We start from the raw sequence: 144,179 nt of genomic DNA, 5'->3' as shown, positions 1-144,179 counted from the left end.
TTTAATTGAGCGCGGGACAGCCTGTCATTGTGTGTGTGTGTGTGTGTGTGTGTGTGTGTGTGTTCTCTGCTCAAGATCAATGCCAGTGGCAAGGATGCAAGGACAAAGGAAGTAGAATGAAAGTAAGAAAGAGAGAAGCTGGCAAGAGAGTGCACGGGGGAAAAGGGTGGAGGAGAGACGAGGGATAAATAAAGAAAGAGGAATGGAAAGGAGACAGATAGAAGGGGGAAGAAGTGAGACATGTTGACAGGCGGTTAGAGAGGAGGAGGATAGGAATGGAAGGAGAGACGACGAGCAGGGCGGAGGGAAATAAGGAGACAATATGGGATGAACCACGGAATAGGGGCCAAAGAGACAGTGAAGGAGGGGAAATGGCCTGACAGAGACGGATCGAGAGAGAGAGAGACGGTGTGAGCCGGCCCGGGGTCGTCGGTGATGGATGGAAGTCAACGGATGGCCGTCACATCCTTCATCTGCACGGAGACAGAGCAAACTACCACACAGTAGAGCACAACACCCCCCCCCACACACACACACACACACACCATCACCTGATACGTGTTCGTGCTAGTGGCTGGCCCGGGGCCACTACGTCCATTTTATACTGAACGGCATTTACATAAATATGAAAAACACACACACTTCACTGCATGCATGTAAGACAAATACAAATGCTAACTACACACACACACGCACACAGACGTCAGAAGGCCAACCAACAATCCTCTCTTTGTCTTTTCATCGCGTCCCCAATGACCCTCATTCAGCTCCAGTTATAAACTGTCCATGAACAGATATTCTATTTCTCTCCAAAAACACATGATGTGTGACACCCGATCCCACGAACACATGACGACCTCATTACCATCGACAGAACACCGCCTTGTCTCACATTACAGAAAACAAAAGAAATGTACGAGCAGAAATGATTCGCCTGTTTTCACCAAAGATTGTTGTCGCAGTGGCAAAAAGGCGCCCGGCGAGGCCTTTATGTGTGTGTGTGTGTGTGTGTGTGTGTGTGTGTGCACCCTCCCTGCAGTGCTTTAGCCAGCAGAGTGTGAGATGAGGATCCTCCCCTTGGGTGACATTATAGCATCCCTGCAGTGTGTGCGCGTGCGCGTGCGTGTGCGTGTGCGTGTGTGTGTGTGTGTGTGTGTGTGTGTGTGTGTGTGTGTAGGTCTGCTGCATCAGCAGCACTTTACACCAAAGAAGAAGGGACTGTCTGTACACACACTCTGTTCACTCCCCCATGTGTACTGTCCCTCGCCTCGCCTCACCCCACCACACGCTGCAGTTAACAGCTCGCTCATACATGACACACACACACACACGCGCGCTCGGCACATTTCAGCCACCGGAAGGTGTTACAAGTGGTCACTTTGGCATCACTCCATTTGACCTGATGAACAAGAGGCAACCGTGACCGCCCATGATAAGAGGTGACTAGGCACATGAATAGAGACGTGTGGGCAACGTGAAATGGTTTTCCTGTGAAATACGCCCGTTTCTGAATCCATACGGTCAAACTGAAGCTACGGCCTGAAGCCGGTTAAGGTTTCTTTACTTTGTTACCTTTGGACAGACTACAGGCTCCATGTTTCCTCCTGTTTTCCAGTCTTTATGCTAAGCTAAGCTAACCCGCCCCTTGGCTGTAGCTTCATATTTAGTGTGGGATCAATCTTCTCATCGAAAACTATTCATGAAAGCATGAAAGTTCATTCTTGACCTTGAGAAGGAGCGGTTTGACGGAACAAATCCCAACTGGAGAGTTACTGCCTCGCTTTATATGTCGAGATCCATCTTCGTGACAACCGAACAAAGTCTGAAGAGAGCTTTAATCTCGTCCTGCATCAGAAGACAGAGAATAGCAGAACGCAAGTCGTTTCAGATCCCTCGACCCGGTCCTCTCTCTCTGCTGACATCTGTGGGCGAATACATAACAACTCGTGTTACCCACAATCCTGCGAAGAGGGACTCGGATTTCCCATCAGATCTTCCCCGAGGCAATCTCAGTTAATCGCATCCGCAGTGTTTTACTTGCCTCGAACACGCCACAGTCTCCCTCAACCCCTCTCCCTCCCTCTCCCTCTCTCTCTCTCACACAGCAGCACAGAGGTGAGGTTTGTTTCTGTGCTCGAGCAGAGAGAGAGAGTCTGTACACAACGCAAACTGCGGAATAGTCCAACACAAGCAGAAACACCCTTTTATCGTCGGTCGGCGAGGCCTCCGAAACTACGTTCCGTCTCAGGAAACACCCGGCGTAGTCATGCTCGTAGACGGCGGCGTTGTGTGTCGTGCACCTTCCGAACATTCGGACACTGAAACGGCATTTTTCAGACCGACGAATCCTGGAAACGACACACAACACACTCTCACAGGATCAGGCAGGATCTTTTGTTTTTTTAAACTGTAAGTCAAGACGAACAAGTCTGGAGTTTAACGACGTGTGACGTATCGCTTGGCATTCCTCAGTTCGGTATGCGACACGAGTTCAGCTGTTTCTTGTCTCAAAAGGTGTTGCCTCTCCTTATTAAACACACACAAGGTGGAAACAAATGTTTGATAGAACATCTCCCAATATTGGATCCCGTGTGTTTATTAACCTCGGAGCGATGAAGCTGTATATCTCTACTCCAAAGTCCCCAAATAGATTACGAATCTTCTCTCGAGGAGGGATGGATCCTGGTTCAAAGATCTGATCCATCAATAAGTAACTCGTGTAATATTTAAACATTTTAACTAAGCGGAACATTAGATAGTTCCCCTGCTTTGAATAAGCTGCCGAGAGCGTTTCCTGATCTAACTGTGTGAGTATTTGTCCTCTAATTTGCACTTCTGAAGCCGAACGCAGCAGATCCGTAAACTCTTTGTCGAGTGCACCTCGCGAAGATTGTGTACTTGTGAAGAAGAGACACTCTGGGTGCTGTAATAACTACCTCAAATGGGATTCTTTTTTTAAAACAGCATAACAAGTGCCCTTTACGCTGCGCAGAACAAACGAAAAATCAATCCTGCGGCGGTCGAAGAGACCGAGAGGAGCACCAGCGACAACCCGGCTGATGCACTGGAGATCAATATTCCCCCTTTTTTTTATTATTAGCACCGCTGTCTCCTGTTTTATTCTCTTCATCTGTCAAACCCTTCATCTAATAACTTTTGACTGAACCCTCTAATCTTTACAAGCAGAGGAGACAAGACATGTTTAGCAAGCGCCCCTAATTTGGCTGTAAGTGAAAGAAGACAGTCTCAAATGACAGACTTCATATAGCAAAAAACAAAACAAACGCAGATTAAAGAGAGCGGGATGAATGGAATCTAAAAGATGCCACATCACACTAATGATCAAAACCTGAAGTCTAACCGAAATATTCACCGCAGACTGGCTGAGCCTGGAGTTAAAAGAGCTTTGATTATACAATACTGGCTTTCATGCCGGGCTGGGAATGGACACCTAAACCCCATAAAGCTGCATTTATCTAATAATATTTGCAAAGTTCATATCAGCAGCTGACACGTATCAGCCCACGGAGGCATCCCTCAACCACAGCCTGGTGACTGCTGCACGGCCTCCGTGAGCTCGAGAAGCGTTTCCTCTTTTCTTAGACCAAACTTTAGGCTGAGTCATGTGAAAACAAAGCAGAGCCTAACGTCGTCCATGACGGGGGGGGGGGGGGGGGGGGGGGGTTTACAAATTGAATATGTAACATGCAAAAGTGGTATTTAGTTGTTTGGAGCACAAGCGGACACCATAAAAACATAGAAATTCACTTCTGTGAAGGCCTCGTCCCGGCGAGCGCAGCAGGAACTCCATCTGGAAGGGGAAATAATCACATTGGGCTCCTCTGTTTTTGCTCTTTTGCTCAATGGAAGAAACAAAATGCTTTCCATTTTCATAACAGAATCCTGCTTGACATTTAACAACCGTTCTTTGGTAGTCACATCAGCACACACACACACACACACACTTCCTCCAGACTGGGCCTAACTCCCCCGAGGTGTGTGTGTGTGTGTGTGTGTCTCAGATGGACAGCGGGCGTCCAGCAGGGCGTGCAGCTCCACTGTTTGCTCACCGATGGCGGCGATGTGGTTCTCGCTTGTCGAAGCCTAAGTGAGTGTGAAATGTGTGTAGTCTGCCTAACGACATCTTTGACAGCCCTGTGATGAAACCGTACTTCCACAGCAGCCAAGACGGAGCGGGACTATCCTCAGGACCGTCCACAGCGGCATCACCGTGTTCTCCATCAGTCCAGACACATCAGGACCAGTTAATGAGGGCAAAAACAAAATGTACAGCCAGCTGTTCAGCTCTGGTCATGCAAATGACTTTCTACGAAGTCGTTTCACCACACGGTGCTGTGACTCAAAGCCTACATGAAGGATTGAACAGGCCTGCTGAGGTTAAAGAAAATGATTTGAATAGTTTTACTCAAATGCGTCTTAAAAGCAACTGAAATACGCTTAAAAGGGATAGTTTGATACTTCTGTACGTTCAGGTAGGAATGCGCTGATCCAATTCTTTCAGCGGCAACGATACTGATACCTATACCTGGGCTTTGGGTATTAAAAGAATAAATCATGCACCGGGTACTATAGGGCGCCTCCCTATAGTAACGTCTCTGAGGCTGTTTGGGGAAACGTTTGGACAGCTTGAGTGTGATCCTTTCAGTTAAGGGCTGTGTGAACAAAAAGGATTTTACTCTCCTTGGACTTGAACTGGTGCATTTTTGCTCCTCACTCATCTCCCTTCTTAAGTGCAACAGCTGCACATACCCAGCCTCGGCTCCATCCAAATACCGGCATTGGCAGCGTGCTATGAATACGCTGAAGTTAAAACCGTCACAAAGCATTCGCCAAGCTGCTGTCCTCTTATATTTGCCGCCACGCAGTCGACTGCTTAAGAGAGTAACAGAGATTTAGTCATACACAGACGTCCAGCTGTGTGTCTTTGACATGCGTGCGTGTTGTAAGCTGCAAAAAGGCTGCCGGCAATACAAGAAACGTCTTTTTTTTTTGTAGCATCATTCGGTTCATTTTGCTTCCATGCTGGACTTAAACCCATGTGAGGGGTATTTCAAGAACTCCACACTCACTTTAGGCCCGGGTACAGATTTAGGATTCAAAAACTCGACTGCTTGCCAGTTTTCTGGCAGAGCGGTGGTTATTTTTTTCACCATGCTCCTATGGAGACGTCGGGGAAATACCGAGTTCATTAGTGTTTAGCGCGAAACACAAGGAAGTGAAGCGAAAGGCAGAGGGAAGCTAAAAACAAAGTGCAAATTGTGTTTGCTGAAGCGAATGTCAACTTCTGTGACAGCCGGTCTGCTGCAGGCTGGATGGCCTGCAACAACTGAACAAATCAGCACAGGCTGCAGTGTGTGTGTGTGTGTGTGTGTGTGGGGGGGGGGGTCTATTGGCGGTATTTGGCTCTGTGTGTGTGTGTGTGTGTGTGTGTGTGTGTGTGTGTGTGTGTAGGTGTGTGTGTGTGTGTGTGTGTGTGTGTGTGGGAGAGCGTTGTGGGTAAAAGAGAGAACCCGAAGGAGAACTGACAGAGTGTGAAAAAGGGTGTTTATTTATTCGGCAGGTCAGCAGAGAGGAAATTCTGATTTACAGTTATAGAGAAGAATGTTTGTAGACTATAGTGCGTGTGTGTGTGTGTGTGTGTGTCTCTGCCTCACCAAACATCACATATGCACATGTACAGTATGTTTATTCATGAATGCTCTAAAAAGGAAGGAGAGGCCATGTACTTGTCAGTGTCAGTGAGGACGAGGCATGTCTGAGGTTACCCAGAGGGCTTAGCAGCATCTACACACATGACCATCCACACACTATATGGTGCTCTGTGTGTGTGTGTGTGTGTGTGTGTGTGTGTGCGTGTGCAACTTAAACCAGTAAATCTGTCAACACTGGGGAAGTTGACAGGCGTCTCAAAAACAAGCACAGGCGTATCTCGCTCGTCGTGAGAATTGGAACAGTTTCCCCACAAATGTTGGTGAGCCTTGAAAATAACACCTGAAGAAGAAAGCCAAACCATAACCGACTTCATGAATGCAGACCACGTTCTTATAATACATATATTGATATGGACACGATGTACAAGGAGGCACACAGGAGAACCTCACTATAGTCCTAGTATAAGTCCATTCATTTCATAGGAATATAAAGGTTTGTGGTTAGATAGCACCAGTATACAGTCATATTTTACAAACAATACATTCCTAAAACATAAAAACCTAACGCAGCAGGAGATTGACAAATAGACAGGAGGCTACACACTACAAGCCTATTTTAAACAAGACCAAATGGAAAAACGCTGAGGAGAGACAGCTGCTCCCAAAACATTCAAGTGTCACCCGCAGCATCAGCATCCGCGCGCTGTTTAACATGAACAGGAGACACACACACACACACACACACACACACAACAATGTTTTGGTTTTTGAAGGCAACAAGTCTCTGTTCCTGCTCGACCGCTATACTCACGTTCGGCTTCACTGCGAGCACCGAGCGTGCCGCAGTCACAACTACAGAGTACTCTCTGTCGGTGAAGTTTCCCGATGCATCCCTCCACACACACACACATATATATATATATACACACACATTGCAGCAGTGATGTGAAACACAAGCAACCACAATAACTTTTACGCAGGAGGTGTGGAGACATGAAACGAGCGCTTACCAGAGAAAAAGAGGGCTATCCAAAAAAAATAAAAAAATCTGCGTTCAGCGGCTGGTTGATCAGAAAGTGGTTGGATTTGTTTAGTGCGCGTGTATCCTTCGTCTAAAGCTTCCGGTGCAACATTAAAGAGATTGATGGTGTCTGAAGAAGATGTACACAGAGAGACAACGACGCAACTCGTTCTTCAGCCTGCGCACATTTCTGGACGTGAGAGACACACGGGGCTGTTCATTTCAGTCTGCCCCGCTCTGCGAGCTCCGCCAGGCAGCAGGACGCTGGTGGTGGGAGGAGGAGGAGGAGGAGTGCTCGAGAGAGAGAGAGAGAGAGAGAGAGAGAGAGCTGCTGCGGCGCGAGGCTTTGTGGGAAATGTAGTTCCCGGGTACTGAAGCTTAAAGGGCTCCAATACTGGCTACTGGTAGATGTGCTGCTAAACTGTTTTTGAATTAAATCTCATTATAAACAAAATATAATGATGATAAATGCATTATGTTGAATTTACATAGCCTATAAAATACTAATAAAGAAATATCAAATGCAGAAGGTTGAATAGACCAATATATAATGCATAAAAAAGCCTCTTGAGGCTGATTAGATTTGTGATTTGGGGCTACAGTATATAAATAAAATGGACTTGACTATGTTCTTACAAACTTCTTAATTGTTCATGTTTTGTATAGGCTAACCACCAAAAGATCATATATAACTTCCTCAAAATTCAATGACAAATCTTTGCTAATGCTCACAACTTTCCCCCCGCGTCTGCACATATTGCCTTGAGAATTTTTTTTTGTTTTACGATTTATGAAAGCTTAGTTATATTTCATAGTAGAAAGAATCATTAAAAGAGCTAGAATTATAGTCGGTGATGCTGTGAATTTGTGTTCGTCACACTGCTGGGGTCACCCTATGACATCTGGGAGCTCCTTATAGGGACACAGAACTTGAATAGTGACTGTTGTAATGAATACAATACTACCAAAGTGCTACTTCCTTGTTCATTATTAATCTCGAGGGTGAACTACCTTTTCACCAACAATGCACTGGTATTTCCCCCCACAAAAAAACCTGGGTGTTCTCACACACATTGTCACAATATTTCCCAATTCATTCTCTCAGAAGCAGCTCATGTGTGTGAATAAAAGATGTGAACTCTTAAACTAACGGTGCTGTGACATATAGAAACAAGTTACCCAACATCGAAACAACAATAGTACACCAAGAAGTAGAGGCAACAATAACAGAGCAGCATTAATAGTTGAAAAAAGAACAAAAAGCAGAACATCCTAAACACCAGTGCCTCCTTATAGGATCATTTTACAATGAAAACGACATTTCATGAGTTATTATTGTGCTCAAGCAGAGGACTTGATAAATGAAATCCTGCACCAACACAATACCTCCTTTCTTTTAGGTCAAACATCCTCTTGAGCATTCATTGTTTCTGAGCGCTCTCTCCCCCACTTTCTTATTGCCGGACTTACAGTACAACTACTTAATAAGTGTCTGTGTGTGTGTGTGTGTGTGTATGGGTGTGGGGAGTGTATAGGAAATGCTTCTGCCTCTCAGTAGCCGTATGTCTAAATTTAGAGCCCAGTGCCTCCACTGACCAACTGTCACAGGCTGCGTCGGACTGTCGGCCGCTCAGGAAAGAGACTTGAGGCGTGTTGAAGTTAGTATGAATTGCAGAAGCTCGGGTGGGCTGATCTGAGAATAACACATTTGTTCTACATACGCCCTGAAAACAGGGTGGTTATAAATACACAGCGGCTGTACTGAACAGAGGCAAAGGAAGTGCAAATGCAATGCAAATGTTTTTATAGAAAACGTGCAGCTGAGGTGATATGCAGTTTTTTTTTCTCCAAATTTCTGAAAGAATAAGTCCAAAAAATATTTGAGCACTGACAATTATCAGTTGTTATATATATTTACAGATTTTTTGTTTTTTTTATGCTAACAAAATGTGGGCAAGAGATGAACACACACTACGCTCTAATGCGATTTGGCAACCGTCCCTTGCAAAAAAACAAGAGTTGTTGTTTTGATGTCATGCAGCAAACTGCCCCATTAGACACACACACGCACGCACGTACACACACACACACACACACACACACACACACACACACACACACACACACACACACTTACTTATTTCACAGAAGCAATTTATGCCATGATTAAATTTAACTTGAGTGCTAACTCAATCAAAATTTAAATGCATTTCCATTTCTGACATGTTTTTATATACCCTGACAGGTTTTTGACCTTTTTTTCATCTGCTGAGTGCAGGGAAGACCAGTTCCCATCCTCCATGTCTATTTGATTAGGAGATGTGTCTGTTTGATTGTCGATTTGGAGAGCAGCACCTCCTTTATTGACTTAGTGCAGTCAGAGACCCCCCTGTCCTCTCCTAACATAATTCTGCACTGTGACATCCGTTGTCAGTTGATTACAGGATGGTGCCACAGTCGGTTTCCCTGAGAGTTTGCAAATGAGCTTTGTCATGTTGTTGTGAACAAGATGGTGCTGCATCTTACATACTGTTAATCTTTATAAAGGCTGTTAATATTACTTCTAGTGGTGTTATTTAACCGTTAATGTGGGCTTGAATAAACACCTGTCATCATATGAGAGAGCAGGAATAGGGTTGTACGTCATTGATAGTGGTCTGAAGCTCAGCAACCAACACACCGGGTCTCAGCATGTTGGATATACATTTACACATGAGGTGTGCAGCATTGCCAACCATAAATGTCATGCCTCATACATATTAATGCTCCAACTCTCAAAGAGCAAATACAAGATGCAAATCAAACGTTGTCCCGTTTTTTTTGAAGAACTGTAATGAAGAACTATAAAGGTTGAAATATAAATCACTGAAAAACCAAGTAGCAGAGAATAAAAAACCTGATGAACAGGCATAATATATAAAATGTATATCATCACACAATCCGACATTTATTAGGCCTCCATGGTTCAAATACAATCAACTGTTTCCCTCCCAGTCTACTGCGTCACACTGTACAGTTATTTATCATCTGGCGCCCTCTAGTGGCCCACGTGAGAAGCGCCGCTCTCTGCCGAGGTTAGAGTTCACGGCAGAAAACATGGCGGCTCCCAGCAAAGCGACCGTGGTTCTGAAGGCTGTGAAGAAAATAGCGGTCCAGTTTTGTCCGTTTGAGTCTAACGTCCGGTCCACGCGGTAAGAAGTGTGTGTGAAAGTCTCGCTGTGTATGTGTGTGTGTGGGGGGGGGGATTCGTTTTTGTGTCAATGGACTGTGTAAAAAACGGAGTATTTTTAACAATGAGGTGACCGTCTGCGACATTGTATCCAAACTAGTTAGCTAGTTCAGTCTTTAGGTTGTTTATTTACGTTGGCTAATGTAGTCTAACTTCTCATATATTTGGGGCTGGAGTTACATGTTTTATAAGAAGTGGTGATGTTTTGTTTTTAGTTTTTTAAATCCCTTTTCACAGCAGCCCCCATGTCATGTAGTTTCAACACTGGTGTAATTGAGTAATTATAGTTAAACATGGTTATTTTAAGTGTGTCACAGCCATTCCAGTGAGCCAGCACACACAGGGCCATGATTAGTTAATTAGTTACACCTGTGTTTGCTCTGCAGCGACACGTCAAACTGTCCGGCCCGTTAGGATGCGTGTGTTAACCCTTGAGCTGTGCTATGTAGGAATTAATAGAGATAACGAAACTTCATCAACCAGTAGGAGGAATAAACCTGTAACCTCTCCCACCCGTAGGGTGCAACAAAGTGTAAAGGACGAGCACAGTCCTCACATGAGGTCTAATCAAGCAAAATAAGACCTGGGTTGGTGAATAATGTTGAACATGATTGTGTAGGGGGGAGAATAAGGTAGTGGAGTAAATGCAGCAATACCAAATGTTAAAATACTTCCAGTGCACAGTAGCAACAACTGGAAATATTCATGCAGTAATGTAATCGGTCTGTAACACGCTCCTCTTGCCCCACAGGGAGTTTCTGGCCATGGTGGGCTCAGAGAAGGCCAGGTCTACCAACATGAACTGTGAGGTGATATCGGTGGTGAGGCACGACCAGTCTGCGCCCGTAGTGGACATCACTTACTGTAAGTATCACCGGAGCACATTCAAATATGTGGGAGAATGTATCTCAGCGTGGGACTTTATGAAGCAGTGTGATTGTGGCCGGAGTTTTGCATTTGCAGTTCGGGTTAAACCGCTGAAGATATGTCGAGTCACAAACTGTTGTACAGACGGTTTTTTAAATTCATTTATACCCCCATGAAGCCAATTTATGTTGTTTGTGAGTTCTTATGTCTGAATTTCACCCATCATTTGTATGCAGTAAAGAAATTACAAACGGCCGAGTAATTATCAAAGACAGGATTTGAAATGTTGCATTTGTAAAACCTCAAGCAGACAATATTAAAGAAATGTTTTAACATTGACACACTTTTTGGCTGAGAGAGATAGATGGACTAAAGGCGTCATAATGCGTCTAAACACCTAAATTACATTTTGTCATATTAACATCCTCAGAATTGCTTCTTTTAATTTCTTTAAATCTAGAAAGACACTACAGAGACTATATCTATCATAAGAAAGTCATTTGAGCCAGCGCTTGAAGAAAACATTTGACCTGTTTTATGTTATAATTGCAGTAGTTCCAGATGGGCTCTGTCTTTAAAAACAGTCCTTTTAAGAGTGCTACTGGGTTGTTGCTTGTGTTGAAGTTTCCTGCTGACGGTGTTACTGCATGATTACTCACACACAAGGAGTCAAGCACTTTTCCAAAGTTGAGATGTCTGTCACAGTTCAGCAGAACATTGTACGGATGATGCCCGTTGTGAGTTACTCGACTTCTGCTCAGTTAGCCTTTGACCTTTCTGCTTGTTGTGCTCCTTATACAGAGATATGTGTCATTCTGAGTCGTCTCCTCGTGTCTTTGTCTTTTTCTGCTACAGTAGACGGAGACAAGCTGGTGATGAAGGGAGCGAAGCTGACCAGCAGCGAGATGCTGAATGCATTTCAGTCGCTGTGCACGGCCAAGGACCTGCAGGCCAAAATCGCAGCAAAGAAATAATGATCGCTGTGTCAAATATATGTGTGGAATGAATCTGTATGTAGCTGTGTATATTCTGGGATTTTTATTATTAAAGTATTTAATTTAAATGTGGATTGACCTCTCACTGAAGCTTTCCTGCAATGATTGTGCTGTGAAATAATGATGATACTGACTTTGCTGAAGGATCAAATCCTACCAGATGTTCATCGCTATCAACATGAACTTCACTGTCGAATTAAAAAAGTACGGCACCCTCTCGTTCAGGGGAAAGCGCGTCGACATTAGCCCCATCAGCTATGCTCATTTTCTTCATATTAAAGACATCAATTGAAATGCTCGAGCTGCTAAAAAAACATGCTGTGATCAGTACAGTCACGGTGTGACCTTGCATAATGTGGCATTTTCCTGATAAAAGAGATCCTTCCAGCATTTCAGAGAACATTATGCAAGCTCCAACCTTTGACACAGCAGGCTTAAATGTAATTTGGCACAGTTTTCGATGCAGCCCCACTGTCGCCCAGGCACAGATAACTGAAATCCTGTCCCCTCTGCTAGCAACTCTCTGACCCATTAGCATCTGTGACTTTATGGGGTTTTCGTCATGGATGGATTATTATTACTACAGTCATGGTTTTCACACTCGGAAATGTATTTTCACCAGTTCCTAATAGAGTTTACCGTTCATATAGATAAATAACTCTTAAAATGTTTTTATATAATGGCAAGTCAAATTAGTACCATCTCCTAATGTGTCACCCTCTGTAAAATGTTAAAATAATGTATTGATGCGTTATAGATCGGTTGTGAGGTTGTAAAATAATCCAAATAGCTTGTATACTAGTTATAAATGTAACTAATCATCATCAATTGATAATGAGGTTCTTCTAATTTCTGACAAACCAGTCTCTCTTTAATATTAATTTGCATTAATAAATAAGTGAATATTTAATCGCCAAGTCTACTGTTACAAATAATAAATTGTTAATAGAGTTAGCTCATGGTAGCCACCATGTACAAATATATCGTTGAACAACCAGGCCAACCAGCATGGTTATCAGCTTATACTTGATCTATAAAGCATTAGTAAGTTATTCATTTATTAATATTAAAGGTATTAGTAACCATTCATAATCCCAGAGGAATTTAAAATACATAATGGGCAACAGTCCACCACGACATCTCCCATGAGGCTTTAACAGTGTGCCACCTGCTTTAGACTCATGGGATGTGTTGTTTCTGCATGCTAACAGAATAACCGTTGGTAAAAATTACAATATAAGATATTAAAAATGCCCGTTTAATCTCAGAATATAAACAAAACACCCATGACGTTTCGGATTTTGTTGTTTATAAGAAAACACATTTAGTGACACACGCTCGTAGCAAGAGGAACGAGAGACGGAACTTCAACGCTCAATTATGTGACGTAGCAGTCTGTGATTGGTTCCCACCGCGTCCCTGGACGTTGGGCTGGCCCTTTAAAAACGGGTCTGTTCCCACAGTGAAAGAGTTGAACCCAGAGTCACTCCGCTGCTTGTTACCCGGGATATCACATCAGACACTGCAAACATGGTTGAGAAATTTGTTGGGACGTGGAAGATGGTTTCCAGCGAGAACTTTGATGACTACATGAAAGCAATTGGTAGGAGAGGGTGTGGGTGTAAAGCCACTATCAGACTGTCAGTTGTTGCTTATTTGTGAATTTAATTATGCTCACTTGACTATTGATTTCATGTCGGATTGCTATATATAATATTTGTTTTTTTTCCAACACCTTCACTGTGTTTATATTTTATGCATTTCGATGATCTTGCTGTGCAGGTGTGGGCTTTGCGACCCGGCAGGTGGGGAATCGGACCAAGCCCAATTTGATAGTGACCGTGGACGATGACGGGAAGGTCTGCCTGAAGTCTCAGAGCACCTTCAAAACTACTGAAATCAAGTTCAAGCTCAACGAGCCATTTGAGGAGACGACCGCAGACGATAGGAAGACGATGGTTAGTGCGGTGTGAGAGAGAGAGAGAGAGAGAGAGAGACCACCGCAGAGTGTGCGTGTGTCTGTGCTGGAGGTGTAACGGCGTGTGTCTGTTGTGTGCCCTGCAGACCGTGGTGACTCTGGAGAACGGCAAACTTGTGCAGAAACAGAGCTGGGACGGCAAAGAGACGAACATCGAGAGGGAGATCACGGATGGGAAGTTGATAGCGGTAAGGATGAACTTTTCTGGGAAATTAAACCGGCCAACTTGCTTAGCAACTCGCTTTTATAACTTTTAAATGTGTCCAATAAGTAATGTAAAAGTGCTTCATCACTCATAAGCACCACTTAAAAAAATTCACAGGCTCTTTTCATGTTTGATTTGTTCATTAGTGTTAATAAAAAGGCTTTCAATGTAAATTAAATATGTTCACAACCACTTATTCCCACCACTCCTCTGCCCACATTCCACTCGAGAGAATAAAAGCAAACATGTATCTTAGGGTAAAAATATTTGGCTTAAAATGTCATTCTACCACAAGAAATTCTAATGTAACAGTGGGAAGAGTAATGCAATTAAATACAATAATGACAAAATAAATCAAAGTATTCCCTTATGTGGACTAGGAAGATGGCAGTTAGTTTATATCACTAGATATTTAAAAAAGATATACTGTAACATTGACTTTGGAAACACAAATATTATAGAGTTCTTCCAGAAACTCAAAACGTATGCAAGAATTCAACTTCACCCTCTTTGCAACTGTGCCTCTTTTGATCTGCCCCTGATCTCTCTCTCTCTCTCTCTCTCTCTCTCTCTCTCTCTCTCTCTCTCTCTCTCTCTCTCTCTCTCTCTCTCTCTCTTCCCACAGAAATGCATTATGGGAGATGTGATCGCAGTGAGGACATACGTAAAGGAGTGATGGGGTCCCTTCGGCCCACTCAAAGGATGCATTGCCGGATGACAGGCTCAGTTCAATGAGCGCAAAAAAACAAACTAAAGTAAAGGCGTGTCCTGCTCTTTCTATTTTTTATCTTCACTGTGTTGCCAAAATTAAATTTCTGTGCCTCCGTTCTCCAACATGACACATTTGGTTTCATTTGGAATTGTTGTGGTGATTTGAATAAAAATTTATGAAAATGTATCAAAACCGTGTCTCTGAGTTCATTATTTTTTTTTGGATGGTGTAACGTCCAGATTCAATTATAACATTCTTCAAAGCATTCCAATCATCAGGGCATGCTGAGGAATGCTGCACAAAAAGTGCTCTAATGGGAACCTAATCTGACACGCCGATTTCCTGACTTTAATGCTTTATTCCCTTGCTTGGAGAATATTTCTGTAATTATTCCACATCCAATCACTTTTTCCAGTAACTTTGGCTCGTGCAGTCCTTTCATGCTTCCTTATTTTGGTCCGAGGACACGCAAAATGATCCAAACATATTCCCTATTCAAAGGTCAAGATGTAAAAGTCATCCTGATGATGTATGATGTGTGCTGGCAGGGACTCCTGGAGGAATGTGAACTCTTCTTCAGAAGTATTGAGCGCATCATGCGGAGAGGTCAGTGAGGAAATGTATCCCCTCTTCCCTTTTGGGAGGTCAAACATTTCCCGTACTGGCAGCTGTGCGTACATGGAGAAACTAAAAAGCATTATGGGTAATCCCCAGTATTTGGCCACTGGCTAAGTGTTTCAGTATGTTGGGCTGGGGAAGGTTGGGGGATTGTTTCCCACGACAGGAAAAGCGTGACGATAGCACTGATTGGACCTAATGGCCAAAACAGCTGAAACAGGTGGAATTGTGGGTCAACACTCTCGTTTCTTTCTGCAGGGACAATGGTACCGGCAGTAGTCAAGGAAGGCACACTGTGTTTGTACTTTGGGGAGCACCAAGTGGACGATGATGTCCCAGTGGACGGCTAGCAAAGGTCACCAGAGTAAAGTTGTAAAAGTGTTTTTAACGCCTCAAAGACATTTCCTTTCGACAGCGGAAGAGCCTTTTGGTAACGAACCTGAACCTCTGCCAAATAACACACAGCACAAGTCTGAAACGGTTAAAGGAAGTGCAAAATCACAGCTTATGATGTCGATCAATTGATGTGCATTATCCCTTCTTCAATGAAATAAACAGAGTTCTAACATTGTCATTATTATAGTATAGTGTGCTCACATTATGTATTGTCCTATACAAGGATGTGTTTTATGAAATTGGAACAAACAAACCGACACACAGAACATCTGGGTCCAGGGAGTGTTCGAGGAGTGTTGGTTGGTTTCTGGCTCTTCACATTATTTAGTGAAGCTGCTATCTACCGTTTAATGTGCTGTGTGCACTTCACTTGGGAACTGGAGTCCACAAGGTTAATCTGAACATGCCACAAAATCTCCAAACATGCCAAAATGGGATTGTGTTTTGCCTTTGTTGGCCATAAGGAAATGTGATCTGTGGTAAAGGACATGGCGATAAAAGAAAAGACGATCCTTAGTGTTTGCTGGAGTGCATCATGAATCATCTCACATAGATTTGAATGTGATCTATGTCAACAAGGATATTGCTAAAAGTAAACCTTGCTTCTTTCATACATGCTGTGAATGCTCTGCTATCCATTACTAAATTATGTTCGAATTCAATTGGAGAGCTGTTGCTTTTATCTTGTGTGTGTACATTCTGTGTCTGATGCTGGGTATTCTGTATACACATTCTAAAAGTACTCTTAAAAGCATGGTCATTTTCTCACAGCCAGAGAGAAGAGATCACATCTGCTACGGATTGACTTACAGGTGCAGCGCTTGTGATCCACAGGCGTCGCCATCACTTTGTTTGGATAACTGCGGGGATGAGGCAGATCTCCACCGCCCTGTTTTATCTCCCACATCTTGATTTGATGGACTTTGGTGTTTCCTAATTAATGGAAAGTGGAGCTTTTTGTAAGTGGCTCTCAGTGATATAGCTTTTAGCATTGTTCCACGAGTTGCAGCTTCAACATTTTAATAGACGGGAGTTGGACAGTATAAAAAAACATACAACCATAAACATTACCAGTGATATTCTCTCTGCACATGTGAAATAATACGTTGTTAGCCTTTGGCCAAACAGGATAGAAAGGTGAGGTATTCCACCGGAGAGGAAAGGTCCGATCTTGACCGAGGCAAACCTCCCATCAGCAAAGTGAAAATTAGGAAACTGTTAAGGAAGGACAATGATAGCGAGAAGCCTGCTGAGAGTTAGCTGGCAGAGGTCCAGACGTCCATTAGGACAGTTCTTTTAAAATCATGTACCAGAGAAAACACTGAAGTATAAGAAATGTGGCATAAATGTCATCTCGCTAAAAGTAACTCCTCATACAATGTAAGCTGCGGATTTCCCCCCTCATTGCATGTGTCTATACGTTTGTGTGTGTGTGTATGTATTTGTGTGTGTGTGTGGTCTCATGCTATAAAGACAAAGGTATCTTGTTGACACTGGGGTTGTTTTTTTGTTAAGAGAGATTGTCTTGGACTTTAGAAGAATGAAATCACATCCTTTGCAAAACATCTGGAAAGCTCTACTTGTACAGCAGCGCTGACACCCTTCCTTCGCTTGTCCTCTCTCTGCTTGTCCTTAACTTAAACTCTGTCGGGCACGTGCACAGATAGACCACGGGGGGGTTGTGACGTTTTGCATGCAGGCCAGAAAATGATTCTAAAAGTAAGCCAGCTAAAAAAAGAAATGACTGTAATGTAATGTAATGTAATGTAATTTCCCCAGACGCCCTGACAGATGTCATGTTTACTAGTATCACTCTCCTGGTCTGAAATCAACTCCACCATCTGTTCAGTATGTAACATCTGCATGATTGTATGGGTATTTAAATATATAAATATGTATGTAAATGAAAGATGTGCTACTGTATGAAACGTGTGCATGTCAAACACAGACACATTTCATGTTTAAGTGGACGAGCTTTCGTTCTAATGCAACATACAACATTACTTTTCTTCACAGTGCACTTCCGAATATACATTACAAATGTGCTCCAGTAATTACATCTGAGTAGACTTTCTATCATTTCCGTCATGAGTGATTCACTTTTTATTGGTTCATTTGCTGGTGGAGGACCTGCTTTCATGGCCAGGATCTTGCTAAATGCAGTCACTCACCCATTCTTTGATTCAGGGATGCTGGGCTTTGGCACGAATCCCACCAAGAGAGAATGATGTGTAGACCACAGCGTCTGGGGCTGTAAATGTTCAGTCACAACAATCTAATCTGTGATGCAGAGGACAATATTTGGGATTTTCTAACCAAATATCACAGGAAATATAAACAACCAGGAAAGTTAGGAACAAACTCAGGGACATTTTCCCACCTCAGACAGATTAGTTTTAAAAGTGAGAGATCACTTCCTTTTCCAGTTGTTTTTCTTCTAAATGTGAACTATGTTATACTTGTCAAATACATACAGGTACATACAGGAAATCCACACCCTGCATTAAACTCATCCTATGCAGTAAGGAGCAGTGGGCTGATATAAAGCAACCGGGGAGCAACTTGGGGTTCAGTGTCTCGCTCAAGGACACTTCAACTTTAACTGCCTGGAAAGGTTTTAATGCTTGTTCTCAATGATTTTAACTGTCAAACAATAAATGCCCCAAACAACCCCCTTTTCCAGCAACAAATTCTACTTTAAAGTGTTTTAAAGTGTTACTTTAAAGCATTACAACGATGACACAAAAGAACAGCATGTCTGGACTTCACTACAAATTGACGTCAGCTTTCTCATTGGGGCTTGATGTGTTGAGTCTGAGCCACTTTGGTTTCAGGGAAATTCAAGAATAAAAACATGATTACAGGAAAAAAGCCCTCTCCCACTCTTTGTGTTTTTCCACTAAGGATTCTGCTGGAGGGTGGGGACAACCCTGAGATCAACCCCCACCTAGAGACAGCTCACTGAAGTACATACCTCCACATTCACTCAAAATACTGAACACACATCAGTTTTACTTCAATCCTCTCCGCAGGACCTATGGCACCTATGCTGACCCAAGATCAGTCTCCCTGAGAAAGCAAACATCTGGGCAGAAGTATGTCAGTTGAGGCCCCACAGGGACCGTAGGGGAGGCGGGTTGCCGTGCAACAAGCTTTCTTGCCACTGAACTTTGCATTCCAGTTACACTTAAGAGCTAACTCTGATTTCATCAACACGTCTACGAATGTTATGCAAGCTGTCTGGTCGCACAGAGGCAAGCTGTACTATTATCTCCCCAAAACACTCAGAGAGACACGTCTGGGATTTCAGGAAGCGACTCTGCTTTGGATCAAAGGTTGCAATGTGGAGTTCTGGATTCAACCAAAACATTTTAAAAGGATCTTTCTTTGTCACATATCAGTAGTCGATGGGCACAATTTGTCATTTCCACTGCATACAAACATACTTGCTTCTTTAAGACCATCGCAACAAACTAGAACAGACAAGGAAAAACTTTCACTTCTGCTTCCTCTCTGGCCTCACACACGGAGAGGTCACAGGCTCAGCTAAAGCCGACTAGCATGAGAAATATTCATGGTGTTTTGGGATTCCTTTGCTTGATATGTGAGACAGATTTAGATGGTTGCTTGATGCATTGAAAAAGTCCTTAACGTATCAACCTCAAAATGATATTCCTAATAAAGCGGGTCTTTTCAAACGAACTAAGTGAACGGGTGGAGAAACAGCCTTTCCACTGTATGTGAGGAAATTCAGTTTTGCCTTTGACGACACCACAAAGAATCATTGTTTTTCAAGTCACCCCACAGGAGTTCCTGTCAAAGCTAAGCTAAGTCCCTGCTGCGAGTGATTGTATGGCTCAGAGGAAGGATGGTGGAATTCTTTAAAGTGAGGCTGTACAAACCTGCGCCAACACAATGGTTTCCCCTAGAGAGCACGGCATTCAGAACTCAGCACTCTGCATATACAAGCATGTTTAACCAGCTTGCTTTTCAGTCAGTGTGTCTATGCTTGTGCATCTCTGTTCAACAGCAGATAAATACATGTTTTGCTAGGTAATAAAAAGTCTTAATTTACCCCAGTGTTGGGCTCATCCACTCCTCCTATGACTACTGTGTGGGAGGACATGAGATCTGTAATCTGGAGGGGGGGATGGTGATGGGGTGAGTGAGGAATGGGGTGCTCTTTGAACACAGTGTGTGTGTGTGTGTATTCTTGTGTGGGTCTGAACAAACCATATGAAGTAACACTGTGGATGGCCTCTGTTTGCTCACATCAAGCATTCTTTGTCTAAAAACCCTCAAGAGGAATTCCGTGACTCTGTAACAGGCAGAGCGGTTTACTTTATGGCCGCAGCATGAAGAGCGTGAACGGAACTTCTGTGGACGAAAACAAACTTCAAACACTAAATTCCTACATGATCAAATCAGTGAAGCTGTGAGATGTATGCATTGTTCTGCCCCAAAGAAGCTGCAGATTGGAGAACTAATTTGCTGATGGATTAAAATATGAAATCTGAGTTTACTTTAAATTGTTATCTGCAGGACTTGTACATCTTATCATGAAAATCAACACAGGAAAAGCAAATGAAATCAACATTACCCATGAAGATCGTCTTGGGATGCTTTGAAACTTTGATGTCAAAAACATATGTGACCATTTTCCATGACCCATTAGCAAGCAACGCTGGGGACTTCAGGAGAAGACATTACAGTCTACAATTTGACTGTCCCACAGGAAGCACCATTCGCACTCTTGTGCCAAACAATACAGCAGCCTGCCTTTGCACAAGCAAAACCAGATTTCAAAGAATCCGAGTGGTAATGTAAATGGTAAAGTAAGGCTTTGTTGTGGTTTCTATGCCATAAGTATGCACACAGATACACTGATGTTCTGTTGCAGGTGGTATGGCTGAATGGAGTTGATATTTTCTCTCTGCCCTGGGTTCAATGTCGTATTAAGCCATGTGAGTGCAGACCGAGGCAGATAAGGTTTAGAAACATGATTGACTGAAGCTCAGACTTTATACTTTTGAACTTCAAATTGATCCCTTTGTCTGTCTGTCTGTCTGTCTGTCTGTCTGTCTGTATGTGTGTAAGTATTGCTGAGGACCTAAGGAAGTGCAGTGTCGGATGCGAGCTCTTGAGATCTGGATATATTGTAAGTATAGTGCGTTATGTGCACGCGCTGTGCAGTGTATTTACCCCACTGAACGGCATGCTGGGTAGGCTACAGCTCATTCTCTGACGTTTGGTACCTTACATCCAAGAACAGATGGCAAAAAAAGAAGCTGGAGAGACAGGAGATCTAGCCAAAGACGGATAGTGTCGAGTGTGAAGTATTTGAGATGAAAGCAGAGGCCAAGCAAGGCCCGTTCTCAACAGGCACATTTTGGAACAGGCACTGCACAACACTGGCAATGTGACACTGTGTCTCCGTGTAAAGTGAATATATGATATCATTAATAGCTGTAATCAAGTTTTCAGTGCTTTATTAAGCAATTCATGTTACAATAGCCGGAGACTGAGCAGGGTTAGGGTATCATGCAATGTTTGAGAATACATTGTGAGCACAGACAGGTTGGACTTGGCTTTGGAAACTTTTATTAAAAAAGACAATAGGCCATCAGGAAAGTTGGCATGATGGAGACTTTGAGACATGCTGAAGGCAGCAGGCACTTCCCCACAATGCACTGGAGAGATAACCACAGCCTGTGATAGGCGGGAGGAAAAGGAAGCCATTAATCACACGCTGACCTTTCTCCAAGTGGTTTGTAAACAGGCTTTACAACAGCGTAAACCCAAACAGCAAAGTTATGTTTATAGCTTTACTTTCACATCTGTTGCCAAGGTGACAATCATTAAGAGTCATGCACTTTGTTGGTGTACAGTAACGGCACTCCCATAAGAGCCGTGAAGCAGCCGAAGCTGTTTGCTAATGCTTTTGTAGGACAGGGTTGTTTTTCTTTCTGAAGCTTCACTGTAAAACCATAAATCTGAGGTCTATGGGTTTACAGCTGTTTGAGTCGACGTCCGTGTGAAACTCAGAGAGAAAGAACTCAGATGCGTTCCCTACAACGCACAGCTGCACGTTAAAGCAACAAGCACCCTCTGTGGATCGACTCTTTTGTTAGCTCTTTGTGTTGGAAGGCACTTTTGATGGGGGAAAAAGCAGAATGGAAACTGGAGCTTGTGACTAAAAGAGTCAAGATGCTGACACCAGTGGAGCTAAATAAGGCATGGTGATGGTGGAAATGGACTGCACTGATTTTAGACGCCAGTAATAACTCAGTTGGACCGCAGAGCATGTAGGAAAAGGTTTTCTAAGGGACTTTGTTGCTATTTCCTTGTAACAAGGTTGATGAGAGCGCTGAGCATGAAATAACAGTAGGTCATAAAACCCAAACAATGTGCTACAACACTGTAGAGCTGAGGGGAACGGAAGAGTCGGGTGATGATTTCCCTGTGGGTTTGTCATGTGAGCAAAAACGTTACACACAGTCCTTCTCATAAAAATATAATTAGAGCGGCATTACGGTATGCAAGTACGAAAAGGGGAAAAGGGAACGGAAAGGAAGGCGGGTTAGTGCTGTTACATGAACAAACCTCTTACCTCCTCAACGCAGTGTGCCAGCAGGGGAAAGGTGAGCATGCACCAAGACGTTGAAGCAGCAGGGAATAAAGAGAATTAGGTGCAGGATAAGGAGACGAGAAGGAGGATGAGGGGTATTTGCTTGAAGCTAGGAGCCGGGGGGGGAGAGCAGTTGTACTCTTAGTCTCCCCTTGGGTGTTCCTGTCAGAGCACCGGGGAAGCAGACATAATTCACTTAATTGGGTCTCACTGTTGCACATATAAGAAAGAGTGACAACATTACAGAGATTTTTCTACAATCTGGGCCAAAGGTAGCAAGGACTTCCCTCTGCTGTCTCAGCAAATTAAGTATTTTTTCCTCTCAATACTTTGCTCCAGTCACATATTTTCAAGTACAAGTGTAAATTACAGTAAAGGGGCAACTGTGTAAAAATGATAGACTCTTTGATCTCTGCATGTCATCAATGAATGGAAGAGATTAATCCTATTTGAGACCATGCTGCTCTCATGATCGCGTGTTCTAGCCTACTGATGGATTTACATCATCACCTAAACAGTCTGACTAATTTATACATAAATCACATGACAGCTGCCATCCCCACCCTCTCAAAACAGGACATGAGTGACCCCTTTCCCCACATTCTCTGGGCGACTGATGTATGCTTTGTTCATTTCTTTGACCTGCGACCCACTCGACTCATTCTGACTGGACTGAATCAGTGCGCTTTAACCTTTGTGTGTCGGAGCTTAAACCAGTGTGTGGTCGTGCAAGGCAGCCTGCCAGTACGAAAAAAAATGCATGAGCATAGAATAAAGCCAAATCTGCAGAGACATCTTGAGTTCCCATGTGGACAAGAGTGGAATATTTCCCAATAGGCTTTCTGACAAACTTATCTTAATGATGAATTTGAAGATCCAAGAGTCTGTGCTTTCTCCAAGGATTCTCCAAGAGACCTCGTCTGCTGTTATCTGTGGAGGCTTCATGTAAACTGGCTAAATTCCATATTTTAACCACTGTAAATAGTCAGCACTGATAGTAGGCTTGCTCACTTTATTTATGATTTCACGGTGCTAATTGTATGATAGCTCATACGAGACAGTTTAGTCATATATTCAAACTAAAGAACTCTTTACTGAACTCTCTCCCTACATTTCTGCCGTTCTGTCTTTCCTCTGACAGGCAGGTCATCGATTTGTAAAAGATTTTAAATATTAAAACATTTACTTGCAAACCCACCTATATTGATAAAGAAATGATTTGACATTTTGTAAACATGCTTATCCGCTTTCTTGCTGAGATTTACATGAGAAGATCGATACCACTCTCATGTGTGTCCATCAAATATAAGACTACAGAGAGCCAGTTAGCTTAGCTTAGCATAAAGACTGGAAACAGCTAGCCTACTAAACCTCGGAATCGTGTTGTTACCGCTATGCTAGGGAACCAGAGGAGCTGTTAGTTTACAGTGTTTATGCTAAGCTAAGCCAATTGCCTGCTGGCCGGAGCCACACACAGTATTTAGTGTATGGACTTGAAAATGGTATTCATCCTCAGATTCAATGCTTGACAAGCAAAGCTTTTTTTAAACGACAAACTATTCCTTAAGCAAAAGATGAGCATGCACTTTATTGAACGGTAAAAAAGTCTCTTTTGCATTAAACAATATGCCACAGGGAGAGAAGGCCAACAGATACTAGTGCTCATCTACTACAACCCTTATAAAAAGCAAAACAATTTTTCATTCAAGGACACTATGATGTAAGAAGATAGCCACTAGATCTTGGGGGGAAGACACACACACACAGACACACACACACACACACACACACACACACACACACACACACATTAAGACCAAAGAATACAGGAAATTTAGTTCCTAAAGAGCTTTTCTGAGCAAGTACTTGGTGACCTTGTTCCCTTAGTGTATGTCTAGGAGCATGGTACGCATCCTGTACAGACACAGCAACTTTTTTTCGGGAGAAATGAACTGTGTGAACCGTGTCTGTCTCACACTCTTTAAAAGTGGGCATGGGCCAAAATCAAATAAACTGAATGAAGGGGCCTATATCTTTCACGCATACTGTACTAGTGTGCATCAGCAAAGCGATCAGGGTGCAGCCATGGTAGAAAGAAACATTGCATGTGACATTAAAGAAAAATGAAGTATGCAAATATCCTACCACTAAGCTTCTACAGATGAAAAAGGGTGTCTTGTGCCATTAGAGTGCCTCTACAGTAAACTTGTCACTGCTTACACTCACTGTACTATTCGCCTGTGTTGACTCAAGTCAAGATAGATTACAGTGTGTACCCATTTCAGCCAAAAGGTACACACTGTGAGGTCCGTTTATGTGGCAGTGGGCCCCATATTTGCAAAAGAAACCCTTATCTCATGGTGATTTTGGCATTTAATATGAACTATTCTTGCTGTTATTTGTTGCAAACTTGTATTATATTACATCGCAAAAATGGTGGGGGCATTTTTTAAAGAGGTAACAACAGAGATGTAGGTTGAACAATTCAATTCAGCAATTGTTGTGTTACTGCCATCATCATTTGTTCTGCCATTAGAAAGAAACGTTTTTGGAAGTGGTTTAAACTGTGCAACATTTCATGAGACCATCATACTCTCTGCATACAAACGTATTCTTAAAAGTTCCTACAGCAATCAGATTTGATGAAGTAAATGTATGGTGGAAATAAAGATAATTTAAAAAAGTAAAAGTAAAGAATCTCACAAGATAAAACTATTAATCTAAAACTATGCTGCAGTACCTGAGTGAATATACACATTCACGTTCTAATTCTTAGCCAGCTCAACCAAACTCCCCTCACCCCCAACACTCATTTCCCAGACAGACACACACACACACACACGCACGCACCCACGCACACACACACACACACCCACACACACACACACCTCTACAGCAGTAATCCCACCAGGTTGTTGGGTTCTATGGGGGTCAGCGTTTGTCGGACGCAGCTTTTATTTGGGCCTGATTACATTCGGGCACAGTCATCGCATGGCCTCTGTCGACAGGGATAACGTTCATTGGGGTTGGATTTGCGTCCGCCTCACTGGCTCCATTCACTGGGCCAGGCACAATCATTTAGAACTGGCAGACCTAACACCTAACCCACAGAGCCGGGCCAGCCCAGTCAGCAAATACACCCCCTCACCCGTAGAATTCAGAGCAGGGGGAGTAAAAGGAGAGGGAGGGTGAGACAAAAAAAGAGATAGGGAGTAGTAAAGAGGCGGGGGTGAAGTGGAGGAGAGAGTGGGAGACGTGTGTGAGCAGCTCCTGCATTTTGGGTTCATAGAGATAGAGATAGAGCCAAAAAAAAGAGGGACAGTGTGTGTGTGTATGTGTGTGAGAGAGAGAGAGAGAGAGAGAGAGAGAGAGACAGACAGAGAGAGAGAGACAGAGAGAGAGCGGTAGAGCAAACATGGCTTTTCATCACCTGATTGGCCAGCAACTCTTTTGAACCGAAGCCGTTTCCGCAGCAGTGTTTTGAGTTTTTGCCCCCGATGGCCTCTGGGGCAGACAGTGGTGGACCGTCAGGGCTGGCAAGGCCTTCTCTGCTGGCCTATCACTGACAGAATCCCAAAGTTAGAGCTATTTTATAATATAATGTTTTCTAAATATGTTTCCCATTAGCTTATTATCTCATTATCTTAATGTCTTCCTCAGTTGCCCTGCTTCCAGTGCAGCTTGTTTTAAGTAAAGCTTGTATCCAATCAGATTTCACCCCTATGCTGTCTCTAAGTAAAAACATCTGCCCGGAGGCCTTCAGAATTACAAGTGAATCCCTTTGCAGTTTAGGTAAATGGGGACGATATTGTTAATTGTCATAGTCTTCAACCAATCAGATTTTTAGTTTGACATGTTGGGCGTATTCTGTGACGTGCCAGAGCCTGCTAGCTGGCCTACAAGTACGTCATCATTAACGTGCGGCTTGATTGGTCAGTGGGCTGTTGTGAAACTAGCTAGCATAACTTTGTAGTAGTAAGAGTCAAAGTTGAAAGATATGCAAGACGTTTTTACGTGACATTACATTTTTAGCGTTTTGGCATGTTTAGCGGTGACAATCACAATATCTGCTGACTGATTTTGACTATATGCATTGCCCGCTAATGACGCAGCATCCCGTCATGCTGCGTCATAGTGACAGACCTGTATCCTTTATAGTTTTGCGCGTATTCATGTATCTGCACTCTGCAGTTAGTGTATTTGTAGCCCTCATAGGTGTTGCGCTTCATGTAACATTTTATTTCACTTGTCAAATGGTGCAGTGTTATGGGAATATGAGCTTTTTACCCGAAAAAAATAATAACCCGTAGCTGTGTCATAATGAGGTTATTAGGAGGTGGTTCAACTGTAGTAGGACAGCACTGAAGGCCCAGGTATAAAATACACAGCCCGCCACTGGGGGCAGACTACTAATTTGTCAATAAACTCAGATATTTGAGGTCCATAAATGTGGCTGCTGCAAGTCATAACCGCACGTACAAAAACATATGTTATGTGCCTGACCTGTGGAAAGTATGGCAAAAAAACAGATGCAGCCAGAAAACCGTTTCACATCTGTGCACATGACGTTCTACCATTGTTTTATCTAATATATTTAATAATATTTAACGTTTGTATCATTTATTTGAACAGTAGAGGCTATCACTACTAGTACTGATGGTTGTATTTGATGTGTTATGATTTTGCATGAGCCAGCCTCTGCTGCTCTCTTGTGGTGCTACTGAACATTTGTGTTATTGGAGTTAGGACTAAGAGGGGAAGGCTTCATATTTTAACAAACACAACACTTACCTTAATTCTTACATTAATAGTGAAACTTGGTCATAATGGACACCTTTTGCTAAATTGTATTCTGTGGTTTTATTCTTCAAGTGATACTGTTCCCATGTACCCTGCCGAACCTGTTCAGTCCCTGCATGGGGTTGTTTCTGTCTGTGTGTGGCTTAACTAAACATTCAAAGGCATTCATGGTATTAGATTATATCTGAGAACAAACTGGTTAGGCTGAAATAAGTGGACCTACCGGCGTTTGGGACTAACATGAAGAGGTCAATAAAAGCTCTTCAATTGCGCACATTTCCTTAAAATAATACATATCTGTTGTGATATTTTTTAAATATTTATTGTTATTTTTTTTTACCAGTGCAATAAATAGTCTTTGTTACTATGCTTCTATGAGAACGTGAATTGTGGGCCTAATGATGGAGCCGTTACTGAACACTAAAAACACACCGGAACACACAGGAGGCTCCTTTAAATGGATCATACCATTAATGACAGAAGGGGGGGGGGGGCTATACTTATTAGCCATTCCCACAACGTGATGCTTTTTAGCTGATATCTGCTGCAAAGATAAGGCAGGCATTTTAATTGTAAATTACAAATTCTTTTTATTACATTTAAGTGACCGAAATAGTAAACAATGACACACACTTGGAGAGAAATGTCTTACGTTGAGCGCCCCGGAAGTCCCTGCATTTACAGACGCACTTGGCTCGCGCTGTGCTCGTATCCAGCTGGGAGCTAATAAGTGGGGTTAAGGAGATCTTACCTGACAGCGTAAAGACGACTTAAAAACAGATTTTCCTGTCAAATTAGGCGAGATCGTGAAGTGGGTCAGACATGTTTGCAACAACAACAACGACAGACAACCGCCGCGATGGCCCTGAGGGGGACGAAAAGTCCTCACAGACAACCGCAACAACGGAGTACTGCGCAAAGTTGCAGCAGTGGATGTGGCAGTATTACTGGGGGTACTCCAACTGGCAGAGCTGGCTTGCTCTGTCAGCCTTTCCCTTCCCTCCTCCGTGTGGTTTCCCTACGCCGGGGAACAGCGATCAGACACCCGGTGCACATGCTACGACCTCCGGCATTGGGCAGCAGGCGTACGACGCGCTGAACCGATACAGTTACCCGTATCCCCTCGGTTTCCCTGCATCCTACCCTCACCCAGGTGGCCCCCACACGGAGCACAACTCCGCTACCGATGCCCGGCCAGCCCAGCTGCAGAACGGGAATCCACCTCAGGCAGGTATGGATCCGTGTGACAGGGAGTTGCTTTAGCAGTTAAAGGCCTTAACTCGCCCATAAGGCTGTTCAGCCTGCAGATATGTGTGTGGGCTTTGTTTTGGCGTAAGCTAGGTCATGGGTCTGATGGGAAGCAGGCTTATTCCACAGTGTATTGCCCTGTGGAAACAAGCTTATATGCTTGGAGTCATACCAAGGTCTTTCTCAATGCTTTGTTAACCTCCCTTTAAGTCCAGCAGACCTACAGTCAAGGTTAGACTAGGCTAGTGTGTGCCACTTTTAGAAATAAAAGGATTCTCAGTACGCTTTTCTTTTCATCTGCTTCACACAGGACGGGAGTACACCATCCCCTCTCCTCTCCTGAGGTTCCTCGCTGAGACAGTGGACTTCTTTATCCTGTTTTGTGTGAAAGCCACCATTGTGCTGTGGATCATGCATCTGAGTGGAATGAAGTGAGTGAAACTATTGAACACTGTTCAGGGGAAAGGGATCAGTCCAACAAAAACATCCCAAACTAGGCTAACCCGGCACTGGTGTTGCTGTGTGTCGGGTAATGCACCACACTGAACTTGCATGACCAAAGAGCTTGCATCATTGCTTTTAAGGCCCGAGCCGGTTCAACAATGCCCAGATCTTACTGTCTCTCCTCTTTAATTAAAGGGACATTACCAAATTCATCACCCACTTCATTGTGGAGGAGATAGACGAGAACACGTCCATGGAGGACCTGCAGAAGATGATGGCTGTAGCTCTAGTCTACAGGGTGCTAGTCTGCGCCTACGAGGTAAGTCACATGTTGCACTGTTTTGACAAAGGTGATATAGATTTAAAATGCAATGTTTAAGGTATTGATAAGTCGCACGTCAAGCTGTGTTCATGTTAATTAGCTGCGAATGCATGGTCATTGTTTTTTAGCTTGTCATGGTTTTGTGTTAATTAAGATGGCAAATTTTGTATCACAATACTTGATAATTCACCAATATTGATATATTGCCCCCAAATTAATTTCACATTGATCCATTCATACATTCAGTAACATCTTTCAAGTCTACAGGGAGGGAATGTGGGCGGAGCAACTCTTCAAAGCTGCTCTTGAGTATTTGAAACCAACGTCTTTGTCATCTAATGCTGCAGACGGGTTTTTTCCTCAGTAGAAATCTATAACATTCACCATATTGTCCATTCACATTCAGTATGAGCTGCCTCATTGACACATGCTGTTGTTTAATGAGAGGAGTCGTTTCACAGTCGGCGTTCTCCTCCAACACAACATCACCTCCCACAGAGGACAGTGATGCAAGGTTGCGTTCATACTTGCCTGAGATGAAGTCATGTATCGCGTGTCTTGTTCGACTTCGGCATCAGCGGCTGGTTTTCCCAGGTGGGAACCAGCTTTGGGACACTCAGCCTAATGCCATCTGGCAGGTTCCCTTCCATCCAAGCTTTTGACCTTCTTTGTGCAAACCTGAAAAAATGGCAAACCGTTTACATTTTGTCCCTCTTGTCCAACCAGACCATTTGTATTTGGGGTGCTGGTGGCGCCACACCGGGGAAGTTCCTGCTCGGCCTGCGGGTGGTGACGTGTGACACATCCACTCTGGTCCGACCAAACAGAGTCCTTGTGGTCCCGGCATCTAAAGTCTCCCTTTCTGCGTGAGTGATCGCATGCTGGATATTAAAGTTACTGTGAGGAACCTTTTAACTGGTTATGAGACAGTCTCAACATTATACTCCATATGACCTACAACTGTAAACAAGAAATCCAGAGAAAATATGTCTGAGAGTCATTTATGTTATTACCTGTAGAGCGTCTGCGTGAGAATTCTAACTCTGGTTTTGTTTTGTCTCAACTCTCGCAGCTCTACAGTGCGGGCCCTCAATAAGAACTTCTCCATTGCTTTCCTCTTTCCCGTCTTCATCACTCTCCTCTTCTTCCAGCACAACAGGACCGTGTATGACATTGTGGCAGGGACCATCGTAGTCCAGCGCAGAGGGGCCAGATAGCCTCTCCTCAGGCAGCACACTCTCTCGTACTTGACAGAGTAATGAAAATGGCGCTACAGGCCCGTGTGTCTTTAAAGTTAAACCGGTCACAAATGAACTACCGATAAAAGCAATGCACTGGCCCATTTCTTCACTGGATCAAACAAGGACTGCACTTTAAAATTCGATGCGTACGGGTTTACGCCTGGTTCGTTTGTTGGAATCAAAAGAATCCCGCTTTATGTCTTTAGGTGTTTGTTTTTACCACAGAATCAACAAATAAGCTGTCAGGAAACCCTCTTAAGTATTGTGATTTTTTGCTAAATATGTTCAGCTGTAAAGGGTGCTGTGTCATATGATGTGAATCTTTAAAATATGTGCTATGTCATAATATACTGCTTATTTATTTTTTGCGAATCTTAAAGTCTTTTATTTGTAGGATTCGATTATTCATCTTTTACAAACACAAACGTATGCCATCAGAACAATTTGACACCTTTTTATACTCTCAACAAGAGTTCCACACATAAGGGCTTTACATTTTAAGATTAAAGATTATTAGCTTCTAAAAGCAGCATTTTCTTTTATGCATTGTTCTTCTTCTTCTTCAAGGTAATAATGGTGAATCAATTGTTTGGTTTGCTATTGATTCTTTGTTTTACATTTGAATTATTCTTAAGCACTCAGACAGAGGAAAAATAATGCCAGGCTTATTTGTATCCATTCTTTGTGCCTTTTAGATATTCTGATGATGAAGTATTGTTTTGTTATTTGAAATGGGACGATAACTTTTCTCCCCGGTCTGTGACGTTCAAGCAGAAGAAATGGTGTTCGTGAATCCCCCTGCTCATATGTTTCCACTGATTGTCTGATCTGCACTATTGAACGGTACTGCTCATGTCAGATTTCCACTCAATATGCATTATGTAAAACTCTTCTGGTGTCAATGATTTATCCTCATGTTATAATGTTAGTTAAGCAGTCCAGTTTAGAGTTTACTTCAACCCACAGTATGGCTGCTGATTAATATAGTGTTATGTGAGATGCTGAAGCTGCAATCATATTTGCTACATGGCCTCTAAGATCCATGTCTTGAAAGACAATCTAATTCAAATATTTGATGAAAGAACACATTTATTTGTTTGCACATAGAATCTAAATAACCCAGGTACATTTTGATAAAACCTAAACAAAAAACCTGTTGATCTAGCATTTACAAAATGACACTGAACACCACTTTAGGCGAGGCGAGTTTATTTGTATAGCACATTTCAACAACAAGGCAATTCAAAGTGCTTCACATAAAACCATTTAAAGCATCAACACATGAGGCAAAAGGAGATTTAAAAACAAGAACATCCATTGAAACATTAAAAACAGTCATTAAAACACTAAAACGCAGTGTAAGAAATAAAATACATTTAGGAGGAAGCTTTTGAAGATTAAATAAAATAGTCCATGTAAGCTGTTTTCCAAGATTCTCCTTTTAAGACTTTTGTCCCCTTACTTAGGTTAAAATGTAATTGATGTGCTTGTTTGGTCCTTGATTACAAGAACACAAGTGAGGAACACATGAAGTATTTAAAGGTGGGATCATAGTGCAGTGTCCAGGGAGTATTGACTACTTTAATCTAAAACAGCAGGTGTAAGGGCAGCGCCCGTCGTTACCATTGGGTCAAAGTTTCAGAGGTCAGCTAGTAAAAAGAGCCGATTTAGCTAAAAAAAAGTAAGCGACAGGATTTTTAGAATATATTAAGAAATCAATTTCCTTTGTCTCATGCCTGAGAATGTGGGGGATAGAGCTACGGTGCAACAGAAATACAGGATTAAAGGGATTAGCTGTACTTAAACACCTGTAAAGGACATTACACGCTCTGGTGCAACCGGCACGTTGTGTGCACCTTAATGTCAGCATTTGCCTTTTAAAAGCATCTTTTAAACTGACCAACTTCCAGTTAAGAACTATGACAAAAGTCATCCAAACTAACCAAACTCCACTACAAAGATGTCATTAAATGTACCCTGGGGAATAATGTGTGTTTGCATTGATAAATTCCTAATTTTTGTTCTTTTTTTTCTCTCCCACGATTAAAAGAAAATATAGATGTGAAGTTCAGACGTCTTGCATCTTTTAGCGTGACTGTTCTCCACAGTTGCTGCAACACTTGTTGCCACACGGGGGCGACATTAAGCAACAAAGATCGATGCACGTGGCCCAAATACAGTGGACGGAAATAGACCTCAGATACTGGATGTTGGCATTATTTCCAGAGATATTTTTGCACATAATCTTTATGGAATGGTAAAAAACCCGGCCTGTGTTTTCACTGATGAATACATAACTTGTATTGTAACAGAGCAAAAACACATGCTGGCTTGCACAGATATATTTCTGCAGAACCTGCCACCTGTCTATTTGTCACATTGACAAGACCGACATGACAGCCTCTCCTTTTAATCCTCAGACGACATTTTCTTTCCTCTGTGACATCTCAAAGCATCTTTGGGTTGCTGACCTCTGCAAACTCACTACCAGAGCAAAAATATACCTGAATATGAGAAAGTGTTGGGCTACAGGCCATGCAAGGGGATTTACTTTTTGACGATGCTTTATTTACTACAACTCACACGGTTGTAGTAAAGTAGGTGCATAAAAGAGGCATCTTATTGTTATTCATTGTGTGTGTGCTTTTCTACATTTGGAACAATTGATTTTATGTTGTAGCTTGTGGCGCTTTTTCATCTTTTAAACCCTAAAAATCTCAAGTATTAAATGTATAGGCATCACATTTACTATTGATTTAGCAGCTCTAGATATACGGTGGTATTGGTTGAAGTGACCTGACATATTTTCTCTGGTATCAGTGTATCGGCTCCTCACATGTCAATAAACTTTTTGAAATTTGATTAAAGGACTGAGATAATGAATATGTTTACTTACAAGACAAGCAAGCTGTCATTCCGAGACAATTTAGTTCAAATGAACTGATGCATAACTTCAGTTACACTATTTAAATTTTTTTTTTTTATTTCCAGTTCCAAAGTGCTGTGGAGTGGAATTTTTATGAGCCGTGTTCTTGCAAGATTAGCCAGGGGCATATTTTGTCTTACGGTCCCAGTAGGACGACACAGCGTTCGTTCAGCTCTCCCCAGAATGGTCGGTTTTTAAATAGCAACCATTAATCCTTATGAATTAGTAATTATCACCAGTCTCCTGCCAACTTTCTCACTCCAACGTGCGCACAAATGAAACAAAAGACACAAATCACAGCCACCATTCAAGACCTTTGGAAAAAAAAAAAGAATTCTTACCAGCTCTAGTAGTTTCGTTCTCTGGAGCTGTTTGGGCAGCGTGTCATGGCAGCCTTGTTGTCTTCATCTGTACATTTCTTTGGTGCACGTACTCCCACATGTGTGGTGTGAAGTCAATGAGGTGTGGTAGAACATATGTAAATGTGGTTTCTGAATTATAAATGTCTTACATCTTCCATAAATTTAGAGCTTGTAGAACTTAGATACGAGTAAAAAAAAAAAGAAGTATTAAACTCCTGAAATGGCTTTGAGGCAAGGAGGGGGGAAAAAAAGACTATCCAAACATTTTGTCAGCCATTGTGCATGATCTTCAAAGTTCATCACAGCATTTTGTCCTTCAGTAGCAAGTTTTTTTGTGCTGCGAGTCATGAGTTGTTCTCTGTGCCAAAGAACTGAGAGAGGCTTAGCAATAATTACGCCTCGAGTGGCTCTAATACAAATTTCACAGGGAGACGGAGTGGGGAGAGAGAGAGAGAGAGAGAGAGAGAGAGAGAGAGAGAGAGAGAGAGAGAGAGAAAGCAACAGAAAGTGTGAGATGCAGAAAGGGATTAAGAGAGAGACAAAAGCCCAAGAGGGAGGAAAGGATTGAAAAAGGGAGTTCAAAATGAGGAAGGAGAGGGAAAATGGGAAGAGAAGTGGCGGAGGAAAGGGAGGAAGAGAGAAAGAATGAGAGGGAGCGAGTGTGAGAGGCTGAGGGACACCATGCTTGAAAATTCTCTCTGATCTTTGAGCCGTGGGACCAGAGGCGATGGGATACCCTGCAGAACTCTATTAAAATTCATCCAGCCTCACTAAAGCTCTCCGTTGTTATACAAGAGATGCCCTGCACAGCTCAGGGTTCTCTGTTTGCTCTCTGTCACATGCTCACAGCATGCTAAAGACAAACAGATGCACACACACATAACCAATGTTGTCTTCGCCGTTAGACAGTGAAAGAGGCCTGAGGTCAGCTGACAAGGCTTTTGAACCAGGTCCAAGCTCAAGGTCTGAAAAGTGAAGCCGATGCCAAAGTGCATTCAACTTGCATTGTTTTTAACTGCCAGCTGGGGGCGAGTCCTCTGGTTGCAAAGAGAAGTCTGATTGCATAGAAATCTATGAGAAAATGACCCTACTCCTCTCCTGATTTATTACCTCATTAAACATTGTGAACATGAGTTTATGGCCACAAACATAGTTTCAAATCTTCTTCAATAGCATGATGTTCATTTGGTAAACTATGGTCCCGTTTAGAGTAAAATAGATAAAGCTGGGCATGCTTTAGGGCGTTTTTTGTCTTAAAACTTTAACCCTTTCACAGTGCGTTTTCACTTCATGAATGTCAATTGAAACCATTTCGGTCGCCTTAAAATGTCTTATTCAGTTGTACTTAGCTCCACGCTATCGTTAAATACATATGTTTTTAGTTTATGACCTGTGAACAAGTGGGCACCTTTTGAAATAAACTCAATCGAGTGGCACTCTGACGTTTTTGTGTTATACTGGGTATAATTTAGCATCACATGAACATTGTCGTATAGTTTGAACTTCTTTTTCTTTACTTTAGCAAACCAAACTAGATTCCTCCCTAGGGTGGAGTTTGCTGGAGTTCAACTTCTTCCAAGTAATTGGCAGCTTTAATAAGGTAATTAAGGTAATTGGTTTGCTTTCAAAGTAGCTTCCCCAACACCGCTAAGTAAAAGTATAAATGGTTGGTTTGAGTGTATTAGCAGATTGAAAACTTGTGTCAAATGATGATGGTATGGGTGTATGGCTCATTCACTTACGTCATCTTTCCTACTTACCTTACTTAACCTCTGGCTTTCTGTTTTCATGTTGCTGTCATGGCAGCTGTGGTTTACCTCGTTGCACTCATCCGTATATTTCCTCGGTGTCTCAAATTCCTTCCAAACCTTTTAGGCCTTCAGGGATCAGCGGATCGTCTTGGAGCTTGCAACTGCACCCACATGTGTGGTGTGATGCCAATGAGGTGTGGTAGAACATTTGTAAATGCAGTGTCTGAAATATAGATGTGTAACATCTTCAATAAACGACGAGCTTGTGGAACGTAGATACGAGTAAAAAAAGAAAGAGTAAATGGCTTTGAGACAGTGAGAGGAAAAAAGACCACCCAAACATTTTGTCAGCCATTGTTCATGCTTTTAAAAGTTCATCACAGCATTTCGTCGATCAGTAGCAAGTTTTTGTGCTGAGTCATGAGTTGGCCAGGTGTGTTAAGTAGATTAACCAGGCGTGGTCAATAAAAAGTAGGTGAAAATGGAAAAATGTGATATTTTATGTGTCAGTATCAACTTTAATCCCATCTGCCTTAAACCTCATTTAATTCTGGCTGAAAGTATGCTGAGTGAAGTTTATGCAGGCCTACACACACACACACACACACAGGGACACGTTCTACTTTTACAACAGGACTTTCCATCTGACTCAGTCGTCTGATATTTCAGAAGAATTGTTATAGACAGACGCTCCACCCTCAGATACCTCACAGAGTTTCATTCGAGGCCTCTGGATGCTCTCCAAGGCCAACAACAGGTCTTTGTGCTCAGACCAGTGTTTTTTTTTTTTATGTCTGCATGTGCCTCCTCAGGCACTACTGCATTGCAGCAGTAGGATGAGCTGCGGGACCACTCTGTGATTGACAGACACACTGGATAGTGAGAGAGAATGAGTAAATGAGGAAGGGATGGATGGGGAGAGGGGGGGGGGGGGGGGGGGGGGAGATTTGTGCATAAAAGTAAGGGAATAGTAAAGTGTCTGAGTGGTGAAGAAGATATAACAGAGCGGTTGGTAGCATTAGCAAATGTTAGGACACAACCCCTCCCTCGTGAAGGGAATATTAGATTGCAATCCATTGACAGACAGTTGTGTGTTTAGACTAACCCAGACATTCTGCGCATCGCCCAGCAGAGGGAGTTCCCTTTGAGTGTGCTGTCTGCCTCTTCACTCCCCGGAGCAGGCCCTTCATTGGTTTTCCCAGGCAGCCCAGCCAATCGGCGTGCTTCTGGGCCACAAACATCTGAAGTAGTAATAATGTGGAATGTGCTGGCTCGGCATGAGCTGTCAACTGGAGCATGTAGTACTATACTATATGCGGATAGAGGGAGGAGACGGGTAGAGAGGAGGAGGAGGAGGAGGAAGTGGTAAGCACTCGATGACAAGGCGGTAGTCTTATTGTGCAGTGTGTTAATGCGTGTGCTCGTTTGTGCGTGTGTGTGTGTGTGTGTGTGTGTGTGTGTGTGTGTGCAAAGCCGGGCTGTCAGCTGTTCCAACATTGCCTAACACATGTGCCCCACCCTCAGTGCCTCTCCCTCCTGTGAGTTCACACACACACTTTATTTTCTCACATGTACACTCTTGCACAACTTGTACCCACACAGACTTGTGAACAATTATGCAAACCCAAAAACCCCTCTCTCTCTTTCTCTCTCTCTCTCTCTCTCTCTCTCTCTCTCTCTCTCTCTCTCTCTCTCTCTCTCTCTCTCTCTCTCTCTCTCTCTCTTTCTCTCTCTCTCTCTTTCTGTTTATCTATCTATCTCTATATATATATATGTATATATATATATATATATATGGTGTGTGTGTGTGTGTGTGTGATTAAATCACTATACTGACCATAGTCGTATATTTAATCCCTCAGCAGCAGACTGGCTCTACAAAACATTTGTGTCCTCTGTGAGGCTGTGTTGTTGATACATGGCAGCAGGTTACAAGCTTCCAGGCCCTCACCGCCAGCAGTGACCCAGGATTAGTGCCTCTTCAGTGGGGCCTCAGCAGATCCCACCTGGTTCCCCCTGATGGAGGTATGTACTGTATGCAAGGAGTCCCGCAGACTCACAGATCTAAAATAATCCTCTACAGGCTGCTGGCACAAGCGTACTGTGTGTGTCCATATGTGTAGATGTATACAGTGTGTCTGCAGACAGAAAGCATGTGTGCATGTTTAGTCATTTTACTCACAAGTTGAAATATGCCATGTGCAGTGCTGCAGTTTGTTCTTTAAACAGCCTGGCATGTTGTTCACATCCTCGATGCTAGCAGTATAATTACAGGATGAAAAGTATGAGAATAGCAGATGCTGATAGTTACGATATCGTGAACATTCCCTTCCTTCCTCACGTATTCTATAAACGTAATGTACAGTATGTACTGTAATCATGAACAGCGTGTTTTCATGTCTCTATGTGCGTGTGTGTGTGTGTGTGTGTGTGTGTGTGTGGGAATCTGAGAAATCCCATCACAGGTGGCAGAGTAACAATCTGATGGGTCATAATCTGGCCTGCTGACTGACAACATGTGTTAATGGGTCGGCCACTGGAGGTCTGCTATTAATAGATTGGAAAGCAATCAAACGCAGGCATGACTGCACACAGTGCGCCGATCAACATACAACGTTCTCCTCCACAGATTAACTCTTGTATTATTCAGTTGTCTGCTAAATATTGTTTTGGTAGCTATTAAGGGAAGTAGTGAGATTGAGATCAAGATCCCTTTTTGAAGAAGCCTACACACAGAACATAAAGTACAGTATATGAGTGCACTGAGCTGACAGTTCTGACATAAACATGTACATACTTTAATGGTCGAAACAGCAAATTGGCAAATTAACACCAAGGATATCAGCTGCCAATGAAGCCATAAAGCTGTGAATAGTAATAATGGCACGCAGGCTTTCAAGGGTTTTGGTTGCCCTTGATGGATGAGCTGTCTCAGTCGAGCTATTAGAAGGCAGCATGTGTCTGAACATTTCCATTTAAATTAACATTGCTCTTTATCAATGCTAGTTTGATCTCCTTTGCTTTCGACTCCAGCTTATTCCCACCTCTTAGCTGCCAGTGCTGAGCAAATGTTTTCAATATTGCCATTATATTTATTCCATTTCCTATGATCTGTATATTGTGCACGGCAGTGTATCCTTTACATGTTACAGTAATTCCCTTTAGTTTGACTTGATAAAGATTGATGTCCTGTCCCCCGCCGGCCAGAGCTTTGGCTGTTTTCGCTCATGTTTCTTGTCACGCATGGTTCATTTCAGGACACATCTTTTACAACACGGAGGGTAAACTTCACAATCCATAACTTAGTACATCATTTCATAATCGGCTGTGTGTAAGGAGGATGTTGAGTTTGCGCTGGTGGTGTAATGTGCCTTTGTCCCATGTTGTGTACATTTGATTAGCCAAAGACATGCATAGTGTTTATAAAACCTCTCCTTTTCCATCTTAATTAAATGAGAGAAGAAAAAGGAAACCATCAGCTTTAATACATGACTCAAATTCATATGCTGTTTGAAAAGCAAGTGAGTTTAAGCTTGTGCCAAGTTGCTGGTTCATTTGTAGGACAGAGTATGCACTGTATTTTGGACTTTTAGCTTTATATCAAACAAAGCCTGCAGTGGATACTGAAAGCAGCTAATGATTCATGGTCAGGCCAGCTAGTACACTTAAAAGAGTCTGCATAATTGAAAATCCTGAGAACTAAGAAATGAAAGAGGAAGTGATCTATAAATAGAGACTCAAAGTTGTTTGAATAGAAGAAGAGCGACGGAAAACGCTGCCAAAATAGCTTACAGTAATTTGAATCCTCTTGAATTTCCGTAAACAGGTCATTCTTAATTTGTATCAATATTAATCCATAAACGTCGTGTCTGTTAATTAACTGAGGACATCATTTATATTTCATCAACCAATTCACCCGGGGGTAAAATCTTCACAATGCTCTGCATGTTAACAACACACATTCAAGGGTGACCGTCAGCTGACGTCAGGAGGTCGGAGAGGACGCTCCCAGTGGAACAACATTCTTGTCTAACTTCATTTGAACTGAATGAGAAACTGACGGGAAATGTGATGTTCAGATAGAGCCACCGCACCAGCACTGCGGTGTTGACGCTTCAATCAATCAAGCAAGTTGTGTGAAATTAAATGAGGTCAATTGTTACGTCGGAGTATACTTCGGCTAATGCCGCCGATTTTGCCTTAAACTGGTGCAGTGTGGTGCACAAGATCTCAATTTACAGCATTTCCGGACACAAAGGTGTATGTCCATTTTGCACTCAAAGTCACCAGTAAACGTGTACATTGACTGCCATGTAGAATGATTACCACACCAAAAGTAAGTGGTAACACTTTCCCACCTTTACTGTATTACATAAATCCACACTCACCCATGCACAGATAACACATAAGCACACATAATCACGTGCAAACATGAAGGTTCACTGTCATCCAGCATAAGCAAACAGTGAGAACACACTCAGCAACTTCATACCGGGACTCTCCTTCACTGAGAGAGCTCTCCTCCACTTATGACAACCACTTCACATGCGGAGAGAGAGAGAGAGACACACGGATAAAGATTAATTGATGGTGAGTTTGTACAAGCTCAATGATATCAGGCCTCTTGTGGCTAGGCATCGAGAGAAGCAGTGTGTTGAGGAGACGGTAACTTTATTGATTCAAGTTTCTAAAAGGCCTTTGAAATCGAGCGTCTAGACGATCTGGCCTTGCGGATCATAGTACAGCAGTCTGATGACTGTGGTGGCGGAATGAATGATTGAGCGACATTAAACAGCAGATTAAGTGGCTTTACCTTTATAAGTTTGCATCACAGTCGGACATTTGCATTTCACTACAACAAGCACATTGTCAAGTGTTGTTATTGAATTAGACCGCTACTGCAAGGTGCTTGTATACCTGAATGCATTAAGCTGAACATACTCACAAAGCTGGGGAGGTGAAAGGGTAGCACTTTAAAACTTGCACTGACTGTACAGTCTTTCACATAAGAGAACATAACTGGAAAGCACTGATGAAGGAAAGAGGAAATATATAATATGAATAATGCAGAAAGAGACCGTCTGGCAACTGTTCCTGGTCGAGAAGTAGTACAGCAAATAAATCCTGTAAAATGGCGCATTAAAGTTTCTTCACTTTTTTTTTGTACTGATTAAACAAACAAGAAATAATGTGTTATTAAGTGGGCTTTAGATGTGCTGGTGATGGATTTTGTTACCTTATGACAGAGCCAGGACAGCTGTTTCCAGACTTTATGCTAAGCTAAGCTAACCGCTGCGGCATCTAGCTACAAATTGACTGTACTTTACAGACGTGTGGTATCAATCTCTTCATCTACCTGTGTGTAACATCTGAGTGTGTATTTGCCAAATTGTTGAAGATGACTATAGACCATCATTTCGTGTGATGTGGCCTCGTCACCTGGACTCAATGATCTAAAAGTTTTCCTCCTCAAATTGATCTTCACAAACACACTTAAAGCCTACCTGTTCCCCACGTACAATGTGAGAAAAAGGTGAGGCGTGAAGAGGCTGACTCAACCTCAACGTGCAGTACAGGGGAATGCAGAGAGAGAGAGAGAGAGAGAGATAGAGAGGTTTGGGGAGAAACGGAAAAGCAAAGAAAGGGAAAGATAGAGAGAGGAGGCAGGAGGGCGTTGTGGACACAGAGGTGGGACACACAGCGGAAGGTGCTAATGACGGCGGTGAGAAGATGAAGCCACAGAAGTAGCATTGATGGATGACTACGACGCATTGTAATCAATGCATGTGGTAAGGCAGGGCACTTGTCCCAGTCCGCTGTCCTCCCGCTCCACTTGTCCTCTAACAACACAATAAATGGGGCTCCAACATAATAATTGCTGAAGCTGTTGATTATTTGTTTTTCAATGTGATTTATCAGCCTCATCTCCACTCTCCTGCAGTTACAGATCCTGCCACTCGCTCCTTCCCTGCTGTTATCTTTCTCCCTTCCTCCTTCCTTCCTACCTGAGCTTTCCCACCTATCTCCACAATCTCATTCCCCTCATCAGTCACTCACTCATACACAGACCCAGCTCCAATTACCCTCTGCCAGATTGTCTAGTATGTCAGCAATTCCCAGCCTGTCTGACGTTGCCTACCTGATGCCTTGCCCGAGTACTGGTTTGAATATTCTCTGGGTACCACTCTTAGCTTCTGTCTGCGTGATCTGCCTGCCATGTTGTTTTTGGGTTTCATCAAAGATTCTGGATATTAACCTTATCTTACCTTACTGCCTCTGAAATTGTGCCTCTGGGTTCAGTCTGTGTTTTCTAGGTGGTTAAAGAATTAGGAGTTTTGTCTGAGCAACAACCCGAAACTCAAAGATCTTGTTCGCCTTCTTACCAAGAGTTTAGAAGACGGATACCACTGCTGTGTCCAGAAAGTCAAGAAATAGTCCGGCAGATAATCCCCTGTACTATCACAAAATTAAACAAATGAGATAATTCATGAGCTTAACAGGTCCTCTGTTTCTAGTCTTCATGCAAAGCTAAGCTAATGTAGCTTCTTATTTACTGTACAGATATTATCAATCTTCTTGTCCAACTCTTGGCAAAAAAAGGGAACATTTCCCAAAATTACGACATACTCCTTTAAACAATTCATTAATGGTTTTCTGTCAAATGAATAATCAGTTAATTAACTAATTGTTTCTTGAATAATACTTCAACAACAATCACCTCATTATGATCTATATGTTTGAAAAACACAGTTTAACCTGCTCCGGTAAAATGAATATAGATATATCCTCGAACCTCTTCTTTACCTATATGTCTTAGTCATTGTCTTCTTACTTGTGTTGCAGAAAGTGGCTCCGCAGGCTGGCAGTTTATCTCGCTGTTCCCCTAACGGTCACATTGTCATACACAAAAAGGAAAATCAGGCACCCAGGCCGACAGACAGGAGGTAAATCGAGTGCTTCAGATTTGACTTATGTCTCTTTCAAGCTCATCTATTATCCAGCTGACTCCGCGCTGACCCCAGGGTTGGTGACTTTGTAATGTAAAGTCCTGATATCACTCACCACTGTTTGTGTGCGTGTGTGTGTGTGTGTGTACACTCGGGTGTTTGTGTGTTTACGAAAGTGTGTAGGAGAGCCTCCCTTCCCTGGTCAATAATTAAAGTCCCTGCTTAGTAGGAGGAGAATTTTCTAGCCTTATTAAACCAGAAAAGATGGCTGAGGACCACATCCTCATTCATGATACATGAGGTGCTGGTGTTTATATTTGGGGGGGGGTGGAGGGTTGAACACAGACATCACATTTAAAGAAAAGCCAAACCCGTATGCAGAGAGAATTACAATAAGGGGGAAAGTGGAATCAAATATTTCCACCAAAATGATTTGCAGTTTAAACAGGAAGTGGAAAGGGTAAACCAACAGTACAGAGTCTCTATAATAAGCAGCATAACATTCGGTGTCCCTGAGATATTGCAGTCTGGTCTACAAAGGCAGCAGTCTAAAAATAAGTTATTGGTCCAGGATTGAGAACATGCAAAGGGGAACACATACCACTCTCTTCTTTCCACAAATCTTTGTTTCATCAGAGGCGAAATGTAATGCTGATCTGCTGCAACATAGCAACATTCAGATGTCATATATCTCTCAGTGTGCATGCGTGTGGAGAGCAGAAACACTGTGTGCATGCTGGTGTGTGTGTTCTGGCCGGACTTTGAAGTATATGTTCCTCCTTTACAATTAGGTCTGGACTGTTTTACACGGATCACAGAAAGACACTCCGGATTACTTCCCAAAATCTTCCTGCCCGAGACAGCCTGATTGAATTGGCTGCTGCTAATGCACAGATTAGGGAACTCCCTTTGCATCCTAATCCTCCCTGCTCGTTCTCCCTCGTCGCAGAGTGGGGAAGGTGTGTGAGAACAGGTTAGCCGATAGCAGGCATTCACTGTAGGATTACACTTGCAAGGGCAACTTTAAGCCTGTGTAATTTGGTTGTTAGAGAGACACTGTGGAAATGGTGATATGTTAGCGAGCTTGTGATTGTTACATATTCTGATTTAAAGGCTGCAGAAGCTGGTTTTGCATACAGTATGAAAAGGTACGGGCAAGGAATTGGAAGCGATTGGGTGCAAGAAGTCAAGTCTAGTTTATTGGTTGTTCTTTGCCATGAAAACCAAAACCAAAACGAACTAAGTAGACTTTGGACTCTAGACTAGATTACACAGTGTATACATATTCCTAGAAAAATGTTTGCACTGGTTGGGAGGCCAAACATATAGATATTATAATCAAGTGATCCCAACTACAACCTACAGAAGGGGATCTACCGTTGTTTGGGGGGTATACTGTCTTTGCGGATAGTCGAGTAGCTCAACTAATTAAAAAAGAATTGGGAGCATATCTATTGCCTCTCAATGGCTCTAACGACTGACCCAGCGGGGCTCAACTAACAGTGCTAACAACACTAACAGTGCAAACTACAGCAAGAGTGCTGACAGAGCTAACAGTGTTTATCTGAGGAGAATCCGGAGGGTGGGCGTGGGTCGGGACGGCGTTATTAGCTGAAACCGCCGTATGAGCGCAGTGCAGAGTGGCAGCAACATCTAGCCAATGGGACGCGCTCACATGGAGGCCGTCCGGGCTATGTCAATAAAGCAAAGCAGATTACAGAGAGAGCAACTTCACTCTCTGCTCAGGTAGATATTACTCCAGTACGTGTATCTTTAAATAGCAAATAGTTGTTTGCTGCAATATTTTTGCCCTGAATCCCATATACTGCACCTTTAAAAGTGCTGGATATTGGTTGAAATATCTCAAATTAATGGATAAACATTGAAATAGTGGATAAACAGCTGAAAACAGACCTGAAGGGTACTTGAGTTTATCTGACAGGGCTGCACTTAAACTTTAAACTTTATTATACACGTCATATACACACATGTACATACATGGAATTTGGAATTTGACCTCTGCATTCAACACATCTTAAGGAGAAGTGGGCTGCTGAATTGAAGGGGATATTACTATATGGTATGAATTACAAGAAAAAAACACTTCATTTATTCTCCTTGCAGTGTTTGATATGATGCTCTCTAGTACTTGGAACTTGTAAACACTTCCACGTTTGAGCAAAAGGGGGAGCAGTGAGTAGCTGCAAAAAAACCACCATCCCCTGTGCACAGAGAGAGAAGGCTTCAGCAGACACCACAGCCTTGAAATCTGAAGTGACAGCGACTTTCAAAGCACACAGGATGACCGTTCCTCTTTAACAGAGAATTTGAAGTGCTGATATATCAATGCATCGGCCTACTCTTTTCTCCGGCTTAGATTTTCACACCGGCTGAACAGGTAAATGGTAAACTTTCACATAGAAATAACGAAAATGCTGTCTGAGTGTCTGAAAAGCTGGGGTGCTCAATAGCTGAATGCACCATGATAAGTGGCAAGCACTTCAGACGCTGTGCCATTTCGTTGCTCTGCAGAGATGTCCATGGCCATTAAAATCTCTGAAAACCCTTAAAAGCTGCATACAAAGGCGAGTGATTTTTAATTATTTATCTTCCTCAGTGTGTGTTTTAAGTGTTATTTATTCATATCCCAAGTGAGGTGTCAAATGCCTTGTTTGTGCATACACACAGAGACATCCACTTAACTGACATGCCTCTTATATGGATATCTGAATACAGTTGTGTCTTGGTTTTCCGGTCAGCAGAGCTTAAGAAGTGACACAAAAACTGGGCATCAGCTTTTTTCTTATAGAAGCATATACCATAATAGGTTGGACAGTGATGACGCATCTTGCAAAATCATGTTTCTAATATTCCATTCACCCCCTCTTTCGCCAAAAATAGAGCTTTTTAATCGCTGAGGGTTACAAACTGCGATGACATTTAAAGATATGAGTCATTTAATCACACCAGAGAGCCATGCAGGTTTAAACAGCCAGTCTTTAATTTCTCAGGGCTCTTGCCATACATGCCACACCTGGTGCCCTTTATCGTCCCTGAGTGTGTTCACACCTCAAACAAAGAACACAGAAACATCTCTAGGGAGTAACCCAACCCTGGAAGAATCTGCTCCTTGGGAGCAATTCTTTATAGTTCCTCAAGCACACCATGGCCCTACACCACACCACACCACACTACACTACACACACAATCACAACTATGTGAATGAAGGATTTGGCAGACAGGAAACGGCCCCACTGACTTTGCCTAAAATGTGCATGTCTGCTGGTCCTTTGCAACTGCTTTAAAAAACAAAAAGAGTCATTCATCAACCCACTGTAAGAGTGAGGAGGTGTATTCCTGTGTGTACATGCAGAGACGAAAGTGAGAGAGAGGGAGTGAGAGAGAGAGAGAGTAAAGACGGGAACGAGTACATGCTTGTGTGTTTGAGATTGAGTATATGCATGAACTTCTGTGAGCTAGCAAGACCCTCAGCAACCCTATGATTAAATCACAAATCAGGATGACTTGGAGATTCATTCAGAAACACGTGGTCAGCTCACTGTTTCATCTTGAGTTCTGAACTGGCACGTACAGTATGTTGTGTGTGGCAACTCATACTGTACATACAGTGTGAAAGTGACACCACAGGAAGCACTACAGGGACTTTAAGTATCAAACAGCATGTATTCAGCTTACGTAATAAATGTTTGTGTTCCGGGTCTCCATTCAAATATCAAGGTCTTTTCACCACCAGACGGTGTCTCTTCATTTCTATGCATCCAGGCCATGAATGTAATGCTAGCCTCCTGGCACACAGGGCGGCCTACCTCTCCGTCTCTTTGTTTGGCATCCATGTGACAGGGGCACAATAGAGCGCGGGACAATAGGCCACTTATTGAGTGACTGGCAGGGAGTGGGATACATCCCAGATCGTCTGTCACTTTGCAGCCTTGTGCACCCTTCGGCGCCACGGGTCAGTGTCAGGTTGCACTCTCCTGTGACCGGCAGGCGAAGGAGCTTGTTGCCATATTGGAAATCTGGGAGAGGTCACAGAGGTCCAATTGATTAAAAAAAAAAGAAAAGATTTCAATGCTTTTCAGCAGCAGTATTTTAGTCAATTTTGTCTTGTCTGTTAAACCTCCCAGTTCTTTTTTAACTGGTAAATATGTGACTGAGCCACAGAGAGCCAAATGAATTTAGCAGCTTAAAGTGAATTAGCAATAACTGAATCCGATCATGAGTAAGCGTCTTTCATCACATGTTTTTTAGAATTACTGTATGTTTCTGGTTGTGTGTCTGTGTGTGCTATCAGCAGTTGATTGAGATGGTCCACCTTGTCACTGTCAGCTGACTCTCAGTCATCGCCCTCAGCTGAGCTGATTCTCCCAGATATCTCCAGCTCTCTGCGTCAAATGCTTGCCTTGACCTCCTGGCCTGTTGACGGCAGCTCTCTGAGACATAAAATGTAAAGATGGGTTGGTATCCCCAGCATCAAACATAGGACGGAGCTCATGGCATAAACAATAGCCACCAGTGTTTGACATTGTCAAATACGAATTGAATACTCACCATATTCAATGACTTTATTGAGACAGCTCTGTTTTTCATGGAAAGAAATGTGCTTTTAACTTTTATTTTTGTTTTCCATACCTGATATTATATATAATAGATGTTTATAATAATAATCTAGTTTTTTAAGGTAAGTTATCTACACGCCGTTGTTGTTACCATCTAATTTATATTAGATATTCAAATCTATTACTTAGGCAAAAGTAATAATACTAGAAAATACTCAATTATATTTTACAGCTCACTTCAGGGTAATGAAAACTACAAAAGTATTTTCAGGAAAAAAGTACTTACGGTGTCAAAAGTATTGATTGTGGAGCAGAATGACCCCTGTGAGTGTTTTATTATTATGTATTACATTATTAAATTATCATTAGTAATGCATCAACATGCAGCATTTTAGTGTTGTAACAGTTAGGGGTGGAGCTAATTATTTTAATTGATATGTTGTTGGGTAGATTAATGTATAACAATGCATTCATATTCTATAAACTGATCATAAGTTTTAGATGTGAAATCTTCATATCAAATGGAAAAACAGCAGCAGTCATGTACAGGAATAAAAAAAACAATATTGACATTTGAAATGAAATGAGGAAAAAGTTGCAGAAAATGTAGATACTCAAGTAAAGTACCTCAAAGTTGTGCTTAACCTTACACGTATGGTGTTGGGGTTTGCAGCTGGAATGTTCTTTAACACAGGAGGAGAAGCTCTGCTACTATTTCTACTCACTTTTTTTGTGAATGAGGGTTTGTTAAGAAAGCTCTATATCATGCTGGATATTTAGAATAAAATCCCCAAAAAATAAAAAACACTCACACACACCTCGTGAATTTGCTACAACGAATGCAGCAGCCATATGCTCTCAAAAATATACAAACACACTTGAACTAAAAATGGCATGCGCAGGCCTACTGTGCACTCTCACGCACTAGTAGCTACTGACAGTGAATGCGTAATTCAGTGTCTGTATGCTCTGCTCCGAGCCGTGTCATGTTTTTGCATGAGTAGGTTACAAACTGCTCCATTTTTTAAAAACTTCTCTCTCTCTCTCTCTCTCTCTCTCTCTCTCTCTCTCTCTCTCTCTCTCTCTCTCTCTCTCTCTCTCTCACTCTCTCTCTCTCGCTCTCTCTCTCCCTCTCTCGCTCTCTTTGGTGGGGGCAGAGAGCTCATAGCTGGGCGCTGCAAACATCATCAGGAGGCGAGACGCTTCCCACCGTCAGCGCCGGAGCAGAGCAGGGGAGCCCTGGCAACAAGGAGAGACACAAGCTCAGCAACCCGTTTCACCCTACAGTAAGTCGCACAAAACTGTTCATTCAGTACTCGTTTCAGGCGACCTGTCACCACGCCACTTTTATCTCTCTTTTTTTTTGGAAGCTGTGAAGAGAAAATGGCTGGAAGAACTGGTCAGGGTGGCGCTGACGCTCCGGTTTACTACAAAGCCTCGGGAAAATGTTTACTTCGCCCTCTGACCTATTTGTTTAAGTGACCAAACGGTGCGGGTGCGTGCGGGGTTTGGGTGTATGCACTTGTCATTGCGGAACGGGAACGCAAAGTAGTGTTTAAGTGGGGCGAAAGAGAGCGGGGGTTTGGCTCGATTCTGACCGAGCGCGGAGCGCGTCCGCCGGGGCGAGCTGGTGTCGGGCAGCCGCTGTACTTTCAGTAACTGCGCCACTCGACCTCGGCTCAAACATTTGCTCTTTCCAGACTATGTCTTAGCGCTTAACATTGACATACGCCGCTAAATACCACTGCTTTAAGCCGCAAATGTCTTCTTTTGAACTATTTTCCTACTGACACGGACTGTCAAAGGCAAAGCGTTGCGTTTTTATCTCCGTTTCACCATCGCGGAAGTGTTTTTCTCTTCGCGAAAAGAGGCGAACAACAACTAACCACAGTCCACATTAGTCCAGTGTTTGCGAGAATGTGGTTGCATTTATTTTGCATGTTTATTAAATAGTGTTGCGTATGTAATATGGTGGCTACTACGGAGTGTTTTACACTGTCAGCTGGTTGTAAAGGACATAGGGTTTGTGATTGCTGGACTGCGCGTGATGTCATTCATCCTAGCTTGGACCATTATATAACGGGACTGTAGGGAAGCCTGTGATAGCAGGCTATTTTTACTCTGTTTACACCTCGGAGTTGCACTCAGGGTAGGCTATGCTTCCCAACTGGTTGCCTATGCTTTCACTCACAGTATGAATTTAATATGGCAGCCGAATGAGACCAAGCACATGGACGAATGAACTGATACTAATGAAAAGCCGCATTCACACGTTTAAGCCTTCCCCATTATCTGATGATGTCCGTGTAATTATTTGCTATTTGAACAGAAACTAAAAAAAAAGTCGCCAAGTTTTACTTTATTGTGTCTCTTCTCATGTTTGAAGCATTTCCTATTATGCAATGTAATTGATTGAGATTGCATGACCAATTTGCATATTTAATTGCCAATTCCCCCCAAAAAAACGTACATCTTCCTGAAACCTATTGAGTTGCCTTTTCCGTAGCAATAAATTAACTAGTCACCCTATGGTGCTACTGTAGCTACTATGCAGATATCTCATCAAAAGCTATACTCACAGTTACAGTATGGCAGCATATGATATATTTGAATATATAGAAATTATAAACTATATGCAATATATTAAGATTTCGGTATAACAAAGAATTCACAAAGCATGTTTGTATATAATACCAATATATTTAAGTTAAAAGGAATATTTCAACCAAAATTGATAAATGAATTGTCAGCTGCTTGATCTTTATAATCTCAATCACATTGTTTTTGTAATTCTTTTTTAAAGTAATGAATCTCAAAACTTTTCACAGACCCTTTTGGGGTCCCCGATCCCCACTTTACAAATCACTGCATCAGACTGCTGCAAAAAAGTTTGTAGGTTGCTTGAACATCCATATACTAACGCTTGTGCAGCGTAGCTACTGCCTGTATGCACTGTACACCCCAAACACATCTCCTCTTGCCAAAATATTGCTTTAAAAAAAAAACAACCAGTGCCCGTGTGCAGCATCTGCATTGATCAGTAGTAATTATATTGGTTTATTAAGCCCGTTTTTTAGTTGTGAGACTATGGCTCATGCGCTTCTTTGTGTTTTTGAGGCAGCAGCTTGGAGAAGGGACAGAGGTAGTAACTAAGTGGTTAGATGGAAATGAATAGCTGAGCACCAATGCTATAACAGGAGGCCTTGATGTCTGATGATAGTGAGGAGATGGATGATAAAGTGAAGGGGACCCAGCGTTAATCCCTGTGGAATACCATGATGAGGTGGTCTTTGAGATCTTGGTTCTTAATGAGACTTAAACATAATGAGGTTTTAATACTTTTGCTTCAAGTTCCAAAAAGTTTATACTATCTGTATCTGCAAAATGGTCACAATCTACCTCATTTGTTTTACCTGCAATGTCTTTTCAATACCTTCCATGTCTAGTAACTTACACATGATTATACTTCTTTAATTGAGAACTGCTTATTAATCAAACAAATGTGGACAGAATTGGTCATGCCAATTGGATGACTAATGAGACACCATTGGTATTGGGTTGATTTCCAAATTTGGAGCTCCGGTGCAGAGTACGAGCTTAAACCGGTGAGATTTAATGCAAACTGGCACTGCACAAGTAATAAGCAAAATAGCAACGTGATTAACATAAATTTGTTTATAAACGAACAAAACCACCTGTGTCAGAGAGGCCGTGTGCAATTTATCCCACTACCTAGCCCAAGTTAGCAACACGAAAGAGATTAAACTTCAGTAGTGATGGTACGGGAGAAAGATTCCCATGGCGGCGCACGTTGTGTTTGTTTAGAAAGTTTATGTATTTTTTGGGGTGCCGGGTCAAGAGTTTCTGCCATTGATTGCAAGCCTGGTGGCCCGATGGTGTGCGTAACATTAGCAAGAGTGCATTGGAGAGATAGAGAGGAAACAAGCGTTTGTGTGATGGTGAGTATGAAGGTAGCATTTACATTACAACTGTGAATGGAGCAGTGCAGCATGTTTACAATTTAGGCTATTTATCCCCTCAAGACCCTTGCCAAGTTCCTGTGTCTTGCTTGCCACCTGCTGATTAAAACAAAGGGCGTTAGCCCGAAAGCTAGCGACAACTTTGGTTTACTTAAGGTGGGCTAACCTTTTAAGGTGGACCAACTACAGTTTTGGTGGAGCGGCAACTCGGTCATGTGCGACACCTAATAGGAAAATTGAGTATGCCGGTCTGGTCGGTGTTTGGTTTAATATCAATCCGGTTTGAAAATCTTTACACCGGCCCAACCTCGTTACACCATGTTAAAAGCAGTATTTAGGCAGAGAGGAGTGGGGTTGGTGTGTGGGCCATAGTCGGCTGCACTGTGAATTTGAAAAGGGCAGTTCAGTTTTGGTGCTGTGACATTTCAGGTGCATTTCAGGATATTAGAAAGGAAATTCAGGGATGGGATGGAACAAAAGTTCAACTTCAAAACCAGGTCTTTTAGGATTTGAACTGACAACTAACACCGTGAAGTCTTAAGGGTGGTGAGTGCATGACCAGAGGAGAGCTGGGAATGCAAAAGGTGGAGGGTGAAGATAGACACGCTTTCATTGTACAAGGTAGGGAAACAGAGGGTAGTAGGTCTGTAAGAGAAGCAAGTGCAACATTTTTCAGGTTGGCTTTTAGAAACCAAACTATAGTGCCCCATGTGCGGTCATGCCACTGTGAATCAGATGTGCTGTTCCACCCACCCACCTACCACACACACACACACACACACACACACACACACACACAAATGCACTTTACCACTGCCACCATAGCCTTTGATTCCAGCCGCCACTCACTTTCAAATGGTAATGAGAGGCAATTAGAAGCCAATGTGTCCTAATCACAAGCCATTTAACTGAGCTTGGCTCATTTGTCCGAGCCGTATGTGCACACGGACCCACACACTCGAAGACACATGCAACCACACGTCTGCTAGATTATGCTTGAGTCTTTTCAATGTATCTGGAATTTAATATAAATATAAATTAGGTAGAATACCGGAAACTCTCAACATTTGCAGGAACAAACCCTGCTCCGCTCTGAAGTGTGCAAAGACTTTAAGTGGTGTCGGGGCAGTCGGATCATACAGATTAGTAGGTAAATCATGCTCCATCACATGATATCCTGTTGAGTACAACACCACTTCATTAAGAAGCTGTCAGCTCTTATGTGCCACTACAGACCTGACTAAACACTAAAATGTGCTGCCGCGAGCCAAAACAAACACAGACACTCTTTTATAATAAAGTAATCATGCATAGAAACATATTCAGTTGTTACAACCCCGTCTTAAAACGCAACACTGAAAGGAGACAAAGCACACAGACGAATTGCACAGAAATGATAGGTCTAAAGAAAATGTGTTCCAGCATATTGTTTAGATATTGTTCTCCTGTTTCCTTCCTCCCTTCTCTCCTTCACATCGCTGGTCCATGCATTTTCACACAACTTTGTTTGAGAGATAATGAAAATGACGTCGACCCTTATTTTTGCTGCATTCGCACAAGACTGGATCCCTGATTGTCTCCTTTTACTCAAGCTGCTACATGAGCATGGAAAACAACAGGAATGTAGGTAGTATGGGTCATAAGCGGTACAAAAAAAAGACTGTGGGACAGAAATGATTTTGAAATAGTAAAGAGGGGTTGGTGTGTGTGTCTGTGTGTGTGTGGGGGGGGGGGGGCAGATCAAGAGATTGAGCTGTCTGGTTGAACCATGCCGTGCGCTTAGACCTTTTCAGTTTTTCCTTTCATCCTCCCCTATTCATGAGCGCACCGAGTACACATGCATGCACACAAGAGAAAGGACACCCTCACACACACAGAATACTGCTTTTAAAGGGGATCAATGAGAGTTTTTGTGTATTTTGTGTGAAAGAACATTCCACCGCGTGTGATCGCGTGTCCCCTTGTTAGTGCTTAGTGCACGATCTTGTGTTTCTTAGACCGCTGCCGGTACAGCACAGCGATAGCAGCTCAGTTGAGATGCCACAGTATAGGCCCTTGAATCTGCAATTAATCTGAGGGAAAAGATGTCATCGGTAAGGGTGAAACCACGACAAATGTAAGGGTCAATGAGACCACACTTTTATGGTCTCGTGATTCATTAAACTTCACTAATGCACTTGTTGAAGGCACATTGCTCATTTTTTCAATGTATAATTCAATAAAAACATTCATTATTACATTCATTTACATTACTTGCGGATATATACTGTGTGTGTGAACATTAGAATGAATGTATCAATTTGCAGTCTTAGTGACCGTGTGTTGGCTTTGGCTCTGTAATGGTGCAGCTGACATGACATACAGTTATCTAGGAAGGTTGCTGTAAAAGGCTAAACTGGATTAAACTCCAAAGTGTATAGTGACTAAAAGATGACAGAGTGATCTTGTGGGCAAATAACAAGCTTAAATTCTGTATAAAGTTGTGTTCCTGCATCAATTTGAATCTAATTTTTAACTAAAATTAGCACTTATGTGGTTGTTTTCTTTTAACACGTGAAAACCTGCTGAAAAAATCGATAGTCTCTCTTATCCCATCGTCAGTCAGTCGATTTTCTTTTCTGGCGCGTCACGTTCGATGTCACGGATGCACCGGAAAACAAGGTTAGTAAACAGTCAAATATGTTACGGTTTTACTTCTTTATTTATATCTGGAACTTATTCAGTTTTTGAAACTCTCAATCTTATAGTAATTGTCAAAATCCCTGTTGATTTTATTCATTATATATTCACTCCAACATCAGTTTTTGTCCACTTGGGAGTCATATTTCCATCACTGGAGCCAATAAATACCAGAGTCATTCATCCTGAGAATGAATGCAGATTGTAACCTTCCCCACTGGAGACCAAAGCCAGATGCTGGTGGGTGTCGATGGGTTTTCTCTCCAGTGGAAAAAAGGCTTAAGCAACTCATCAAATGAGTTAAAAAAACCCTCAGAGCTGGTTCACACACCGCCTCTAAGAAAAATCATTTCTGTGCCGGAGCGATACTTGAAATGTGATACCTGTAAGTCATCGTGCAATAGTTAATTCAGAACGCTGCTCCTGTGATCTCTTTTCCCTTGTTTCATATTTGATTACATTCCAAGCAATGCCTGGCTGAGAGGAAAGGGCTTCGAGCATTGGCCTTTTGAGGGCCAAGTTAAATGAGGGAGAACCTAACTGATAACAGCTGTTTAATGGTATTCTACAGCGCATAATGGAGCGACGGCTATGAGCTCCTTCAACTGTGGCTCACTCAATGACAAACACACTCTTTCACTCTCCTCTCTTCTCTTCTGCTAGCCTAGTCTTCTCTGCCTCATCCTTATCAGAGGCGGCGGAGGATTACAGCGGGGAGTTGACACTGACTGGCAGTCAGACAGCTCCCGCAGACTCGTCTTCTTCCCCCATAGAGCTCCGGGGGCCCGGGACAAGGATAAGCTGACAACCTGGGACACAGCCAGATAGATAGTGATGAAGGAGACAGACGAAAGAAGAATGCTAGGAATTGGGGATGTATACATATGTATTGCAGCACAAATGTGAGGATTTCTATTGCCCCAAACATTAGCATTACATTCACAGGTATTGTCTGTGAATGTAATGCTAAAGTGTGCTGGTGCTTCTACTTCAAATGTTTGAACAGAAGCCCCCCCTCAGCCTGCACGATGGGTGTGTGTCGGTGTGGGTATCAACAATGACTCGAGTGTGAGCCAGGAGGATATGCATTGAGAGAGAGGAATTCAATAACAGGAAAATAGCCAGTGATAGAAACAATCCCTTGAATACCGAAACCCACCCTTCACCGATGTTGCTCTTGGCACAAGCTTTGCTTTCCATTACTACCGTTGACTTCTTAGGATGCTGATGTGGAGCCGCAGCACATGGCAGCACGGGGGAGGGTCAGCACGGTGCACGATGGCTCCTGATGTGGCACGTGAAGTCCCAAATTCCAGTCCAGTTGTTATCGCGGTCGCCTCTCTTTCTGACAATGCTTCAGGTTTAGGAATTGGACTCGACTGGCCCATATGGTCAGGATCATCATGCATGGATTGGCACCGGAGGACAGGTCCTGTGCAACTAAAACCACAGAAAGTATTTACAACAGTGTCTGTAAAGGCCGAAGCTATTTCCTCTCCGACAAAGCTGTGGTTTCAGTAGAGCAAGTTGCTGGATGCGGACTGGATTGCTGGCTTTCTCTGTCTGTCTGTCTGCCTGGCTGCTAGTTGTGGCTTGGCCAGTTCATCTTTTTTACTGGCTGGATGGCCGTGGATCAGCCTCATCTGGCTGCCTGACTGACTGGCTATTATTTTCTTTCGCTATGTAGTAAGCTCATGACATTAGGACGGGAACATTTGCCCGTGACAGTCGGGGAGGTGTGCTAAAACACTGCTGACAGAGATACGACCTAGTGGGCCGGGATGTAACCTGCCTGCCCATGAGCCCATCATCAATTACAGCATTAAGGCCTCTTTAGGGAGAGAGTGTCTCCTTCTCTATTTTTCTTTCACCATCCTCGACTAGAATCTTTTTATAATATTATACTTTCACACCGTTTCTCCAGTTGCCCGCTACGGCTGCTTGATGAGCACGGAAGTGTCCCTTTGAATGTAACAGGATTGTGTACTTTGCTGGCTAAGGAGAGGCAACTTAATTGCGGCAATAAGTTACACAGACATGTTCCAAAGCACAGGGCAAGACAAATATGACAGTACATAACTAATGGGATTAATTTCTGTCTGGTGTTGTGCATGGTACTGCAGAGATAGAGTAACAATAATTCAATATCATCACGCTCTTACACTTTTCAAAGTAAATTACAGGGCAATGTCACCATTAACGCACCTAATATTACTGTAATAGTTAATAAAATCATCTTCACTCTCTGACTTTGGGTCCAGTTACAACTCCTATTTGTTAGATTTGACTCATTGCTCAAGGATGGACCAAACTGCTCTAACTATATATGTAACGTGTATTTGTGTTTGCATGCAACCACGATTGTGTGTTGCTGCGTGTCTGTGTGCATTCGGTTAGATGTCTTCGTGTGTGTGTGTGTCTGCTGCTGCTCAGGCTTGTGTTTTTGCCAGAGAGAGAGAGAGAGAGAGTGTGTAGCAGGGGTCAGGTGATAAGCTACGACTCAGATAAATGAGGTTAATTTGAGGTTTCACTGGCCAGGTCTGTGTCTCTGACACCGTCATCTACTATCAAATGCCACAGTGGCCAGTTAACAGGGGAGTTAACTTGGCCGCAAAATGACTCCCGTGTCATTCTTGGCCCTGGATGTGTACATTGTGCTGAGTAATGCAGAAGGAGCCACATTTGCGAGCACTCATTTTCACAAACTCGTGACGTGCAAACCCTCGAGACGGACGAGAACAAGACACACTTATTCGTACACAACTTATACATTATACAGACATTGAAATCAGATATTTGCATGGACACACAGCACAACACACACACACACACACACACACACACACACACACATACTTGGTGCAGCTGTGTGTACGCTAGTGTACACACCCACTGCTGGGGCTTACCCAGGGAAAATACCTGTGGTAGGAGAAGAAAGTCGACCTAATGGGAAATTACTAGGCATCCTCATCAGACCAAAAATAACTCTTATTATACATGCCATAACCTAAATGGTTCTTACGGGAACTTTCAAACTTCCCAGATGTCAGATTGTAATAAGACATAGTTATAGTATCAGGTTATTTGAGATCATCATCGTCTTGATGGAACAAATAAGTATACTTTTAAACCCACATCTCACCTCAGGGGTAACTGGAGTTCTAATTTGTTAACCCATGCAGAAAGGAAACGTATGACTAGTAATTTCAAAAAACACGTTTTGCAATAAACACGTAAACTGTGTGCAGTATTTCTGCTGTTTGATGCTCCGATAGTGGCAGTTAGTGAGTAATGTGAATGTTTCTCCCTGTAAGTACGCATTCGTCCAAAGCTTCATAGTAGGTAGATCCCTTTAATAGTATCTACATATTTCTTCGTCATCTTGAGGTTTTAATTCAAATTTGAACCTCTAAATTAAAGGTTGAATGTTTTTATAATAGTGATTAAGGGCCTTACAGATAACTTGACTGTATTTAACGTTTATTGTCAGTTGTTCATTTTAGGTCTTTTGCTTCCTTTTTTATTTTTCATTTCCGTCTGATGGCGTGGCCCCATAAAAGTCACAGCAGTGCAACTCAAAAAATTAAAAAAAAAGCGAGTTTGCCACATTTACTACATTGTTTGATCGGTAACGTGTTCTGAAAGTGTCCAATAATTCACTTTAAAACATCCTGCACTGAGACAGATTCAGAATGGGCTCCTATTAGGCCTGCCCGTCAGATGTGTAGTGTTAACCACAAACCTAAAAAAAAAGTCTCCGCCTGCTATCAAACCTTTCACCACCAATTAGCATCAAAACCAAACGGCAGACAATCTTTCTGGGAGAAAAGATGCTTTTCTTTTCTCCCCCTTCTTCTCTCACCCCAGTGCTTTGGTTTTTTCGAGGCGAGCGAGTGCCCAGTCAGCTCGGTTTAATGCTACATAACGTGCCATCTAGCGACTTGCCCCCACGCTACCTCCTGAGCGGCTGCCTGAGATGGATAGCTGAGTGCTTTTGCAACCTGACAGGACACGCTACAACTGTAGACTGCTGCTGAAAGGGTGGTGTGGAGTAACCCTTTTAGGAGGCACTTCATGGATAGCATCTACACTTAAAGCAGGAGGACTGGTGTTTTGGGAGAGAGCGTGTGTGTGTGTGTGTGTGTGTGTGTGGGGACATTATGAGTAAGGGCATGCACAATTCATGTTGTTTCGGGATGTCAAACTTGAACAAAATACATCTGTCAAAACTGCCAAAGCTAATTTATCACACGCTGACTTACTGTACATGACTTTCAGAATATTTTTGGAATCTTACTTTAGTGAACTAATGAACAAACCGAGGACCCTAACAGCTGATTGTGTGATTGTACGCTAACTCTATCTGCTGACTCCTCTCTTAATTGAGCGTGTTTGAAAGTGAGATCAGACACAAGTTCCGAATTCACAATTATAAATAAGTGTTTTCACGCGCATGGTTCTCAAAATGCATGCAGTATACCTTTTCAACGACTTCAATTTAACTTTGCGCGATAAAACTCGCGCAAAGCCGGCCTCTGTTCTTTGTAGAAGACCCAGGTTTTCTGGGTCTCTGAAAGAAACCCACTGGAAACATGGAAACAAACACACACACACACACTGCTGGATTTGAGGTTTGGTCAGACTGACCTGAACTCCATGACTTTTTTTCCAAGAACATTGACCCTAAACCATGTGAGGGCCACCATCTGCTAATACCCGTTAACAGTGAACCGGTATGAACTGCTTATCATTCTGTGTCCAGAGAAGAGCCATGTTGTAAATGACAATGGGACTCTTAGAGCTGAAGCCTGATTATTTTCCCACTATTTGAACTCCTCCTTTGTGTTTATGGCACATGTTTTCTTGTGTAAATATAGCACTTTACACAGCGGGACATACATTAGTCGCTGTGCAAGATAAACCGTTTGCAAAACCTTACAGCTAATGGAGGTTGCCGTCGTGCGTGAACACAAGGCAGGTGTTTGTTTTGGAGGTTGTCTGTACATTTGAGTTTTTGAGGAGGTTTGCTCAATAAGGTTGCAAAGTACGAGCAGCTTGATTATTAGTGCTGACTCCTTGTGTTTGTATTCTGTTGCCTGGGTAATGGCCATATATTGATAGAGAGGGAACTACAGATGTCAGGGATACCAAAGAAAAAGGCTTGCAAAATACTGCCACCGCAGCATGTGTGCGCCAGGCTGTGCTTTCTTTGCTCTGCATGCTTTGCTTTTGATGTGTATATATTAAAATGTGTGTTTTAGTGTGAATATGTCTCACTTCCTATCTGCTGACCACCAACAAGTCTCGGCTTTATCAACATGACCCACAGGTCATCTGTGTTTCATAAAAGCTTCTCCTGGAAGTGACCATTTGCTGTGTGTTGCACCTAGAGCTGTCGCAATAACCGCACTATTGCAATTCCCCCACATCCACAAGTTGAAAGATTCACGTTGCAAAAGTGCCTCTTTCAATCCCCAAAAATCACAACATGGCAACTCGAGTCCCCCTCCTCCCACCAACAAGCTGTGGTCTGATTCTCAGAAACCTTGCACAAGGCTGCTAAGAAGCTGCTGGATTTGCAGGTTTTTCTATTTGTACTTTTTGCAAAAGGTTTTTTTTTTTTTTTTTTTTCTCCGTGTGTTTGCCAAGAGCAACACATGATTAGTGTGCACCAATAGTAACACTGCTCAGTCCTCTCTGGTCCAGCTCTGGAGAGGAGATTTAGAGGGGTTTATATTGTTGTTGTTTACTTGTAATCTTTTAAAACTGAGGCACAGTTTCATAATGCCTCGTAAAAGTAGTAAGCTTGTGTCCTGTGCTCGTTTATACTCTTTTAAGCCCCGAGAGACGTAAAAAAAAGGCCAGATGTGGAACTGCCGTTTATCTTAAGAGAATTACCTTTTTGCACCAGTGTCACTTTTCCATCTCCAGTACATTTCTGATGCTTTTAACTCAACAGCATATGTAAAAGGCATTAAACTGTGAGTTAGGGAGAAAAATAAAACATAAATCACGACTACATTTATGATATCTGATATGGTGATTGGATGGATTTTGGCCATTTCTAGTGCAATGCAGTACATTTTAGGCACCTCTTCATTTAAGTCCATGTAACTGAACATAATAGAAGTAACGTCAGCCGGACCAAACTGCTGTGAGTCATGGACGATTCTCAACATTAGTGTGTGACTCAGTGTGAGCAGGACCTGGCTACAATATGTCTGTTGCCTCAGACATTTGATCTACTTGACCAGGATAATATGTTTGCAGTTCAGAGTACATCTCAATTCTGTGAGAGCTATTTTTGCAGCCTACAAAGTTTGCAGATGTTGTTTTCTGTGGAAACGGTCATAGGTCACAAACTAAATGTCCAGATGATCCGTCAACAGCGGAGATAGAAAGATAAAAAAAGAAAGAGCTTAGAAAATGCCTGACTATGCTTTTTCCAAATATCATCTCATTTAGCAATTGTGCGTCAAGACCACTCATTTGACTTTAATGAGGCCTTTCAAATCCCCCGGGGTATGTTTTTAATCCTCTAAATTGATCCTTTTAATATGCACTCGGCTTTGTATAAGCTACGTTTGAAATATACAATACCACCCAGTTAAACCAGATTGTAACCAGCTAACCACTTAAATTGAAAAAGCTGACATATCGCGTGCAATTCAAAAAGATTTGGCGGATCCTTTTCACATATTAAGTGCAACATGAAGGTCTCTTTGAGCCGTTTGAGGACCCCCCCCCCCCTCCCACTTAGTTCCCGATGAGGATATAAAGTCTTGTTTTCTGGGGTGTTACAGACTGAAACATATGTTATGAAATAATAATGTCGACCGTACTGTTAAGTGCAAAACACCAGGAAACCATGAACTGGGTGGGTAGGTGAACGGAAGGGAGGAGCTGATATTTTAGAAATCTTGTCATCTCTTGTGGCCGGCACCAATAACTGGTCCTTTCCTCTCCCTTGCTGCTTCATTGGGGGAAATCACTCAATTATTGATCCAATGCTATGTGGCTCGTGGACGTGTGAGTGTAGCCGTGCACACACCTACTGGACTTAAGAGGTTGGATGTGTGTGTGTGTGTGTGTGTGTGTGTGTGTGTGTGTGTGTGTGTGTGTGTGTGTGTGTGTGTGTGTGTGTGTGTGTGTGTGTGTGTGTGTGTGTGTGTGTGTGTGTGTGTGTGTGTGTGTGTGTGTGTGTGTGTGTGTGTGTGTGTGTGTGTGTGTGTCTGTGTGTTCGAGGTGGGCTGAAAGGAATTGCAGTGATTTCACAGAGAACGATGCCTGCCCCACTTTCAGTCTTTTAATCATGTATAGACACTCGGGGCACTCCTGTATGTGTGTGTGTGTGTGTGTATATGTGTGCGTACTGTATCTGTATTAATCCGTGAGTGTGAGAGAGGCTTTTTCGTACAGTATGTGCCAGAAGAGATTGCATTTAGAAGTCCCCGAACCGAGACTAGCTGTGTTCTTCTAATGCCTATACGACAGAATCGGTCACCACGGCGCCACTGTCCTCAATTAAACCTTTGCAACATGGCTTAGCCGGCAGTGGTTCATTGGATTTAACTGTGTTTGCCTGTTGAGCTTTTTAATCCAAAGACTGAAAGAATACAAGAGCTGAAATATGATATTTCTAATATGAATTAAAGATATGTAAACAATCTCGTGATTTTTTTTTTACTCTTCATCTAGAATTACTCTAAATAACCTCATTTAGATTCAGAAATGTATTCAACGGCTAACTACAATCAACGGCTAACTACAATCTCTGTGTGACATTGTGTGTGTCTGTTTTGTGCGGGCGCACGTTTTATTTGTTGGACCCTCCAACGATGTAATCTCAGTTTGACCTTGTAGCAGTTTGTAGCCCCATGAAGCCCATCCCTGTGACTAACACCCGTCTTAACAAGCTGCCACAAGCAAACTGGGCTTTTGTAGTGGGAAAAGAAAACAATATAATATTTAGCTGGCCAGCAAGCTTCAGCATGCCTCTTCTCTTTGTGCGGTGCAGTATGTGGTGTGACACCATGTCTCACCGGGTATTTAGTCCCGACACCCTTGAGCCATGGGTTGCTTCACTACAGCAGTGCTGGAAGAGGAGTTAAGGATACGGAGCAGCAGAAAATGTTCAAACATGATATGTGGTTTGGCTCAGGGCGCGACATCGCTCTTACTATTTCTTCCCTCGTGTCACACATAAACCAGGCATTTGTCGATTTGCTTCCTTGTGGACACTAATTGGCAGTAAAAAAAAAACAAAGAAAGCAAAACACTGCTGAACTTTCATCCACCCGATTTCAACTAAAACTTGTTATCTTTCTACTACAATCTGCCCGGGGGTATTTGAGTTCGCTTATCTCTTTTTGTGTGTAACTGCAGAGGGAGGAGAGGTCACACTAGACGTGTCTGAGCCGGGGGGCCCCTGGAGCCCGGACAGCAGCGCTGTACATCAACAGCCTGACAAGTATCGACCGCGTCGCTCACTATGGAATGCTAACAGCCGGGGCCTGGGTGTGGCCACGCTGTGTCAGCAGCTCTGACCCCTGTGACCTCGGTTACATAACCCCGCTGTAAGTCTTTTGTCGGGAGTGACGTAGAGAAGCGATTCGTGATGGGACAGCGCGGCCGACGTGACACGACCGTGACGCAACCCGGAGTCACAAGAACCGACTGACCTGACACATTACTCTCTATGTTATATTTAAACGAGCATGTTGCATTCATGCTGTGACAAAGGCCACCGAGGGCGTAGTATACTAACACACACACACACACACACACACACACACACACACACACACACACACACACACACACACACACACACACACACACACACACACACACACACACACACAGCTCTAGCATTCAAGGTTAAACAAAGATAACCAGACTTTATTTGGGTTAAGGGCAGTGCAGCATTTTGGACGTGAGCCATGACCTGACACGCACACAGACATAGTACACACACACACACACACAGTACACATAGTACACACACCTGTCAGTTTGGCGTCTGCTGAGTCCTCTTTCTTGTGGTCTCTTTGTCCTTTTGTCCTCTCTGTCTTGGTCATCAGACCTTGGAGCAGGATCTCGGGGGACAGCTGGTGGGACAGTGTGAGCACCTGCACTTTGTGTGCGTGTGTGTGTGTGTCTGTGAGTGTGCATCTTTATGTGTGTGGGGTTATGTACATCAGTGGGGTTGGGAGGAGGTAGCTGCAGAGTTCTGGCCAAGTGTCTGTGTTTCTGTGTGTGTGCATGTGACCACCTGTGCTGCCAGCGGGAACCTGCCACAGCCGCGGTGCTTGATGACGTATAGCCGGTGACTTCCTAAAGTCGTGCTGTGAACCCCGTAATAACCATTATTTTCTTAAAGTCCACTCATCTTAGTGTCCAGAGAAGGATTGTTGAGTATTTGGTGCACTAGAGATAGAGACAAATATGTTGACAAAAGCATGATTCAGGTTGGTTTGTTTCATTTCCTTTTTTTTCTTCTTCCACCTTTCAATAACAACTTGAACTCTGTCAGCAAACAAAGTCATTGCAAAAAGAGAAGAGATGCATTTTCCTCTTCAAAATTTGCCTTCAACAAACAAAGCCTCTCTTTTTTTGTTTTGTGCTTAATTGGTAATGGCAATTTTGAGATTAGCCCATCATCTCTGATCCAAAAAGAAAAGGACGTGGTATCACTTTGGTCCTTTTACATTTCTGAAAGGCCACTGCAGAGTATTTCTTTCCCCCACCAATGAACTATGAATTGACTTATATAAGCAATCAAGCCACCATGACAGACGGGGAAAACTCTGACAGGAGTGAGACTAAAAGTTTGTTTTGTGAAGGAGGTGAACGAGGTCTCATGAAACCTGCTCTGACAGCAGCCGCTTGTATCCCGTCGCTCTAATGCGGCGGTAGAGCAGCGGCCATTATACCTGCCGTCACTGTCAGATTACTGCTGGAGAGCACAACAGCTGTTTACTACGTATAGTTCAATGTTTTCCAGCTTGTGCTTGTGTGTGTACAGTATGCGAGTGAGACGGGGAGAAAGAGACTTGAGAAATGATCAAAAGCGGGTAATTACTAGGCATGCGTGGGCGGCATATGTCTTTTGAATGTTTTGGAAGAATGTAAATCAAAGAACGCAATTTGTGTGCACGCAGTCTGCGCATGTGTGCCACTTTGAAGATGTGATTGTGTGTGTGTGTGTGAGAGTGTGTGTTCCCTGCAGGCCCCCCTCACAGCATATTCCCCTTATCCTGATTCTCCGATCTTAGGGGGGGGATCAAAGCCGGGCTCCCCGCTACTCCTGCGTCTCCCGGCCCTCTGCGCTAACGCTGCTCCGACCGAGGAATGCTGAGTAATTCCCTCAGGTGACACCTCTGATGTTCAGCGTTTGGTGCACTCTGTCAACAGTCTCACTCACACATGTTAACTCCTCACACACGTGTGTGTGTTCAGAGGTAAATACTGTACATACATGCAGCCACGCAAAGGAGAAATGGAGGACTTCCTTTTACTGTCACTCACTCAGTTTTTCTTTCCTTACTTTTATCTCTTTCAAACACTTTTCTTGAGCAGCAGTGTGAGTGTGTGTGTGTGTGTGTGTGGTGTGTGTGGTGTGTGTGTGTGTGTGTGTGTGTGTGTGTGTGTGTCGTGTGTGTGTGTGGTGTGTGTGTGTGTGTGTGTGTGTGTGTGAGTGTGTGTGTGTGTGGTGTGTGTGTGTGTGTGTGTGGTGTGTGTGTGTGTGTGTGTGAAAGGAGGGAAGAATATGAGATCTAAGGAGAGAAAAGAGGACTGGCTTTCTCTCGATACTGCAGCATTTGTTGTCGAGCTGACTTTGTGAATTGCTCTGTGAAAGAAACACGATCACATCGTGGCATTAGACAGCTGTTGTTATTCCATAGAAAGTTTAATGACATCAGGAGATGCTTAATTAAAGTCCCCACCTGTGGAGGCCCAACAGAGCGGAGTCAGAGAGGAAGCAAGTTCTTGTAACACAAACCTCTGCAGAATTGATTCTCATCATTGTGTGCATGCTGACAAAATAGGGGCCCGTATCTCTGTACGTCAGTCTGCCTTGTCTGAGTTGTGTTAGTGTCTATTTTAGCTGCGCTGCTATGTACTCTATCTAGGCTGTGTATGTACAGTATGAATGGTAGTGGAGATGTCTGTGTTCATTGGGGGGGGGGGGGGGGGGGGGGGAGTGTGATCATCCAGTACACAAAAAGCACATTCAGGCAGCTCTTTAAAGAGGAGGCTGAACTTTGACCTTGATGGAGCTGAGGTGGTTCATTTCTCTCTCTGTGTCTCATTGTGTGTGTTTTCGGTCTTCTTTTCTCTCTCTCTCTCTCTCTCTCTCTCTCTCTCTCTCTCTCTCTCTCTCTCTCTCTCTCTCTCTCTCTCTCTCTCTCTCTCTCTCTCTCTCTCTCTCTGCCTTACCCTGCTTTTCACCATTACAGTTTATTGAGCCTGAACCGCACAATAGTTCACAAACAGTATTGCAAGGCCCGGTTTATGTTTGAACATGTGTCGGCAACAAAACTGGAGAAACTGATGAAATGATTAAAACAGGAAATAAATAAAGATGTTGAAAATAATCCCAATAGTTTATGCCATAAGAATCAGTTAGGTGTTGTAAAGTTAAGGCAACTTGGTCGAGCAGTTTCCCACCTTCACACTTGATTTGCGATACGTTGTTCACAGACGCTCGTTCTGAATGTGGGCTGTGAGTCCATTTCTGGCTCATGTGTGCACATTGTAATCTAATATATTCTGGTTAGTTTGCTTGGTGCTTCATGGAAAGTCCTATAAATGAATCAGCGTTCGATACAAAACTGCGTAGTTATCTGAAAGAGGTGCTGAAAATTGTGAGTCGTATGTAGCTGAAGGCTGGTGCAGACGGAGTTGTGTTCAACTAACCGGCCTATTGTTGGCCGGTTTGTTGCTGGTCTCGTTGTACGCAGCCAGTGAACCCAGAGCCTGCAGTGCAATCCAAGAACTTTGCAACGCTGCACTTTCCTCAGTCTTTGGAAGCCAAGACTTGTGACGCATTTTAAACCAGAAAAAGAAAAACAGCTTGTTTGTTGCAGTGTATCTTTTGCAGATTAGCCGAGATAAAGTCAGTTTCAGTGGAATTCCCTCCTGAGGACAGTTGCCTTCTGGTGCATTTGCTCCATTCCTTTCACTCATGGGTTTTCATCTACTTACAAAGATACAAATAAAAAAAAAAAGTGGCAGCATCAGGAAGGACATGTTTATAGACAAACAAGCCCACAAGGAAGCAAAAAAAACAAACAAATAATGTGAGAAAACAGAAGCTGATGTGACATGAAATGTGACAGCGAGGTATATGCAAAGCTGTAACACAAAAGGCCGTAGTGAAAAACATAATGAGCTCTAAATACCGAGAGAGTCGAGTTTCTTGTGTTCCTCTCTGTCTAGTAGCGGTGTGGATTAGCCAGACAAGCTAGGTCAGGGTGTAATCCTGCAAGAGATATTGCTCTGTTCCCCATTACACACACACACACACACATGCACAAACGCCTCACCTATGGCTCTGTGGACAGCTGTGCTTGCTGTGTCTGTGTGCGTGTGTAATGTGTGTGCGTGGGTGCGCGCATGTGTGTCCAACCCTGCCTGCGACAATGGGGTAGCAGGCAGTGAACCAATAGAAAAGCAGACTAAAATGGGCAGGGCATGGTTTGATAAGTGCACATGGAGATGTACGCACACACACACACACACACACACACACACACACACACACACACACACACACACACACACACACACACACACAGACTGCCACTATTATTGAGTGCATTGTGAGACAGAGAGGGAACTGAATCCTGGGCTGCTGAGTAGGAGGAAAAAATGTTTGTGGGTGTTTTACAAACCTGTGTGTGTGTGTGTGTGTGTGTGTGTGTGTGTGTGTGTGTGTGTGTGTGTGTGTGTGTGTGTGTGTGTGTGTGTGTGTGTGTGTGTGTGTGTGTGTGTGTGTGTGTGTGTGTGTGTGTGTGTGTGTGTTTTTACAAAGTGTGTGCACACATTCGGACCACTCTTTTCCATGTAACAGACGAGGTGAATCCAGGTGAAAGCTCTGTCCCTGTATTGATTTCAACCCTGAAATCAAAAGATAGATATTCATTCATGGGAGGAGGCAGTTTAGTCAAGGATTTTATTTAGTGCATCAGTTACTCACTGCGTGTTGAGTTGCTTGTTGAGTTGCTTGTTTTTCTCGCGTGCTTCGACCGGCGAACGGAGAATCCCGAAAACGGAGTAAATCCTTGATGAATTGAAATAAATGGAGGCTAGGTTTATCAACAGCAAAACTGCATCAGAAATCTGTTCGCAAACTCTCACACAACTCGTACAGTATAATCCTTGTTTAGCCAGTCTAATGCCCACTTCTTCCCAAAATCATGCATTTTTGCCGAAATCTTACTATTGAAAACACTATTGTTCAAAGAGGAATGAGAAGTAATGAGCTTATCGCTGGTTGTATGTATTCCCATGTTCAGTGTTTTGTGTAATTGTGTCAATATTTCTGCTATAGAACAGTCTGAGTTGTGAGTTTTCCAGCTCTCTACACATTATTTCACTTAGTGTGATCTGAACGTGTTACATAAGCTCCTCCCCTCTTCTATTCACACACAAAGTTCACAACCTGCATTTTAGTAAACGATGTTGCAAACGATATTGTCACAGTGCTGTTAGATGTCGCGTATGTTTGCTGTGCTACTTAACTTGTTAAATCTACACTAATGGTGCAGGCAGTCACTCCAGTCAAATGTGTTTAAGCCACAAGTTCAATTGAACCGCAGTACTTCTTTTGTTTTTGGCCAAAACGGAAAAGTACAGAAAGCTGGCATCAAATTGTGGTTAATTGTCATTTTAATTCACACTCAGGTAACAGTCAGGGAGTATGAAGCTGTTTATCAACCGGCTGTGACAGACGACATTCTCTCAAAGACACACATCTTACTGCACGTAGACTCTTCCATGACAGTCTGTCAGACAATTAATCTCTGCTAAAGCTGCATTTTGGACATGTGTGTGTTGGTGCTGTTGCTCGTGCAAGTAGTTTCTGTTTGTGGGTTTGTAAGTGTGTGTGTACATGACTCTTAATTGTGTGTGTGATTATCTAAATGTGTACGGAGGGTGTTATACAGGTTTCACGTGCTTGCATTCCCGTGTGTGGGTGTGTGGGTGTGTGTGTGTGTGTGTGTGTGTGTGTGTGTGTGTGTGTGTGTGTGTGTTTATCAAATGTGTCTCAACTTCGTACAAACAATCAAAACGTGTGTTTTGAGTATCGGTGTCTGTCCCCCAGGGGCCTCGTTGTCACATGATCGACCGACCTGATTTTGTGTTGCCAAGGCGATGCCTTGTTTCAGGGTTCAACTTAATGCTCGGCTCCGCCCCCGTGACCTTGGGACATGTCTTTGTCGCTATGGTAACAGCCTCCAGGGTTACTGTAAATGAGACGAGTGTGTTGGTTGGCTGCACCGAGCTTTTTTTTTTTTGTTTTTTTTTAGGTCTGTGCTTGGGCATCAAATTAGACACTTTACTACATTTATGTACCCGGGGAACATTCACACCCTCCTATAGTCTCCGTCAGAGTAGTTAGGTGTTAAGTGTATGAAGTTGTAAACAGAAGTGTGGGTGTGATCCTCTCACTATTGTTGCAGACATTACAGGATTGCATTGAGTCAGTGTGTATTTAGTCGCATATTTTGACTGTTTATCGGTGCTTTTAAAGGGATAAACACAAACCATTTGAAGCTAAAACAAAAGTTAGATAACATTTTAACAACAACTCATCAGGTTATGACCCCAAAACAACTGGAAAACCAACAAGAACAACATTTTGTTTCCCAGAGAAATACTGGTTTTATCACCAGCTTTCCATTCCATCATAATAGCTCTCAGTTAACTGGAGGCATTTGGTGAAAGTGAAACATTGTCGTGACCAGACAGCGAGCCAAGTCCGTGAAAGAGACCTAATTGCCTCCAAATAACTATGTTTTGATTTTCCTTTTTACAAAACGGATGCATGCCTCAAACCATTGTCTCATGTGGATAAACAAAGCGTGGTTGCCATGCTGATGGGGCATCAGTGTATAAATAGCACGGGTGTTTGTTCTGAATACTCCTGAGAGAGAGAGAGAGAGAGAGAGAGAGAGAGAGAGAGAGAGAGAGAGAGAGAGAGAGAGAGAGAGAGAGAGAGAGAGAGAGAGAGAGAGAGAGAGAGAGAGAGAGAGAGAGAGAGAGAGAGAGAGAGAGAACCGCCTTTACACATGCTTTGTGATCTTATCAAGGGAGAGCTACTACTGGCGTGGACATTACTGTTGGACACTAATCTCTTGTCCGTCTTTCTGCTCTGGAACACGCTGTCAAGTAAGACTGCGATGGCAATCAATATGCATCAAAGGTCAACAGGTTGCCTCTATTTACACACATCTGTCATCAACATTGAAGAGGAGTGTGTTGTTACAGTAGCAAAACACACAACGCAACAACGCAAATACCACACACTTTGATGTAGCTTAATGTTTCTGATGTATTTTATAGGATTTCTTTTTTTTCATGAAAATTGTGTCTTAAAGATTATGAAACTGTCTTGCTGACTTCTGAGAACTAGAAGCAATGAATTCTGGACACGAGTGGTTCAGTGAGCGAGTTGGAGGGAGTCGGAGTGTCCCTACCGCACATAAAAGTCACCGAGAGTTTACTTTCCTCCGTAAGCTGCTGTTCTGCACAACTGCCATTGAAACTGAAAGCAAATCATTTTGTGAAAAATAACACTTGGCTGAAGGTTAAGCTGATGATTGTAATTGCATAGCAGGGGATTTGCTTATTACGCAGTGATAATTGAGCTAGCACAAGCAATAATCACGGCAGCAAACAGAATAGAATAGAGCAAGGAACACTTTGAAAAAACGCCCTCTCCGTCTCTCCCTGTAGGGAATGGTGACAGCGCCTGCAGACAGACAGACAGACAGTGGACCGACGGCGCAGGCAACTGCAACGCTTCCCTCCCATTGGTGGAGAGATCCGGACTTCGCACCAGGAACTGCAGCTCCCTGCCGCTTGTCAGCTCTCGGCTGAGCAGTAGGCTCCGCCTACTCCGCCCAAGTAGCTCTGCTCTCAGGTAGGATGTAAAGTCTTCTCCATTGTAATGTGTTTGGTTCAGTTCGAAACAAACCACGGTGCGTTTGCGCGCTCGGTTAGGTTTGTTTCGGCTCGTGTGGATCAAACTCTGCTTCCACATCACAGACAAACTGCACCAAAGTGGAGCAAAAGCAACGAGTTCTATGTCGGCAGATGTGTTTTTTTTTAGCTTGAAAATTCAAAAGCTAAACTACTATTAAATCCATCTATTAATCCACATCCGCATATCCACATGATTTTCCCTGATCAATCAAAAAGTCAATAGGAGTACAAATGTTGTTTGTGGATTGATCCTGTTTCAGCAGTTCTTGGTTAAGAAGCCAGTGAAACGCAGTGACCACAGAGTAATAATTCAATCATAACATTACACTACAAGAGTCTGTTTCTAACGGTTCCTCATTATTCATCACATACGAGCTCCAGTCACAGACGCAGCAAAGTGTTGCATGACCTGCTGGCGCTCACTCAATTCGATTTTCCATGTATCGCGAATGACGCAATCACCAAAACTGAATCTGAATCACCAGAATAGTTACTTGTCAAGTCTATATATCTTCACGTTTTCACCTCACGGCTCCTTAGTATAAAGACAGTGTGAACACAAAGAACCAGAACTGAAAGGCAACTATGTATCGTTGTCTTTGAAGATGTCCAAATGAGCCACACTTACAGGTGTGCAGCAGTCTTGGACAGCAGCCGACTCTAGTTTTTCTTCTTCTGACAATAATAACAATAATGTTTCATTATTACATTACTGAAATTGGATGACCCACTGATTTGTTTTTATTAAGAGGGAGCAAGTTTCTGTTCTGTGGTCTACAGATAATAATCTTTTCTGGGCCTGTCTGAGCTTCCTGCCCCCCTCCTCCTCTCTTCTTCCATTCGTGTGATTTGTCTTTTGATTGTATTCTTTGCTTTCTCGACCCTCCAACTGATGTCCCTCAACTCTCCTCTCTGCCATTATCTAAGTATCTATCCATTCTCTATCTGAGCTGTCTCCCTCTCTCCTCTTTCCTGCATCCTCCCCTCTATCTATTGAAGCTCCTCCGTCAGTCCTTTATCTCCGTCTCGCCAGCTGTGTGTCGAGGCTCCGTTCTCTCCTATGAGGGAGAGTAGAATGAATAGTAGGGCTTACTGAGAACAGCGAGGAAGCCAATCCCGGCCTTTCGCCTCATTGAACCCATCTCTTACTCCTCTCGTGTCCTCTTGTATCCTCCCCTCTCGTGTCCCCTCCTCTCCTCTCCTCTCCTCTCTGTCCTAACACTCTGCTGTGTCCTCTGCCTCCTGCTGCTCACTGTTCCTAGTGTCTCAGATGGAGAGTTACTTTTTATGAAAGCTGTATCTCAGGTGAGGGAAAGAGATTACACGTAAGCACAACCAAAGTACAGACTGAATGTATGTTCCTATTTTAATTAAACTACAGATATTCAGAAGAGTAATTAGTTTTCAAAAAACAATCCCCAAACCCAAAGAGAAGTGTCTTCTGAGTCTCATCCCAGTAGCTGTTGACGAAACAGTTTTTTGTTTATTACCCTTAAGCTATATGCGGTTATACTTGACTCCCCGACAGCATCATTAGATTCTGCTATGAGGTACTTCAGTGAGCTCGGGGAATTGTCCTACAACTATACAAATATGTTTTGAAGTACGGACTAATTAGATTACTAAATTAACTTTGTACCAATTCAGAGAGGAGTAGCGAGGAGGGGCGTAAAATGCGCAACTTCTTAGAGAAAGTACAAAGGAAAGGTAAGATTTAGATGAAACAAATGCAAGAACAGTAGATAATTATATGAAACGCCTGAATATAAAGTAGGCCCATAAGTTCATTTTTGTATGTTCTGTTTCTTTCTCGCTCACAAAAATTCAACCTCTCCCTGCCCTTCTTTCCCTCCCCGTCTCCTCTCTCCTCTCTGTCTCCTCCTTTCTTCAGCCATCAGTCTTGCTGAATGGAAATTACACATCAACACTCCCCGATTCGTTCTGCTTCCCCTCTCTTTTGTAAATTCACCGTTGACAGTCGCCTTTCTGTGAGCAGAAAGCCTCAGAAGTGAGCAGATGGAGTGCTGACAGTCTCGGAGCTCAAACAATGACGCTGGGCGGCAAGTCGTGGCGATCAACACATGTCAGAAAGTGGCTATTAATGGGGGAACCATATACATTCTGTCCGTCATCTATATAGGGTGCAACACAGGGTTGCACAGTAAAATGCTGCCCTCGTCCTATTTTGCTACATAAGAAAAACAAAGAAAGGCAAACTGTTTTATCTGGTGGAGGTTGGGTGATGAGTTGATGAGGATAGAATCTGCTTCATAGTTTGGTGGTCCGGCAGCTGATACTTGCCAGATGGCAGCAGGATGAACAGGCTGTGTCTGGGGTGTGAATTGTCTTATAATATTCTTTAGGATCTTCGCAGGCACCTCTTGTCACCAATATCACTGACACTCTATTGAGTCAGATGACCTGTCGACTCTACTGTACACGATTAACAGAAATCAGGAACTGAATCGGCCTCATCTGTCTGCTGTTACTACACCGGACGCGTCACATTGATCTGCTCATTAAGTTTCTCACAGTACTGGTCGACTGCAACTTTAAATTCCCATAATCCCCTTTGGCTGTGATATGTTAAGACGCCAGGACAAAAAAGTAAACTTGTTTATGTCTTGCAGGGGAAATCTGACAGCTTTGTATGGATTCAATCAATTTGCAGAGATTGATTTTCATTTTTTCATTTGGGACTGAAATTACTCCCTCCTACTCTCTTCGTTAGACTCAATGCAGCCCGCAGCAACAGCTCACCGTAATCTCAAAGATGTCAAATTACCAATTAACCCAGCAATGCTCTCTATAATAAAGCTTCACAGGAGCCTTCAGATGTCCAACAATGCCAAGGAGTATCAGTCCCTGAAGAAATGCTCAATATAAAGGTAAACTGAGTTGTTCCTGTTGTTTGACGTTAGACTGCAGTACACCAGTTTATAGGGATCCAGCAACCTGCTAAAGGTTAGCATGAACACCATTTAAATGTCAGACACACAAGTAATTTGCAACTTCACACAGGTTTCCTGTAGTAACCTGGTGCATTCTGTCGCTCTCTCTCTGTGTGTGTGTGTGTGTGTGTGTGTGAGCATGGATTTCCCCTTCTCGGTTTTCTTGTAAAAGCTGCTCTCTGCTTTATTTGATCTGGGCCCCTGCTCTCATAGTAGGATCGAATTGGGTTTTGGAGAGCAAGGGACACACATATATGCACACACACCTGAGATTGTCAACTTGCCACGGCAGCTGCAGAACGAAAGGAGGGAGGGAGATAGAAGGAGGGAAGGGGAGAAGAGGTGCAGCGGCAAAGTAAGGTACATGAAGATGGGGAAGGTGGTGAGAAAAGAAAGAGGGGACAACTAAGACGAGAGTAATGGAAGAAAAAGAAGAGAGAAGAGGGGTAACTTGCATCTTCTAATGAATGTATTATCTTCTAATGTGGTACTAGCCACAGAGAAGGAGAAGCCACTAATGAAATCAGGACACTTTTTTTTTCATTGATTCATCCCATTTTCTCGGTACCCCCCCCCCCCCCCCCCCCCCCCCCCCGTCTTGTGTCTGCCTTATTTCTTCTGTGTGCTCTGTCACCGGCCCCCTGCAGAGTCCCTCACTCTCGCCGTCTTTTACTCGTCATGCCACCCCTCTCCACAAACGCGCTCTCCGACACGCACACACTGTGGCCGTCTCTGCACACTGAGCAATTAGTTAATTACCTCTTGCCCAGTGTCGCCGAGTTCATCGGAAGAGAGAGGAGAGGAGGCAGAGAGATGGGAGAGTGGTGGAATGAATAAAAAGACGACGGGAATGAAAGAGTGGAACGGAGACTGCCTATTGTGCATGTACTGAAAACACTCTTAACAAGCGAGAAGAAAAGAGAACAATGAAGTACTGCTCTTGAACAAAATCAATTTTAACGTTTCAACCAAGCCCGTTCTGTTCAGTAAATCAATCGTTCTGAAAAGTAGTAGTTTTTTTTTTTTTTTTAATAATTACGTAAGCAGCAGAAATGTTTTACCTAATATTATTATCTCCAGGGAAAGCCTGTGGGAAGATCATGTGTTTCCTCTGTCTGTCTGTCTGTCTGTCCACTGGAACCATCAGCCTAGCCCGGTTTCTGTGCGCATGTACGACTGTATGCTCCAGGACCTCTCATGGTTGCGGTGATTCAAAGTGTTCCAAATGTTTCAAATGTTGAGCATCTCCAGATGAATTCCGTCCCTCGTCATGTCATGATCCACCAAAGTTAGGCGCGATACTGAGATGAATAAAACCCCCGTTTTTGTTATCTGTGCCATCTCACGAATGAACATTGAAATCGCTCATGATCCAAGTGACCCCCGTGTGTGGCCCCAGACCCAAAACCTGAGAAACTGTAGCGTAAACCCTTTTTTGTAAGGTTGTAAAGCTCTGCAGCACAGCGGCACAATGTATCGTCTGTCTTCCTCTACCAACTGACAAAGCAGTTATGTCATTGAATTTTAGAGAAATGAATCCTCCTCCTTGTTCTGAGAACCACACAATACAAATCTATTTAAGCATAATAAGTCTTTTACAGTAAACCTCTGCAGCAGCTCCTTTGTGTTCCATACAGCCGCCGCCTGTTTACAAAGGAGGCATGTTAAAGTCAAGCCTAATGATCTTACAGGGCGTATATAATGGCTTCGCGTGTACTGTGCGTCCGTCCGCGAGGGATTCTGTGCATGCCTGTCAGCATGTTTCTTGTGTTAATACAGCATATACCTTCTCCTGTGTGTGTGTGTGTGTGTACAGTACAGTGCGTGGGCGTATGAATGCATTTATGTCTGGATGTTAGAGACACAGCCTTGAGCTTTGTGCGCCACTACATGCCGAAAGCAGGTGTAAGGGAAATGTGAAATGTCATGTGGGGCTGTGGAGTTTCGACTGGAATTCGGCCAGCGGCGTGGAAATAACATGTTCCTGTAGGTCATTACTAATGAGCCATGCGTGTGCCGGAACATGTGAGAATTGTGTCTGCATTTTTGTGGCGTGCGCTGCATCTCGATGTATCTAAGTTTGTGTTTAAGAGCCAGATAGAGTGTGTGTTTTAGGAACTGAAGAAATGTGTCTGTGTGTGTATATGTGTGTGTGTGTGTGTGTGTGTAATTCTGCTCCGTGTGGGTGCCATTATTCACAAAAGCGCGCTTGTCTGCTTCCGGCGTGATTAATCCACTGTCCTCTTAACTCCGACCCACTTTTGTTGCTCTTTTCTTTGTTTGCTCTTGATTCCCTCCTGCTTTATAGCATTAAGCAATGAGTAATGATGACTGACATCATCTCTGGCTAGCCTAGCGCCGACTAATTGGCCAGAGCGATCTTATTGCATTAGCTGTTATTCCTTCAGGGTATTCCCTGTCCTCCGCCCCCGCTTTGAAAAGATATCCCTCATTGTTTTCACGGAGCAACTTATTGCTTTTGTGTGGCATTAGGTTTGGTTATATTGTATTCACGGTAGGAATTCACCGGTTGGTTGTAAGCAGGTCGGGAAATTTGCACTTTTGATCGATGGTTTGTGCTTTTTAACTTGAAAAGCGACTAATGGTTAAAGCTCTGATTGCTGTCGAGCCTCTCTTGTTAATTGCCGTTATCTACAATGCACGTCTCAGGAAACCTCAAGGACATTACAAACGCGCTACGGGGACACTAATACGCCACTGAAATGTCTTATGGTTATTGTGTGGATGCTCTGGGTGCTCGTGTGAGAAAACAATAAAGGCTGAAAAATGAAGTTGCGCTTTAGATTTACTAAGAGCCTTGAGAGGCTTTTTTCCTCCGCTCATCTCTCTCCCGCTGTCCTCTCGGTCTTCTTCCTTTCACAGCAGCCGCTCTAAGAGCCACCTTTCCAAGTGAGGCAAAAATGATTATAGTAATGGATGCCCCCCCCCCCCCCCACACACACACACACACACACTCCAACCCCTTATCTTGCTCTCCTTCACAGTCACTACTCTGTACATTCTGTTCTGTACATTAACGTGGCACTGGGGATGCCCTCGCTCTCTGCCGCTTAATGCAATCACACCTCCGGTGTAAGTGCTCGAAGAGAGACGGAGAACCGGGGAAGAGGTAGCAGGGGAAGGAGGGGAGATCTGAAGGGGACGGGACGGGTGGCGACTGGCAGAGTTGATCACATCAGAGGATGATAATTACCTGCAGACTGCACCGAGAAGTCATGCAAATGGTATAATTTACAGGTTTCTCTTCTCCGTCGAGCTTCCTGTGTAGTTTCTTGGCACAAATGTCATCCGTACGACCATGGAACTACTTATTTCCTGTCTCCGTTTGAACTAGCGGTTTGATTATTTTTCAAGGCTGGTATGCACGTGACGTCTGTGAATACCAGTCACCCTGACACACCTTAACTATTAGCTGAAAGGGTTAAAGGAAATGACCCGGAAAATTGTTTTGACTTTGGACCTAAAGTAAAACTACAGATTCATTGTAAATGATGACATGAAAATAGCGACATATAAAAGTGGTAAGTAGACTAGTGTTTTAATGGATCGTGTGCCTGGATGTTCTGAAATAGCCAAGAGTTCATGATGACAAACCATTTCCCTCCAGGAGCAGTTGAGCTCAGTTCAGCAACTTCAGCTTTTAGTGAGATGAATGGGGATGGCCTTTGTGGGGCCTGGGAAGTCCTTATGCGGAGACCTATAGATAGCTTATTGCTTTTACAACTAGGCGGCATGATAAAGCACCATCTTTCTGACCACCCACTCTCTCTGCTCTTCATGCCGCTCTGTGTGTTACTCCGGCTCCGTGCCTTGTTGCCTTCCTAATCTTCTTCTCTTTTTGACCTCTTTGTCAACTTTCCTTCCTTTCTTCTTTTTTTGTTTGTTACCCTTTCATCTTACCGTGTGTCCTCATTTCTGCTTCTCTCCGCATGGCTATTTTCTAACTCCTTCTTGTTGACTTTGCCGCACTCTCCTCTCGCCTCCCTTAAACATCCTCTCCTCCTCTCTCTTTAATAGTTAGCAGCCACTGCTTATTATTGTTATTTACGTCAATTTCCTTTTCTTAGGTGGTTGGCATGGCTGAGCAGACTCTTAGTGGTCTTTGTAATTGGATGATATAAAACCCTCGCAGTCAGCTCCCACCCTCTGTGATAATAACCTTGACAAAACCAGTTCAAGTTAGCTTGACAGGAGACAAATAAACGTACCATTAAGACTGCATTAGTGCCGGTAGTGAGGATGTAGATACAGTATCTGACAGTGTAACGCACGCCGACATATCAGAAATAATGTTAACACCATATATCAATCTCCACACTCTATATCAGTCTACAGTAGCAGCAGGATTAGTCTGGAGCTGAATTATCTCTTATTTGTACATTTTTTTGTGGGATTCTGGTAGGCTGTCTAAAAATATCCCACCATTATTCTTGTACTCTATAGCGCTGTATATACCAAGCCTTCCTCCATCACAAAATTATCAGTGCATTCTGTACGGCAGTGCTGATGGATGGCCACTTACGAGTATCACTATATACTCTCCACTTATGCTCCTGTTCTCAATCCTTTTATGTGTGGAGAGGTTTGGGCTAATAGCCCACTGAGCCAAGCTAGTTTTTCTCCACTTTGGGGCAACGGATAGAACTCGGGGCTAATGCATCGCCCCGTGGCTTCCTGAATGGTGTAACAATAGCAGATGGGCTTCAGTTGAAGGATTTCAATGGAATCATGCAGGGCGATAGCCGGCCGACGTTATTCAACACGGCCACCTGAGAGATTAGCAAATTTACAGTATTTTGTTGTACAAATCAGCCACTACTACTCTGCAGTATAGTGATAGCCTTCAGTAGCTTCTCTCCATAAGAAATCTGTTTTTATTCTGGTGCTCAAGCTCCTTTGCTTTCTCGAAGATTTCTCGAATTATAATTTTATTATTAGTAGACTAATCGTTTTAGCTCTAGACCAGATCGCTTATCTATCTGCCCAAACGAAAGTGCACAGTGTGTAACTTTAACTGGAACCAAGAAAACATTCCGCATATAGCATCAGTAGCCGAATCACACTCAAGAAAATAGATCTCCTTCACATATTTTCATCATCTCTCCTTTTAAACACAATGTCTTTGTTCGACTGAAATCCCCAGACCTTTTAATAAATGCATTTGTACAACACACCTCCTCTCAGTAATAATTCAGTGCTGTGGTGCTACACTCATGGTGGGACTTCGTACTGTATGGTGATCGCCTCAGATAGGAAACGTGAGAGGTCACATAAACAGACACGGCGAGGGAGGATAGAGCTGCTATAGTGTCACATTCATTAATGGCTGTTAAAGAAGAGTCTGTGAGCATTAAAAGAACAGTGATTCAAAAGGATGTTTAAACGAGACAGCCGTGAATGTAATGATGATGATGAGAGCATAACAGGCCTCCGACTTGAATCATTGATTTTGCTAGTTAGGGATTTACATGCTTTGGGAGGGAGGACCACCTCGGTCTTGATTGTGCAGAGATACCACGCAGGGTTTTCTCCCCACGACTCGAGAATAACCTCTGAGCTGTGAAGGCTGTAGTAGGGGCGTGTGTGTGTGTGTGTGTGTGTGTGTGTGTGTGTGTGTGTGTGAGTGTGAAAATACGTTTGACAGCAAGGATTACATAACTGCTGCTGTGGGTCACCGTGAATGACAGGAGACGCATGTAAATCATTACAAACACAAACGTGCCGTAGCTGCACGTACGCTCACACACTCCTCCTCCTGCACGCCTCCTGTGTTCTCGCTCTCTCGTCTTTGCATCTGGTCTGTTTGACCTGCAGCCTGATGAGCTAAATATTTTATATATACAGTATATCTATATATATATATAGTATATGTAGGAAAGAGTTAAGCATGGGACAGTGCATGCAACTCATCCCATCACATGAGAATGCTTGAACAAACCTGCAGACATGGCTCTGATAAGCAACATGAAGTCAAACAAACACATACACAAAGAGACATACGCAGTCCACCTACACACACTGGGATCCATGTTCAGGACTATTGATTGTTGTCACACACACACATACACACACACACACACACACCCCTACTGGAGCAGCAGCCATGGAGTTGCCAGCTCTGTGGAGGCAAGTATTTTAAGGTATTTGTAGTAAGTTTGTGGCTGCCTCAGTTTTTTTGTTTGTCCCACTCAGACTCAGCTGAACATACTGGACCTTGTAAACTTGTATGACGAAAAAGACCAATTACATATAAAGCTGTGATGGCGTCTGTGTCTCAGCCCTTTCCCCCCCTCTCCTCTCACCGCTCCAGCCGTACTAATGAATCCACATTACTCCTTTAATATACATCCATGTCCGCTGGCTCTGGCACACACACACACACAGAAAGTAGAGTTCACGAGGGGGGATGACGTGCCATGTGTGGAGGACACACGGGTCCCGTTTGGGCACTGATTCTATTCTAAATGAAGTTTGTGAATTATTGAAACGCCTGTCCTCTTTCTCTGCTCCCTCTCCCTCTCTCTCTCCCTCTCTCTCTCTCTCTCTCTTCTCTCCCTTCTTAGATCAAATCTTTCTCTTTCTCACAGACTCTTATCTTCCCCTTCCTTCCATCTTTTTTCTCTTTTATTAGATAAGCGGTCAGATTGATTTGTGAACCAGTAGTTCAGTGACTGTGTGTGTGCGTGCGTTTGTGTGATTTGAGTGGTGCTGGTTAATCCAGTGTTGTCCTTGGGGAACGATTTGGCCCATATTACAGCCTGCTATTACTGTGTCTAAAATCTCCTGTGCATTGAGACAGTCATTATTTACTATCGCATCATCCCAACTCCCTCAGTAGCACTTTTTTTTTTACGAGGGTTCACCCTGCTCTCCAAGGGCAAAGACAGAAGGACACAGAGATGTAAAAATAAGTACTTTTATATTTAGATACAGTTTAGTGACAAATTGCCCAATGCAAAGCAGTTTATGCTATCATCATTTAAAGAGAAAGTAGCAGCTTCAATATACCAAATCTTATGAAAGGTATTGGTAACTTTTATTTTACTTTCTGTTTTCTGTTTCCTACTAACATGAATTACAAACTTTGCCAGTCGAAAAAAGATCCTTCTTTTTTTGTTTTCCCATCAGAATAAACAAAAATAAAAACCACATGAAAACATGATCTTTTCAGCAGATTTAGTTGCCTATTCTTAATGGAATTACTGGTGTTGGAATTGAACATTTTGCATTCACTATATGTCAGTATGAATCCCAAACCTTTTTTAGATAACTGTGTTTTATAAAACATAGTCCAAGCAGGTTTAACTTCTGTTCAAACCATGAAATGTCCTCACTAAGGTGTTGATTTAACAACTGATGTTTGTTTGGCGCACACACACACACACACACACACACACTGGTGCCGTGCTATGGTGACATGGTGTTGTTCTACATGTCAGTCTGTCCATGTGAAGGTTATGTGTTACGTGTTTCATTTCAAATTATTTGTCTTGACTTGTTTGTTGCTCCGTCATGTGCACACTGGTGAATTCCAAACAAGTCGTTTGGTAATAAAGTTTCTCATCTTGAATCTAAGTAGAGAGAGAGAGAGCGAGACAGAGAGAGGCGGTCCTTTATAAGACTGAGGGAATGCATTAATGATTAAATGATGACGGTGAAACACGCATGCTACACATGCAGTCTGCCATCCCATTATTAAACAGACTCAACAATTTACCACCAACTGGTAATGACTGATCAGCAGGCACAGACGTGTAGGAACCAGTGGGAAAAATACGTTTACACACATCCTCCCCTCTCCCCTGTGGTTTATCACCCAGGACTTATCGCTGACAGTCGGCTCTGTCCTGTACGGTCTCTCCCTGCCTGTCACACGTCACCTCCGGATAAACGTCCCAGATAGAGGAGGATGTAGTGTCATTTCAAATGAATATGGGAGTGAGGTAGATGTACATTGTGGCTCAGTTGGCAGCAAGACAGGTCTCCTGTTTTAGTGACGGGAGTTGATGAATGGTGCATTAATAACCGCAGGGGGAGTTTGTGGTATGTTCAGCACATCCAATATATTAGCAGCGGTGTCTTTCTGCTGATGTTTTATCTTGAAAGAAAAAGGCAGAGGTACAGCCGTACAGCCGTACAAATGAAGGTTTGCACTCAGAAGATGGAAAACAAAAATCACGAGTTTCAGCTTCATGAACTTGAAGATCTGCTGCTGTTCTTTTCTTTATCTTGTACGATGGGAAACTCTCCATCTTTGACTGTTTCGCACAAAATAAGTGATTTGGAAAACATCATCTTCGCTTTGTGAAAGTTTTGATGGCCATTTTTTTATATTTCTAAAACTTAATTGACCAAACAATGAAATAATTCATTAATTCAGAACACTAATAATCCCCCTTTGAGGACATGCCAGGACTGAGTCGTCAGATTAAATCATCCAGACACCAACATCACGACCATGAGCAGGATTCTGGAGTGTGTCTTTGGACTGCTGGTTTTTCTTTTACCACTCCATCTCCCTTCCTCCATATCTCCTCCTTTGAACAAATATAAAATAAAAAACGAATGGTACATTTTCCGCCTATGTACACGCATCGATGTTTTAGAGCCCGTTTGCTTTCTGTGTCTTGCTTTCTCTTGTTTTCCTCTCTCACTCTTTCCCTCCCTCCCTCCTAGAATTGCAGCCAAAAAACTCTTTCCCATAACCTCTTCAGACCCGTGTGTGTATGTTGGGGTGTTTCTGCACAGAAGTCTTAAATAACAGACAGATCGAAAGGCATGCAAGCCTTGTACACACACACACACACACACACACACACACACACTTGACTGCGCACCAACACACACGTATACACACACACACACATGTACAGTACAGGCCTCATTACACAAGCCCCAGGGACTTGTGTTGGAACTATTTCCTGTTTGGGGCAAGAGAGAAAGGGGATGTAGTGAGGATGAAATATGACGTAACAACAGTGGTGGTCTTCCTGTGTGCTCTGCTAGGGCCTGGGTGTTACCCAAAGTTTAGTTTTCCATGGTCATTAACTGACCGGGTGTACGGCTGCCATTAGCTCTGTGAATTCAGGAATCCTGGGGCCTGTAAAAAATAAAAAGCTGTCTTGTAAACACACAACTTTTGCAAATAAATTCACTTGCAAATTCAAGCTCAGCCTGCCTGTTATGAAGGGGCCTAGTAATGCACTTAGTCATTTATTTAATATGTTGATATATGCAGCGAGTATCGAGCACCAATCGAAATGTGACCATGGTCAATAATTAACAGTTTACAAAAAAGTGCCTGATCAGATGCTTAGTCGTGTTTATCTATTTTTGATAGGATATTTTATTTACATTATTAGTCTTTAAAGGATTACAAAGACAGCCAAAGTGCATTGAATTCCTGGCAAACAATTAGATGGTGCGTTACCGCTACCAACTTGAACGGGGTGCGGATCGGGAAATGCGCAAGTGTGGAACAGCAGACAGATGTGGACCCTCAATTGTAGGTCAAATGGAACTGCGTGCATGTCCGTGTGACCTGTACAAGTCCGCAGCAGGGAAAGGCTGTCCAAAGCATAAAGGTTGTGTGTGTGTGTAGGTGTGTGTGTGTGTGTGTGTGTGCGTCTGTGTCTGTGTCTGTGCACGTGAGGTGAGGGTATTAAGAACCAGTGAGGTGTTACATTTCTCCCTTTAAATTCACAAAACTTCACACTGAAATGCAGGTATTTCCATTAATTATTTAAGTCCACATATTTCACGCTTTTCAACACCATGGGAAGTTCTTACTTGACAAGCAGGAGGAACGAAATTAGCATCTCTAACATCTGAACCGAGGATTTGAAAATTCATCAACATATGCGTTTTGATCTTTGTTATGGCTTTTGATACAGCAAAAAAAACCTGTTCTGATTATTTCTACTTGTACTGTTTTCAGTGTGTTTTTTTCACCCGTGTACAAAATGTTTGTAGTTATATGACACGGAATGATAAGATACAACGAATGTCATTATCTCAGTGTTAACTCCACATAGAACAAAAATATATCAACCATATATTCATGTAAATCACAGGAACACTCCAGCCGAAAGAGTGTCAAATATGACATTCAGGAATATGATTGTCAGCAATGAGTGAGGTGATGGTGGCAATAGAAAAGCTGGGATTCACAACTAGAGCTGGCAGGATGTGTCTGTAGTGACTTCCTCTAGAGGTTTGAAGTCCTCTGCTAAGAACAGAGGCAATGTAGCACCTCGCCGACTGTGTGGATCTTACACCTTGAAACATGAAACTACAGGAACATGCACACACACACACACACGTGTGTACGTACACATTCAAAGCAGCCCACCTGTGTGGAATGAAAGCGAACACAAAGTGAACCAATAGTACACTGTGGAGTCATGCTCTGAGTGGAACTCTGTGTTCCCTGTGAAATACCCGGCATACAGTTTTATTAGTTATCACTAAAAGCTTTGATATTTATTATTTCAAGAATGTTTTGACTGAATTTTAAACAAGGCAACATAATATACACAGGAAATTGGCAGAGTGCACAACAGATATGTCCAATTAACGGAGTACGTCTGATATATTAAAGGAGTCGGTAACAGATGGGACACAGCGATCCCTAACCTGCATTAAAATAGAAGGTGTTACAGTGCTGAATACGTTATTATTGAAAATTGTTCATTCTAATATAGGATGATTTGTCGCCTTATTGTGATCCTAATTTACTACATCATTTGGCCTGATTTGCAGTGAGATGTCTTCAATCATTGTTGGTAGTCTGATTAGTTACAGACCAGTAGCTGCAGGGACGGCGAATAATGAAGTCTGTTAATTAAAATCCTTTCACAGTTGACATACAGTGTCATGGCAGTGTTTGCTGTAACAGTTTGTTTGAATCTGATATATGCAGTGAAAATAATAAGTAACACTGGCTACCTTAAAATAGACTGGAAAGCCATGCTTTTCCTCTCCATAGCAACAGTTCGCTGTTGAGCACCGACTTAGAGTTGATAAAGTGGATTCTCTCAGCACCGTATTTACTCTGTCTGTGTGTTAGTAGATGTGTGTGTGTGTGTGTGTGTGTGAGCACTGTATGCCCTTCTCTCACTGTGACTTTTTTTTGTGGATGAAGATTTCCAAGACGTTGTTTGTGTGGTTGAATCCATCTCTAGGAGGGACATTTTGGCTCCTGCTAAGCTTGTTGTCAGCTGTCAAACCCCCAGAGGACCTTGCCACACAGGTATGATTAAGAATCCCTGCATGCGTATGCAATAATAGATGCAATGCATTTTTGCAATAACACATCTTAATACGCACAACAAAGCATGCAGTGTCTGCACACAATAGGATTGCACACAATTACCTTCCTTTAATTCGTCACGAACCGAGGAACCTAACTACTGTAGATGACGCTGTATCTATTTGTAGCTGCAGGGTAGATACAAACACACACACACACACACACACACGCAGTGTGTAGTGCCAGGCGCGGCAGGGGTTGTATCTCTCCAGATGGCGGGAGCCGCCCACACACTGCCAGTTGTTATACAATATGTATTGTATAACAACAGAGAGCAACAGGCCCCCTCCCTATGCACGGAGAAGCAACACACCACAAACACATTCAGTCATTCAGGCAGTTAACACGCACGCACACACACACACACACACGAAGAAGAAACATAATGTGGCTTATTAGGGACTTTTTTTTTTACGGTATTCCGCTAGATTAGACAACCAGGAGCTCGGGTAGTCCCCCTGATGTTACGACATTCACGTATTCAGTCGGCACACTTCCAGTCGGCCGGTCAAACAGCTTGATCAGTCAGCGAGACAGCTGTTCAGTAACCAGCCAGTGAGATGGATAATCAATTTGTCTGTTTGCCATACAGCTGTGCAGTGAGTTAGACAGCTGTTCAGTTAACCAGGCCCGTCAGCCATTCAAACAGCTGCAGTCATCCAGACACATATTCAATCACGAAGTACGCTTTGAGTGTAACACTGGTTCGTAGTTACAGTTAAATGCCTTTTTATGTTTAGTAACACAAATGTAGTTTACCACTTGCTGACCTTTTTATGAGCAAGCATTTTGCCTGTCTTGCAAAAGAGAAACCTTTGAACGGTAACTTAAATAGTAACTCGCCAGGTCAGAGCACACTCACGAAAGCACAGCTACAGTGTAGCAGGCGTTCAGTATTAATAAGTGTTTGTGTGGTTTTTGGTCAGTTCATCTGGTAGCCGCGCACACAAATCTGGAAGATGAGCGGAGTTTCCGCTCGCTATTACCGTTGTCTGTTTTTCTGTCTGCCTTTGACTCAACTTTGAACACCTGCTTCCCTGTTTTATCTCCGCTTCACTTTGTTTACTTCCTGTCTGTCTGTCTGTGTCTCCTGTGTCTTTGAGTCTCTCTGTGTTTTTTTCTTTTTTTTCTTTCCTTAACCATCCTCACCTCCGGTTGATATAACTCCATTCTTTGCCACTACATGTTTGTTCACTGTTTGGCTTAACTGTGAATTCTACTTGTCTGTATTTATACAGCAGTCGGTGCTGAAGAATGTAACTTTTCCAGACAACTTCCTCAAGTGGAGATTGAGCAGGTGTGTCTCTCTCTCTGTGTGTGTGTGTGTGTGTGTGTGTGTGTGTGTGTGTGTGTGTGTGTGTGTGCAGGTTTTAGTTTGTTTATGATGGAGTGCAATGAATGTATAGTAACTATGCCACCTTCATCCTCTCTTTATCTCATTGGCTCTCTCTCTCTCTGTCCCCCCCTCTTTCTCAAGCTTACTTTCTCTCCTCTTCCCCTTCCCCCTGTCTTTCTCCTCCCTTGTTCTCTCACCCTTCGGGCCTCTCTCTCTCTCTCTCTTTACGAGCTAAACAGAGTCGTATTGAAAATATATTATAAAAGCTCTTTGAGAGTCATCCACTATGCCCCTGTGATCATATGACTGTCCACACTGGAACATGCACACAAACACACGCAGCCGATGTTAACACATCTTATCTGTGCGCGCGTGTGTGTGTGTGTGTGTATCTGTGTGTGCATGTGCGTGTGTCCAGCTTGTGGGTATACAGTGTGTGTATCTTTGTGTGTGAGTGAGCCCAGAGGACCATGATGTAATGAGACAGTGAGCGGTACGGAATCCCCTAAACACATGCACGCATGCGCACGCACACACACAAACACATACACACACATACACACACATGCAGTCAAACACTCATGCTGAGGTTGTTGCACTAAGAGTGACTGGAGCATATAGGAAAGTTTTCTCTTCATTGCTTTTACTGCAATAAATTGTTGTAGTGGCTCCCTACTGTGCTCTAGCCTTCAGCCCACACACACACACACACACACACTGATTGGTAGTTCTCACATTGACCCTTAACTTTATCTCTGGGCGCGTTTCTCCCCAGCACTTTAACTGTGCTGAATGACAGCAGTGTCAGCTTTATGATCACACTGTTGGGTGCGTCGATGTGTGTGTGGGGAGACTTTATACCTCACCCACCTTCCTACCGAACAAGAGACAGTGAAAGACGTTGGGGGTTGTGGAAGGTGTGCTGTGCAGATACAGGGAGGTGAAGGACAGTGAGAGTGGGGAGAGACAGATGGAGGAAGGGAGGGGGAAAGACAGTGATGGGACAGAGGCAAGGAGAGGGGAGACTAGACCTCAATGGGGGGGGGGGGGGGGGGGGGGAGTTAAATAGATGAGAAGAGATTAGGTGATGTTCTCCCTCTGTCTAATGTGAATCATGAACATTTGTGGCGAGTCTGTAAATTAGGTTTTATTATTGGTAAAAGTCATCAATTATTGCATTTACTAATCCTGCCTGTGATGATTAAAGCAGTTCATTTCATCTTTGATTTATATTTCAGTATGCAGTGTGAAATTTAGAGTAGATGGAGCAAAAGAGGACAAACTGACTAAGGGATAAAATTACGTAGGTTGCAAAGTGGAAGAGGATGGAAGTAAACAGGGATGGCTGGAGGAAGAGAATGACAGAAAGGAAATGAAAGAGGGTTATAGAAAGACATAATTTTACAGGGCCTTAATGTCATGTTGACTTTCATGCAGAGAACGAGATGGACTGTGTGGGTGTGCATTATGTTTATGATCTCAATAAAATATCACCAGTATCCCGATGAAGAGGACAGAATGTGCACGCACACACACACACACACACACACACAGTAAGAGCTATGACTGGCTCGCTGCCATAACGACCTTCCATCAGCCAACGCCCAGTCATAGTAATGATGTCATCCCCTCTCGCTCTCTTTCTCTCAAACACACAAACCAACACTAACACACTCGGAAACCGATATCCATTCTTTCACGGCACTCATCAGACCTTCAACACAACCGTGCAGATCGAAAGGGATAAACATCGTGAGAGTATCTTCACCCCCACACACTGCATGTGGCTTCACATTGTTGTGATGTGTACATGTACACACACCTAATTATATTCTTTTCACAGCAGTTTGATTTGTCACAGTAAGAAAAAGCACATGTCTTTAGAAACAACATTAATAAAGTCACAGTGTGAGAGTGAGCCAACAATCACAAAACCAGGACCCTGAATTCGAAGCAGCTAAATTGAACCGAGCCAACATTGATTTTATGATTTGCACCTGGGCTCTTCCCACTGTGACACATCAAAAGACCTTTTTGGTAGCTCCACATACTCGCATACAGATTCAAGAGATGCGGGTTGACGGTTCTGTGCACGTCTGTGTGGAAGGTACCTTAAGATACGTAACTTATCAAGCTTTGGTACTATAATGACGAAGAATATACATACGCTAGCATCAGTTGTGGTAGTGAATCTGTATGAAGGGGTGATGATGTTCATTCAGCAAATGATGGTCCAGTCTGGGAGTTGAACATGTTTTCGTCTCATAACTTTAACCCCTTCACAGTGTGTTTTTAGCTGATGAAAGTTACTTGGAACATTTTGGCCTAAATGCTGCATTCAATTTAACTTAACAAAATCACACCCGAGTTGATCTCGTTCCAATACAACAAGTTGGGAAACGTAATGGGGTTTGCTCCTGGCAGGTAAGCCAATGTTAGCAATAGCAGTTGATAACAACGCAGTACGCTGATATTTTGTGTCACGTCCACAGCTAGAAGTTGGACGGTAATGTTTGTATGACTGATTTAATGAGATGCAAATATGATAGAAGTGCTATTAAACGGTATATTACTACAGCTTTTATACTGTTGATGAGCAGCCATCTTGGATTTTGAGGTCTATGTTGGCGGGGTTCCACTTTCGGACTTGAAAACTTGTAAATTACAACTTCCCGGTTCAAATGGAACACAGCATATGGTTTCAGCCAGGTGTGATACGTCGTTATGTTCCGGTTCATTTTGAGAAGACGTCAACAAGTTTTGCCGTAATCTGTGTCCACACACCGGTGAACAACGTGACTGAACTGCTCTGTAATGTCGGGTAGCACCGAGCATTTACTCTCAGAGTGATGTCAAACCACTTAGAGCAGGAAAAGCCATGCTGACTATCAACCAGTGGGCGCACGCAAACGCATGTGTGTGTGACTATGCATCGCGTGTGTGTTTGTATGTAACAAAAGTTCCCATGTAAATGTAGCAGAGCTCACAAAAACAGAGAGGCTATAAATAGACGCGGCTCAGCGTGCGACTGCTGAAAAGAACACACACTCTTAAAGGAATACGACGCCCGTTAAAGTGCCTCTGTGTGGTAGATTTCAAGTAGAGTTTCAGTTGTGTTATTAAAGGGGCAGTGTGTACATTTTAGTGGCATCTCTGTCCTCCTGGCTGCTTTGTCTCAGCGGGCAGAGAAGTTTACTAAAAGAAAAATCTGCTCACGCTTCGTGTGTGTGTCTCTGTCTGTGTGTGTTTTGTGTGTGTGTTGTTGCAGGAACTCAGCCCGACAGATAGATCAGAGCAGGTGCGTGCTGCAGCGTGATAATAAATGACATCAAAACATACTTACTAATAAGTTTGGCTTAATGCCCGTTTTAGTGTCCGTTCTGGGCTGCTGTAGAAACAAGGCGGTGCAAGAAGGCAACCCGCTCCCTATGTCGATATTAATGACTTTTTCTAAGCTTAGGAAAACATAACGATTCTTAGTTTCGGGTGATTATACACAGATTAAAACATTGTTCTGAATATTATATTCAATATCTGCCAATAATCCCTCCCCCGCACCTAAATGTTACCCACACTCCCTTTAAAAACGAACAGACTATTAGTGTGTGCTGGCTTGTTCTCACATCTGTACCACCTTTCTTTCTTACTTCCTCGCTTGACTGAAAAAGTGCCTTATTACTTGATTTAAGAGACTGACAGGTTTATTTTTCCACTGTTGGTTTTACTTTTATTTGCATACTGTTTTATATACTAACACACAGGTACCAGGTTGTATAACATTTGCTCCAGAAGTCTTGTAAAAACATCCTTGCTTCCTTAGATTATTCCACGTGCGCAGTAACTTAGACGATGTACTGCATCAACATACCTGTTTTCATCAAAAACAGAGTGCGCACAGTTGCTGACGCTCCGTCAGTTATCCAATTGAGCGAGGAATTGAGCTGCGTGTAAAACATCCTTCGAGTGCTCATTTGACAAGTGCATTCAGTGCGCAATAGGCCACACATGAGTAAACTGACTCGGAGGGCCACAGTATTGTCGAGCCCGCAAGTGTTGGTAGTGAAAGGGGGAGCGGGGGGGTGGGGGGGGATAGAGAGGAAAGCGGGAAGGTCAAATGAGGACAGGCAACAATGGAAAAGGCAGCGAGGGAGACGAGAGGCTGTTTGTGGAGAGAAAGACGGAGACGAAGAGAAAAAAGGCGGGTGGGGGAAAGAACTGAAGGGAAACCGAGTTAACAAGGCGTATAAGAATATTATTTCCCCGGACCAAGCAGCCCCAGTAACAACCACAGCAAATAATGAGTCCGACTTTATCAGCCGTGCAGATTGGTGATAAAGCCCTGTACAGTGCACATTTTCACGCTGCCGACTCATCTTCTAAGCAGTGAGAGGAAATACAGTGATGTTGAGGTTAGGTTGTAAAGTTTCTCTCAGGGCAAAAGGTGCATAGAAAAAGCAATCTTTAGTTGTCTGGAGAGGGCGGGTTTCTTTACTGTATTGCCTTCATTTCTGCAGTGGCGGGCCGTGCATTTTATACCTGCGCCTTCTGTGGTGTCCTACTACAGTCGAATAACCTAATTATGACGCCACAGCTACGGTTATTATTTGTTTCTAGTGGTGTAATAATACACGTATTCGTATTAAACCGTTCGGTACCGAACAATACGTTTGAATGATACTAGTGCATTTGGAAAATGCAGAAGCTTAAATTGTGGGAAATATAATGTAACTGCGCTCACGTAAGAGACAACGGGCTGTGTGACCTTTCAACCCGTTAGCATAGCGTAGCTCCAAACAGCTCCAAACACCAAGAGCTCAGTTGCAAATGAAACGCATTCTTAGCCATAAAATGTGCAACGCTTCTCCACCGCTGTCAGCCAGAAATACCGTTCGTACAAATCCTTTTCCATGCTGGGTCAGGGCTGCTAGCTGTGGGGTTGACCGACCCTTTGATACGATGTTTTTCTGGAACACTGGCACGTCAAAGAATACGCCCAACATGTCAAACGAAAGATCCGATTGGTTGAAGACTATGACAATCAACAATAACGTCCCCATTTACTTAAACTGCAAAGTCGACCTAGAGGACCTCGAGCCTCTCTTCTATAGAGATAGCATGGAGGTGAAATCTGATTGGTTAAAAGCTCTCCTTAAAACAAGCTGTGCTGGCAGCAGCACTGCAGGCTGGAAGCAGAGCAACAGAGGAAGACAGGAGCTGTGCATTGAGAAAATAAGCTAATGAGGAAAATAAATAAATTATAAAATAGCTATAACTTTGTGATTCTGTTTAGGTTTCTTTATGTGAGTAAAGATGACATTGGCATAAGCTCGTGGTTGTGATCATTGATAAGAGCAGTTTTATTTATGGTCTTGATAATATGGTAATTTGGTTAGATCACATCATAGTTTGAGTTTTGGGGGTTTTATCTGCTTATATTTGATGATATATTGTATACTGGATTTGCAAACATATCAGTCGAGTATTAGGCCTGCAGCTGTTCTCCCAACACGTCTTAATACAGTTTGTCTAATTTCTTCCTGTCCTTTTTTGCTATCTGTTTTTTTCCCCCTCTGTCGTACTCAGCCTCCTTCTCTCCCTTCATCTGTCTGTCTGAGTTTCTGGTGTATCATTACTTTGGTTCAGAGGACGCTTGCACAGAGCTTGTCTCCCAGCAGGGTGTGTGTGTGTGTATGTATCCTACCGGTGTTGGTAGCAGCGTCTCAGGAGTACTGCATTAGCCTTTGAAGATATTAGAGTGTGTGAGAGAGAGAGAGAGAGAGAGAGAGTGTGTGTGTGTGTGTGTGTGTGTGTGTGTGTGTGTGTGTGAGAGAGAGCGAGAGAGACTCAGATGAGTTCCTTTTTCTTTTATCAAACTCAACATCAACTCTGTTTCTTCTTTTGTGTTTCGTCTCTTTATTTTATTCATTCTCTCTGTTATCACTCCACCCTCATCTGCCACTGCAATCTTTTTTTCAATTCTGTCTCTCTCTCTCTCTCTCTCTCTCTCTCTCTCTCTCTCTCTCTCTCTCTCTCTCTCTCTCCTTTTTTTTAAAATCTATCTTTGGTTCAAAGATACTCTGTTTTCATTCTGCAGTGGTGCAGTGTGTTTGAGTCTGGGTTTAACTACTTTTGATGTTCCCACTTCTTCTGCAGACAGAAAGCGAGCTGTGCTGCCGTCCACAGTATTAAACACTCATTGATAACATGTGACAAACCCAGCAACCAACAACCCGGGTTTACATTTCAGCTGACGCACTTCTGTAAAAAAGAAAAAGAGAGTGACTCGCCTCAGGAGGACACATGACTCTTACACTAACGTGTGACCTTCCCTTATGAGATGGCCAGTTTAACAGTGAGGCTGCTCTGCTGCCCCATTAATACGTCGGGCCACATTCGGCAAGAGATTTCATATCATTAGGCTGCTAGATTTTTCATTTTGTAATATGTGATCTCAGTGGAAATAAAAAAAACCTTACCTTGGCAGTGAAATATTTTATTTATTGAGCTATACAGTGACTATATCACAGTCACAGTTTTTTATTTCAGCCGCCGCGTCTAACAATCTTTTTGGACGTGAAATGAACGTGTGTCTACAGTATTGTCAACAGAGCTGCGGCATGAGAGGGCTTCCAGCTGTGGGGAGTGCTTTCTAAGTCGTGGTCGCATTATATTCTGGGCTTAAAATCTTTCCTCTCAAAGGCTAAAATAATGCTTCCTGACTATAGGCATGTAGAAATGATGATAGATGCATTGGGAACTTTCACTGACACGTTTGTTTTTATAAAAAAGGCACCCGTGTTTTAGCCCTTTTAGCAGCCGTTTAGTCATTGTTAGCTCCCGTAAGCCTTTTCAGACTTCTCATTGTGTTTGAAGTCTGCTGAAGAGCCGGATACGTTTCAGCTGCTCAGGTTGACATCCGAGACGGCAGAGCCGCTATTGTTTTAGTGACTCGATGTTAGTACTGTGTCTCCTCCGTTTGCCTCTCAATCAGTGGTCATCTGAAGCGTGTCAGTGTGCATGTGTGGGATTGGTAAACTGATAGGGCACGTGTGAGAGTTTGAAGAGGTTATCTCCTTACGAGTCAGCCAAAGAGTCCTCAGAAAGGCCCCAGACTTCATCTACGGACAAGATCTAGGCAGGTTACCAATTGCTTAAAGAAAATTCTGGAGCAACGTGTCCCAAAGTGATTTAGACTCCTACCAATAGAAAAGTTTTATATGGAACAACAGAACCCAGAGAATTATCTACTCCAACAAACATCAGCTAAACCCCCTTTTTTATCAAAAATAAAAAACTACTTCAACTACACTGTTTTCTGATTTTCCTGCTTGGTGAAATACAGATGCATATCTGCAGATTACATTATCACCTGCTATCAGTTTAGAGAGAAAACAGCTAATACATCGCTCTACTGTAAGTCCAGTGCATGTATTTGCATGTGGATGCATTCGTTGTATGTATATCAGTACACACTGTATGTAACTTCTTATGTGCTGCATAAATGGATATAGTTCACCCAATACTATTATTGCTTGTGTATTAAGCATTATAATACTTAATGTTTTAACAATATGCATCTTTTAACGTGACATATTATTTCTAAAAACATTGGCTGATAACAATATGTACAAATAAAGCAAAATTCGAGAATGGGAGAGAGAGATAAACTAGTGTAGAAAACAGGGACAATAGCAGACAAAAATGCCTAAAGATGAGTGATGAATGAATCCTTCTGAATCATTACTTCACACACACACACACACACACACATTGTATGACGATCTGTAGATAATCACAGCTTGAATGTCAAATGTATAAGACTAGTCAACTTTGTTGCAGCAATAGAATCACTAATCACACAATGTCTGCTACTTTGTAGTCTAGATGTGAACCAGACTGTCTAGCTACTGGTGTGTGTGTGTGTGTGTGTGTGTGTGTGTGTGTGTGCGTGTGTGTGTATGTGAAAAGCAATCTGCTTGTCTTTTTGTTTATCTGTGAAGCAGATGTGTGCACATGTGTGTCCATGAGAGTAGTATCTGTGTGTTGGGTATTGCGTGTCAGACAGGCTGACCTGTACGTCCTGTGAGCTGCAGGACTGAGATCACACACACACACACACACACACACACGCACACACACACACACACACACACACACACAGAGCGGCCAGGGCCAATTGTCTGGTTGCTGGGCAATGTGCTCACTACGGTCGACCATAACAAGACCTCTCTCCATCAATCAGCTATAGAGTGCTCTGCTCTAGTAATGATGTCATCACACACACAAACGCGCATACAGACACAGACCACACACACACACACACACACATACACGCCACACACTCATATCTCATCCTCTTTGTTTTGACCTTGGGATGCTCATTGGTGTGTGCGTGTGTGTCTGTGTGTCTGTGTGTTGAGGAATGAGTGTTGATTGTCATTGCCTTGCAAGATATTGCGGGAAAGGATGCACTCTGCTCATGATATGGGCTACATAAATCTCACACACATCATGTGCCTGCGCAAACACGCACGCACACACACACACACACGCACACACACATACACACACATACCAACAGGGCGTAGCAAGAGTTTTGAACTACAATTGAACTCTGTAAGGTTATACGAGTGTATTTTGTTTGATTCATTTTTTTTTTTTGTTAACCAAAATGTTCCACAGCTCACTCACGTGGCTACCAACCCTGGTGACAAATGCAGTGTGCTGAAAAATTTTATGTGTGTTTTTTTCTCTTGCTATTTAGAAAATGTACATAGTTTCCTTACTAATGTAATATTTTGGCCTTGGTGTAAAACCACTTTAAAGGAGAAAAGTGCCCTCAGTATCAGCCACACAATAGCAGACCTTGTGCACAACTTGTGCTTTACTGTTTACTGAAATGCAGAACTTTGACACCTCAACATTTCTGAAGAGATGAAGAATTTTCAATAAATTGAATGAAGTGATACTTAAGAATTAAAAGATGTCTGACAATGAATCTGAACCGCGTTCATTTGAATACTCACCAGCTAACGTGAAGTGTATCTAAAGTGACACCTTCCTATACCTACACACATGCACGGACACACTCACTCTTGCGAAACTAATTGCTTCAAGTTGACACACACACACACACACACACGCACACACACACTACCACACACACTTTGTCCGGGTCCAGCTGTGTCTCTGCCAGGCTGTAGGGCAAGGGGCCAGCACAGTGAGGTGAAGAGAGTGGCAAGAACACTAACTGGCAAATCAGTGGCCAATTAAAAACGCTCAGCAGTCTGTGTATGTGTTTGTGTGCGTCTGTGTCTGTGTGTGAGTGTCCTTGTTTGACTGCCAAGGATAGGGTTGGCACAGAAAGCATGATTCCTATTCTCTCAGCATGCCCCCTTAACGCAGAAGCTTACAAACAAACACACACACACACACATGGATTTGTCTCTCCCTATTGTCTTTATTTGGAACAAATTAATGCATGTCCCTTTTCTGTGAGTGTGTGTGTGCGTGCATGCCTTTTATGTACATGCGTGTCTATGTCTGTGTGCGTGCACTCCACCCACAAGTGAAGTTTTATAGTTGCATAAGGTAAAGCGCAGACAGGACACTCTACCCCGCCTACTTTAAGACACGACAGGAGACACTGTCACGAATAGAGAAAGTGTTGGGCGTTGACGTAGTTGCGGTGTGTCCGAATACGTGGAACAAGGGAAAACAGAAACCGTAGAAGCAACAGCTGCCTTCTTGGGCTGATTAGTCAACAAGTAAATATTTTGTCAATTAGTTGTTTTCCTTATCATCTTTTTATTGATAATGAGCAATGAACCTGACACCACTCACAGCTGACTCACCAAGCCGTTACTTCTCAGAGATTGTAAAAACTCTGGAAGGTTTCCTATTTTTTTTATCACCATTGTGACAGGCTGCTCTAATTCAATTACAGTGAAGTCCAACGTGATCCATCATTGACTCGTCTGCTGAGCTGCATGTTGTTTTTTATTTCAGGTTAGGTGGTGCATAGCCCTGGAATATGTATATCTAGTCTAAGAAATAGTTTGGCAGGTTCTTGGGAAGGAATGAGAAGTCCGAGGACAGCTCTTAAGCTTCAGCACCATTGCTCATTAAATCAGGTTCATTCAGGCTGCGATCAGCTCCTGCACCAACAGCATCTATCCATATAATTGCATCGTAACTGATTCTATGCGCTCGTAATACACCCGCTTTGAATACGTGCTAAAGAGACCTATGACCTCTATCCGTAAAACATTAGGAAGTGTACCAGTGTGCTGTGGATCCCTCGTTACAGCGGGGTTTGATGTCCCTGACGGTCACTCGCAGGAGCTTCAGGCTGGAGGGGTTACTAAGCACAGACGGGCTATAAATGGTGTCAGATTGGAAAGAGTTGGCGAGCGGAAGAAGAAAGTATTGTAAACCTGGAAATGCTGACCTTTATTTTATGTTTGTCTTTGCTGAATGATTTGTATTCACTTCCTGGCTTGTGATCCTCCCTTTTCTTCCGTCCTTCCTTCCAACAGCCTATCGTAAAATTGGATATAAAAAAAAAAATAGTTCAGGTCAGCAAAGGGAGTTTTTGTCATGGCACTGAGCCTCACACGGCGGGCCACGTACACACTTCCACTAACACAGCAAATGAGTGTGGGATGGTAGATAAAGGTCGGCGGTAAGTAGAGGACACTGGTCTTTCCAGACATGTGCGCACCCAAGATAACATTCCTCCCTGCCTGGAGCACCTTGAACCTTCAGAGGGCTGATTCCTCACTTGTGGTATGGCAGATATGTTGGGAGTCTAGGAAAATGGAGTTGTGGTGGAGGAAGGCATTTCCCTTACATTACAGTAATGGTCAGTCATCCAGTCGACTCACACAAAAAGCCCCACTGCATTCTTCCGTCTCAGCCAACCAAACAGCTGTCAGACACTACGTCAGCTCCCAAAGTATTCTGCCTATGTATGTGTATGTGTGTGTGCGTGTGTGTGTTCCTGTGATTTGTCTGTCATATTTATGATGAATTATTAACTGTATACCAGAGGACGTGTAATTTGTCCAAGCAAGTAGAAAGAGAAATCGAAAGCTAAAGGTTTTGAAATGTTCCCACAAGTCTCTCTGTAAAGGTTGAGAACGCAATAATATTCATAAATACACACATTTTAAGTGTCAAGCACTTTGTTTCTAACGTCATATTTCTATCATCTGTACCCAGTTCTACTATAAGCGTTAGGTATACGTGTCAGCGTTTACCCAGCATTCATCTCTGTGTTTGAGTGCAACTTTCAGAGGCATTTTGAGGGTGAATCTGCTGCCGTTAAGCCTTTGAACCCCGTACTTGTGGTTGCACAGTCTACAACCATTTAAAAAAAAAAAGAAAAAAAAAAAGACTGTGCACTGTTTGAAAGAACTTGTGCAGTAATCAAAGGATTTGGCCACGTTGATTGTGGTTGGATTTTGTTTTTTGACTACACGTAGACAGAGAGAATGGAAAGAATGCAAGCACTTAAACAGATGAAGTGATGGTTGAGTGGACTAAAGTATTCATGGGTTTAATCACGCCAGTATGTAGTCAAGTACTGAGAAACACTCGCACAGAGAACGTGTTGAACACTGTTGCCTTTTTAAACTAAATCGCCACGGGGACACAGGCATACATGACCACATTTCTTTTTTAACCCATTCAGCCACTTTGACAGAACAGCAGGACATGCACATAAAAAACGTTCATCCTTTTTAAAGAGTGTGGATCACTCATTCAGTCACTAGAACGCTGCTGGAAACTGTCACCCGTTGACTCTTTGTAAGTTTCTCTTGATGACAGGTTCAGGTAGATTTACTGTCGGTGTGCTCTGGTCCTTTATGCGCCTGTACTGTAGCACTGAACCAGCTCTCAGCTGTTTGTTTGGAGATTGAATGCACTCGTTGTAAGTCACTCTAGGGGAAAAGCATCTGCTAAATGAATGTAATGCAATTTATTGTAGGTACAATGCGGAGAAAAACCTCGAAGCACACTCGACTGACAAAAAAAGAAAACCAAAAGCCTGATATACACACAGTGCGTTGCAGGTGCTGTTGCTCCACTGTGCTTTGCAATTCAATCAGTCGTTCACTTAATGCGGTTTACACCGAACCCTTTCTGACTAATTTAGCCTGCTTAATTTGTGGATTGTGTGTGTGTGTGTGTGTGTGTGTGTGTGTGTGTGTTTGTGTTTGTGTGTGAGACAGCGAGTGGTGTCTTTTTGTTGCATTTATATCAGCACTGCGCACTTAAAGTCATGTTTCCTGTTCATTCTTTTCATTAACTATCAAATTGTTCCACAAAAATATCGGGACTAGTTGAGCATCTATTTCACTTGTTATCTTCACAAAAGTGTCCACATGAGCAGCTTTTGTTTTACGTTTTTAAAAATGTGCGCCAGACTAACAATTAAAGTGACTGTGAGGAACTTTTAACTGGTTATGAGACAGTCTTAATTAAATACTGGTGCCTCTATGTGACCTACATAAGTAAACGAGACCATCAGCGAGTGGATTGGCTTTTTCTATATAGTTATATATAGTCTTAATGCTTGTCATCGGTCACTGGAAAAGTCATTTAGCTCACACGACAGCTACAGTCTCTGGAAGAAAGGGAGGCACAGGAGAACCTGAACCAGGACTACGCGGAGCAGACTGTCAGACCCTGCTGCAGTAAAATGAGAGGTTTTCCAAAGGGAATCTGGTGTTAGGGAACACTACCGCTTTTGTCCACAGGGACCGCCAAAATCAACAGCAAATGAAAGTTCCTCGTAGTAACTTTAAGTTATTTCATAAGATGCTTATTGATTTCCAGCAACCATTTTCATTTGGGAGTCTTCTGATGTCTTATGTCTTATAAGAGCTGCCGAGTATAAGAGTTTTTGATTTTCTGTATAGTGTAGTCATTATTATCAGTTAGACTGGCAGTACGTTAGCCCTCAAAGTCTCATTTGTTAGAAGCAACATTTTGGATGCATTTTTTTAAACAAAATGAATCTCTTTTAAAATACAATTCCTTTCTTTTAGTTAATCCCTCACATGTGCCATTTGCTTTGGCCTGAGAGCCGGGCCATAACAGGTGATGTATTTAAACCTGGCATCTTCAAAGACTCGGAGTATCATAGTATTTTCCCTCAAAGTTGGCGGAGATTTGGAATGAAGCCTCCCTCTCTGTCCTACTCCTCCCTCCCTCTCACTGTCCTCCTCCCTTTTCCACTGACATTCTTCAGCTTTCCGTGCTCCCTGCTGTGCCTCGCTGGTTGTGCCAGTGTTGTCCTCCCAGTGAGTGTCTATCTGCCTCTTCTCCTCCACCATCTGTTTCTCTCTCTCTCTCTCTCTCTTTCTCTCTGTCTTACGATCGCCTCTCTCTTTCTCCGTGTCTGCTTTACCTCACGGCCTTTCCATTCTCTCCATCTGTCGCCCTTCCTGTCACCACTGGATCCCTCCTACTTTTTGTCTGTGCCTATAACTTTTGCAATTTCTCTCTCTTTCTCTGTCCCCTCCGCTCTCACATCTCCATCCCTCTTTCTCTCTCGCATTTGTTTTAGCACCATATGATGGACTCCTTTGCCAGTTGGTGTCTGCTAATCCATGGCCTCAGTACACATCTATTTTTCTCTTCCTCTGTTTCCGCCTTAGCACATTACAAATATCTTTAGCGCACACAAACCCTTCTGCATTCTGTGTGCCTTCCGCTTAATCTGTGTGTGCTTACATGTCTAATTTAAGCCTGACACTGTACTATAGAGCACAGCCTATTGATTTTAACATGTCTGCTGTAGCAGTCATTCCTATTTCTTTCTCTCACTATTCCCTTTCTGTCTCACTGTCTCATTATCACCTCTCATTTCCACTGTAGCTCTCAATCCCCTACAGAATAGCGTGATCACACATAACATGAGAAGTGCGTTACGCTAGTAATGGTGAGATGCATCATTTCACGCACACACAAAAACCAGCCACATGCTGTAATTCCTCCTTCTGTCTTCCTCAGGCTGCAATAAAACACTTTCCCACAGCTAGACAGCAACACAAAACACACTCCTACCCACCTCTTCCTTTGTCTTTAGACATGTGAGAAGTGGGTCAGTAGGATGTTTGACGTCCCACACACCTCCTCACACACACATACACACACACACACACTGCAGCTGACTAACAGCAGGGAAGATGTCTCTCGTATCCCCGTAACATCCCCATCATCCCACCACAACCTGCCTAATTAGTCCCACAGAGTGTGTGTGCACACTGTCGACGAGCAGCCAGTCTGTCTCTTATGCCGGTGTGTGTGTGTGTGTGTGTGTGTGTGTGTGTGTGTGTGTGTGTGTGGGTGTCTGCTTAAGTCAGCGTGTTGCGCATTTGATTTAAAGATGCATTGTAGTTTTTATACCATGAATATGACAGGTCCTGTTTATAATGATGACCCGTATTTGCGTTGCACTAAAACGTTATGCAGACGGTAATAAAAAAGAGCTACCGAACGAAAAAAAGATGCACAGTGACAAGGTTTAAAGGGCTTAAGTGTTTTTGTTGAGCTTCACCGGAGGATCTGTACAAATACAGATAATCAGAGACAAATGTTTTGCACGTTTCTCTGTTTGAAGCAAGATGTGACAGTCCCATATTGTTGTTAATGCGTATGGTTCAAAGATGAGTTACGTACCTATGTGTGGCTCTGGGAAATAAAACCTTGTGATGCATGCGTTTGTTCCCGCTGATGCATAGAACACAGTGTATACCAGTGTGTCCTCCTACCGTGTTATAATCTGTCCTGTCCCGACTTTAGCGTCAACTTTTGTTGTTCTTTCCTCCACCAGGGAGCGCCGAGTCCCTGAGTCAACACACTGCATTCTGGGAAAGTCTGGAACCCTCTCCATGGGCTGTACCACCTGCTGACAAACCGGGGGGGTCTGGAGGAGTTGTGTTGAATGAGGTGAGATTGTCCCCCCGCCTGTTAGCATGTGCCTACGTCATGGTTTTCATTTGAATAGATTCATTAATGTTTTGCTATGTAAGCTACTTCTATGAATAGATGGAGACCTATATCAGGTTTGCAGTTGAGCTTGAATTGAGGTTGTGCTTCTTCAGCTCGAGGACAGTGGTTCGCTGCTCACTGCTGAATTATTACTGGCAAACTGCTGCCATGTTGCTATTACAACCTAAAAGCTGCTGGTCTGACTGTCATGTTTAATTTATTAGTTCTGACGTCAAGGACAATTCAGCCCGGTGTTTTCCTCACAGCCAAGAGCCTTGCTTCGCTGATAAACCTGTCACCCTGCTCACAGCCCACATGCATGTTAAGTAAAGTGCATTTGATTTTAATGTGAGTGAAAGTGGCAGCTAATCACATGCGCAGCTCGCGCTGAATGTGTACCAAGGTTTTCCCTCTCTGCCACGGCACATCTTAAATGTATCGCTCTGTTCAAATTAGTGGCTCACTCTCTTAATCCTCATTCTCTGTCTGTGAATATAATTAACAAACATTAAGATAGATTCACCCACTCCTTCGAACCTCTTTATAAAGGTTAAAGAGAAAAACGTCAGACAGATGAGAAGGCGTCTTTGGGATACTGATTTGAAGCCAGCGGGCCTCGGCTTACCTAGTTTGCTCACTGCTGTGATTGGAGCGGAGGCAATTTTAGGCTCAGGGTTAGCTAGTCTGCCTAGTGATGAGACTACATCTGAGCTCTCTTTTGGACCAGCAATATATTTTCATGCATAACACCTTCAGGAACGAGTTAGCGAGGGGGTCTTCCTGCGAGAATGAGAGCCTTATTGGCAGTGCAGAGGGTGTGAAATGCGTTCTATAAATCATGTCTAGATAAGGCCTGAGGAGGGGGGGGGGATGTATTCTAGTTTATCGCTTTGTTCAAATTCATTCATGTGTGCGTTTGTTTAGCTATCCAACTTCTATGCAAGTTTATTGATGAATCTCTTTACAGACAAATCTGTCCTTTAAATTACTAGTGAACCACAAGCTGCTGTGTGAGTCTCTGAATTACTCGCAGCACAAAGGCTGTATATTTTTCTGTGTTAATATCGATTGCCAGAGGAGAAATACCTTTTCACTTCCTCCTTTTGCACAGGGCAGTACGATCACAGGGTCAGGTGCAGAATAGCACCTTAGCTGTTGCCGATTATCTTTGCTCGCGGACATTTCTGCAGAGCAAATCCTCGAGGTCAAGGATTTGAACTCAGGCCTTTCGTCTTGATGGATAGTCCCTCTACTGACTATAAGGCATTCTTCCACAGCAAGCTAAAAAATCAATATGAACAAACATTTGAGCAAAGTTTTTCAAGTTCCTTCCCCCCCAGATTGCCTCGCACGTTGGGAGATGAGTGTTATTTTCCGCTCGCCTCTCTCCCCGAGGGATACTCTGCGTGTCTGTTTACTGCTGTCGTGAGCAATAAACAATGGACATGGCTGACTTTAATAACAAACACTAACCGACCTCCACCAGGAGTGCGCACGCAGAGTGCAAGATTAATGCTCGACTTTACCACAGAGTCAGGATACTAATTGGCAGGTTAAGTCTCAAAGCAGCACTGATCTGTCCTGCTCTGAGCCAATAATATGCATCAACAAACTAATTAAAAACATTTCATTATTGCACAGTACAGGCATCAACAGTGCAGACATTAAAAAGTGATACTGAGTGAATGTTCCGAGCAACAACCTCAGCCGTCGAGTTGAGGCCTGAGCCAACCCCTTGGCCTATGCATGTAGGCTACGGCATTGTGGGTATTTTTCTGGATTACACCGCCAAAACACTAGTAGTGGCGAGGTTTCCATACGACTGTTTGGAGTTTCTTCGTGTACCTCAAACATTGGTCGACTGGAACTGAAGCAATCGTGTTGAAGTTGTTGATGTTGAAGATGTCGGGGGGGAGATTGTGTGCTTCCTCAGTTGACCTAGAAGGAGCAGCCGGTAATGTGTGCTTTTTGGTTGAAATCAGATCTGTGCCGTGCATAATTGATCCAGCTGGAAGAGAAACAAATGCAAATGCCTCATTCTTTGTGACGACCCATTGTGAATGCTTTTGGAGTGGAAACCATAGCGCTGCCTGTTGTTCTGTTGCCTCAACATTTGGTGCCTCGCAATGGGAGTAGGCAGTGCACTCTGGTCCTGGTCTTAAACAGGCGTGCTTGTTTAAGTGAACACACACACACACACAGGCACTTGCACGTACACATTCGCAGACCAGAGCACTCTCATTTACCCCACAGGGAGCGGAGAGTTTAAAGAGTGCTGCTGCAGTTTCTCTGCTAGAATCTCTGCCTGCGTTCCTCTCTCACTTGCTTCCTCCATTGCGCTCCTTCTGTCTTGGGTCATTTCAGTTCAATTCAGTGAAGCTTTATTAGCGTGACATTTTGTTCCGAATCATGTTGCCAAGGCCTATATTTGAACAGAAAGCGAGACTTAAGTGTTTTCTCAAATTCAAATGTGCCTTGTTGGCATGACCGCGTGTAAAGTACTGCCAGCGCACGTAAGAGTAATATTTCAGAAAATTGTGCTTCTGTCTTTTTTTTTTCCTCTTTCTGTCTCCGTCACTGTGCTGGTTGAAGTGTGTGTGGCTACCACCGTCTTTCTCGACGAATCCAAAGAGTGTAAAAAGTGTGAGCGCTTGAGTGTGTGTGTGGGTGAGAGAGAAAGTAAGCGAGAGAGGTTTGGTGCTATTCTTGGCTGGTTGGGGAAGTCTTGGCTCCCCGGCGTATGGGAAAAGTGCTCTTGGCAAGTCTCGAACCGAGGCATTCCTTTATGCTGTCCTCTTGAAACACTCACACACGGAGACAGACACAAACTTGTTTTCGACACTTAGGTGGACATTGCGTTGACTTAAATTCTCCGCTGGAGACTGAACCACAAACGCGACATGCTCAACCGAACCCTTACATTAACCAAAAAGGGAAAGACTTTACCCTAAAATCCTCTGGTTTACCTTGAAGTGGACAGGACCCACAGCAGGAGAAATAGAAGAACACACCCACACCACAGTGACTAAAGCTCTCATTTACATGCTCCTTTAGTTACAAACTGTTGAGTAGTTCCTGGTTTTCTTTTCATTCTCCCTCTACATATATCCTTACACTCACACACACACACACACACACACACACACACACACACACACACACACACACACACACACACACACACACCCTCACTGACAGGAGAAAGACTAAGTGCAGTCTCAAAAGAGAGATTTCTAGTAGTACTACATTATGCCCCAAGGCCCAAAGCCAGAGTTTCATTCTGTCTCTCTCTCTCTCACACTCACACACACACACACACACACACACACACACACACACACAGCATTCCGCATTATATCCTTGAATCAATTGCCAAAGGAGTGGGAGGTTGTCTGCATGACTTCTATCAGCTAATAGATCTCTTAGGTCTCTTTCTCCATGTCCTTTTCACTCTCCTTTCTCTCTCTCTCTCTCTCTTTCTCTCTCTCTCGCTCTCTCTCTTTGTCCCTCTCACTGCAGTGCTACTACAAGGTGACATCACTGTCTCTCTCCATGTTTTCCTGTCCCTCTGTCAGTTTCTTGTTATTTTAGCCTGCTCTCCCTCCACCTCCTCCGCCTCCTCCCTTTGTCCTTCTCTCCTCTCTTCTTGTCATCTGTCCCTCCCTCCTTTGTTCCTCACACCTTTTCTTATCGAATTGTCCCACAAACATGCAAAGTGTCAGTGGTTTTGAAGGCATAAATTGTGTTAGGTGGTGAAATTGGGTCAGGGTCAAAGGGTTTGCACATAACCACCCTCAAGGCAACTGTGTGTGTGTGTGTGTGTGTGTGTGTGTGTGTGTGTGTGTGTGTGTGTGTGTGTGTGTGTGTGTGTGTGTGTGTGTGTGTGTGTGTGTGTGTGTGTGTGTGTGTGTGTGTGTGTGTGTGTGTGTGTGTGTGCGTGCGTGTCACAGCTTCTTATACATGTTATTTTCAGTCCATGAGACAGTTGCATGCATGCAGAAGAATCTTACCCACAAGTATGTTTTTTTTTTTTTTTTGTCACAAACACACACACACACACACGTACACATACAAACACAAAGTATTTGCTGGTCTTTCCTTAGTTTGAAAAGGTCTACCCAGAGAATGTCAGCCAGATGGAATTTCCTTTCATCTGTGTTTGTGTGTACAGTGTGTGTGTGTGTGTGTGTGTGATTTGTGTGCATAAAAACTACTGAAAATAATGATGTTGAAAGAAAGTCAAAGATCAGTGAAAAAAGTGAGACAAGCAATGCGAAGCGTGTGCAGTCAGGCTGTCTGCTCTCTTCTCGGCTCTCTCTGCAAACTCTCACTCAAATGTGCCGTGAGTGTACTTGAATATTTCAACAGCAGCCTCCACATGCCAACTGGTTTGTTAAATTAGGAGGCACTGGAAGGTGGATGGTAAAGCACAAACATACGGCTCAACTAGTTAGTCAAAGAATTTTGTAACTAAGCGAAAAAGAATGAGTCCAACCTGTTTTACGTGGCACTTTTTAGGCATAGATTTATTTATATTCAGTCACAAATCTTTAAAAATGCTTGTCTCTATTATGTGTTTATACAAATATGATATTGTCCAATATATTGTTAAGAAAGTGTGTGTGTGTGTGCAGCATAGACAACATGTAAAGATGGACGACATGGCGGCTCCCCAAAAGTGAAACCAAAACATCTTGCCCGCCCCCTGGTGGCTGGCTGCCGTAGAGGTCCTAAAGCCCGCCTTCTCGGTTAGTGGACGGGACATGAGCCAGATAAAACAAATCATCACGCTGACCTTTGTTTGTTGTTTGTTTGTCCCTGCAGGTGTATTGTGAAGTTGCACACGTAGTGAAGAACCATCCATATTTTAGTCGACAACGAGGCCTCGACGTCTTAATCTTCTGTCAAATTGTTGCGACATAATACATCCCTCGGCTAACAGCACACACATTCATGCTTCACTCTGTAGAAATTGCCCAATTGGCTGGAGCTATTTTCTGGGAGTCTGACAGCAATCAGCCTGGCTATTCAACATGATTACATACGTTTTGATTGCATAACGCTGGTGGACATTCTTATCAAAGACTATTGTTGTGTTCATCGGGCAGCTCTGGACCCCCGGGAGTTGACACACGGCTGGGCAGCGTGCAGACACCTGTGGAGTGTGTTGTGATTGTGTTTGTGTTGTGCGTGTGTGTCCGCCTGGCTGTGGAATTTACTTGCCTGGATAATGGCCTCGGTGTGTACTGCGCGTGTGTCGGGGTGGAGCCCCGGGGGCGTTTGGATGTGTGTTTGTGTCGAGCAGACCTTTGATGATTTGTGCGAGTCTGCGTACTCAACTCGTACTGCTGCCTGACTGACATTTTTATCCTTGTGCTTTTTGAAAAGGCGGAACACATTATTCACAGACAAGGACACACGCTGAGCAGTCGCCCACCTCTCCTTCATCCACACAATGCCCGCTGACATGTCCATTCATGCTAATTAGTGCCAGTCTGCCTGCCTATGCCTTTTACAGCGGTTCACCTTCAGAGCACACAATAGTATGGTTCTCCGTCCTATATGTGGACACATGCAGGTCCCATCAGGAAGTGTGTGTGTGCTGATGAAGCAGCATTAGTCTACAGCTGTGTGTGTTCATTACCATTCGTCTCCACAGGCGGGCTGTGAAGGCTGTTTAGCACCCTCCTCCCTGCCGCCCCGCAAAGTCACACATCCCCCCACCTGTCAGCCTGTCCTCCACCTGACTCCAGCTAAGAAATGATCACACTCACGTCATCTGATTGACTGCTTGTATTTCTCACCGTGTCCCACCCACATGAGAAGATCATAGGAGCGCAAATATGAGGTGTGATTTTAAAATAAATAAATAAATAAAGAATTAGCATTACATAAATTGAATGTGAATAGTGGATAATCGGCGTATTCATCGAAGATGAATACAGCCGTTAGTTGCAGCTCTAGCTGAAACGCAAAAGGGAATATCTGACTTTTCTTCACAGAAATAAGTATACTATTAGAATAATGAAAATGACGCTATAATCACATGAAAATGTAACACATAATGGTTTTATATTTCATGTTTATTATCCAAATTTGACACAATTTCTAAATGATTATTTTTCCATCGACCAGGACTTAAAATGAGCCACATTCCCCCATCATATCTCACATCACAGCCTTCGCCCTTTAAAGTCTTGTGGATTATTATTCTTAATCACTAATTGAGCTGTTGTAGATCGTGCTAAAAACAGTCATGCAATTTCTCCATATTTCAATTAGTAACATTCTCCTTTAATACGTGTGAGGGTCTCGTGGTGTAAGAACAGACAAAGGAGTGATAGCTGTGTGGGTAGAGTGAATGAATGGATGGTGTAATGATGAATGGAGTTTGAATTACATTGATCTGTCCCTTTTCTTTCGCTCCTCTTCTCTCTTTTCTCTTTCCCCTTTTTCTCCCTGCAACTGCCTCCCTTCCTACATTTCTCTCCTACTTCCCTTTTATGCAGGAACACACGTTCTCTGATGAGGATTACATACTGTATTGTCTTTGAAATAATGTTTGGGTGTTTATGTCTGCGTTTGTCCTTGAATGAGTTTGTTGGACCTTTGCCTGCATATCATATTTGTGTGCCTGAATGACGGCGATGCCTGCCATTGTTTGTGTGCGTGGGTGTTTGTGAATACATGCATTGTACGTGTGTGAAAATGAAAGAGTGAGAGAGCATCAGTTCATGTTTGTGTGCACGTCTGAATGCATATTTGTGTGTGTGTGTGTGTGTGTGTACTCAGTAGGATTATACAGCAATAGAGGAGCTTAGCAGTGATTTGCCCATCCATTCCAGTCCCTCCCTAATCCTGCGCACACACACACACACATACATGCAGACTTCTTTGTGTGTGTGTGTGTGTGTAGTGTGGATTAGTAGGTTTGTGAATGGGATGTGGCTTGGGTTGAAGTAGCGCACTACACTGCCAGCAAATTAACACAGCCTGGCGAGAGGGCTTGTGAGAGAGATAGGGAGGCGAAGTGAAAGATATTTGTGTGCAGGACTCGGAGGGCAACTGTTAACATGATTACGTAATGATTACACAAGGTTATGAATGCTAGATTATGAGGGGAACGCGGCCTCGATATGATTAAGGTGTGTAATAAAGCCGCGCCTTCGTATAGCCAGACTCGCCGTGAATCGTTTGCGTGCGGTCGGTATATGCGACCATTGGACGGCTCTGCACCTGCCGTTTCTCTCTCTCACACACACACACACACTCTCACACAGAGAGACAGATGGAAAGACACGGATAAACAAGAGAGCTGAGACTTTTCGCCAACAGAGACGAAGGAGGGATGGATGGGTGGTGTGTGTGAAGTTTGGCGGGGGCGGCTGAGAGAGCGGCAGAGTCTGTATTTTGAGTGTGAGAGGGAGAGCGAGCAGTCTGTGTGTGTGTATGTGTGAGTATATATATATAGAAGCTTTTTCATCAGTTTCCTTAGTGACTGGCTCTGACTGAGACTGTGACAGAAGAAGAGAGAACAGCAGTATTTGCTGAGGAAGATTTCTTTTACCACACTTAACATTAAATTGATTCCTATTGAATGAGTTTTGATGTTGTGAAGAAGCCATTTCTTACATCTTGATTTAAGCTTTCATTTTTGGTTAATTGTGCCGGATGAAGACACAAAATGACGAGTTGTTTTCATTTGTTTCTCCCGGGTGTGGCTCAGCATAATAATAAGTACATCGTTTGAATATTTTTAATATGAAGAACAGAGTAGAGTTGGGATATCTGCATTAAAACAACACAAGTTTCCCATGATGTATTCAAGATCGAGCTGCGTAATATAAACCTCAGTGATTTTGAGTAATGCTTATAAAATCCTATAGTCATGAAGTAGAGATGTAAATAACGAGAAGGTGACAGGTTTATAAAGACATTTTTAGGCTCAGGGGCAATAAAACGAGTGGCACTCGATATTACCAAGTTATGAGCAAGTGGTGATATTCTAGACATTTAGTGATGGTCTGCAGATATTAACCACCGAGATTCATTTTTCCTTGGGGGAAATGGTTGGACAGCAGGGGTGTGTGTGTGTGTGTGTGTGTGTGTGTGTGTGTGTGTGTGTGTGTGTGTGTGTGTGTGTGTGTGTGTGTGTGTGTGTGTGAGTGTGAGAAGGATCTGGATATTTATGTGGGTCTAGACTTTGGGTTTCGAGGTGGAGGGCAGAGTTTTTCAGAAGCGATGGAACGGCGTTGACGCGTGTCCACCTCCGCTGGACCGAGAATGTTTTAAAGACGGCCCAGATGAACAAAGACGTGACAGAGAAATAACAAAAATCACCGTTCACAGAAAAGATCCCTCACAACTTTGTGCTTGTTCTTCATCACTTCTCTCTTTGTCTCTCTCTCACACTGCTTTCACTTGATGGGAGATTGTAAGCAAACCCACACAAATGAATTATGATTCAATGCCGAGAGGCTCCAATTAGCTGCCAAGGCAACGGAAACGACCGTGAAACAAATACACAGTCTGGTCTGGTTTTCTCTCAGCCTCTTCTGATTCGGCTTTCTGTCTGTCTTCTTCTTCTTCTTATGTTTTTATTGAGACTCTCTATCTGTATCCCTTTCTTTGCTTTATGACCTGTTCTCTTACTTTAGGCTAAAATTTCGATCATTTTCTTTTTAACTCAATAGTAATAATAGAGACAATGCTGTATTATTTAGTTTGCAATATATACAACTGGTTAATAAAAGATCGACATCTTAATAATGTCAGGAAATCCCAAAAGTACCCCTAAAACCATATTTCGTGAAGGACCACTAAACTGGTCTAGTTTCAAAACAGGAAAGATATTTTGTGATTTGTGGGCACAACGTTGTAGTAAATCTGAATAGCATCTACAGAAAGTCAAACTGCCCCGACACAAAGACCAAGAAGAGAAACAAACAAACAAATTCATGTACAACATCATCGCTCTGTATGCTTATCACCAAAAATGCCTTTCAAAAGAACATTTTAAAAGTGCACAAAGGACCCTCAGATTACCACTTTTCAATCCTCTTATCCAGCTGAGCCTCTCTGGGTACAATTTGTTAGTTTATTTTTTAGTCCTCTTTACCACATTAAAAGGAAACTTTGAAATGTCCACTGCCCTGCAGTAGTTAAACACTCCATGAATATCCAACTTTCAACACCAGGATTGAAATCAAGCTGACAGGAAGACCAACCAACACAAACAGGATGTGTTTTTAGTGCATGTTTAGACACATAGAGTCCAGCGGGAATCCCTACTGTTCTGCGTGTGTGTGTGTGTGTGTGTGTGTGTGTGTGTGTGTGTGTAAACATCTTATGAGTGATTACTCTCTCATTCCCTGTGCGTGCTACATCGCTTAGCATTGAGGAGCACATTTCATCTATATATACTTCCAAATGGTCTTTTAACTAGGTCAGCTAACTAACTGTAATAGACTGCTGCATGCTGTCAGTGAGGTGATCATCATGACATCTAGTGGTCTAAAGTAGGAAGTGCAGCCTTGTTGAACCTATACTGTGTCTGCAAAAAGGGGGGAAATAGATGATGTTGCTTCTGTAATTGATCTATTTACCGGTATGTGTACGTCTGTATTGATGACACACACAATCCTGAATGAACCAAATTGTCGTTTGGAAGAATATTAATTGATAATTGGTTCATATGTATCAACAAACAAATGCCAAACAATAAGAACTCTGCTTGCAGTTTCTCAAATGCTGCTTCTTTTCTGTTTTCTTCTTCTTCTTTTTTTTGTCATTTCAAGTTAAAGATCTGTTTTTTACATTATTGGGTAGGATAAAAAGAGATTACTTCACCTTGGGCTCTTTGAAATTATGTTGGACATTTTTAACTGTTACTTCTCATTTTATTGGTCATAATTCATCAATAAATGTAGAAAACCCCAGATACATGTATATTTGTTTGTGTACATGAGTTGTACATGTGTCTTTCATGTACTCTCTCTCTCTCTCTTTCTATAATCTCTACTGTTTACTCCCCCTCGCTCCCTCCCTCCCTCCCTCTGCCCTTCTCACTGTAACAACCTCCCACCCTCCCTCCCTCCCTCCCTCTCTCCCTCTCTAGTCCTCTTTCGCTGCTTGTAAGCGGTCTCTGGGCGTGCAGCCAGCTGGCGTGTGTGTGTTTTTTGAATGAATACCTGATGAAGTTGGCCGAGCGAACCGTAGGAGGGGCCCCGTGTGTTAGTTTGTGTGTGTGTGTGTGTGTGTGTGTGTGTGTGTGTGTGTGTAGGGCAGACAGTGTGAGAGCTCTGGCTCGCATTCAGCTCCTTGCATAATACACGTTGGAGCTCTGCATGCGGGACTCCCTCCCTGTGGGCGTGTGCAAGTGTGTGCTACCAATTTTGTTTGTGTGTGTGATCACCTGAGTGCTGCGTATCAGTGGTAGTGAGGGGGAGCTTCCTGCCTCGTTGTCAAGATTTAGGAGAGGGTTGTGTGTGTTTCGGGGGTGGGTGGGTGGGTGGGGAGGTTGAGAAAGGCCGAGAGCAGTTTGTAGCACAAGTACACTGAATCTGCTTGGGATTTTCCGCTTGAGGGGGAGAGAGAGGGAGACGGAGAGGGAGACTCGGGGTGTTTCACAAGGGACACGGCAGAGCAGGAGGAGAGAGGAGTTCAGGGTGGAAAAGGATTGAGAGGGGGGAGAGAAGGCATGCTGCAGAAGTGGGCTACTCCTGCTCCCCTGGTAAGTACACTTCGCACAGTTTTTGCGCTTGTTCTGAATGAAGCGTGTGTGTGTGTGTGTGTGTGTGTGTGTGTGTGTGTGTGTGTGTGTGTGTGTGTGTGTGTGTGGGAGCGAGAGAGAGAGTCAGCGTATGCGTGCGCGTGTGTGTGTCCCAAAAGCTTGTCTTGTTGTATCACAGTATGTCATTTATAAGTGCGTACTGCGTCTGCCCTAGTTTTTCCTACAACCGCCGACGCTCGTTTCTACCATTCGCTCGTGTTTCCCCTCCCTGATTCTCTTCTCTTCTCTTCTCTTCTCTTCTCTTCTCTTCTCTTCTCTTCTCCACACATTCCTCTCTTTCCATTTGGCTCTTTTCCGTCTCAGGCTCTCGCTGACTGTCTGTCTTTCTACCCCTCCACCCACCCACCCTCAGGGTTATTGAGGGGTGAGAAAGTGCAAGTCATGCAACGCTGCCTAAGTGTTTGTTTTCCGAAAGAGACTCTCACAGTCATTTGTTTCTCTCCATCTCTTGTCTCTCTTTGTTTGTGTAACTCTTAACCACTCTCTCCCCTCGCTCTCGCTTCCCTTTTTACCCCCTCCTCCTCCCTCTCCTCTTCCCCTGCTTCTCTAACTCTCCGTCTCCATCTGTCAATGGCAGATCCTCCATTACTCCCTCACTATCTGACCATACTCCCGTGTGTATGAATGTGTGTGTTTGTTGTTGTTTGTGTGTAATCACTAGCAGACAGTGACAGGGAATAAAGTGGCAGCCTTGTCAGAGTTCCCAGTCTGGCAAGGGTCCCTGCACTGTGCACGCACATGAACGCACATATGCTGACACACACACACACACACGCAGACACACACTGATGAAAAACCAAACGGCAAAAAAGCTGCCGAGAGACATAGAGGAAGAAATAGAGAAGTAGAGAGAGAGCGAAGTATACGCCCGCAGCACCACTGTACTTTCCAGCTGAGCTATATTTAGCGGTGAGATGACACTTCACGTTGGACTTATCCCTTTGATCACAATTATGATTATGACTGGGCAATCAGGCGCACACACACACTCACACACACACACACACACACTCCAATGCAGCAGACATTTAGACCATGCACATCAGCTTTTATATAACTGTAGCATTTATCTAAATGCGTTCGCAGACAAAATAGTGACATGTAATTAGCAAAACAAATTAAATCCTTCTTATCATATTCTGAGATGAAATCCTTATTAAGCAAACATTCACTGTCTGTGTCAACTTCAGTGGTTTGCATGTTGTGATGTTTCCCTCAAGCTCAGCCTGCGATTGTGGGTGCCTGACACCTCAACAAGAAGCAGAAACCTTTCCAGGCCCTCCAGCCCGCTCTGGGCCCCCAGCTCCACTTCCGGCTCACTGTAATTGTTACTACAGATTGTTAAAGTAAGGAAATACATTGTTCATGGACCGGACATACCTGCATGTAATTATAAATCATGCTGTTGCTGCAGAGTTGATAGCATCGACAAAACAAGGGTTTAACACTGCATCTTTTAAAATAGAAGTGTAATGTCACTGTTTATAATGTACATAGCTTAAATGTGATTCAATAATAATGTTGCACACCATCCTAAGTGTGTTCTGTATAGAGGCCTATTGGTAGATACAATACATTCTTTAAATGTATGTACTGGTGAAGACCATTGCACACATTTAGTGCAGAAAAACATATAACTTTGAACCCAAAATGTGTCTTATTAGATTCTTCATTTATTGGCTGTTAAGTGAAGTTTAGGAAAGTTATCAGCTGCTTAGCGATGTACTGTCGAACTATGAAACCCAATGTTTGTCTCTTTGAGTGTCTGATGCTGCTGTAAACATTTAATGTTACGTAATGGTTGTAAATGACCATAGTAACAGTACTGCTGGCCGTACTATTGCGGAACTGGCGCCATAAAGGCAAAGCACCCCATTACTGCTTGAGTTGTAGAAGGTTTTATGAATTATAAAATGTCATACTGGTTAAACGCATCAATTAGAGAGTATGGTTCAGTGTGTGAGTACTTTACAATTCATCCAGTCATACATTATATGTGTGTGTGTGTGTGTGTGTGTGTGTGTGTGTGTGTGTGTGTGTGTGTGTGTGTGTGTGTGTGTGTGTGTGTGTGTGTGTGTGTGTGATTGTGAAGGAAAGAAACCTGAGAACCTCCACTTTTTTGACCGTAGAAGGACAATAGTATAGTGCATGAGTGAACGATTCAGGTTACTGACTCGCATTCACACACAGACTTTGGTTAGGTGGATCACTGTGTGTGTGTGTGTGTGTGTGTGTGTGTGTGTGTGTGTGTGAGTGTGAGAGTGAGAGAGAGGGGCAGAGACTGATGCACATGGAGGACAGACAGCTTGGGTTACAGGTCATCTGATATCAACACACACATTCACACAGGCGCAAACTCAGCAAGATTCATGTGACATAGCGTTTCAGTGAATCAGTGTTTGAGTGTCAGTTTCAGTGAAGCAATACTCTCTCTTTTTTTTTGCAATGTAGGTCAGTTGATCTCGCCTCTCCTTCTCTCCGCATGTCTCTCCCATGCGTCCCAAGTCTTTCCCCACTCCATGCCCACTTCCTGCCTCTCCGTATCCCTCCATCCAATCCCTTTGCCTCAGACTCTTCCGTCATTAATTGCTGCTGTAGTTTCTTTTTCACACCCTGCATGTTGGAATAATATACATATGTATTAACAGATGTCAGCAAACAAGTTTGACATATTAACTTCATACAATACAAATATGTTGTCTTGTTTGCTGCTTGTCTCTGCTGCCCCCACATGGCTAAAAATCGGTTAATGCACGTTTAAGTTCCTATTTTCTTATATTGAATCATTTGAAGTTCTCCTTGTAAAACAAACCACTTATACTGTAGTAGTACTAGTAGTTTACACCCCGTGTGTTGCAATAACAATTTTGCTTATAGCAATCCATGCTTATCACACGCACTGTATGAAACGGCAGCTCCATAATACATATCATTATACAATGCACATAGTGTTTCTCCTGTGATTGAACTGTCAGCTCGAACGTGCCTCGCTCCGAAGATAAAAGCATCCATAGATGGCAGCAGGAACAGATCGGCGGCTGGATGTACACACACTGTCAGTGTTTGATGTGACAGCTGATATGAAATGTCTCTGATCTCAGGGACATGATATTCCTCTTATCTCAAAGTTTTAATACAAGCAACAGCTTGTGGAATACGACTTTGGCTTATCTATCTATCTATACCGACTGTGTTTTATGACACTACAGTACGTTGAATGAGTTGCCGTACGGCAGACAAGCAAGCAAGATTAATGTGAAAGGATGCCAAGAGAGAAGCAGCAAAGACATTGAGGGACGATTAACAACGTAAAACCATTAGATTGGAAGAATGATAATTGAGAATGGAGCTATAAAGAAAGAGAGTTGGGCAGGCTGAGGCAGGAGAGGAGTCGAAAGGAGGCAGAGTGAAGGAGGGAAACGCAGTGTTAAGGGCATATCAGTGCTAAAAGCTCACCAATCAACAGCACCTCTCAACACACCTCTGAGTCATGCCTGCTTGATTGAACAGATGGTGCGTGCCTGAGAAAATATGTGTGTGTGTGCTCACTACCATAAAACAAAGCGTGTGTGTGTGTGGCTGTGTGTTCTCGTGCTGTATGGGCATGTACATTTGCATGTGTGTTCACTCCTACGCCTGTCCCCGCAGTTGTGTTATAGTAGCAATGCGACACTTCTTAAATTACAGGAATCTGCATGAGATGCAAAATGTCCCCCGTCCTACAGAACACGCACACGCACGCACACACACACACACACACACACACACACACACACACACACACACACACACACACACACACACTCACAGTGGGTACAATTGGTATCCCTCGCAGGGATAAGCAAACAAGCCTTTTGGACGTCTCAGAGGTGTTGACCCATTCATTCTGGTTGAGAGATTAAATCTGTTGTGGCTTGGCAGCTGCAGAGAACAGATAATCAGAGTCATCGCTAATACAAGAGGCCATGTTATGTGGTTATTTATTTATTTATCGCGGTAATGCTCGTATATATTTCTGTAAGTTTATTTCACAGTTGCATGACGTGAACTCGCTGACTTTGCAAACTCTTAATGAGACAAATCTTGTATTTGCTAGCTGGGCATTTCTAGTGCAAGTTTGTCGTGTGTCAAATTGATACTCTGCTCACTATCAAGTGTGTCTTTCAGTTGGACAGTGTATGTGCACTAGTGGGTGAAAGAAAGTGTGTCTTTGTGTGTGAACTTGAGCTGTGTGTCAGGAAAAGAACATGTGTCAGCATAATTGAATATGCCCAGGTCTCAGTGTTTGAGTAAGCAAGATGGTATGTCGCTAGGTTGTGTGTGTGTGTGTGTGTGTGTGTGTGTGTGTGTGTGGGAGTGTGCTCGAAATGCTTCTACATTATTTATGAGATTCACACCAAGCTTTCCGTCTTTTACAGCAGGGGGTCCTTGCTAACAGATGGTAGTACACACTCACACATACTTTATTGAGTACAGCACATGCTTGTTATCAGATGTCCAAGCAGGTGCTGGAAACTTTTTGAAATAGTTTTGATGATTATTATTATTATTAATAATAGGGCTGCAAGCTTCTAGAAACCCATGACCAACTGCTTGAGGCAATAAAAACCAATCAACCACCTGTTGGTGACTTTTACAATGCGCTCTACAGACACAAGGCATGTCTCCCTTGTAGCCATTTTCACTTCTTTTTAAAGTCATTGGTTGACTTGCTGGATTTCTTGTTGCAGCGCATCGTTTTGTCGTGGCCTCTTTTTCATCCTTCAATCAATTTAGTTCACTCGAAACAGTCCCTGGAATTTGTTCTTGTCGCAGAGCATCCTTGCATTAGTCCATGGCTTCACTTTTGATTTTGGAGCTTGTTTTGTTGAGCTCCTGAGTTTGTTGATGCCGGCCGTCATTTTGTTGGCTCATGGCCTGTTTGTCGACCTTCATCACAGTAAAGACGTCGCTCAACAGTTTCTCTTGAGTCTTTTGTTTGGCTCCTGAATTTCTTGGTGCAGCGCCTAATTATTCTGCTACGTGGTGACAACAACCTCAACACAATGTGTTGTTATTCATTTTCATGGTCTGTGTTTGCTAGATCATGTGTCTCTCTCCCTGTCCTTGAATTGAATGTACACCCGCTTAAAAAAACTGAATGACGCAGTGCATGTCAGTATGTCAGCTTTTTTTTCATTCTCATTGAAAACCAATGAGCTGATGCACTTGTGCAGTGTTAGACGCTAGGAATTTCGAGGATCATTGTGGTTTGCTGTTTAGGTTGGAAACAAACTGCACTGTATTTAACTATTCATCTGTTGAAGAACCACGGCGTCATCCTAACTAGTCTTCCGTTCTCTCTCTTCCACAGGATCGTGCTGGGTGTGGGCAGGCTTGCTTTTACAAGGAAATGATTCCGCATGAAGTGCGACGCACTCGGCCCCCCGTCGTCCTCGGCGGCAGCAGCAGCAGGCGTGACGACGTGACTCTCTCCGCTATCACACTGAGCTCACCCTCCAGCCACTAAAGACCTCTGGACCAAACCGACCGCCCTACCCTCCCCTCTCACCACCCCTCAATATCTTCATCTCCTTCTTTAATCCTTCCTCGCCCGCTTGTTACGGTCTGGATTTTCTTTGTTATCAAGAAAAGCCCCAATAATCGACGGCCTTGGGTGAACCGAGTAGAGAGGGAACGAGAGACAAGATTGGGGAAGATCATTTCGAGCTAATTAAAGCGAGACAAGGGACAGATCAAAAGTGGAAAAAAGAGACAGGAAAGTGAAATTAAAAGTAAGAGACAGAGAGAACAAAAAAAAGAGAGAAAAAGCTATCGAAGGCCAAAGGTTAAGGAACAATAACGCAAGTACAGTTTAGGGAATTGAGGCAAAGTCAGCATGAAGTCCCACCAGGAACGCAGTAATGAATGTCTGCCCCCAAAGAAGAGGGAGCTCCCCTCAAGCACATTATCATCTGACAATCGCTCCCCGAGCATCCCACCTGCCAGTGACAGCCAGCGCACTGAGAACATGGCCTGGCTGGCCAGTGTGGCCGGTGGGAACGAGAGTGCCGTAGGCGGACACCGTAGCTCCAGTCACTCAGACGGCCTCCAGAATAAATCCCTCTTCTCCACGTCAGACTCTTCATCCTCCTCTTCATCCTCCTCTTCGTCACTGAGGCTAGTCTCGTCTCTTCCTGCGGTGTATACGTCGCCCCTGTCACAGTCCACAGTTGGAGGAACTGTACATTACGCCCAGCTGCCTCCCAACCTGCAGTTCATAGCCTCGCCCTACACTGCCCCGTACGCTGGCTACATCTCCCCTCAACTGCTCCCCCCTCCTCCCCCACCTCCCCCCCTCTCCTCCTCCTCTTTGGCCGCGCAGAGACACTCGCACGCAGAGACCGTCTCTGCTCCGTCGCACGCCTCCAAGCACGACCACCAGAGAGCGTCCTCGGGGCGCACCTCCATGCCTCCGCCTTCGACAGACCACGCCCCTCACTATGTTCAAATGTCAACCTCAACACGGACTGTGCCGTCACCTCATTACCACGGAGGCATTCACCTTCCTCCCCAGTCACTGCACCCCCACCACACTTTGGGACATGGGATGTCCCACCTTGTGGTGCAGTATACGGACGGACCCACTAGGAAAGAGGACGGCGGCTCCAGAACCAGAGAGCTCCACAATGGAGAGCTGGAAAGGGGTCGGCGGTATGGAGCGTCCCCCGAGTCCGGCCTCTCTAAGCCAGGGGGCAAATCCCGGGATGCCATTTCGTCTTTGTCCTCCTACGAGGCCCGCCAGCTGGTTCTGCATTCAGACTACTCTACTCACGATCCCTCAGGGCTGAGAACCTCTTTCATGCTAATGCCCAACAGCCACGGCGACCACCAGCTGGTGCCACCCAGACCCAGCCACGAGAAGCTGACGTCCTCTGCCTCCGCACACCTGGAGAAAGGTGGCATCATCCTGGGCAAGCCTGTCAATCGCACACCCTCCACCTCCTCCTCTTTCACGTTTCCACCCCCGTTAAGTGTGGACAGCCTGAAAGCTGCTGTCAGCACACTGTCGCCCCAGACCGTCATCCAGACCACCCACAGCGCTACAGAGTCACTGTCAATGGGGCTCCCCTCCACCATCTACCCTCAGCCGCCTATCATTGGTTACATTGCAGGGGGCAGTGGGAGCCAGCATACGCCAATCAGCTACCACACCAGCCTACAGCAACACTTACTCATTCCTGGCGCCCAACCGGTAATTATCCCCGTCAGTGGAGGTGGAGTCACCACATTGGAACCGGTAACCTCGCACGTAACATCATCCACCCAAGCCGCACCGTTCCCTACCACACTCCCACATACATACATCGCTGCCCACAAAAGAGAAACTCTAGAGCCCTCCAGTGCCTCGTATCTCCAGACTACTTCAGGTGCGGTGGTCCAAGCCCATCTTCATCTCCCCATCATTTCCGCTCCGCCGGGGCTGGTCGCTCCGTCTGCTCCTCCTCCCTCATCCAGCACGGTGGTGCCCCCCTCCCTCCCCCCATATTTCATCAAGGGCTCCATCATCCAGCTGGCCGATGGGGAGCTGAAACGCGTGGAGGACCTGAAGACGGAGGACTTCATCCAGAGTGCCGAGATCAGCAACGAGCTGAAGATCGACTCGTCCACAGTGGAGCGCATTGAAGGCAGCCACACCTCACCCGACTTTGCTGTGGTTCAGTTCTCTGTTGGTGAGCACCGTGCACAGGTGAGAGACGGGTAGCAGCTTTTGTTAGATAGATAGATAGATAGATGTACTTTATTCATCCCGCAAGGGGAAATTTGTTCATTACAGCAGCAAAAAATATACTTAATTAAGCAATTAAATATGAATATAAAAAATGCACAGTATAAACAATGAAATAATATAGTATTAAATTAACTAATTAAACAGTATTGCAAAGATTAACCAGCAGCAAACCAACAACAGTGTAGCAGTGTTATAGTCTTGTGGATAATTTGGCCAGTTAAAGGATTAGTTTGACATTTTGGTAAATACACTTTTTCACTCTCTCATGAGCGTGCATTAGCTATTGAACTGTAGCCAGGAGTCAGCTAGCTTAGCTTAGCAAAAACAGCAGAGCTACTAGCACCGCTAAAGCTCTCTAATTATCAACATTCAACATTGTTTGTTCAATGTGTACACAAATGGAAACCCCCGAAGAAGCACATTTTGTTTGTGTACAGATCAATGACACAAAATGTTAATTCTTAGGCTTCAGAGGTGCGAGTATTAGCATTGTATTTCACAACTTTGGAGTCGAGCTCTTTCCCCCCTGCTTCCAGTCGTTATGCTAAGCTAAGCTAAGCAGCTCTCAGTGCTGTCCCCATTGTTAATGCACAAAAATGAGATGCATTTTGCTCTTCTCATCTAACTCTCTGCAAGAAAGTGAAACTATTCCTCTAACGCTTGTTCTTGATGTGATTTTACACGATAACGGTTTATGACGTCATTAGAGCGCTAAAAACTAATGTCAATTAGGTTTTAGCGCTCTGTGGAACAACAACCGATTTGATTAATTGTTCAGCTCCTCTATCGAGCCCTTTACTGGTGTTTTTATGTGAAGTTCGGTAGATTGCCGAGCTAATCATCCCAGTTGTAGTTTGCATCTGTGAGTGTGAGAAACGACTTCTGTAAGAAGTCTTTCATGCATACTCTTAGCTGGTGTTGTAAATGTTGAATGACAAGTGTTGAGCTGCTCCCTTATTTATGACTCTATTACGGTGAATCTCACAGGACTCTGCTATTCCCTTTGTAATGAGGTTCAAATGCACTGTGATGGCGGTCATGTAACAAACATGTTCTGATTATGAGCTGTAGAGAAGTTCAAAGAGTTGAGTGTTGTCAGCGAAGGCAGAATGCACTGATAGAGTATCACATTTCTGCTGCTACATGTAATACTCGACTGTAGTTCGATATAGGTCACAACAAACTTGTATAAATCCGATCTCTCAGTAATCTCTTAACGTCTCATACTACGATGTATCTTTCTATTTTCTGTCTCTGGTTTTACCCAACTTCTTCAAACACAAACAAGCACACAAACACACACACACACACACACACACACACACACACACACACACACATACACCCTTCTCACTGTCTTTGAGGGTGTCCGTTAAAGCCAGTTAATCTATTTCATCTGTCCAGGCTGTGACTCGTCCACCCACACAGCACATCTCTAACCAACTCTCCCGCCCCCGGCTGCTCTTTGATACTGTATCCCACAAAAGCTGACAATCTTTCAAAGACTTCTCTTTCTTTCTTTCTTTCTTTCTTTCTTTCACTCCATCAGTGGCTCTCCTTACTTTTTTTTTTTTTTTTTTTTTCCTGAGAGGTGGTAGCAGCTTAAGTCAAAAATTATATAATACAGAAGGGAAAACATTGCCTGTCGTTTGCTTTGAGAGGGTGTTTGATACATCTTACGCTTGTATCGTTCTTGACATTGTTCTCTTTCACATTCACTTCCTCACTCCTCCTCTTGTTCAACACACCCTCCCTCTGCAAACTCGCCTTTTCATCTCCATCTCAGTAACTTCCTCCACTCCCACCTTCTCATCCTCTCTACTATATTTCAGATCTTCCTCCGCTTCATCCTCTTTCTCCTCAGGTTTATTTTCTCCCTCTCTCTACCCGTCATCCCGGAAAGCCTCCTCTGCTTCTATCTGTCATCTCTTCACTCTGTCACACATATCAACGACAATGCAGAGCTAATCAGTGCTAAAGCTACAGAGCTCAATGCAGAATATAAAATAAAACATAAATGTGTTCTATCCCCTTCATTGATTTTGTGTAATGGACCAAAAGGCTTGACATATGTTGCCCCTTAGGTCACCAAGACTTTCCCCCCCCCAGTGAATGTTTGTATTTATTTTTTCTCCTGATAGACCAACAATATCCAGCTGTGCCTCTAGCGCACCAATCAGAGTTATTACATAATCGCCTTGCTGACCTTAAGGACAGCTTGTCCCAGTTGTTCTTTCATTCAGCTAATTTTAGACAAAACTGATGTCCCTGGTGTTTTCCACACGCAACCATCAACAAAAAGTGATAATAGTTGGTGTTCTGTTACTGTCCGCCAAGTCTGATCAAACCAAATCCATACAATGCAGATGAGGGTTTTTGAGCGTTGGCTGAATTTAAATGTGGTCGTTGCTTATTTTGTCATAACTATTTTGTGTTATGGGGAAAACACTATGGCTTCTAAACCAAGTTTGTAGGTGCTTTAAAGCACAGAAAAAGGGTTTGCATTGAAGTGTTGATGTTTCTTCCCTCTCATTCTCTCTCCTCCAGGTGAGTGTGGAAGTCTTGGTGGAGTATCCCTTCTTTGTCTTCGGCCAAGGCTGGTCTTCATGCTGCCCAGATCGGACCACCCAGCTTCTGGAGCTGCCCTGCACCAAACTCTCTGTGGGCGACGTTTGTATTTCACTCACCCTCAAGAACCTGAGGAACGGATCTCTGAAGAAGACTCCGCCCCTGGAGCTAGCCACCCCTGCCTCCGTCCCAGCCTCCGGCCACGGCCACCTCAAACCCCCCAGAGCTGTCTCAGACGCTCCCCAAAGCTGCGGCGGAAGAGGCTCCAGGCACAGCGAGCGGGAGAACGGCATCAGCCAGCGAGGGACGGGTGGGAACGGGAGTGGAGGGGGCACCAACGTGGTAAACGGGGAGCTCACGTTTGGGGAAAGAGGGTCCGTTTCTAAAGGTCAGGTTGCCAGCGGCGCGGAAGCTGGCGCCAGTAAGCCATCAGGGCGCAGGAAGCGAAGATGGTCCGCTCCGGAAGGGCGAAAAGTAGACAAATCGGAGGGGGAGCCGCCCTTGACCCTGCCCAAACCTTCCTTCATCCCTCACGAGTTGAAAGTCAGCATCGAGGGAAGGTCAAATATTGGCAAGTGAAGGCTAGCAGGACTGTTAAATAACCATTGGGATTTGGAAAAAAGACAAAACATAAAAGGATTCTACAAAAAAAACATGAATGCCCACATTAATGTTTCATTTGTCTTGGTTTAAAAGTTTTGTTTTCTGTTTTTATTTTTCTATCTTGAATTCTGTACTGTAGAGGCAAATTCACCCTACATGGTATCACCTTACATTAAGTCCATATAGTTAATAATGTAACAACATTTGTTTTTTTTTAGAGATGGATTTGATATCACACAAGCAATCAATGCCGTTCTGGTGGTTTTCATGAGATGACTTATGGTGAGGGATTTGTGAGGCGTGCTCGATGTTTATGGATGGCTGTGTGGCACACAGGAGCAATGCTTGATGGCTCTTTTTGGCTGGCTATACATTACACATAATGTAGATTTCAAATTGAATATGCTCACAGTTTGCCTCTTGTGAGCAATTTACTCCCTGTGCGCTGCTAGTGAGGCTGCCGAAAACACTTTTCCGCCGCCTCTTTGCCGCGCCGCTGGTTTTACACTTGGCCACAGGAGTGACATAATGCCAGATGATCCAGAGCATGAAGGAATTGTGTGTGTAGGGGGGTGGGGGGGTATTTTCTAAATCAGAGTTTATGGCAGTTGGGAAAAACACCATTCTCCATGTCTTGAGTATAAACAAACCCCGTGCTTATTCACGGTGTCATCAGAGTGTGCCAGACCTGACCAGTGATGCCATCAGGTGGTGCCAGTGTGCCACACAAGAGAGAGGGAACAACATTTACTCTGTTCAGTGTGACGAAGGTGGGAGCCTTTACTTTCATCTTGAGCATTTTCACTTTTGTTTTCATAAACCCCTCGTCTTCTATCTCACCAGATAGTTCTTTTCAAATGATTGTCGAAAAAACCTTAATCAGGGGTCATTTAGTCCTAGATTGAACCTAGGTGGGTCAATGTTAATGTATAAATGTGAGAGACCCTAACCTAATACATACAAGTGCAAACACACTGGGTTGGCGAACTTCAATTTAAGAATGTGTTAAGAGGAAGACTGCATACAATCCTCATTGTCTTTTGATGAATTACTTTATGTTTCTTTATGGAGAAAGGCTGTGCGAGAGGAACCGAGGGAGTCTGCGTGTCAGCTCTGAGAGGGTCGGGACGTTTCAAAGCACTTAACAGACCTGTCACCCTCGCCATACAGCCGACAATTGTTTCGTTGTCTCTTTATTTTACGCAGTACTGTATGTTTTTAGATATATTTTTTTTATTAAGACAAGGGTAGAAAGTAGCAACAGCACTTTGTAAAGGTGAAGCTTTTGGAAAAGTGAAGGGGTGGTTTGGTAAACGTGGGAGCGCATGTGCCATTGGATCACAAAGAAAGGGATGATTGTGACGAGAGTTGGAGAAAGTAAATCCGGTCGGCAGGTTAGGTTAGTTAGGTTACAGGAACACTCACGGCGACAAAAGGAATTAGAAAGATGATGGTTTTCAGCACGTGAGCTTGTACAGTATTGGAATGTGTTTTGAAAGTTTGGGATCCGGCAAAAAGGATCAACAAGCAACAGGCTTTTGAAATATCCCAATGATAGTTCTGTACTAGCCTATGAGCATCGATTAGAAGCTCACGCCACAGAATTTTGAAGGGTGTCATATATTTGTAACGTGTGTGCATGATGCTGGTCTGTCTGTCTCCACACACACACACACACACACACACACACACATGCTTACACAAAAGAGTACAGACCATCCCTAAGACTCACAGACCTGTAATATGTACTGTATTCAGATGAATGCAGATGCTTTGTGGGGCATATTATCCCTACTGCAAAGGCACTAGTTGACTGACATTGGATTAACACACACTGCTAACAGTGCTCTGTGGTGTGTGTGTGTGTGTGTGTGAGAGTGAGAGTGTGAGTGTGTGTATGATTGTATGTATACTGTGTATAGGAACAGGTTATACTCATTTGATATATAGTCGATGCTAAATGTCCAGGGTTTCTACTTGGAGTCGTACTTAATAGAATCTTGCAATTTGCACATCAGGAGGAGGGAGAAGGGCGGAGACATGATTTTGAACCGCTGTGCTCTGAAACGAGCCCGAGACCACGCGACACACTGGAGGAGACCAGGGTTGTTGTTCCTCAACAGGCACTTGACACATTGTAGAGGAAAAGTTTCTACATCAACGCAGTTAAGGTCAAATTACATTTGAGTTTTTACGAACATAACCATTTTAACACGTGCCTGCCTACTGAATTTAAAAGAAATGGGAAGATTTTGACTTTTTTTTTTGTCCACTTTTCCTGCTGTTGAAACCAGGGTGCAGGGGCTAGGGTCCAGGTTTGGACACAGACTGTGCTTTCAGCCAGCTGAAACCCCATTTTACTAAGTTACCTCAACAGATACGCCTGCTCGGTTGGCCCGACATTTAGAGCTTCGTCAGAAGTTGAACACCCTCACAGACTCTTTGTTGCGTGTGAAAGCTCGAGTTCTGTTCTTTTTCTGAGCTTGGTTTTTGAAGTGTAATGTGAGGTGTGAACCATCTGATGATCCGCATACTGCATACAAAATACTCTGATATCAGTGTAACTGAAATACGGGGATGCTTTCTTTTTCAAATTTTTAAATATGATCAAAACTAAATTAAATTTCTAAATTTTTAAAGCCATTCAACGTAAATGTTTCTCTCATGCTGCACTTGACAACATAGTAGGATTCGCCCAGTAGTTCGATCAACATGTGCAGGTTGCTGGCCCAATAGTGTTGTTAAGGAGGTGGAGACGACGTGGCTTCCTGCAGGCGTATCTGTTGAGCTTTCTACTCAGCCTCCGTATTTAGGTGAGGGGTTTTTATTTGCCTCTAAGAAGTGGATCAGTCGTATTCTCATCCCACTGAAAGTATAGGCAACGCTTCAAGTGGTGGGAGTTAACCAGGGTGATGGCAGGATGGATGTGATGGTGAGTAAAAGAGTAGAACCCCCCATATGAGATTTGAAAATGCTTTATTTTTTTATAATAAACAGGGTTTCTCAGATCAACAACACCACAGTAGTACAAATTCATTTCTTCTTTTTCCTACTGAAACATCATGATCATTACTAGTAGAAGTAGTAGCATGTGTGCGCGTGCATGTTTTGCAATCTGTGTGTGGCTGTGTGTTTTGTAAATGTATATACATGTCACACACATACATACATACATACATACATGTTTTTGTTTTTTTTGTCCAACCCCCTTCCCAACAAATACAAAAGCAGAACAAACAACATCTCAACAAACCTGTCACTCAGACCATCAAAACCTTTACTGTCAGGTTAGAAACATTTTTAGCCAAAGCCAAGTGATGCTGAAGTTACTTTGGTTACTTTAGAAAGCAATAGTACAACAATATTCAGGCACTCTCTTTGTGTATGAGTGGACACACACATACACAAGTCATTCCACTCAAATTCTCTGCAATAAAAAAAAATCATAATAATCGTCTCGCATTGCAAACCAAAACAACTCCTCCTTTCCTCCCTTAGAGAGTAAGGGAGAATCTTGCCATATGCTGGAAAATGCACATAGAAGCTAATATACCTGAACACAACTCTCTTCAATTAGCACTATTCCCCCTCATCCTGAAGTACATTTTGAAATCTTTAAAAATTGCAGTTGCAACACCAGTTGCTAGTTTTTCAGGGAAGCGTCTCATATATGCAGTATCTGACCCCCAAAACCTCCGACGTCCCCGGCTGGTTGGAGTCATAAACTCTGTCGTCACGCTACAGGTGAGCACATGGTCACATGCACCTGAAGTAACCAGCCGACATTTTTGACTCCGCCGACGTCCGCGCCGTTGCCACGGCTCCCGTAGTGACCTCGTTAACTTTGTTTCAGGTACCCAATCACAGCCAGCCAGCCTCACACCTCCTCCTTGAGGCAAAGCAATCAATTAACCCTCGACAACCGATAGCTACCTTTCAGTGTGGCCTGGGCTGCCCGCTCCCCCTCCTGACATCATCTTTTGATATTTGGTCTCTCTTTTCACTCATGATAAAGATCATTGTGTTGATACTTCGCAGGAAATGCATGCTTAGTAATAGACTATGAAACAAAGCAATCTGCAAATGCAGTGGAGGGAACGGCGCGTCGCAGCAAGGTTTCAACATTTTTTTTTTAGGGTTTTGTTGTAGTTTTGATTTTGTTCAAATCATCCCAAATTTAACCTTTCCATCCCCTGGAAATGTACCACAATGTGCAATACTTACATTTGTGCCCCCCCCCCCTCCCCCCACACCACTCATTACTGTGCCAAGTATAAGTTTAAAGTCCTAACTCCATGTTAATGGCTTGTGTATTTTACTGTCTGTTGATGTGTGTGTCACATCTGTAAACGAGGATGTTTGTGAAGAGAAACAAATCCAATGGAGAGTTTTCCCCCTAACCTCTCTGTCCCTTTTGTCCTTGCGGCCTTCCTAAATTTGAGTGTGTGTGTGTGAGATTGTGTCATGTCTCCTTGGTGTGTGTGTGTGTGTGCGTGTGTGTGTATGTGCACCATGTGTCATGTGTGTGGTATGTGTGCTTATGTACAGCTGGTGTTCAAATGTGTCCTGATTAGGTTTGAGTGTATGACACATTTGTGTGTGTGTGTGTGTGTGTAAGGGAGTGTTTCCTCCTCTAATTGTCTGTGAGAGCATAGACCCTGACCCTTGACGGTTCACGGTGAGACCCACAGAAAAAAAAAAAAGAAACCTCATTGCTTAGTGGGGACCACTTTTTTTTTTTTTTTTTTTTTTTTAAGAAAAAGATTAAAAAAAGAAAAAAACAACAATCAACCAACAGAGATGCACATGTAAGTAGATGTAAAAGACTTGATAATATTTCAGCACTTTCTAATCCTAGGACGGGCTTCAGACCTTCCCTGGGGGTAACATTCATTCAAAACGGAGAGAGAGAATGAGAACGGAAAAGGGGGTGAATGAGGATGAAAAAGAGAGATGGCTCAGTTTAAGTTTTTGCACATCACCTTGCCGTAACCTTGTGTTCATCTGTCTGTGCTCCATCTCGCTTGGCGCTCGGCGCGTTCTTGGGTCCAACGGGCCGAGGTGTTAGGTGGTTCCTTGGTTCTTTTCTACTTAGGAAAACCTTTTGTCATTGGAATGCATCCCTTCTTTTGTTGTGTTCGGGTTTGTTTGGAATCTTTCCCACCCTACGCCGACCAGGCTGTGCGGTTCAATAGGTTTCGTTTTGTTCACATTTTGAGATCTAATTTGGACATGCTTGTAAGGAGTCCGGCACAGCTCGGTCTGGCCGTGCGGTGTGAAAATGGTGCGTACAAACCTCTGCATTTTTTTTTTTTTTTTTTTTTTTGCATTATCTTTGGTGCAGAAGCTTTTTCTGTGTTTTTGGTCTCCTTGTAGCACTCAATATAATGTCAGGGGACTTAAAACTATGTAGAGAATGTGTCATTGTTGAGTTTTTACGACAAGCTTCCTCGCTTGAGGAACACTGCTAATGTCTTTTTTTTTTTTTTTTTTTAATTGGCTTCTTGCACAATTTTACAAATAAAATGAATGTTGGTGTGTGAGCTTTGATTTTTTCGATCAGAAAAATAAGGCATGTGTGCTCTTTGTTTCTTGATGTTTGTACTTTCATTTTTGCAAAAAGGATGTGTTTTTGGCACTATGTTGTGTTTTAAAGTGAACAGAATTCAATCAGGATTCCTTTTTTGTCCATTTTTTTTCTTTTGTATGACGACTCGTCAATGTCCATAGCGCTGGATAACCAACTCAGGCAGAAAGAAAAAAAAAAAAACTTTTAGAGGCCCACTTAACAGTTTAGTTTCACCCCAATCAATTTACATAGTGGGCTGTTATAAGATATGTAAATGTATTACATATTATTTGATATGATTAACAAATGTCATTATTGACAATTAACTATGAATTATTATTATGATATTATGTGTATTATGCTGGAGATGGCTTGGATTACTCTTTAGTGTACTGAACATCTTTGTTCCGCCTCTCTGTGCAAGGCGACACTTCAACAGGGGACAGGCTGTACTGTTCTTGACCTCTGACCCCTGCCCACTGCCACGGAGAGATGGGGGGGTGGAGCTTATCTGTCAGCTGTGGCTCAGTTGCATTACCCCCCCCCCCCCCCCCTTTCTGAACATTGAGCCCTGAGGCTAGCAACCAGTCTGTCTCGATGTCTCTCTGCTAACCTGTGACACCAAATACTGAACTGAAACCTTTTGGCCCATACGATGGTAGCAGAGAACTGGACATCAGCACAGACCTGCTCGGACAGTCTGGCCTGCAGGGAGGCCGCAGCAGTTCCCAGCCAACTTGTCTGTACTATATTGTACTCACCAAGTCCCTGTGTCTCACCACCCTTTTCCTCTATAGCAATGGAGAAACCCTGTCGGTGTATGTATTGGACATCTGTACAAATGCACCTCTTTGAAAAAGAAAATGAAACCTTGACATATCTGGAAAAAATGTGCAATTCGTGTCTTTATTTGAATACCACCGCTAACAAACACACCCACAACACCACAAATGTGATATAGATACCCACACACAACACAAGCACTGCATTTAAAACCTTATTCGTCTCAAGCTATGATGTTTTTCCTCCATTGGGTTGGCTAAGTGCTGAAATTGAGCAGAACATACTTTCCTCTATAGTGTACAACACAGGTGCATTCTGGGTCTCGCTAACATGTTAAATGCTAAAATGCTAGTAGACTTTGTCTGAGTTGTGTCCCTTTTTTTGGTGGTAATTTAACGTTAAGACTATACAGGGGAAGGAGGTTGGTCCTAATTGATAATCAGTTAAATGCAAATGCTGCAAGTCTACAGAAATGAAATATACTGTATAGGTTTTGGACATCAGGCCTTAAAATGTGTAATGAAGTAATGTTTACTCAGGGTACTCTTTTACTCTGATCTCAGTATCCTACTTTTACGTGAGTATAATATTCTAGTCCCCTTTCCATACATTCACAACATATATTAAAATCCTGACATTTAATAACCTCTAACCCAAACAAATATGCAGTTTCTTGTCCAGAAAAAAAAGAATCACACAGATCGTTCTCTAACCATTTTGGTTTATTTCCACCATTTTGCAATAACAATGAAACCGTGTAAGCGCTGCTTCTCCTGTATGTATGACTTTTCCCTGAAGTTCCTTGCGTAAAGTACAAGAGCAGTAGAGGCCACAGGGCGCTATTGATTTCAAATGTCAGGCACAGTGGAATCAAGGAAGAGGATTTAAACGTGACTGTTTTCGGATTGCATAAATTCAGAAGTCATCATCTTCAGCTCGCTCAATCGTCCGGACACTCCCAAAATACATGCGCACACTCAATAGGGATTCACTATTATGTTGTCTGTCATCCAGACAATGATTCAAATTCACAGAAGGAGGAGATTAGCAGACCTTTAACGGGTGACCACTCTGGAGCTTGCATATTGATTTGCACATCAATTCCAACATACAGTTGAGTAGAATAGTTTCCCTAAATGATCTTAGCATGAGTATTAGCCTCCTCCTGCTGAGTGTGTTTACATGCAATGTTGTTTATCACAGCTGTCGTTCTTGTTTATTCCCGACTACTAAGTCAACAGAGTATTTTGTAATATTAGATCTAAAGCGCACATGCCTCGGTAGTCTTGCTCTCTCTCGTCCATTTGAAAATGAAATCGGGCACGTTCAATAGTATCTTATGGCGTCTCTAAGCATGTAAACACACTCGCTGTAGAATTAGAGTGCTTTGATTCTTCTCCGGGAGAATTGAAGTCGACCCGTGAGTTTCTTTTAATCACGGCATCCAGGGAACTTACAGCTTTCTGAGAGAAACAGGCTGGGTGATCATGCAGAGAAGTGTGGGGCGTGAGTGTGCGTCGTTCTCCTGTATGTGTTACACCGTTGTCTTACTATTGCGTGTTTAAACTTGGCATGATGCATGTACAATGCATGTTCTGCAACCGGCGTGTGCGTGTATGTGTACGCCCTACAACGTGAACATTTGGCTGGACTGTTGTGTGACACGAATGAAGGTGGTTCTCCTGCTCAGCTCTTTGAGCTTCGCGGCGCCCACGTAGGTGCAGGTGGAGCGGAGGCCACCCAACACGTCAAGGATGGTGTTCTCCACGTCTCCTCTGTAAGGAACCTCCACTGTCCTTCCCTCAGACGCCCTGAGAGCAGAGGGAGGAGAAAGTAGGAATACGGATGTTTTGTAGTTATCATGGACCATCTGAGTTATTCAACTGAATATAAATGAAAAGTTCTATTAATAGTAATCCTTGAAATCATACTGATCGCCGTATACTCCTCAGCCTCTTACCTATACTCAGCAACTCCACCCACGTATTTCTTCATGGCTGTGTCGGAGCTCATGCCATAGAAGAGTTTGTATTTCTTGCCGTTCTTCTCGATGACCTCCCCGACGCACTGGTCGTGGCCCGCAAGCATTCCCCCCATCATTACAAAGTCAGCGCCTGCACCTGAGGAGCAGAGGCAGAGAAGCCATGTTTGGTTAAAGTTGTTAGAAACATCACAGCACGGTCATATGAACAAATATGTGATTCATTAAGTGTGAAACGAACATAAATGGTGGGGTTGAATACTTACCAAAGGCCTTGGCCACATCTCCTGGGCAACTACAGCCACCGTCCTGAACAGAGAAAAAAAAGAACCGTACTGGTGTCAGCCATATGGCTTCACACCGAGTCTCCGGTCTTAAAGTTGTTCTTGTTATTCCACCAGCCTCAGAAGAGTGAGGATGCCCTCTAGTGGCTACTACTATTAATATCAACATTAGAAACTATTAGAGCCTTTATGTAACAGCATTTTATGGACTCATGTTACATTTTAAAGCAAAAACAAAAGGCCCTAAAATAAAAGCTATCTATTTAGTCATTGTACATAACCCTCTTTAGATGATTATTTATCCATAATGTCGGTTATCACCCAGGCTATAGTGCAGTGGCGGCTGGTGGAAAATGTTCTCGGTAGGGCTGTGCCACATCCAATCAATTTCAGCAAACATCCCAGTATGATTTAATGCAAAAACATTAAGGTATCAAACACGCATTACTACTTTATATTTATATAAATATTTAACATTTATTCCAACATGAAAAAAAGCAGTAAATAACACTTTGATAAACACGTCAGGACAGCTTATTTTTGTCACCCTCACAGGCAATTCAGTATAATATAATAATATATATCATATAATAATATTCACTAGAATATAAAACACACACACACACACACACACACACACACACACACACACACACACACACATATATATATATATATATATATAATTATTTATTTATAACTATATATCCATTTCACAGACAGGTGCTTCATGTCCCTCACTCCCGTAACTGTCCGTGCTGGATCTGTCCCCGTTGTTTTAAAAAGCTAAATAAGTTATTAGCATGACTGCATCCAGCTATAGCCAAACCTGTCTGGTGTACAGCTTCGCATGTACTGCTTCCCTTTCCCGCTAGTCTGCTGTCTGATTGTGAGGTCAGGCTGATCTGGGATCAGCTCTTTCACCTCTCAAACGAGTCTTGGAGGAGCAGTGCTCGCGCTGGCGCTCGCCTGTAGAGACTAGTGCGCACTAGTCCCGTCCGCCAATCAGCACGGGTGAAGCTGATTGGCTAAATTGTATGTCATACATTTATATCTTTAATCAGCAATTGGCTAAACTGCTTCATAGATCCGCCTCTTTTGGGCAGTTTCTCCAGCGCCCCAGGCAGCTGTGACGTGCACACGCGGAGTGGGCGTGCAGGAAAAGCATATACAGTATTTACCGCAGTCCGCAGATATCATATTTTACACATATTACTGGGTGATTGCATATTTCAAAAACACAAATATTGACAATTTGTATAGTCTATTATTATTATTATTATTATTTATTTTATTTTATTTTATTTGTTGTGGCTCAAGGTGGGGCGGCGCCCTGGCGCCCTCTATTGACCAGCCGCCACTGCTATAGTGTTGATCTAAGGGTCCTTTGTTATGTTTGTCAGGACTCTATCCTGTACATTGATATTCATTTCAATAGCTTCACATGAAAAAAAAAGCTAATTTTCTCTTTGAAGAGCCAAATAACTAAATGTTAACTATATTGTTGTACTTTTATTGCAAATGTCCTCTATACTATACGTATCTTAGGCACATTTTGCTGCTAAGTCCAATGCATCCATGACAGTCCCCTGCTCTACCCTGTGAAGGATGGCCTTTTGCCCAACTGGACCATAGTTAACTACATTTTTGTTGGACTGATGCCCACCGAACTCTGTGTGGCTTCCAGTTCACACAGAGAGGAACTGAGAGATGAACTCCTCTCCAACAGCACAAAAAGATATATATACTCTACATAATACTAACTTCAGCAACTCTGGCTGTTGATGTGAGACTTACAGAGATAATGTGTCCTTTGAGTCCATGGGCTGAGTCGGCACACTCTATTACGGCACTGAGTTGTGGGTAGCCCACTCCTGTCTTGATCCTTGTCGTGCACACAGACCCTGCAATGCACAGTTCACAGTGTACGCATTAGAGAAGTCCACCGCCATTGTCACTCTCTATGTGTAATTTCAGCTGCTGTAGCTTACAGGAGCCCGTTATCTTTCAGGTCTGGTAGTGTCAGTTCAAGTTTCTACTCCACAGGCTGGGACCAGAAGGCAGCACCGTCTCAATGCCCAGGCCCGTAGGGGATTTATCAAACTTTATATCAAAATAGAATAATTGATACTAGAGCTCTTTCTTCTTGTTAAAGTTGTCATTTTACAATGATCTGCTGAAACCAGTTCTGCTGCATTGAAGGCTAATCTACTGATAATAAAACTATGTTTCATCCTATTTGCAACAGTCTGTAAGTTGTAACTTAAATCAAGCACTGCACAGTAAGAGGCACTTTATGAGTCTAGTACAAACTAACCTTGCTGATAAAGGCTGATGTGTGTGTTTGCGTTCCTGCCTGTTTCCCATCTTAGTTGTGTCTGTGTTTATATGTGAGGCCTGTACAGTTTTTTTTGTTGATTTAGGGGGAAAACACTACTCGGGCTATTTGTAGACATGCTCAAGACAGTCGTACCCACCTGGGCCAATGCCAACTTTGATGATGTCAGCACCGGAGAGGATGAGCTCCTCCACCATCTCCCCTGTTACCACGTTACCGGCCTGCAAAGCCAGACAGCATTAGCCCCAAGACACAGTCTCACAATACGACGCATCCCAGAACAGCCCGTCTCTCTTACCATGATGGTGTGCTTGGGAAACTTTTCCCTGACCGTCTTGACAAACTCCACAAAGTACTCAGAGTAGCCGTTTGCCACGTCCAGACAGATGTACTTGAGGGCGGGGACTGCTTCCAAAATGGCACACAGCTTCTCCAGATCTGCAACGCCGCTGCCTGAGCTGGCGGCTATATGCTAGTGAGAAAAGCCGCGTTTGCCATTTAGGGGGAGCGCCTTTTGAATAACAATTGTGTGCAGTTACTGTTGCTTATGAGGAACAACCGACATGAACAATAAACATTTCTATTACCTCTAAGCATTCTGGATGATTAGCAGCAAAGTGTTTCCAGTCCTCTACAGAGTAGTGCTTATGGATGGCCGTGAAGAGAGTGTGCTGCAGAGAAAGAAGGAAACTTTCCATTATTGTCTGTTCATTTGTGATATTTCTTCCATCATGGTTCCATCTGTTCATACGTTTTAAAAAAAAATACATAATGATGATGAGTCATTAGGTGTTGAAAATAAAACAAGTATCTTCCCACAAGCTAGCGGATTCTATGTCAAATACAAAGAAATTGTGCATCGATCTTGGCGGTGACACACGGAGACAAACACAGCGATGCCGTTATTTCTCCTTCCATTCAGTTGTGTTAACTCACTTTGCTGAGGACCTGTGCCATCTCAAACGTCCCTGTGGTGTCCATGTTGGCAGCGATGATGGGGATGCCAGTGTAGGTCTGTTTGGAGTTGCGGAATGTGAAGGTCCTCTGAAGGTCCACCTGAGGGGGTGGGGGACGAGGAGACATGAGTACCTCTGGAGACCTGCTACATGAACATTAATCATAGCCTACTAGCAAAGTGTTTTATGCGGCAGATGGATTCTTTTTTTTCTCTCGAGCTGACTTTCTTGAGAATGTGAGCAGCTCATGTGGCTCACGTTCAGAGTCTTGATGGGGATGCACTGAATCATTAAGATCCAGCGATTAGCTTCGCCGGTGCTGCTATAATGTGATGAGCTACATGAAACAAGCAGGGCCCATTTTGACACACTCGCTGCTCCCTTTACAGCACAGTTTACGTGTACTGATAAATCAAGCTATGATTCCTTCCAAAAAACATCTGCCGCAATTATATAATTACTTATTCTAATGACTTAACTGCTGAACTGTTAGCTACTCAGTATGAGTGGAGTTTATGGACATGTGTTCCTCTAAAGTGAGTCACAAAGAAGAACATCTGTTTCTTCTTAAAAGTACTGATAGCAGATTGACTTTGACTCTTTTTTACTTGTGCTACTGTTTCACTGTGTTTTATATACCAGCATCCTCTAATGTTATTACATAGTCTTGTTGTAGAAGTCATTTAGAGACGGTATATTGTATTATTAGCATGCTACTTTAAACCTGGGAAACCACAGGGAAGGTTAGATGAACAGTTTTATAATGAAAAGTGAAGTTTTAAACAGATTTTAAGCCTTCAAACTGATTGCATGTACTAAAATCCAACAATTTCATAGTGCTGAGAGCTTTTGTTGAGTAGTAGCAAGAGATTTATTACGCCACAGCACGATGAGGCTATAACTCACAATGGCGGCAGAAAGAGGAAGGTGGGGAAAGGAGTACGGATGAGAAGGGAGGAGCATACGGTTGTGCAAATGCATTGTATTGCTGCAGTAAATCAATACAGGCTGCCTCTTTTAATACAGCACACTGACTCAGCAAGATTTTCCAGTATAGGACACGTGGATCCACTTAGTCTCAGTTATAAAGCATCCTTAGGATTTATGCGATGCCATTTTTTTTTTCTGTTCATAAAAGTCTTTGCAATTTTTGCAGATTGTGAAACACTAAGGAATTGTCTTTTATAAAGAGAGGTTGTGGGGTTACAATCTGGCTAAACTGATGCAGATGTGCAGCCATACAATTTGAAGGGCTTCAATACAGTTGCTGCCATCCTCTATTTATTGGCGTGTTGCAGGTGTTTTTGCTAACTCCAATGGTGCAGTGAAAATTCATATCAGCATCTGCAAAAAAGATAGTCTCCTGTTATTGATGCAGTTTGTCTTCCATGACGTTCATACACCTCCCCTCCTCTAAACAACTCGGCGGATGTCTGGTTCGCTTAGCTTTGACAGGTGGATTTCTGCTCCTGCTAAATGCAGCAATAATTCAAACAAGAGCAGTCAGATGGATGCTTTTAGAGTGTATGGGCCATAAGTTTGGCAGCAGTATACTGGAATGCTGCAATGAAGTCATCTTGTGTATTGACATCTGAAATCATGTCAGTTATTTTAGGTGTTTCCTTTATTATTTACTTACTGTAGGAAAAGTGGATTTGATGAAATGTCAGATATTCGACAAATGTGACAAAATGTAAAACTGTCCGTTACTACACATCAGTGCATGCTCAAGTGCTGGGTATTCTCTGTGCTGTTATCTGCATCAGTGTGTATATATATAATGCTGTCCTGATACCTCTGTGGCATATGGAATGTGCTCTGGCTGACTGTAACACACAGTACTATTTTTAATCAGAATTTCTGAGAAGTGTCCCGTGTCTCATGTTACCAGCCAGCTCCCACCCAGTTCCACCTTCCACCACAGATCTAGTGCCACCACACCAGTATCAGGATCTTGGGTCGGTACCAGTCCCTGATCTGGTGACACATTGCTGAGTCAAGGAAGTGGCGAGTATACAACAACAAGGAGAGGTTTGTGATGTCCCTGAGAGCTTAACCAGTGGGTGATTAGAGACACTGTGGCCTGTTCTACTGGTGTAAAATGAAAATGACTGAATCCATTCTGATCGCAATATTTTTTTATATTTCTTTTATCTCTCCTCCTCCTCCTCTTTTGTTGTTTTCTATGCTTGTTGACAGTTGTTGTTTACCTCTGTCTGGTACAGGCCAGCCTGGTTCCCTGTCACCTTTTAAGAAGGTCACTCCGCTGTTACATGCTCACAGTCATGGTAGCGTTTTTGCTTACCAAAGCACAAAGGCAGTGTACACCTACTGGCTTCCATGGGACAAGACAACAATGAGACTCGCACATATTGAATTACAGTGAGCGTGCACTTTACAGCTTTAGTGAGGCATTCTTTCAAGCATATGATTAATGTCATTTCTGTTGTTGCTCTGTGAATACATATGTCAATTTTTCATCTTTAATCATGACTAGCAAAAAAAATACTGCCCCCACACCAACCTTCCACGCCCTTGTAATACTAGTTAATATATTTCTATTGCCTCACCTACCATAGAGGTGTATGGGTAAATAGACTTTATGAATGCAGCAGTAAACAGATCACACTCCTCCCGGGAAATATGTCGGTCTGATGGTTAATTGACCTGTAGCTGTAATATTTGGATTACAGTATCAGAGTAAAACTAATTAACCGCACCGACCTCTGAGCGACTCTTCAGGCTGCTCCTCTTGGGTCTGAAGAGGACATCCTTAAAGTCCAGCTTGAGGTCTGAGTCCACGCGAGGCATCTTGGCTGCCCAGAACACCGACGACCAGGATGAGGGTGATGAGTATACAGAGGAAACTCTCCTGAGGAAGGCTGCTGCAGCAGTGGTGGTCGCTGGTCCCAAGCCCCAAACACAGAACCCGAACCTCCAGGCGGCCAGCGTATTTATAGCAAAGGGGGGCCCGGCTCAGCCCCGGCCCCCATGGCTTTATTTGGGCCTGGACTCTCTCCGCTCTCTATCCCCCTTGCTCTCTTTCTCCCTCCACTCCTCCGGCGTCCTCTCTCTCTCCGTCCTTCAGCAGAGTGGCAGGAGCAGCAGTGTCCAGGCGCCTGAAGCACACACACACACACACACACAAACCCTCTTACACCCACAGACATGATAGAATTGCAGTGGGTTGTGTGCTGCAGTGCTAAAGAGCACACCTGCTGTCCAGTTGGGGCATTGCTCCCTGAGCTAATGGCAGACAGCATAGAGAGAAGAGGGAGAGGTGGGGGGGGGGGGATAAGTCATTAATTAGTCTTGGATTGTGGGCAATAGGAATATAATACTTTTCTTTGTAATTGTGTTTTTATATTCATCTTTTCTTGATCAAATGTGTTTTTTAAAATAGTTAATACATCTGTCATATTTTGTTTTACAATTACATAAACTATTCACATGAAAGACAAGAAAATACCTCAAAGTTGAACCATTTAGTGCACCAGCAGCTGTGATCCTTCTGTTTAGAGCGTATCGCATAGTCTATTATTACATTTTCTATTGTAAAAGATCCCTTCCTCTCAAAAGTGTGTGTGGAAATCCTCCAGTGCGCATACACTGAGAATGGATTTTTCAGTGGACTGGGAGACATCTTTCGCGCAAAATTAACATAACAGTTTTAAGTAAAATCATAGAAATAAAAATGAATAAAATGCCCAGCTATACACTGACACAGTTTGATTTAACTACCCTGGGGTATTCCAATAAGCAGAATTCTCATCAATTCAGAATTGATCTGAGACATTTGGGTTAGTGTGTGCTCGTTATTATCAATTTAGGTGACGTAATTGTGTATCACTATTTCTTGAAATATGATTTCATCACGATATAATTCTGAATTATCATATTGAATTATCACAGAGCCTTGCTTAAATGTACTTGAATGTACTGCCTGTAACATATACTACAATTCACAAGGCTGTCCTGAAAAGGCATTATAAAGACAAAACAAGAACATTTTGCAAGACATTTTGTGGCTGCTACTACCCGAAGACGTTGCAATATATAAACGCCAATATTACCAGAAGTGAGGTGTATCGTTGAGGTTCATTTGAGATTCATACTCTTGGATTGAATCTTGTTTTTGTGATGGACAGTCTTGAACTTGAGAGCAGCTATTGCTTCATAGAAACACATAGTTGCAGCGCGTGTGTCACTGTTTACCATGGTGATTGGGGCAAATGACATACCTTTGGATATGACTGGAGCGATAGCTGTATTTGAGATATATACCTTTGTTTGAGATAAATACCATCGGAAATGATGGCAGCTATCACACACACATGCTGCATGCGTGTGTGCGTCACTGGTTACCATTGTGATTTGGCACCAGGGTGAAGGGGCATAGTAAATCTAAATCTATTAAAACCAAAGAGTGCAAACAGCAACATGTTGATATCACCAGAGAGAGAAGACTCTCGTTTTATTATGTTTGTGGGGTCAAAAATTAGCTTGAGAGCAGGTTCGAAAACCGGTACCGTCTGCTTTCTTTGAAAAATGTGTGGTCAGATTTAACATTGAGTCTAATGGAGCAGTTGGTTGGACTTCATGTCGCTTTCAGGCTCCCTGAAATGTGTAAGTCTGTTGGATTCCACTGACCCATGTCTATGACCAGTACAACATTTCCTACAATTTGACCTAAAGTGGTTGATAAAGACTGCAAATGATGGGCATGAGGGCAAGTTGTTTTGAAAAATAACAGAATATTTTTACAAGCTCCTCTCCACTCCACGGAATTTAGAATGCAGAGTCACATGTGACTTTGATGACATCATGTGACTTCGTTGTTCTCAAACTTACAGAATATTTTTTCAAGCTCCTCTCCACTCCACGGAATTTAGAATGCAGAGTCACATGTGACTTCGATGACGTCACATGTGACTTTGTTCTCAAATTTACATAAGGCTTTGATGACATCATATGTGGGTTGGACCGTATGCCCAGGCACATTCAAAGAGTCTGTGTTATTTCTCTAGACAGTTTCATCACACACCCACAGCGAGACAAGCTCCTCTGAATCTACTCAACTTGTATACTACTTGGAAGTACTTGATAGAAAAGATGTCTCAAAACGAAATGAACAAGCAGTCAGCGCCTGCACTCTTTCAGCTAAGAAAGCACGACATCATTTGCAACAAGTCTGTAGAATACCTTGTTTTAGACCGAATTGGAGAAGGATGTTTTGGCAACATTTTCAAGTGTATCAATTTAAATACATCTGAGACTACGGCCATCAAGATCCACAAAGACTTTAGAGAACACGTCACAGAAGTTAAAATGCTGGAACAACTCAGGACCCTTGACCCAGAGAAAAACAACTTGGTGAGATTCGAAGACAGCTTCATATTTGAAGGCATGTCTTGCCTCGCCTTCCAGATGCTGGACCGGAGCCTTTTGGATTTGGTAAATCAGAGACGGGAACCACTGACCCTTCATGAAATCCGCCCCATAGCACGTCAGCTACTTGTAGCATTTGAAGCCCTCAAGGATATCGGCATCATTCACACGGACCTGAAACCCGACAATGTTATGCTCGTCAACCACCAGGATGAGCCCTTCAAGGTGAAATTAATTGACTTCGGTTTGGCTATTCCAGCCTCAGACGTAAGGGAAGGAATGATTATGCAACCGTGTTCATACAGAGCTCCAGAGGTGACGTTGGGCCTCCCCATATCTGAAGCCATCGACATGTGGGGACTAGGATGTGTCCTGGCAGAACTGTTTTTCGGCCAGGACCTCTTCAGTGATAATTCAACATACAACGTGATGAAGACTGTTTGCCATCTACTCGGTCAGCCAGAGGACCACCTGCTGAATGCTGGAACGAACACCAACCAGTATTTCAAGAGGGAACTGGTGGGCTGTCCCAATTCAAGATGGAGACTAAAGACACCGAAAGAGTACCAGGAGGCCACTGGTATCCAGCCAATTTCAACGTGGAGTTTTGACACTGTCGGAACTTTGGCTGAAGCAGTAGAGCTCTGCTCAAATGCAACAACTTGGCTTGAACGAGATGACCTTAAGGCATTTTTGCATCTCCTGCAAGCGTTACTCGATCCAAATGCTGCAACAAGATTCACCCCCGGTCAAGCCCTAAACCATCCTTTTATTACGATGGCTCACCTGGTAGATCACATGGAATCCTATTCTTATCCAAGCGCTGCCTATGATTTGATGGTCGTCTCTCCCCCAGATACTTCATACGAATGTGATGAATTAACTGACTCAATAGATGGATTCTCAAACACAGACCCCTCCATTTATGAAAGAGCAGACCCCATAGCATACAACTGTGATCCTCCAACTCCACAAGAACCAATTCAGATCGAAAAGAATGTCATACTCTGTAACAACTGTGATCCTCCAACTCCACAAGAACCATTTCAGTTAGAAAAGAATGTCATACTCTGTAACAAGTCTGTACAATACAGAGTATTGGACTTCATTGGAGAAGGAGGCTTTGGCAAAGTAGCCAAGTGTGTCAACCTGAAAACAAAAGAGATTGTGGCCATCAAGATCCTCAAAGACTTAAGAGATCACTTCGAGGAAGTGAAAATGCTGAAACAACTCAGGACCCTTGACCCAGAGAAAAACAACGTGGTGAGATTCGAAGACAGCTTTATATTTAAAGACATGGCTTGCATCGTCTTCCAGATGCTTGACAGAAGCCTCTGGGATTTGATGAATCAGACACGGGCACCACTGACCATTAATGAAATCCGCCCCATAACACGTCAGCTACTTGTAGCATTTCAAGCCCTCAAGGATATCGGCATCATTCACACGGACCTGAAAGCTGACAATGTTATGCTCGTCAACCACCAGGATGAGCCCTTCAGGGTGAAATTAATTGACTTTGGTTTGGCTATTCCAGCCTCAGAAGTAAGGGAAGGAATGATTCTGCAACCGTGTTCATACAGAGCTCCAGAGGTGATCTTGGGCCTCCCCATATCTGGAGCCATCGACATGTGGGGACTGGGTTGTGTCCTGGCAGAACTGTTTTTTGGCCAGTACCTCTTCAGTGACGATTCAACATACAACGTACTGAAGACTGTTTGCCATCTACTCGGTCAGCCAGAGGACCACCTGCTGAATGCTGGAAATAACACCAACCAGTATTTCAAGAGGGAACTGCTGGGCTGTCCCAATTCAAGATGGAGACTAAAGACATCGAAAGAGTACAAGAAGGCAACCGGTATCCAGCCAATTTCAAAGTGGGGTTTCGACACTGTCGGAACTTTGGATGAAGCAGTGGCGCTGTGCTCAAATACAACAACTTGGCTTGAAAAAGATGACCTCAAGGAATTTTTAAATCTCATACACCGGTTGCTCGATCCAAATGCTGCAACAAGAATCACCCCCGCTCAAGCCCTAAACCATCGTTTTATTACGATGGCTCACCTGGTAGATCACGTGGACACCTATTCTTATCCAAGCGCTGCCTTTGATTTAATGGCTTCTAAGACATAGACAGCTCCAGATATGAGAACCAATTAAGTTACAAAAAAACGTCCCATCATCCCCTTCATCCCTCTACCCTACTCCCCTTTATCCCTCTACCCCCTCCCCTTCATCCCTCTACCCTACTCCCCTTTATCCCTCTACCCCCCTCCCCTTTATCCCTCTACCCTACATCCCTTCATTACATTACATCACATTAAATTACATCACATCACATCACATTAAATTACATCACATCACATTAAATTACATCACATCACATTAAATTACATCACATTAAATTAGATCACATTAAATTACATCACATTAAATTAGATCACATTAAATTACATCACATTAAATTAGATCACATTAAATTACATCACATTAAATTAGATCACATTAAATTACATCACATTAAGTTACATCACATTAAATTAGATCACATTAAATTACATCACATTAAATTACATCACATTAAATTACATCACATCATACATCACATCACATCATACATCACATCACATCACATCACAAAAAAAAATTTAAATAAAGAAAAAACACTCAAGTTATTTTGTAAATATTTTTATTTAAACTAATTCCAATATAAGTTGGTTCATTTGACATTCACAATGATATTTAATGCACATGTACAGTACCCTAGGAATGTACATGTGCATCCTTTTCCTAGCATATATAACTGTTAGCACAAAGTGAGACCAGTAGATGTCAGCATAGCGGAGGACAACAGCTGCCAAATAAAGAGCAGAATGAGTGCCAGGGCCAAAGCTCTAGTTAAAGTGTGTCCTGGCAACAAGAGGTTCCTTTGAGATATTTATGTCTCTCACTGCCTTTACAGCCCTGTTATATTGTTTCTAACTAGGGTTTCTTTATATAGTGCCCTTGCTGGAAGAAGTTATTCCTGAATGCATAACAAAATGTGAAAATTAACTTTTTCCACATACATGCGCTCATTTCCTGCACTGCAAGGTTGTGTAACAAAGGCTTAAACTGAAGGGGGTTTATTCAGCAGGACATTTCAGCGTAAAGTCTTAATTTCCATATGAATAAAGGAATCAAGTGAAGTAAAAGTAATTAGATTTAAATGAATTGGTAACAAAAATGGTAACCGAAATAAAGTCTTGAGTGGAAATAAATGGACTGCTCTCAATTAAAAGTAAGAACAAGAAACTTTTTTAAAATAGAGCACTTTTGTATTATTACATTTTCTATTGTAAAAGATCCCTTCCTCTCAAAAGTGTGTGTGGAAATCCTCCAGTGCGCATACATTGAGAATGGATTTTTCAGTGGACTGGGAGACATCTTTCGCGCAAAATTAACATAACAGTTTTAAGTGAAAACATAGAAATGAAAATGAATAAAATGCCCAGCTATACACTGAAACAGTTTGATTTAACTACCCTGGGGTATTCCAATAAGCAGAATTCTCATCAATTCAGAATTGATCTGAGACATTTGGGTTAGTGTGTGCTCGTTATTATCAATTTAGGTGACGTAATTGTGTATCACTATTTCTTGATATATGATTTCATCACGATATAATTCTGAATTATCATATTGAATTATCACAGAGCCTTGCTTAAATGTACTTGAATGTACTGCCTGTAACATATACTACAATTCACAAGGCTGTCCTGAAAAGGCATTATAAAGACAAAACTAGAACATTTTGCAAGACATTTTGTGGCTGCTACTACCCGAAGACGTTGCAATATATAAACGCCAATATTACCAGAAGTGAGGTGTATCGTTGAGGTTCATTTGAGATTCATACTCTTGGATTGAATCTTGTTTTTGTGATGGACAGTCTTGAACTTGAGAGCAGCTATTGCTTCATAGAAACACATAGTTGCAGCGCGTGTGTCACTGTTTACCATGGTGATTGGGGCAAATGACATACCTTTGGAAATGACTGGAGCGATAGCTGTATTTGAGATATATACCTTTGTTTGAGATACATACCATCGGAAATGATGGCAGCTATCACACACACATGCTGCATGCGTGTGTGCGTCACTGGTTACCATTGTGATTTGGCACCAGGGTGAAGGGGCATAGTAAATCTAAATCTATTAAAACCAAAGAGTGCAAACAGCAACATGTTGATATCATCAGAGAGAGAAGACTCTCGTTTTATTATGTTTGTGGGGTCAAAAATGAGCTTGAGAGCAGGTTCGAAAACCGGTACCGTCTGCTTTCTTTGAAAAATGTGTGGTCAGATTTACCATTGAGTCTAATGGAGCAGTTGGTTGGACTTCATGTCGCTTTCAGGCTCCCTGAAATGTGTAAGTCTGTTGGATTCCACTGACCCATGTCTATGACCAGTACAACATTTCCTACAATTTGACCTAAAGTGGTTGATAAAGACTGCAAATGATGGGCATGAGGGCAAGTTGTTTTGAAAAATAACAGAATATTTTGACAAGCTCCTCTCCACTCCACGGAATTTAGAATGCAGAGTCACATGTGACTTTGATGACATCATGTGACTTCGTTGTTCTCAAACTTACAGAATATTTTTTCAAGTTCCTCTCCACTCCACGGAATTTAGAATGCAGAGTCACATGTGACTTCGATGACGTCACAT

At 43.2% G+C, this 144,179-nt stretch overlaps 6 protein-coding genes across 8 annotated transcripts in view; 4 read left to right on the top strand and 2 right to left on the bottom strand.

The window, feature by feature from the left end:
• pag1 (phosphoprotein membrane anchor with glycosphingolipid microdomains 1) overlaps positions 1-6,779 on the bottom strand; it is a 38,944-nt gene extending 32,165 nt beyond the window's left edge. For both annotated transcript variants that reach the window (XM_079176625.1, XM_079176626.1), the window contains exon 1: positions 6,683-6,779. The gene's annotated coding sequence lies outside the window, so the exon portion shown is untranslated. The remainder of the gene's footprint in view (positions 1-6,682) is intronic.
• A 2,998-nt stretch (positions 6,780-9,777) lies between these two features.
• On the top strand, positions 9,778-11,856 carry mrpl53 (mitochondrial ribosomal protein L53). Its single transcript, XM_079175560.1, has 3 exons — positions 9,778-9,884; positions 10,674-10,786; positions 11,645-11,856. Exons 1-3 carry the CDS (start codon positions 9,790-9,792, stop codon positions 11,761-11,763), a joined length of 327 nt encoding a protein of 108 aa, XP_079031686.1. The 5' UTR covers positions 9,778-9,789; the 3' UTR covers positions 11,764-11,856.
• Positions 11,857-13,260: 1,404 nt separating this feature from the next.
• On the top strand, positions 13,261-14,779 carry fabp4a (fatty acid binding protein 4a). Its single transcript, XM_079175830.1, has 4 exons — positions 13,261-13,387; positions 13,567-13,742; positions 13,849-13,950; positions 14,593-14,779. Exons 1-4 carry the CDS (start codon positions 13,315-13,317, stop codon positions 14,641-14,643), a joined length of 402 nt encoding a protein of 133 aa, XP_079031956.1. The 5' UTR covers positions 13,261-13,314; the 3' UTR covers positions 14,644-14,779.
• Positions 14,780-27,851: 13,072 nt separating this feature from the next.
• On the top strand, positions 27,852-32,578 carry fam8a1a (family with sequence similarity 8 member A1a). The gene is made up of 5 exons (XM_079175994.1): positions 27,852-28,352; positions 28,680-28,800; positions 29,009-29,132; positions 29,862-30,001; positions 30,208-32,578. The coding sequence occupies exons 1-5, from the start codon at positions 27,944-27,946 to the stop codon at positions 30,350-30,352; spliced, it is 939 nt and encodes a 312-aa protein (XP_079032120.1). The 5' UTR covers positions 27,852-27,943; the 3' UTR covers positions 30,353-32,578.
• Positions 32,579-48,135: 15,557 nt separating this feature from the next.
• Positions 48,136-122,688, top strand: atxn1a (ataxin 1a). 2 transcript variants are annotated; one of them, XM_079176064.1, is made up of 5 exons: positions 48,136-48,225; positions 69,565-69,751; positions 100,278-100,393; positions 116,581-118,956; positions 121,546-122,688. In XM_079176064.1, exons 4-5 carry the CDS (start codon positions 117,106-117,108, stop codon positions 122,143-122,145), a joined length of 2,451 nt encoding a protein of 816 aa, XP_079032190.1. In that variant the 5' UTR covers positions 48,136-48,225; positions 69,565-69,751; positions 100,278-100,393; positions 116,581-117,105; the 3' UTR covers positions 122,146-122,688. The 2 variants fall into 2 exon arrangements, with proteins under 2 accessions (XP_079032190.1, XP_079032191.1); XM_079176065.1 differs by lacking the exons at positions 48,136-48,225; positions 69,565-69,751; positions 100,278-100,393 and adding an exon at positions 111,034-111,167.
• Positions 122,689-129,231: 6,543 nt separating this feature from the next.
• On the bottom strand, positions 129,232-137,156 carry gmpr (guanosine monophosphate reductase). Its single transcript, XM_079175661.1, has 9 exons — positions 136,805-137,156; positions 134,061-134,180; positions 133,712-133,795; positions 133,423-133,596; positions 133,264-133,345; positions 132,584-132,690; positions 130,769-130,811; positions 130,482-130,641; positions 129,232-130,332 (listed from the first exon to the last, which is right to left on the bottom strand). The coding sequence occupies exons 1-9, from the start codon at positions 136,889-136,891 to the stop codon at positions 130,149-130,151; spliced, it is 1,041 nt and encodes a 346-aa protein (XP_079031787.1). The 5' UTR covers positions 136,892-137,156; the 3' UTR covers positions 129,232-130,148.
• Positions 137,157-144,179: the final 7,023 nt, after the last annotated feature.

Source organism: Pholis gunnellus (genome assembly GCF_910591455.1).
Source record: "Pholis gunnellus genome assembly, chromosome: 16".
Taxonomy (NCBI): domain Eukaryota; kingdom Metazoa; phylum Chordata; class Actinopteri; order Perciformes; family Pholidae; genus Pholis; species Pholis gunnellus.
This window is presented reverse-complemented; position numbering and strand designations above follow the sequence as displayed.

Bases quoted from the DNA above. Each gene is read 5' to 3' on its own strand.
- mrpl53 (XM_079175560.1), top strand. From the start codon at position 9,790: ATGGCGGCTCCCAGCAAAGCGACCGTGGTTCTGAAGGCTGTGAAGAAA. The intron at 9,885-10,673 runs GTAAGAAGTGTG...CTTGCCCCACAG, and splicing joins TCTAACGTCCGGTCCACGCG to GGAGTTTCTGGCCATGGTGG. The intron at 10,787-11,644 runs GTAAGTATCACC...TTTCTGCTACAG, and splicing joins CGTAGTGGACATCACTTACT to TAGACGGAGACAAGCTGGTG.
- fabp4a (XM_079175830.1), top strand. From the start codon at position 13,315: ATGGTTGAGAAATTTGTTGGGACGTGGAAGATGGTTTCCAGCGAGAAC. The intron at 13,388-13,566 runs GTAGGAGAGGGT...CTTGCTGTGCAG, and splicing joins TGACTACATGAAAGCAATTG to GTGTGGGCTTTGCGACCCGG. The intron at 13,951-14,592 runs GTAAGGATGAAC...CTCTTCCCACAG, and splicing joins CGGATGGGAAGTTGATAGCG to AAATGCATTATGGGAGATGT.
- fam8a1a (XM_079175994.1), top strand. From the start codon at position 27,944: ATGTTTGCAACAACAACAACGACAGACAACCGCCGCGATGGCCCTGAG. The intron at 28,353-28,679 runs GTATGGATCCGT...TGCTTCACACAG, and splicing joins CGGGAATCCACCTCAGGCAG to GACGGGAGTACACCATCCCC. The intron at 28,801-29,008 runs GTGAGTGAAACT...CTTTAATTAAAG, and splicing joins ATGCATCTGAGTGGAATGAA to GGACATTACCAAATTCATCA.
- atxn1a (XM_079176064.1), top strand. From the start codon at position 117,106: ATGAAGTCCCACCAGGAACGCAGTAATGAATGTCTGCCCCCAAAGAAG. The intron at 118,957-121,545 runs GTGAGAGACGGG...TCTCTCCTCCAG, and splicing joins TTGGTGAGCACCGTGCACAG to GTGAGTGTGGAAGTCTTGGT.
- gmpr (XM_079175661.1), bottom strand. From the start codon at position 136,891: ATGCCTCGCGTGGACTCAGACCTCAAGCTGGACTTTAAGGATGTCCTC. The intron at 134,181-136,804 runs GTCGGTGCGGTT...CCACCCCCTCAG, and splicing joins GCCTGAAGAGTCGCTCAGAG to GTGGACCTTCAGAGGACCTT. The intron at 130,333-130,481 runs GTAAGAGGCTGA...CTCTGCTCTCAG, and splicing joins GGTGGAGTTGCTGAGTATAG to GGCGTCTGAGGGAAGGACAG.